Raw genomic sequence first — 104,774 nt, 5'->3', positions numbered from 1 at the left:
TAAATTAAATAAAATTCAAATCAAAAACTAAATGATTTTAATAGCCATGAGATTTATTTTAGCAGGCAAAATCAACACTCCAAATATATATATATTTTTACCCGACTTTAAAAAAAGAGGAGGTTACTCAATTCGACCGAATATATATATATATATATATATATTTTTTTTTTATGTATGTTCGGGGATAACTCCGTCATTTATGAACCGATTTTGATAATTCGTTTTTTTTTGTTGGAAAGGAGATATCCTTAGTTTGGTGTACCATGATAAGGAAACCAGGATCTGATGATGGGATCCCAGATAAATCGAGGGAACTTCTTGAAAATCCGCAATAACTTTTTACTGGGTGTACCGATTTTAATAATTTTTAAATTAATCGAAAGCTGATGTTTGGCATGTGGTCACATATAAATTTTATCGAGATCTGATAACTACTTTTTGAGTAATCTTTGATAACGCGTCGTTACTTGACTATTTTTTCGTCGATCTACGTTGTATTACTCGTCGATGTGAATGAAGTCGGTTTTTTTTCGTTTGCGAGCAAACACAATTATGTTTTAAAGATGTCAAAGAAACCTGCACTACAATTATCATTGACTTTCAGGTAAATTTTATGAGGTGTAAACGTAACCCCAACACTAGAGATTACTTTGACACCCTTTAAAAAATTTATATATAATTAATGGAGGGTATTAGACTGCTGTGCTATACATATCTGAAAGCTAAGACTTCAAGTGTTCTGATGAGGTAAAAAAAAGCTTAAATTGCAAGCACATTTTATCGTATAATGTAGAAAAACTTACAAAAACATGTCAAAGTACCGCCCAGGTTTACGGTAATGAAGTGTGACTAATGTCATAAATATTTTAAACCAATCTTTTTACTACAAATTGCTTAAAAATGTAATCACTCAAATTATTGACACTAACAATATTTGAAACTGCTTTATATAAAGATTAAATGAAATATAGAGAATTAAGTACTTATTATGGATCACATATTTAAAATAAGTGGTAATATTTGCTTTGGTAAAAACGAGCCTTCTGTTCTGATTGTTGATATTGTTATTTTATAAAATTCATACTTTTTCTTTCAGAAATGTTATTATTGCCGTACTTGTTTATAACAATGAGTTCGTCCATGGTAATAAATTCAGATCTCAATAACGATAAAAATTCGCAAATAGAAGTTCGTGCGGTTATGATCAAATGTAAAAATGTGTGTATTCTTACAATGATAGAATAAGTATTTACTAGTCTCATTAGTTTACTATAATCTTTATTTTGGTTAATATTGTCTCGATGATTTAATTTTAGTAAGCAGTTATAACTTCTACTAAACATGTGTCCAGTTCATGACAGTAGGTACCTGTTCAAATATAAAATGATTTGCTCTAGTTCAGGTTATCTATTATAATAATAAGTTAAATATTATAAATAAAGTATTAGGTATAATAGTTTAATTTAAAACTATACTATGAAATATCAGGAAAATCTAGATGACCTAGAAGAAGAAACGACACGATTTCAGCGTGAAGAACTTTTTAAACATAACGCTTTGCGAAACTGCAAACAGAAACTTACTATCACACTCAAATCTCAGAGTTTCCCAAACGTTAGTAAAATACTAATCTATGATTTATAAAAATTAACACTTTTAATTTTTTTAACATTATCATTATAATACGTAAGCTATCATCATCATCATCATTTCAGCCTATTACAGTCCACTGCTGGACATAGACCTCTACAAGTTCGCGCCAAAAATGGAGTGAACTCATGTGTTTTGCCCATAGTCACCACGTTGGGCAGGCGGGTTGGTGACCGCAGGGCTGGCTTTGTCGCGCCGAAGACGTTGCTGCCCGTCTTCGACCTATGTATTTCAAAGCCAGCAGTTGGATGGTTATTCCATCGGTCGGCTTTTTTAAGTTCCAAGGTGGTAGTGGAACTGTGTTATTCCTTAGTCACCTCTTACGACACCCACGCGAAGAGAGAGGTGGCTATATTCTTACTGCCGTAACCACACAACGTAACAATATTTTTTATGTAACGTAACACACGTAAACAATATTATTTTTTTTTTTTGTATTTTGTATATTATGGTAATCAGTCGCAAAATTCTGTTCTATCCAAAACTAGTGGTCCTAGGTCAAACCCGTTTATTAGGATTTAGGTTGTACAAGCTTAATATTTATCATTATTATTATTATTTTTTTGGTATCGCAGTGGAACCCATTTACGGGTGATATCCAGGATGCCCGGGTAGGCATTCCTAGACCGTATGTCGGCTTCAGCAATTGGAGGTGCAATACCGACCAAAATCCCTGCGGGAGCCTTCAGTCGCATTAATTGGAGGGTCCCGGATCTGAAGGCAACAGGATCCCTCCAGCGACAGGCTGGCTTCGGAGAAAAGACCAGACTTCTCCTCCATGGGGACTGTCCGGCTCACCTCTGAACAATCCCGACGACGCCATGTCTAGTAGGACCGGGTTCCCATCCCGGCCCGACACGGGCACAGGGGCGTTACTGGAAGCGCATTAAGTAGCGCCTCCTACGCACCCCCGTTCGTCGCCTGCGGACGGAGGCGTCGTCGGTGGCCTCTCTCTCATCCACTCGTCATTTTCCTTCTGGGACATTATTGTCTCGCAGAAGGAGACCATCGCCTTCCAGGACTCGTCGTCGCCGAACATCGCGGTGATAACGCTTGGCAGTGACATGCCCCCTCCGAGGACTGTCGACAGATCGCGACGCAGCGCCGCCCATCTCGGGCACACCTCGAAGGTATGCTGGGCAGAGTCCACCGCCGCGGACCGGGCGCAAGGCAGCCATTACGCGTGTGCCATACGGCTGCTCCGCCGAGTCCTCCGCCCACCTCCGCATTAGTGCTTTTTGCCCCATCCGGCGTACCCGTAGGATCCCGTCCAACGTGGGATTCTCACCGAGAGCCCTCCTACCCGAGACGTATGAGTAGGTCTCGGCAAGGACCTCAGCCACGAGCTCCCACGGGGGGTCGCCGGCTAGAGCAGTAGCTGCAGCCCACGATACCGTACGGTACCCCCGGATCACCATCACCGCGATGATCCCCTGCGCCGACCGCAGTGCGGCCTTATTCCTCGCAGTGAGGCGATCCGCCCAAACCAGGGCACCGTACGTCGCCATACTCCAGCAGACTCCGGAATATAGCTGCCTGCAGGCGGCGCGGGGTCCTCCGAGACGAGTCCGACGACAGCTTCGCAGAACCCAGTCGTACCCGATGTCCCACAGCATCGGATCCAGAACCGATCCCTGCGGGACACCACAGCCGACTCGCCACCACTCCATGGACCCCGACCGATTCTCGAGGCCTACTTTCCGATCGCAGAGGTACGCCTCCAACAGCCTCCCTAGATACGGAGGCACTTCGAAGAATTTCAGTGCCTCCCGAATCCCTGCATGCGGGACGCTGTTGAAGGCGTTCATGATGTCCAACGACACCGCGACCACAACCTCTCTCCCGTATTCCGCCTCATCCGTCACCGCCCGCAGGCATTTGAGGGCGTCGATTGTCGACCGGCGTGCTCGAAACCCGAATCGAGATTCTGAGAGTCTGGGTCTCGAGCCTACCTCCAGGTGCTGAAAGAGCCAGGAGGCCACTATCCTCTCCAAGGCCTTTCCAGTTTCGTTCAGCAACATCACCGGTCGCATCGACGAAGCCGAGTCCGGTGTCCGACCTGCCTTAGGAAGTAGGCAGAGCCAACCCTCCTTCCAGGCTCTCGGGAACTGGCCAGACCGCAGGCAGCGGTCAAAAAGTTCCCGGAGGCTGTCGCTGAGGTGCCCGAGAGCGATCGCAAGAAGCTTAATATATTGTTCTAAGCTAATTTGGACTAAATGTCTTAAGTAGCTTACCATAGACCGAACCGACTTTGAATTCTTATTTAATTAAAATAAGATTTAATATTCAATGGCTATTAATTAGATAAACAATATCTATTAAAGTTAATTATGTCAAACCGTATTGTACTGTAATATTTGATTGAATTTTATAAGTATAAGTACACTTGAATAGGTACATACCTACCTAATGTATTAAACGTAGAAAGTATTTTTTTTTCAAGATCTTACAATTAGTTGCTGTAAGCTCAAAATTGGTATGATCAGGTTCCATTGTTTTACCGCAGCAAATTTCTGGTGACGAATATATTCCGATCGATCATGTAATAGACGGTAATAAAAAACGGATCCGACTTCTAAATCCTTACGTTCTACGTTTACGAAGAAAGTTACCTTTTCAAGCTTACAAGCTACGTAAAATGAATGTAAGTTTTTAAATTTTACAATGGTAACAATAAATCTACATACCTAGATACCTAATTACATACGAACCTAAATCAATCTTCACCGAGCAGATAATAGAATGAAACATAAATATTAATAATAAATTTAGCATATTAGATAATATATTAAAAATGGGTTGCCTAAAAAAAACCTGGACTGACCATTTTTAATTATTTTTAATTTTATTTTTTTAAATTGAAAATTGCAACATCTAGATAATAACCCTGCTGAAAATTCAAATAAAAAACGATGATTTGTATGGGAAGTTATTGTAAACTATTGTGTGTTTGAAACAGGGATTCCAAAATGTTCATAAATTTTTTATCTGTTATTATCTGGTCTATCTGGATCCAATTAGATCTATCTGGATAGATCTGTATATGAAGAGATAGATCTAGATAGGAATAGTTTACAAAATAGTCTGTCCAGGATTTTTTTTGGAAACCCATTTCTAATTTAACTAATATATTGAACTTATTATAAAACATGATTTATTCTATTCAGCTCGGTGAAGATCGATTTAGGTTCCGATCTTCTACTACAAAGGAAAATAAAATTATTGGTAATTTATTTTCTAGTCGGTGACTGGAATAATATTACGATCTAACGACGAAGAACGCATGGCCGTAAATAAAAGTGTATGTATATTCTAAGTTCATTACTCTTTTATTAGCAAATCTTTATGATATACCTGCTTAATGTACAATAAGCTTGTCTAATTATTATTATTTTTTTTTTTTGTAGAAGTATGCACAAAATCTTTAAATAAGAAGTATGATCCGAAAAGGTTTTATACTTAATTTTAACTACACCAACGGAGATCAACAACAACACATCAATGGTCATGACATCAGAGAACTTGCATTCAAACAATCGTCACAACTTAATAGTAATTTACCATTGAATTGACACGGACACATTCAAATTAAGAATGTGGAAAATAAAATAGTTTTTTTATTATTATAAATAAATAAATAAATTATTCATCTCAGTGTTGGACAACAGCTAACTTTTAAAATTAAAAGTTTTTAAATTTCTGTTTAACAGCTTTTCACTATAAAGCTATGCTTTCTAAAATTTAGTACCTAAATTTAGTAAATAAAGGGACGTCCCTTAAATTTAAACATGTGCCTATAAGTATTTACTGTCCAGACTGTTCTAGAGTAGTATAAAAATAAATTAAAATAACTTCAAGGCACTGGTACCTAAAATTTTTTTATTATGAATAGTCATTGTCATAACTGTCTTCAGTGAAAATTTCAGTTTTTATTTCTTTTTCCATCGGCACGTTTTCGTGATGATCTCTATCGCTTTCCACGTGATTTTGTACGGATAACTTTTCCTCTGCATCGATGATTATCGCAAATATTTTCTTCTTAACTTGGGTCTGCATCCACTGCGGCATTGTTTTTGTACTCTGAAGTATACAGTTGAAGAATGATTCCAGAGCATCCGAGTCTTGCCGGTAGTCCACTTTACAGTCTAAGCAGCGTCGTTTAGACACGGGGGCGAGATTACTTTCACCATTTTCAGTAGTCGATACATCATGGTCGGAATTTTTCGAACTACACGTAGGCACAGAGGGTGGTTCAAATTCTATATTTTCTGTGATACGGTACTTCATATGTGGTTCTAGGAATTGCATAGCTTTAGCATACTTCCATGTAGTTATTTGTGCAGGTAGTAATTTATTTTTTCCTAACTTGGCCCTTTTAAGTGCATCCCGATGGTTGTCTCTTAGTTTCTTCCATTCTATTTTAGCCACTTGTACTGAAAATAAGAAAAGAATAGTTGTTGTATTATATTTTAAATCATTGTAAAGAAAAGCGGTTGTTTTGAATTTTTACACGAAAGAAAAGCAAGTAGGTATAAGAAATCTAAAAACAATTGTAGGTATTCAATATATATTTAGTTTGTCTGTGTGTGAATATACCTACACTGAAAAAGAGATTTTACCTGCAGATAGCTAAAGTTATAAGGGTATCATAGGTTAATTTTGTTTAGAGAAAATAATTAGCGTTCCGCGAAAAATTGAAAAGCCTTCAGGGATTTTTGTACTGTGAATTAAAATGATTTTTTAACCCAGTTTAAAGTTTTACGATTTACAATATCGTGGGTAGTAGCTGCTTTTATTGTATCTACTTCTGTATGTAAAATAATTTAGTACCTACGTCCTACATTATGAATTACGCGGACTGAGTACCTAAGTAAAACTATAAGCTAAAAACATCTGACCTTAAAATTATTTATGGAATAGCAATAGACGTTTTCGGTGAAAACGTCCCTTCTAGTTTACGAGAGTAACGTCGACGTTCACCGTTTTAATTCCCGTTCGTGGGATATTTGTATATACACAAATTACTTCTAGTTTGGTCCTTGGAAGTCTACCAAACGTACCTTGGCAACTATATTATCGTAATTATCTTGTGGAGTAGGTTTTTTTTTGATTGATTAACCACATAGTCAAAAAGAGAACTTACTAAAAGAAAATTATTTTTTTAAACAGATGATTTTTATATCGTATTTTCGAAAAACAGGCTTATTTACTATAAAAAGTATACTTAAGGTACGACCCCTAACACGATAATATTAAGTTCAAAAGAACAAATGAAATACCGCATTATCACATGAAGAGTAGATATTACGTGAGAAAAAACACTTTTCTTTATAAAATAAAAAAAAGATCACGAAATTAAGTTTTTTGACGAAAAAAGACAAATTTTTATCAACATACTTATGTTTTACCGGTAGTCAATTGAGCTGTAAAGCTATTAATTCATTTTTCACAAAAAAAAAACTTATTTAATTGAAATAGCTAACAACCATAACGTAAACAAAAAATTTCGTGTCTCAGTAAAAAAGATATTAAATATACCTACTAGAAGAAACGTAAACGTATAACTATATCAAGTGCAACTCACTATTTGGTATAGTGCTGTTGTTATAATGATCAACGACACATTGCCAGGCATCGTCCTTGACGTGCATCTCACGGTAGTCGGGATGTAAAGGGTTCCATAAGCAAGGTTGTAACCGAACCCCTTCAATAAACGCTTCCATAACTTAACTTTTAACAAAAAAAAAGAAGACGTGCTATCTTAGTTAGGGACTCCCGTTCACTGAACTGCGTGACCGGCCTCGCGCCGCCTCGCGCTGGCTCGCGCGGGTACGTTCTCTCCCCGCGCAACAAAGTCGTTCCGAAAACCTGTTCTTTGTGGAACGTGATTGGAAAGTATGTATGAGCAGAAAATATATTCTTATTCTACTTCAATGTTATCAACTTGGATATGATTCTTGGTCTTATAAAATAAAATATTAAACTTTAAGTGTAATATTTATATTAATTTACAAGTTTAGTAGAACGCAAATATACGTCTAATTCAAATTATAAGGTTTATAATTATCATTAATTTGATTAATTTCTAGCGCACGTTATAATTAATTACTAACTTATCCGTATATATGTGAATCAGATTTTATATACTAACAATTATTAAATACATATATATACACCTATATGTAACATTTATAATTCAGAACTTTAAAAAACTACATTTCTTCCTAGTGATTTAAAAACAATTATACTTGAATTTCATTGAAATCTATTAAAGTTAGTAAAATCTTGTAGTTTCTTTTAACTTTTGGAACGAAGTTCCTTTTGATTAGTTTAAATTTGATTAATAATGGTATTTCAACCGACTATAAAAAAGTAGTCGTGTTTTTTTGTAATGGTTGCTACCTCGTAGCGTTTTACTGGTGGAGTTGATGCTTGTCGTATGGTGCCATTTAAAATTTTAATTAATGCGTGATCTGACGAGTAGTTCTGAGTTATCCCGAATAATGAGTATTGCACTATATTTAATTTTCAATGTAAATTGAAGTTGATTTTTTTGTTTGACAATTAACACAATTATTCTTAGCTGATAGATACAAAGCCCTGCTTAAAGAATAAATTCCTAGCCTTCGTCTAAACGAGTGTGTACAAAAGAAATTGGTTGTCTGTAAAGTTGGTTTTCGGACGATAGTTTAACGTGACAACCTCAAAACAAAAAGTCTCCTCGGACACATAGGCCAATTGAGTGGAAGAGAGATAGATGCGGCGCAAGCGTACAATGAGCGTAACGGGACAGCGAGCGTAACGCCAATGAGTGTCACGGTACAATGAGTAATTCTTTTTCGTGCATGCATCCGGCGTTCATCGAATTATTAGACGTTGTTACGTCAAAAAATGTATAATATACCTACATAATTAGATTCAGCTTGTAATATCCCACTGCTGGGCATACGCCTCTTTCCCCGTGTAGAAGAAGGATCAGAGCTTAATCTACCATGCTGCTCCAATGCGGTTTGGCGGATATATTCTCTACTATGAGTAACGATTGCTATCAGGTGTACATGATAACAACCGGGACCGACGGCTTAACGTGCTCTCCGAGGCACGGTGGGGAGACCCACAAAGACTGCACAAATAACCAGACCACGGCAAAAATCTGTATAGCTAATACAAATGTTTGTCATGTGTGGCAATCGAACCCGCAGTCGCCAGCGCAATAGCCACAAACCAATACTGTGACCGTTACGCCCACGCGTCGTCATATACATAATTATAAAATAGCTATATTTAATACGTATGTAATGTATTGTAATCCTAGTGAAATATTTAATAATTAAAATTAAAATATAAATATATAGGTGTATAAAATATAAATGTATAATTTCAATTTGTACACATTATGTGTGTGGTATTTGCATTAATTACAGACAAAACTCAAAGGTGCTTTACGAGCTCAAATCGTATAACGCGTCAGTCTAGATATTATAATAATGCTCATTTTTCACAAAGTTTTGCCAAAGATTTAATTGATGGTGAATGGAAAGACGTCACACAAACTGAAGAAGACATTTATAAAAATTCAGTAGATAGTGAAAATTACTCTGAATACAAACGCCATAGATATCCATCAAAAGCTTTTGAATTTAATAACGACTCGAATGCCCAAGCTTTTGATATCGACTTATATAAGCATTTTGATAAAAATGAAATTTACAAACAAAAAGAAAATGAAAATACATTAAATGATATTGACGAAAATGAAAAGGATGTATTTTTATTTAGTACTGACCACTCTGCGTCAGATTTACGAAGAGGATACGGGTCCAAAGAAACGAACAACAAACAAAATTACAATAGAGGTGTTTCACACGAAAGTATGTTGTCATTCGATAACGAAACTAATAAAGAACTCGAGCTTGTTGTGTATGAAATTTGTGATCCGGATTTATGGTACACCGCTCACGTGCAGCTGTTTGAAAAATTAACAACTCCTGAAGGAAATACATTATGGAATGATCTAATGAAACATGCTACACCCAGGTAATATGTGTCACTATTATTGTAAAAATTGTAGTTGTATTTATTTATTTATTCTTAAATAATTAAAAGTTGTAAAATTGTGAAGTAGTTTTATGTTTTTTAAATTTTAGTCAATTATTTTTATTATACACACTGAAATACGTAACTAACGTTCACTCGTAAGATTGTAGTTTAAGATTAATTCGCTGAAAAAGTAAATTATAAAGTAACGAATATTCAATGTCAAAAAATCCAGCGCGAAAGCAATGAAGGGTGGTACAATTTTGTAATTGGTTACTAGGGAGAGAATACGCATATCTGTTTTGGTTTAAGGATGGGACCTTATTTAAAACCGGCCCTTTTTAGGCACAACCGCTTACATTACATTAATTTTCTCGGTTTCATAACTTTAGAATATTCAGTCATGCGCTACTTGAAAACTCGCCTTACAGATTTTTTAGTCTGTTAAGCTTTTTATATATAATACAATGAATGTATTAAGTGGTAATTAAAGTTGCCTATATTTATGAGGTATCAAAGGTAGGTACATAAATTAATGCTGCAAAATTTTAAAATTATCGATGGTGACAGACTATTTATAGTTACGATATATCAGTGAAATATCAACACATATCTATAATATAAAAATGAGTCGCTGAATGTGTTGCTAAGCGCAAAACTCGAGAACGGTTGGACCGATTTCGCTAATTCTTTTTTTTAAATATTCCTTGAAGTACAAGGATGGTTCTTACGGAGAGAAAAATTCTAAAAAAAAAAATAATAAAATTAAAGAATCGACTGTTAGGCGATACGAAGTTCGCCGGGTCAGCTAGTTTGTAATATTTATCGATTATGACATCAGCGAAGTATACACAAATATTTACTCGTCCAACTCAATTGTGCACTCCTTGAGCAACAATAGGTGCGCTGGCGCGCAAATACCAATGATTCTAAACGAGGAACCTTTTACTTGGTTTATACGCAAGAGGAAAAGGAAGCCAGGACCAACGATACGGATTCGGTGAAGGGTCGCACGACATGACTACCCACGAAGCACAGGGGCAGACCCGCAACGAGGTCATCATTATCCAGAGTAGATCCGAGGAACTCCAGATAGACGACAACGTGACACATGCGGTAGTGGCAGTAACCAGGCACACGAACATCTTATGTCTACTACACCAACAATGGTGACGATACAATTGGCAGGTTCGTCGCCCGAGCGATATAGGTGCCACAACGATAACCATTCTGTAACAAAGTTTAAAGTTGTCCATAGACAAACGAGACACGGTCGCAAAAGTTGTTTTTGGAATGTTGACAGAGGTCAATGGATCTCTCCATTCCTTCTCCATCAGCTTTCGATTAAATTAAAAATTATTATTAAAATCGGTACACCCAGTAAAAAGTTATTGCGGATTTTCAAGAGTTTCCCTCGATTTCTCTGGGATTCCATCATCAGATCCTGGTTTCCTTATCATGGTACTAAACTAGGAATATCTTCTTTCCAACAAAAAAGGAATTATCAAAATCGGTACACCCAGTAAAAAGTTATTGTGGATTTTCAAGAGATTCCCTCGATTTCTCTGGGATCCCATCATCAGATCCTGGTTTCCTTATCATGGTACTAAGCTAGGGATGTCTCCTTTCCAACAAAAAAAGAATTTGTCGAAATTGGTCCACACGGTCAAAAGTTCTGATGTAACATACATAAAAAAAAATACAGTCGAATTGAGAAGATACCAAATACATAATCAATTCCAAGTACAGAATCAAAAGTCAAGAGCTTTCGCCAAAACCTACAAGAATGCACTACTTTCCTTACCACCTAAAAAATGGACGAAGTTATGAAAGCACTTGAGGCAATAAAAAATGATTTGGATAATCAAATACAAGAAATCCGAGAAATTGGAAATAATGTTACTGAGCAAGTATTACACAGAATATTAGTAGGATGTTTGAAGAAAAGTTTTTAGCATTAGAAAATAAAACACGGAAACCTGAAAGAAATAGTAGAAAACCAAAAGCTAAGCCATCTCAGATTCGCGGATGACATAGTCATACTGTCTGAAATTGCAAATGAATTACAAGATATGCTCCGCTCTCTTGCTCAAGCAAGCTCAAAGGTAGGATTAGAGATGAATGCTACAAAAACCAAAATCATGACAAACAGTATAGAGCGGCCAATCAACGTAAAAGAAAAATATATAGAATATGTTCACAGTTACATCTACTTAGGCAAACAAATATCATTTTTGAAAACGCGCAATGAAGATGAAATTGAAAGAAGAGCAAACATAGCCTGGAAGAAATTTTGGTCACTCAAAGAAATTCTAAAAGGAGACTACTCGATAAATCATATGAAAGTGGTATTAGACACCTGTTCATACCAACATTTGAAATGAAAATTAACGATAAGAAAATAAAGGCTTTTTTATTTTATTTATTCTTAAAACGCATACAAATAAATGATAAAAACTTCAAACTTTTAAATCTTTATTAACCCTTATAAAAAAAAAAAAAAACTAAAAAAAGGCTATAAAATCAGACTATCAAACGAGAGAAAGGGCGTGAGATTTTCAATTTTTTTTCCGATAGCTCGCCCAAACATTACGATTAAATTAAGTATTAATATTATAATTAGTAATTACTTAATACTCATATGAATATTCTTATTATTAATAAATATTTATTAACTTATGAGAGCTCGTATAGTAGTAATAGTAGTACCTACCTATGTTTTTTATTTTATTTATATTAAGTAAGTTACATTATATAATATAAGGACTGGCTACTAAATATTTTAATAGAAATGAAAATTTTATTGTTTATTTTCAGTGTAAGTTCGCTGCGTCCCGAATGGTCAGATGATAATTTAAACATACAGTATAAACCAATGGAATGGTTAGCTAGAGAGGATTGTGCTCTTCCTTTACAAAGCCTTTGTTTGATTACACCATCCAAATTTGATAGCAGTAACTTTCGTGAAGGTAACAGAGATAATGTGGTTCGTTAAGGAGGTTTTTATCTTGAAATAATAGTTGTTATGCTTACGATTTTATTACACCAATTAATTTAAGAAAATGTTGGTATATATACCTATTACATACAATTTTTATCATTGACCTCTACATAATAATATGTAACAGAAAAGCCTAAAGATTCAAAAATAATTTTAATATTGAATACAACATTCTCTCCTTATGCTTACTATCTTAGTTTTAGGTTCTAATTTGATAAACTAATTATTTAGGAATACTTTATTTTACCTTCATTTAGCTGCCTTTGGTAATTTTATCATACTGCCTAGACAAGATATCATAACATTAAACGGTCAAAAAAAAATGAAAAAACGGAATGAAAATAGTCTGGATACTGATACTGCGTCATATGAAGACAATGGACAGGTAATAAGCCGTACCTACTTCTCATATTTAAAATACACTAGTGATTGCCCAGAGTCGAAATTCGACCATAATTAAAAATTTAAATTAAAGATAACCAAAAAATATATAAAATAAGGAACCTTTTTTTAATTTTTCAATTTGAATACAGACTGACAATAAACAAAATAGTATTATTATATGTGTGTAATGTTTTTTTATGGTGATATAATTCATTTCTATGCATAATTAAAAAAAAAAAATTAGCATTCTGCACTCGTTCTCTATATAAACTATAAGTGTACGAAATTTCATACTCCTCCTTCCGCGCAATATTCGTAAAAAGCGGTAGGTACAAAGTTTTTGCTTTACGTATTATTATATAGATATCTGTAGTACAACATCTTGTTAAACGTCCCAAAACTGGCGTCTTAGAAGGGTTGTTTTAACCACCATGCTGCTCCACTGTACGTTTGTATTTAATGACTGAAGAGTAGATACTTGCAATCTCAGCTAAACAAATTTGAAATATTGTACTTGCGATTGTCTCAGGTGCAGTTTGGTACATCTGGTACGTAATTATTTTATTGCAGTTGCATCGTAAAGTAGCAGTTAGGATGACAAGAGCGCTCGTAGGCAATACAGTTAACAATTTTAAAATTATCAGTCGAGGACCTAATCGTTTTCTTAAATTACCTCACACGAAGCCTCTTCAGACGCAAATCGACATTGAAGTGAAGGCTGATGATAATTCACTCGTATTAGTTGGGTAAGACATAAATGACAATAATTTTAGTTAAAAAAAATAAACAAATATATTTTAATAAAAGGTTACTGGTTTTGGGGCTGAATCTCTCAATGATGAGTTGGGAAATTAGGTTTTTTTTTTACAGAAAATTGTTAATTGTCTCTGAATCTTTTTATGTATGCTACCTCAAAACTTTTGACTGGATGGACCGATTTCGATGCTTTTTTAAAATTGAAAGGTGGTACATGCCATTTGGTTCCATTTTAATTGAGATCTGACAATTACTTTTTAAGTTATAGCTAATTAGGCGTATTTACTTCACTATTTTTTCGTCGACCTACGTTGTATTACTGGTCGATGTGATATGGAAGTCGGTTTTTTTTTTGTTAGCAAGCAAACAATTATTTATCAAAATAAACGAACATTATTATCACTGTAATAGCAACCGGTTTAACCTGCTTTAAAATATTGCAGGTAATAAGTGCAATTACTAATTTATTTTTATGCACAAATATACAAAATCGAATCCGTCCAAGCATAAGTTAAACTAACGATCATTGTCACTTATATAATATAATATTTACATATAAACCTGCTCTGTCCACCTGTTTTATAGGAAGAATGGACGCTTAACGACAGTTGTAACGGACTCAAGTCGACAAACACGGTCTGTGTTCTCGATACAAGCTACTAACATGGGACTCGCTTCAGCACGCTTTCGGTATCGCTAATATATATATCTATATCTATATCTATATATATTATATAAAAGCGAAAGGTCACTCATCACGAAATCTCCGAAACTATAACAGCTATAAACTTGAAATTTGGCACGTAGGTTCCTTATAGGGCGTAGACATCCGCTAAGAATGGATTTTACGAAACTCGACCCTTAAAAATAAGACGGGGTTGGAAGTTTGTATGAAAGTCCTATGTTTTTGAAGTAAGAGACTTGAAATTTTAAATGTATGCTCTGTAGATGGTGAGGAGGTGTCCAAATAATGCATCGTAATCTATATATCTACAATATATATAAAAGCGAAAGGTCACTCACTCATCACGAAATCTCCGAAACTATAACAGCTACAAACTTGAAATTTGGCAGGTAGGCTCCTTATAAGGCGTAGGTATCCGCTAAGAACGGATTTTACGAAACTCGACCCCTAAGAGGGTAAAACGGGGGTTGAAAGTTTGTATGAAAGTCCTATGTTTTAGAAGTAAGAGACTTGAACTTTAAAATGTATGCTCTATAGATGATGAAAAGGTGTCCAAATAATATATCTTTAGAAATCAACTCCCTTTTGGGGTTAAAACGGGGGATGGTAGGTTGACTCACTCATCACGAAATCTCCGAAACTATAACACCTACAAACTTGAAATTTGGCAGGTAGGTTCCTTATATGGCGTAAAGATCCGCTAAGAACGGATTTCACAAAAGTCGACCCATAAAGGGGTAAATCGGGGGTTGGAAGTTTTCATGAAAGTCCTATGTTTTTGAAGGAAGATGCTTAATATTTAAAATGTATGCTCTGTAAATGATGAAAAGGTGTTCAAATAATGTATATTTAGAAATCAACTCCCTTTTGGGTTAAAACGAGGGATGGTGGGTTGACTCACTCATCACGAAATCTCCGAAACTATAACAGCTACAAACTTGAAATTTGGCAGAAAGACTCCTTATAGGCCGCAGACATCCGCTAAGAACGGATTTTACGAAATTCGACCCCTAAGGGGGTAAAACGAGGGTTGAAAGTTTGTATGAAAGTCCTATATTTTTGAAGTAAGAGACTTGAAATTTAAAATTTATGACCTATTATAGATGGTGAGAAAGTGTTCAAATAATGTATCATTAGAAAGCAACTTGCTTTTGGGGTTAAAACGGAGGATGGTAGATTGACTGACTTATCACGAAATCTCCGGAACTATAACAGCTACAAACTTGAAATTAGGCAGGTGGGTTCATTATAGGGCGTAGATATCCGGTAAGGACTGATTTTACGAAAATCGACCCCTAAGGGAATAAAACGGGAGTCGGAAGTTTGTATGAAAGTCTTATGTTTTTGAAGTAAGAGACTTGAAAATTAAAATATATGCTCTATAGATGGTGAGGAGGTGTCCAAATAATGCATCGTGATCTATATATATAAAAGAGAAAGGTCACTAACTCACTCATCACGAGAACTCAAAAACCGCTGGATGGTCTATCCATCCAGGTTGAACAAAGATAAAATTTGGCAGGGAGGTAGATTATAGTTAGCAGACGTCCGCTTAGAACGGATTTTACGATATTCCACCGCTAAGAGGGTTTAATTGGGGTTGATAGTTTGTATGAAACATATACAGCCTGAAAATAAAACTAAAAATGTGGTGTATAGAGAGGTTTTACAAAAATAACTAATAAATTATACTAAATTGTGCCTTTGAAAAAGTTACTCAGAGTGATATAAGCATTTAAAGTGACTGAAATAAAAAAATAATTTGCGTTAAGCATCTTAATAGTTAATGCATATCTTCATAACCACTCGGACGTAGTCGCGGGCAACAGTTAGTGTATTATAAAACAAAGTCCCCAAAAGTGTATGTGATCGATTCTCTCAAAATCTACTGAACGGATTTTCATGCGGTTTCACTATTGGAGATAGGGCTCCACCATTGGCAAGTTTGCCGAAAAAACTTTGTGATACACTAATTTCAACGCGGGCGAAGCCGCGGGCACAGCTAGTATATATATAAGAGAAAGATCAATGACTCACTCATCACGACAACTCAAAAACCGCTGGATGGTCTATCCATCCAGGATGGAAAAAGATGAAATTTGGCAGGGAGGTAGATTATAGTTAGTAGACGTCCGTTAAGAACGGATTTTGCGATATTCCATCGCTAAGAGGGTTTAATTGGGGTTGATAGTTTGTGTGAAACATATACAGCAGGGTCGGTTTAAAGGAAAATAGCCGCGTTTGCAATCCTATGTGTTCAAGAAACATTTATAGTGATCACTTATAAGTAGTACAAAAAATATATTTTATACAATATCTATTATTATTATTATTATTTTGTTTGATTTATTTTATTTTACGGTATTTGTTATTTTCTAAAATACTAAATTTCCTAAATACTTTTTCGTACTTAATAAAAAACAATCAACAAAATTAAAAAAAAAAAAAATCAAGAACTAGAAAATATATATAAAATTCAACATTTTTTTTTCAAATTGTGTTGCTTCTATACACGCCGAAGGAACTTCGTTCTTTCCTGGTGTCCCATGACACCACATAATTTTTATGGGTAATATTTGTCAGTATACTTCTCAGTCTACCTATATACCTTATAATGTGCATCGAAAAACGATTCAGAACTATAATTAAATATAATATACTTATATATTTCTTCATAAAAATATTTTTGGCTTCAATAAAAGGTGTAAATGATTAAATAGAATGATTTTTGATTATATCCTGCTAATATAAAAAAAAAAACAACCACTCCGGTGTAGTGGTGTGATTTGTTACTACATAGTGGGCTATGTATCCGCCAACCGTAGTCTAGCAGCGTAAGGGATTAAGCTCCAATCCATCTCCTAGATGGAGAAAGAAGCCTATGCCTGGCAGTGAGATGTTACAAACTGAATCATCTATATAAAAATTAAGTCAGACCTCACGATCGATTTCGGGTGCTGTATTTCACCCTGGTTGTATGATTAATAAACCATGTTGCAGAGTTTTAATTCGTGAATGCACACCAAAGCTATCAAATGTGATTCTTAAAAAGAGAGAAAGTGAATATATTACGGCGGGATATGTACTCTTTCCTCCGAGACTTACACAAAGTTTTCGCCTCGACCTTCCTGTAACTATTCCAGTTGAAAACGCTCACTGTGTCGGTACGATGTAAAATACTTACATAGGTACTAGAAATTAATCTGGATGTGATGTTTTGAATGCATACGTTGACTGTCAGCCATTTTAAGTTATTAAGAAACATAGTTCTAATAAAGAAATATTTAAGTTAAACTTTTTTTTTACATATTTTCTTCCAAAAATCACACCTAGCTGTTCTCAAAATATCAAAAAAAAAAAAAAATTTGAGCATTTTTTTTTGTATAGGCAAATGAATAGATTACAAGGACAACAATAAGTACTAACTAAATCACTAATATGAAAAAGTAAGCACCATTAGGAGAATACGTTGTTTAATTTTTTTATATCTATACTTCAGTGGCATTGCTCAATGAGAATGAGGAAGCAGTGGCAGTTCGAGATGTAAGAATTAAAAGAGATGATCGCTGTTTTTGTGTCTGGTATTGTGACTGCGTTTGTTTAAGTAAGTGGAAGATAAAAAGATAGTGTTATACAATTTTTATATTAATTTTATAATATCTAGTTACAATGTTATTATTAGTACAATATTCTTTGCTATCCGAAAAAGTTATTTTGTCATTTAACCTGCTCTTAATACATTTTTAGTAGAACTATGTACTTAGTACGTAAAAATATGTTTGAACAAGTAGATTCGAGTTAAAGTAGTAATTAACTAAAATGTGAAACAATACATTAATTGTAGGTGAAGATCCTAAACTATTATGCCGGCGGTTGTCTGAGCCTCAGCTTATTGCAGCAGGGCTTCCAATACAGGAGAAATCGCGGCATATTCGTTCAGTGTGTTATCCAGACGTGGTTACACTTAATCTGTTTGTAACGATCATAGGTGTCATACTAGCACTGTTGCTTTTAGGTAATACCTTTACACTATAGTTAAGGACTCATGCAAACAAATAAATATATAAACAAATGTCTACAACATACGCAAACGGTTGTCTGTTCCTATACTAAGCAACTTAATGCTTGTGTTATAGTTATAACAGCCGACTGGTATAGTACATATATATTTTTTTCGATAAACATACATACAAATAATACATATATACATATGTAAATAAATCTATGTATTACACCCAGATTCGGTGTTGGAATCGAACCCACCACCCCGGAGCAGAAAGCAGTCACTACAAACTACTCCAACGGGCTAGTCAAAAATCAATAACTCCTAAACAATTTATTTGCAAACTCTTTTGTTACTTATTTTTATTTCACTCTTGCATTCAGCCTATAACATCCCACTGTTGGGCATAGGCCTCTTTCTCCATCTAGGAGAGGGGTTTTCATTCCAATATTATTTATTAAGTTTTACAGTATAGTTAACTAATGGTGGTACTGTGTGGTTACGGCAGTAAGAATATAACCATCCCCTCTCTTCCCGTGGGTGTCGTAGGAGGTGACTAAGGGATAACATAGTTCCACTACCACCTTGGAACTTATAAAGCCGTCTGATGGCGGGATAACCCTCCTACTGCTCGCTTTCAAATAGACAGGCAGACGACGGGCAGTAGCGTCTTCGGCGCGACAAAGCTAGAGCCCTGCGTTCACCAACCCGCCTGCCTAGCGTGGTACCTATGGGCTGAACACATCAGTTCGCTCCATTTTTGGCGTGAATTTGTGGAGGCCTATGTAAAGCAGTGGACTGTGATAGGCTGTAGTGAAGTGTTTACTGTCCTTGAGTGTTTTGTAAGTAACCGTTTCTCCTGTTCTTATAATGTGTAACGTTTCCTACAATGTTATATACGTTATTATCCTTTTTCTAAACTGAACCTGTCAGTAATGTATTATTTGTGAAGTAAAACTTCTTTATGCATGCTTGACTTGGGAAATAAGCTGGTGAATGCGTGGAAGAGAGTGGAGTGTTACGAAAGGTGTGATCGGGTGAGACGAACGGAAGTTGATATATATAAGTTAGATGGAGCTAAAGAAATTTTACTTTAGTCGTGTGCTCTAAAGCATACTCGTTTTTTATTCTATCAATTTATTTAATACAGGTCTACTAAAAGCGATTCTTGGTCTCGTATTGAGCTGTGTGGGGTCCTGGGGCCTTCAGCTAATGATGCAAACTCCACGAAAGCTTGACCATTATTATGAGAGTTCTCTGAGATCTCGACAAGTGGTGTACGATAGGGAGGGTTGGCCTATCCACCCTGACACGAAACAGCGAAATGTTCGCCTCATAAGCAAGTAAATATACACAAGTATTTCTTATACTTTCTGTTTGTATGCATTACATTGGATTGCGTTAATTTTTAAGGTTCCGTACCTCAAAAGGAAAAAACGGAACCCTTATAGGATCACTTTGTTGTCCGTCTCTCTGTCAAGATCCCTTTTGTCTGGAACGCGTGGAGGTATCTTCAAGTTTACTGTCCCTAGTATCTGTGAAAAAAAGCCAACGTAATCAAAGCATACAGCCGTTTATGTTGCAAATTTTCGGCACTCGTAAAGGAATCAAAACCTACAGGGTACTTTCCGTAAACTCAGAATCTCAAAATTTGGTACGAAGGAACGTTTTATAGCACAGATAAAGGAGAAATTGTGAAAAGTATAAATTTTTAGTTACATCATATAATAAAAATAATTTTAATGATGGTACGGAACCCTTGGTGCGCGAGTCCTACTCGCACTTGGCCGGTTTTTTGTAATTGATAGAAACCCTATCTTTGATACAAAACTACTTAAGCTATAAATTTTATAAAAGGATTGAAATAGGTATCAACAAATATAAAAAGAACTAAAAATAACCCATCAACTCCCTAGTCTCTTAAAATTATTAACATTTTATATGATTTATAACTACAGACAAATGGAGTTCATGCTTAACTTAATATTCTTTGTCACTCTACCATGTATATTAATTTGTGATGCCCTCAAAAAAATGGTATTGTATTGTAATGCTACTGAGAAAAAACAGGATGGACGATATAGAAAAAATGAAGAAAAAAAATGTTTTAGTTCACGTGACGCGCAGGTGAGAGCTTATAGCTTATACCAAGAATATTAAAGTTGATATACAGAGTATCCGGTAATTAGTGGATAACCCCGCAAGTGTTTGTGGGGGGGCACGAACCAACTGAAAAATTTAAAAAAAAAATCTATCTGCAACGGTCTAGGATTTTTTTATTTTATTTTTTTTTATTTAAGTACGAAAGGAGATGGATACGATTCCATACATTCTTGGGCAAAAATGTAATGAAATGAAAATTGTATTAATTAATGCATTTAGACTTATTGATCCCTCGCTGAAAATTATCTATATTTTGGCTATCTGAGAGTGGAGTTATTAGACTTTTTGTAAAAGTGAGGTTATGTTACAATGTCTATAAAAAAACCCGATCACTAAGTTCTTGTAGCATTAACGTTTGTTATATTTAGTGAAGACTGTCTGAAAACTCATTACAAATATTGATATACACTTAAAACCTTAAAACAAATATCAGGAATGGACTCAGAGTCTCAGAATAATTATGATTATTTGGAACTGTGTTATCCCCTAGTCGCCTCTTACGACACCCACGGGAAGAGAGGGGGTGGCTATATTCTTACTTCCGTAACCACACAGCAACAGATATTGGTACAATTAATTTACGTAGCTTTGAAAAGAAAATGTCTAAATGGTTGTTGTAAATCTCAGTATAATTCCTCGCTATTTTTAGAGTATCACGCCTCGTAATCGTCAACGCCATGGGGGTCTGCACAAATGGATGTCACCGCAAGCCGAGGAACTTTCTACTGGCATTTGGAATAAAGGTCTTATTCCTCAGGACAAGAGTTTTTCTGACTTTGTAAGGCTTTTACCTTCATTAAATTAAAACTTTAAATAATAATCTGAAATAATCGAAGAAATTTGTATATTCATTTATTTTTTTAACCAATCTTATGTCTGTAAGCAATTAATTGCATTAAAACATCATCCACTTGACATACGAAAATGGAATATCAATGCACTAAGGTTCTTATAACAGTGTTTGGTTCTATAAGTGTTTCATATTTGTCAACTTTTCATATATAACGATTTTAACATAGTTCCAACCACTTCTTTACAAGGAAAAATGCTGTAATGAGGTTACTAATCAATCTTTGTGTATGGATTCTGAACAAGACGACACTGAATATATCATAATGCAAATTCAAAAAAGTAAGGAATCTATTGCGGTAAGAAAACCATGAACTTGTAGTGTTAAATTTTTTAAAGCAAGTTATAAAAGCTGTTTAATATATTATCTGCTAGACCTGTTTTAGTAGTGCATTATGATTGTTAAAAGTATCAACATAAAGTCTAAATTATTTAGGGGGCGTTCATAAAATACATGAGATGTTTAAGGGGGGGAGGGGGTCGAGTCAAATCTCATCTATATAATCTTACGTTAGAGAGAGGGGGGGCCTCTGCAAATATCACGCAATTTTATTTCTGATTAAAACAAAAAAAAATTATACTATTTTGGTCCATTTAATCCAGATTGTACATGCTTAAGATTTAATATTAAGCGTAATCGTAATACGATTAAGATCATTCACTAATTCGTTCGAAAGAAAATAATTTCATTCATACTTCGACGTTATACATCTACTGACTGTCTGATTTGTTGATTGTGTCTGATTACTAGTCTTAACTAGTCGTAAATAAAAGCACGAAGCAAATTTTTTTTCTTTTTAACCGACTTCCAAAAAAGGAGGAGGTTCTCAATTCGACTGTATTTTTTTTTTTTTTTTGTTATGTATGTTACATCAGAACTTTTGACCGGGTAGACCAATTTCGACAAATTTTTAACCGACTTCCAAAAAAGGAGGAGGTTCTCAATTCGACTGTATTTTTTTTTTTTTTTTTTTTTTTATGTATGTTACATCAGAACTTTTGACCGGGTCGACCGATTTCGACAAATTTTGTTTTAATCGAAAGGTGGTGTGTGCCAATTGGTCCCATTTAAATTTATTTGAGATCTAACAACTACTTTTCTAGTTATATCTAATAATGCGTTTTTACTTGACGCTTTTTTCGTCGACCTACGTTTTATTATACCGCATAACTTTTTACTGGATGTACCGATTTTGATCATTCTTTTTTTGTTGGAAAGGGGATATCCCTAGTTTTATACCATGATAAGGAAACCAGGATCTGATGATGGAATCTCAGAGAAATCGAGGGAAACTCTCGAAAATCCGCAATAACTTTTTACTGGGTGTACCTGTGTGTTTTGATAATTTTTAATTTAATCAAAAGCTGATGTTTATCATGTGGTTACATATAAATTTTATCGAGATCTGATAACTACTTTTTGAGTAATCTTTGATAACGCGTAGTTACTTGATTATTTTTTCGTCGATCTACGTTGTATTACTCTTCGATGTAATTGAAGTCGGTTTTTTTTTCGTTTGCGAGCAAACACAATTATCTTTTGTTTTAATCAAAAGGTGGTGTGTGCCAATTGGTTCCATTTAAATTTATTTAAGATCTAACAACTACTTTTCGAGTTATATCTAATAATGCGTTTTTACTTGACGCTTTTTTCGTCGACCTACGTTGTATTATACCGCATAACTTTCTACTGGATGTACCGATTTTGATAATTCTTTTTTTGTTGGAAAGAAGATATCCCTAGTTTGGTACTATGATAAGGAAACCAGGATCTGATGATGGGATCTCAGAGAAATCGAGGGAAACTCTTGAATATCCGCAATAACTTTTTACTGGGTGTACCGATTTTGATAATTCTTCTTTTGTTGGAAAGAAGATATTCCTAGTTTAGTACCATGATAAGGAAACCAGGATCTGATGATGGGATCCCAGAGAAATCGAGGGAAACTCTTTAAAATCCGCAATAACTTTTTACTGGGTGTACCGATTTTAATAATTTTTAATTTAATCGAAAGCTGATGTTTGTCATGTGGTCACATATAAATTTTATTGAGATCTGATAACTACTTTTTGAGTTATCTTTGATAACGCGTAGTTACTTGACTATTTTTTCGTCGATCTACGTAGTATTACTCGTCGATGTAATAGAAGTCGGTTTTTTTTTCGTTTGCGAGCAAACACAATTATTACAATAACAATCCAACGCGCTTACGTAAGAAACCCACATTTTGAAAAATCTCACGTGAGATTGGGGGTGGGGGAAGGGGTTATATAAAATCTCATGACATCTCACCAGGTGGGGAGGGAGGGACAGAAAATTTAAAAAAACGCCTCACGTAATTTATGGACGCCCCCTTAAGTGTTATCGGCATTTGGGAGCAGATGGAAAAAAATTACCCGATTAAATAATTTTATCTTTCACCTTGCACCTGTATTATAATATATCTATATATAATTATCTAAACGTATTTCTTAGTAACGTAGTTCTAGGCTGTTTTTTATACTAGCTGACCCGGCGAACTTCGTACTGCCGTATTATTTTAATTTTATATTAAAAATATCGCGAACATAATCAAAAAAAAAAAAAAAAAACCAAAAAATTTCGCAGAATCTGCAATAATTCCGTTTACTTTCCAAACAGTATTCGCATGTTTATCAAATTGTTCTTAATCGTTGTTGAAAAATTTTACGTGATTTAATAATAAATTTTTGCAATGGGTATTTCATACACAGTGGCGTAGCTACCGGAGGGCTAGGCGGGGCAGTGTCCCGGGATGCCCAAGCTCAGGGAGCTTCTAGGACTCTAACTTAAAAACTATGAATTGAACTAATGAAAATTTCTCCCACATTCGGAATATAAAATAAACCAGATTCCATGAACGCGAACTTACGCGCGAGTTTAGTGAATTTACAAGTGCTTGCGTGTTTTTTTTTTTATTTTCCGCTCGCTCGACGGCTTGACGGAAAATAAAAAAACATTTTTAAGAATTATCTACAGATTATCAATTTAAAAAAAGGAAAGAAATATATATTTAAAATTACTTTTTTCAATAATTTAACAGAAATAAACTCCTCTCTGGTTCTCAATTCGACTGTATTTTTTTATTTATTATTTTTTATGTATGTTACTTCAGAACTTTTGACTGGGTGGACCGATTTCGACAATTTTTTTTAATCAAAAGGTGGTGTGTGTCATTTGTCCCACTTAAATTTATTTGAGATCTAACAATTACTTTTCGAGCTATATCTAATAATGCGTTTTTACTTGACTATTTTTTCGTCGACCTACGTTGTATTATACCGCATAACTTTTTACTGGGTATACTGATTTTGATGATTCTTAATTTAATCGAAAGCTGATGTTTATCATGTGGTTACATTTAAATTTCATTGCGATCTGATAACAACTTTTTGAGTAATCGTTGATAATGCGTATTTACTTGACTATCTTTTCGTCTATCTACGTTTTATTACTTGTCGATGTAATTGAAGTCGGTTTTTTCGTTTGCGAGCAAATACAATTATTATGTACGTTACCTCAGAACTTTTGACTGGGTGGAACGATTTCGTTGATTTTTGTTTAAATCGAAAGTTGATGAGTGTCAAATAAATTTAATCGCGATGTAACAAGTATTTTTTGAGTTATATCTAATAGTGCATATTTACTTGACTTTTTTTTTTTCGTCGACGTACGTTGTATTACACCGCGTAACTTTTCACTGAGTATATCGATTTTAATCTAATACTTCTTTTGTATTTCAATTTAAATTTTATTGAGATCTGATCGCTACTTTTTGAGTAATCTTTGATACAAGTATTTACTTGACAATTTTGTGTTATATTGAGTGACGATCTTCGTTGTAATTGGTTATATTGATTGACATTTCATTGTATGTTTATATTGACTGACTTTTCATTGTAATTGGTTATATTTTAAAACATAAATGCATGACTTGTGATAGAAAAAGAGACAGAATGTTATTCTGTCGTCAATGCACAGCACCACGGTCTTATGCATTAAGCGATCGTCATGCCACTCATGTCTCTGGCGGCGTTTAACCATAAAGCCACCGTACCCTCACCACTGTAGTTTCCCGACCTGTGTCAAAAATTGTTTCAATAAAAAGTTATTTGTTTTTCATTTTCTTATATTTATAAAAGTAACTAGATGACCCGGCAAACGTTGTCTTGCCGCTAAACGCTATTAAGAAATAGGGGTTGGTGGTAGAAGGGTGAAAATTTAGGGTTGTATGTATTTTTTAATGTTGTATCATAAAAAAATAGAAATTAAAAATTTTGTCTAAAAAATAAAAAATAAAAATTTAGGGGTGGACTACCCCTAACATTTAGGGGGATGAAAAATAGATGTTGGCCGATTCTCATAGATACCGGATAAGCACAAAAAATTTCATCAAAATCGGTCAAGCCGTTTCGGAGGAGTATGGCAACGAAAACTGTGACACGAGAATTTTATATATTAGATGTCATAACTTTCAATGTGAAATAGTGATTATCACAATATAGTTGATTTAGTATATTTGAGTTATATACTATTATAACTTATTATGTTTGCAATTAAAGGTGTCAAATAATTTTAATTATACTACTTAACGACGTAATCTAAGTTTTTATTCAGCATTTTATTATATTAATTAAATTTGAAAATTAATAAAAGATCCGTAAGGATCCGCGAGAAAAGTGATATTATATCGGATATCCGGAATATCACTAATCTGGAGTATGTCGAATTCGACCACGACGAATACGAAACAAACTATTTTAAATAGTATGGTTGGGGCCTTCGTTTATCTTTTGCCCCAAGGCCTTTGTTGTTCATTGTTACTTAGCTATGCTACTGTTCGTACAATTTCTTTTAAAAATGAGGGGCTCCAATTCTTCGTTGTCATGGTTCCGTACCTTTAAATTTTAACTTGATCTTTTTAACTGAAAATTATGTATTATAGATGATTACTGAATGGCCCTCTTAAAAGAATTGTCAGTTATTTAAGAAATTTAATTATATATAGGGTAGGTATAATCTGATATTTTAATGAGGTGTAATTTGGTTCTTTGTAGAAAATTCTAAATCTACAAAACCAATTTTAATAGTTTTCTGCAATAAGAGATACACAAATGAGTTATATATAAAAAACAGTCGGATGATAATTTTAAATAAATTATTCATATTTTTTTCCATAATTTTACTAAAAGTGCTATTTAATCTTTTATATACAGAGAAGCCAAAGAATAATGGAGATAAACCCAAACGCGAAAAATGCAGCTTCAAAAGAATAATGAATAATAAAATATGTTGGTTGTTTTCAAGATAAAAAATGTTCGTAGTAAATAATGTGATTTATCCATTAAAATGTTTTATTAAAGTAATGAGTGCTTTGTGATTAAGTATCTTTATTTCCCCCTTACCTATCTTACATCAGGTACACTTTTTTAATTTATTTGAAATTTTGAATATATATATATATATATATATATATATGTCGCAGGGTATGAATACGGAACGTCAAGTGTTTGACTTGGGTGTATTCAGATAATGTCAGTTGTCAATTATTAGCTGTTAGAGTAGTGGGGTGATCGACGCGCCACCTAGCACATCGTTCGATAGTCACCTACCCTCAGTTATTATATTACTCGAATTGTTCTGACTATATATATATTAATTTTTTTGATAATTTAGTATGTCAGTACTTTGCTAACTAAATTTTCTTCATTTTATTTATAATTAAATTAAAGTATACAGTTTGACATAGTTTTCCAATTACAGCACTAAAGCGCATATGCGGCATAATGCTCAATGTAGAATGTTTCAACTACAGCAACGCTTCGTACAATCGAGCACATTCAAAAGTACTGCTTTTGCGTGATGCATATAACGATACAATCGATACTAACTCAGTAGCACAAAATTAACAAGTGTTTTTTCTTTAAGTTGGCATTGATCGGAGTTTTTTACTTATACTATATCGTTAGTAATGTTTAATTGTTGAAAACTATTTTGTGAGATTTTTTCTATAAAGGTGATCTTCGTAAAACTCGAGGATCATTTGAAGATGCTTGAAGATTTATAGAGAAATATTTTTTCCGATAACAATAATCTTTCGTATCCTCAGAAGGCTTTGCAATCCTTAAATGTCTACGATCGATTAATTCTAAGATATTTGATATATTTTTTTTTTGTGTTAAAACCTTCACATGTATTGGTTATTAGATTATTAGTCTGAGGCCACTTGATAACATCATCCAATTTCGTTAGAATCCCAGTTATAACACGGCGAATGACTCGGAATATTAATGAAATTGAAATATCAAATATATTATTTGATGTAGTTCGCAATGGTTCAGTATTTGCAATAAGCCACAAAAATATTAAGAAACTTATTTAAACGCTTATGAGTTTCATCCCAAAGGTATTCTTGGGATTAAAAGTCGATGTTTAAAGTTCATTTACAAAAAAAAGGATCTAGTGATATATTGTATAGTATAATAACGTATTTTAAGAATTTTTATTTTTGAGTTTTAACTTTTAACTCAAAAAAATTTCTTCCCTAAAACTTTTCCGCTATTTACAAAATATCCCTAGATTTCGGGGAAAATCCCCCAAGTTGGTATCACTACACAGCTGACACCTGACAGCGCCCAAATATGCGTTTTCCAACTTCCAAGGCAAAACCACAGAGCGGCAAAACTAATCTGCGGTCCGGTTTTCTACAGGTTCCACCATGGTTCCACCAAAGAGTAAAATAACTTGCCTGTTGAGATCCACTTAGGCACTTATAAAATTCGCCTACAAGTACAACGCTCGCGTCGTTTTTTTCCTTAGTGGAACCGTGGAACGGCAATTTCAATTTTCAGCGGTCGTATTCGATGGCGTTGTGGGTCTTTAGTAGAACGCGGCCAGTGTGTGACATATTTGTCAAATTTATGTGTAATGCATATTTCTAGGTATACTCTTTGGATTTGATTGGCGCCTTAGTGGTTTTGGCTAACACACGTATTAGAGAGATTTTGGTGTTTTATTTTCATTTCTTTCGTTAATGTACTGTAAAAATAGTCTGTTTTTTATAATCATTGTATTTTACTCTCATTACTGGTTGTTGTAAGTATTTGTAGTTAGTTATTTATTATTTTTAGTATACTTAAATTTATTTTAGTTTAGATATAAGTTTTTTTTAATTCAATATGGAGGTCGATCGACCTCCTGATCCCCCCGATCCTGGGATTTTTAACAATATCCCTGATCCCTCTTTATTTAATTCATCTTCCGAATGTCGTAAACGACCGAATGAACATATTTTAACTGATATAGCATCTAAGAAAATAATTGTCAACCCGGCCACTGCAAATCCGTCCATCCAATCCATTTACGTACACCCATCTTTCTCTGAAGGTCCTAAAAAATACTCAGGTGATGATAAAGGCCCCTTCATCGTTCAGGTGTCGCGGGAAGTAACTGAGCCCTCCTCAGGTACTACTCTCCGTGCGATACAGTTTGGGCAATTTTTACATAAACATAAAATCAGCTCCGTCGTAAAAGACGGAGTGAAAAATCTAGGCAGAAATAAAATCTCTGTTCAATTTGATTCCGCTGATGCAGCTAATTCATTTTTAAATAACCCCATTCTAAGCCTCTGCAAATATAATGCCTTTATCCCGACATATAATATATCTCGAATGGGTTTAGTTAAAGGAGTTCCCGTGGACTGGTCGATGGAGGAATTCGTCGACTCATTAGAACTTCCGGCTGGATGCGGTGAAGTTGTGAAAGCGAGACGTATGAATCGCAAAGTTCTCAATGAGGGAGTCATCACCTGGGTTCCTACCCAATCCATAGTTTTGACCTTTAGGGGACAAATATTGCCCACTAAAATTTTCTCCTATCACACTGCCCTTCCTGTAGAAACCTATAACCTTCCTACTATCATGTGTCTCAGTTGTTGCCGCTACGGGCATGTTAAAAATCAATGCAGATCGAAATCGAGGTGCTACAAATGTTCACAGCAACATGGTGGAGATTCATGTGATGTCACTAAGGACAATGCTTCTTGTGTTCATTGCTCAGGAACGCATTTCGCTACAGACAAAGGTTGCCCTGAGTATTCGCGACAACACTCGATTAAATTAGAAATGGCCGCTAGTAATAGTTCATATTTCGAAGCATCCACTAAATTTCCTCCTGTTCGTAGATCCTACGCGGAGATTACTAAAGAAGTATCCTCCCCGTCCTTACATATTTCTCTAAGCCCCCACAATGCCAGCCCTTCCTCAAACAATTCCATCTCCTCCTACCGCAAAACCGTAGTCCGTTCTGCTCGCACCTCTTCCGCTCTTGGGAAAGGGTACGATAGACAAGCCCACCAAGCCATTATTGGCAGCTGTCCTTCCACCACTCCTAACGGTTGCGCTATTAATGAAAACAATAACACTCCTTCCTTTAGAAACTCCTCAAACCTTTTAGAAATGCTTACTGAACTCATCCTTAGTATGGTTGTTTCATGCAGTGATGTTCCCCTACCGTCCAACGTTGCCCTTAACCTTTCCAAACTAGCTAATCTTGCTAATAATGTTTCCGACCAGCTTCCTTCAGTGGAACTGCCAGAGCATTCGTCCTAAAAAACATGAACTCATTTCCCTCATCAATCAGCATAGTCCGTCCATTATTGCCATCTCTGAAACATGGTTAGTTCCTGGTTCTCGGTTTCGGGTCCCAGGTTTCTCCTGTTTGAGGGATGACAGAAGTGATGGATATGCAGGTTGTGCCCTTTTTATCCGCCATTTTATCCCATTTTCTCAAATCCCCCTCCCTCCCAGCCAGCACTTTAGTGCTGTTGCCGTGAGATCCTTAAACATTTCTATCCTTTCTATATATATACCTCATCCTTCTTCTTCCCTTTTTCCAGATCTTCACTCTGTCTTTTCTATACTACCTCCTCCTGTCCTTATAATGGGTGACTTTAACGCTCATCACACTGCATGGGGCTGTTATTCCTGTGATAGATATGCTCACTTATTGGTGGACATTGTTGATGATGTCAATCTTTGCATCCTTAATGATGGTTCGCCTACTCGTAGGGTTTTCCCTTCGCAAAACCCCGGGTCTGCAGTAGATTTGTCCTTATCGTCTCCCTCTCTTGCTTCACAACTTTCATGGAATATCCTTTCTTCCACTTTTGGCAGTGACCACTTTCCTATCGTCTTATCTCTTAATCAAAGTTCCACTTCTTCTATTATCTCAAATCCTAATCCCCTATTAAAATATTCCCTCAAAAATGTAAATTGGTCTGACTTTGCCAGTTCTGTTGATGACATATTGGACGCTATCCCAGGTTTTATAGGTGGTGAAAATATCATTCTCTGTTACGAATCATTTGTCAATGCTCTTACAACTGCCGCCGATTTTCATTTTCCTAAAAAATATTTTCCCAAAAAACAGGTGCTTTCCACTCCCTGGTGGGATGAGGAATGCACTCGTGTATCTAAACAAAGAACAGAGGCAGAGTCTATGTATTCTGTGTCTATGTCCCCTTCTAATTTTTTACATTATAAACGGTTAGACGCTAAATTGAAAAGATTAGTATCGAAAAAGAAAAAATGCTGCTGGGTTGATTTTTGTGAATCACTTTCTCCGCGATCTCCTTCTTCAGTAGTTTGGACAAAACTTAAAAAATTTCGTCGTTCCCTCATTTCAAGTAATAATTCTTCTAATGATCCATCAGAATGGCTTAACAATTTTGCTGACAAACTTGCTCCTCCCTTTGTTCCTCACCAGAACAACTTTCTTCCTTCTCTTCCAAAACCTATCTCAGACGAAATGGATGCTCCATTTTCCTTCTCTGAGCTCCAGTGTGCTTTGTCTGGGCTTACAGACTCCTCTCCTGGAGAAGATGGCATTCCCTACTCTTTTATAAAAAACTTAAATCATAAATCTCAAGTTATATTTTTAAACATAATTAATGGATTTTATACAACAGGCGTTCTTCCAGACTCTTGGAAAACACAAATAGTTTTACCAATTTTAAAACCAGGCAAAAATCCGTCAGATTCAAATTCCTACAGACCCATCGCCTTTTCATCTACTTTAGCGAAAATTACAGAGCATCTGTTGAAGAACCGTTTGGAATGGGTAATGGAAAGTAGAAATATTCTCTCTCCCTCTCAATTTGGCTTTCGAAAGGGAATGAGCACAATGGATAGTCTCAGCATTCTCACCACAGATATTCGAATAGCCTTTGCAAAAGGAGAGTACCTTGTGGGTGTATTCCTAGACATAAATTCTGCATATGACAATGTTCTTCTCGCGGTACTCAGGCAAAAACTACATCAGCTGGGTATTCCACCGAGGATGATACATTTCATATGTAATTTACTTTTCTGCAGATCAATATCTGTAAGATTCCAAAACGTCTCTCTTCCCCCCAGACTTGTCTGGAAAGGTCTCCCTCAAGGCTCCGTCCTTAGTCCTTTACTTTATAGCATCTACACCTCTGATCTCGAATTATCTGTCAATAATTTTTGCAACATTTTACAATACGCTGATGACATTGCCATATATTATCGATCAAATTCAGTCGATGATATCACATTTAGGGTTAACTCTGCTTTGCATTATCTAGGCCAGTGGCTGTCTGACCATGGCTTATCTTTATCGATAACCAAAAGCCAGGCAGTTGCTTTCTCTAGAAAAAGAATCGTCCCTGTCTTCGATTTTCATTATGGAGGTCAGCGCATTGACCTCGTAGATAAGGCTAAATTTCTGGGAGTTATTCTCGATAACCGACTTAATGGACTTTCTCATACAGAGCACATTCTTAAAAAATGTGAAAAAGGTATCAATGCCCTTCGGGCAGTTTCAGGCGTTTGGTGGGGAGCTCACCCATATTCTCAAAAACTCCTCTACAATGCCATAGTTCGTAGCCATATGGACTATGGTTTATTCGTTTTAGACCCTATTATTAAATCAGCTTCAGAAAAACTAAATAAAATACAATACAAATGCCTTAGAATCATTCTGGGTGCTATGAAATCTACACCCACGAATGCTCTGCAGGTTGAATGCGTTGACCCTCCGTTGCAAATAAGGAGACAATTCCTTTGTGATCGGTTTGTCAGCAAAATGTTACAGCTATCTTCACATCCTCTTTGGAGTCGTTTAAGCGAACTATCACAAATTCACAATCCCAACAAACCCGAATCATGTCTTTTGAATAGCTTCCTGTACTTTACTAAACTTCCAAATCCATATATTCAACTGCCTATAAATCCTCTTTTTTCTATTCCCTATAAAGCTCTTGTATATCGTCCTGTCATTGTTACAAACCTTGGTCTTATCAAAGGTTCCCCGAACACTAAGTCTCTCTTTAATTATGTAGTTCATCAAAATTGGTCCGATCATCTACTTATTTATACCGATGCGTCTAAACTGTCAGCAAATAGCTGCGTTGGCGCAGCCTGCTGGATCCCAAAATTCAAAATTATTTTACAGTTTAAGTGCCCGCCTGAATCATCGGTCTTCACCGGTGAAGCCGTCGCTATTTTGGAAGCTATTTTATATGCCCACTCCCACGATTTAAGACAAACCGTAATTTTGACTGACTCCTTAAGTTGCCTATTAGCAATTAAGGAAAACCCGTTTCGTAGCAGAAAAAGATTTGTCATTATTTTAAAGATCAGGGAAGTTTTGTTTTTATGTCATCAGAAAGGTTTGCAGATCACTCTTGTTTGGATTCCCAGTCACTCTGATATTCCCGGCAACGAGACTGCGGATTCATGTGCCAAATCTGCCATCCAAATCGGCTCCCATGCTCACTATAAAAATTTCTGTTATGATCTTGGTGTTGCAGCGAATACTCGGTTGGCCAATTCGTGGACATCATCTTGGATATCATCCAAAATGGTAAAAGGTAAATACTATGCGAGCCTGCAACCAGAAATCCCTAGACGACCATGGTTTTTCCGTTTTAGACACGCCGATCGCTGGGTCACTTCGACCATTTGCAGGTTGCGTTTAGGTCACGCGTGCACACCTAGACATCTCGCAAAAATTAGAGTACGGGACCATTCACTCTGTGAATGCGGTTTAGATGAAGGATCCCCATCCCATATCCTGTTTAATTGCCCCAAACTCCTTCATCCGTTGTATGACGTACTCCCTCCTGAAGTTCCCCGCCCTATAAATGTTGAATCTTTATTAATGTTTGTGTTTAGTCCTCTGTGTTCCTTTTTATGTAAATATATTAAATATAATAAAATTAAATTGTAAATATTACAATGTATATATATATATATATATATATATATATATATATATATATATATATATATATATATATATTTAGTACAATGTTATATACTTATTAATATTTTTATATTTTTGTACATTTTGAGAGTATTGTGAATAAATACATACTATTTTCGTGTATTTTCAAAATTTAACTAAATTATATTCTCAAATCCACCGAAATAATAACAATCTCCGTCGTGTGTTCTCCATCCCACGTGACATTGGCGAAATGATATGTGTCAAACTGACACAACTAAAAGCCATTAAGCAAAGAACTGAACTGAACTGCATATTTCTAGATATTATTATAGAATTTTATTACTATAACAGTTAAGAAACTATATTTGTTATCTTATCTTTGACTTGTTATTATTGGAGGATTAATTATATAACAACACGCTATAAGTTTTGGTATGTGAGTTATGCGTGTACTACTTAGGCCGTTGGCTATATTTAGGCAGGCGGCGCAGACGAACAGAACTGTTCAGTTGAAGAATACGTTTACAACTGGTAAATATTATTCTTCTTGAATGTTTTGTATTATTAGTGCATATGGAAAATATGAGTAACTTTGTGTGAAATAGTCTTACTTGAAAATTTCTACTTTGATTACACTTATTTACACAATTAATTTCTTTCAGCATTAGTCTGGAGAGCTATGGAAGATAAAGAGACTTTAAAAAAACGTTTAACACCTTTACAGTACCATGTAACTCAGGAAGCTGGAACAGAGAGGCCTTTTACTGGTGAATATTAAATTAACAATTATAGTATTTAGATAATAAGTTCCCTTTTTATGTCTGGGTTGTCTGGAAGAAATGGATAATTAGCTATGGCTAACCGCCCATTGTACTTCACTGTCTGTGGTGTAAAATTAAGTATAAAATAAATAAATAAACTAGTTCAAAATTTATTTTCAAGGCGAATTTATTTCATTTATTTACCATTTCGAATACTTTAATTACGTTTTTTTTTTAGGTTGTTATAATAAATTCTATGAGGAAGGTTTATATGTTTGTGTAGTTTGTAAACAAGAACTATTTACCTCTAAGACCAAATATGACTCTGGATGTGGATGGCCGGCATTCAATGATGTCTTAGCAAAGGATAAAGTTACATTACATCAGGATACTAGTGCAGGTACCGTATCTTTTATTTTATTTTAATTTTAATGTGATATCAATGACATAGAATTTTATTTCATGACTAATATTAATATTAACAATTATATTATAAATTTCATATTAAAAACTGTTTACTAAAACAAACATAATAAAAGCTATTAACTATCACCAAAAAGCCATTGTACATTGTAGTAACTTAATTAAAATATTATTAGTTTTAATTAAAGTTACATTAAATACAAATTATTACAAAACAGTTTTAATCTTTCTTTTTTTAAATCTGTGTCACTAGTAGCTTCTTTTATGCTAAATCATGCAGAACTGTTTCCAATGTCAATGTACAATAGGTGATTTGCAAATTATGTAATCCAATGATGTATGCAAGGTCTAATCTTTTATATCTAGTCATGATCTTTTACTAAACTATTCTGTTTTGATTACATACCACATAAACTTTAAGATATAAAATTATATGACCCATTTGACAGTCCTTTTTAATATTTTTAAATATTTTCAGTAAATTAAATTTACACATATTTTAGAATTCGTTTTCTGTACTAAAGACAGTAACGATTATTGACAGCAAAGTTATATGATAAGATAATGTAGTAACAAAGATAGAACTGTTGAATATGTTACAATATAGCATCCTTAACCTGCCCTTGCTGTGAGACATATATGGTTGCACAATGCTCCTACCATGTTTAGAACTATATACACCTGTTGCCTAACTAACCTTCAACTTGAGTGCAATATGGTTTTACCTTATTTCCTATTTTTATTTTTTATATGACTTGCTATTTTTTTAATCTAGTATTCCACCCTAGCAGTGCAACTAAATTATTTTAACCTTGCTCTGTCTTGTTATATGTATTTTTATAAATAAATAAAAAAAATCATGTTGTGTTGCTTTGGTGAGTTGTTATTATTGCTGAATGTCCTTTGCTATTTAAACACATTGTATAATTATGAACGCACTATATTTAACAAGTCACACTGTTTTATCTTATTTATGTATGGTCCTTATTATACAAGTTTACTTTAAATTATGTGTATATATTGAAGTAATTTAAATGTAAAAAAAAACTAAGTTTACAAATTGTTCTCTATTTATATTTAGTAATAAATAATTGTTTATCATAATGTTTATTACTAAGCATTTTTATATTATGATATTGACTTAACTTTGGTATTTTGGGTTTAAATTTTGGTCACTGTAATCTTTATATAGATATTTAAATGAGTTAAAATGACTAGATATTACATACATAATGGACTTAGGGCCTGTTTTACCAGTACTGTAGTATATCTTTTCGTCTTTTTAAGATGATAATGATTCTCGCGCGCCATTTAGTCCTTGTTACAGATACTCAGTTTTCTATTATAACAACAAGGTCGGCAAACAAGCATACGGCTCACCTGGTGGTAAGTGATTACCGTAGCTTACAGGCGCCTGCAACACCAGAAGTAACCCAAGCGTGTTGCCGACTCTACCCAAAACCCCCAGGAACTCTGGTTACCTTACTCACCACAGAAACAACACTGTTTGAAAGCAGTATTATTTAACTTTGATCTTCTGTAAGGTCGAGGTATTACCTCAGTCGGGCTGCTTCAGATTTTGAGCAGAATATTTTCTGCTGTGCCCTGTCTCAGTTAATAATCTAACTCAGAATAATAATAAAAACATATTATTACCAAAAATAAGTACTTTTATCATTGGTAATGCGAATTACGGCCATATATTTAAGGTGAATACTATTCTTCATTCAGTAAACAAAAGCATTTCAACTTTGAGCTTATCTTTCCTTTACATTAGGCAAGACTGTTGTCAAGTGCAAGCCCATTTTGTAATAAAAAAGGTCCATTTTTTAACTTAACACGATGGGTTCTTAAAATTGACTTTAGTGCTAATGTATTTCAATATTTTTTCTGTCTTTCCGTTCCTTTCACCACCCTACGAAACAATCCCGTCCTCCACGATAAACGTAAGTTGGTTACTGATCGGTTATGTGTAATAATACTTATACAATTATTTTTATTAATACAAATTATTTTGAGTTCAATTAACTGATCATAATTTGCACTTACGCACTCCATGTTTTACTTTTCACGATTGTATTCATACTTTTCCTTTTAACCTAAATTATATACCTACATCAATTATTAATTTGTGTTGTCTATTCATTTCATGTTTTGGGTTGGTATTGGATATTCATAATTCGAATATTAATTATTTTGCTACACCATAACATCCCTGGAATGTGCATGATATTAATTCACAATTCTTCACCTTCATTCCCTGACATGCTCCGTTTGTCCCGTCCCGCCTTTCCATTACGGATGGCTGCCGACCGGACGACAATGGCTGCCGCTGCTGTGACTACATTGCCATCCCTCGACACGAACACGGTGGATTTAACATTGGATTATTCATGGCGTCATCTTTGTTCAATGTGATGTGTAAATAATGGCTTTTTGGTGAATGGAAACTGGTGTGGAAATAAAGTTGGGGCAAATATATTACTGGTTTTAACACGACCAGGTATGGTGCGAACTGAGGTGCGATGCTCCAAGTGCTCGGCTCATCTGGGCCACGTATTCAATGACGGGCCGGGGCCCACCAAGAAACGATTTTGTATTAATTCAGCTTCATTGGACTTCATACCAGCTGAAGAGAGAAAGGACTAAAGCTTATATCATAATGTAATTTTATACTTACAACTTATTTATAAATTATTCATTGGGATATAATTTACAGTAGGTAAATGTTTACTATGTTTTTTTTTTTTTTGCATTTTATTAATTGTATGACAAATCCCATAAAATAATAACCATTGGATAAATTATTGTAAATTGATTTAAATATCTAATTTGTTTATGAGATTTGAACTAACAGAAGCAGCTTGTATTGCAGTGTATGCCTCCAGCACTGAATTGTGCTTCATTTTTAATCATTTAGATACATGGTTATAAATGATACTTAGATGCAGTATAACTAATTATGTTTAGGACGGTCTTAGGAACACAATCATAAAAACGTCTGCCAATTGATCAAATCTCACAATTGGTTTAAACACGTCAAAACCTTAGATGATCGAGTAATTAGTATAGAAGATATGGATCTGAACTAATGGTCGTGGGCAACGTAAGGAAAAAAAAAGCATTTTTTTTTATCGTGTAAGAGGTGAGACAGTTTTTTTCATAATAAGTATACTTTACTTATTCCTGTTAAGTTAAAAAAAATATTTCTTACGAAAGATAATGATCTAATACTACACGAATTAACTTGTTTGTAAACATATCATTTGAACACATAATATATTGTATAATAGAGGTTATGTATCAGGTCAGCAAGGTCAAGGCCAAGGCAGCGTTGCAAGGCATAATTGTAAAAAGAGGAACGAACGTTATGATTGTGTACCGAGACTAGTTTAAAGGCAATATATGCCAAGATTTGCTATAATCGTGCACATGATTGTCCGTCGAAATGCGTTTGAAAAACGAGTATCGCGCTCCACAATCTTTATTTTTGTGTATTAGTTACAACTAAGTTACCAGAAGCAGTCATTTATTGTTGATTTTATATTTATTTGCATTGTATATATTTTCTTTAAATATAGTACAAATAAAGTGTATTTTTGTGTCGCGGCTACTATTGAAATAAACATATTTTTGACATTTATTGCGTTTATTATTCATTTGTGTAAGCTTGCAAGTTTTTACTAGTTCTTAAAACAACTACAATAATATTGGTAAACAACCTAAAGAATACAATATTATAACAAAGTAAAATATAAAGGCAAAATAAAGTCGAAGTATGCAATGAAACTATTTTATATGAAGTTGAGTCTTTTATTTATAGTATGGTTGTAATGTATATGCACAAGTTGCTCATACATGGCACTGGTGTTTACAACTGTCAAAAATCATGAAAAAACCATGTAATAGTTTCATATAATATTACATTTATTAATACATTTTCAACTTAAATTACGTAGATAATTACAATCACTATCTCAACTTATATAGTGCATAATCAAATTCATTTTCATGATCACATAGTTAATACAATAATAATGTTTCAGTTATACAGTCACTGTCGTTCAAGCTCAAATGAAGTTTTAGCTATAAAGTTGTATATGTAACTTATTGCACAATATTTATGATGCAGATAAACAGATGTGCCACTCATGTGTAGGCCGTCTTGTATGTCAAATATTATTTTGATAGGCCATTGTTACTGAAGGTGATTATTACATGGAAATTAAATCTGTATTCATAATTATGATTTGTCTAAGACTGTTTAATAAATAAAAAAATGGGATAATTTTAAATAGAATATTTGTTCAAAACCAACCTGAAATAAAAACAAGGCTACATAATGTAATTGGTCATTGATATTGTCAAGAGTATACTACTCATGTCTAACTTTATCTTAAATAATTTACAGTTGACGAGAATAGACAAGCTCTTTCTCAGCGGATCACTATTAAAAGTTTTACCATACATTCACATACTTCATTCACTTCCATTTTAAAAGTAATTTTATAGCAATAATTTTATTAAAAAAAAAAAAAAATTAACAGCATCTTGCGGCACAACCTAAACATAAAAAGCAGAGAGTCATTTGATGATAATTTAAAATATTATATCGTCTTTTCATATAGTTTAGAATGATTAAATTATTTCTTTGATTACTAACTAACCTCTACTATTGTCTTATTCATTAATTAAGGTGAATATCTTGTTATAATCTATATCGTTATGAATTTTCGTTTTTATTCATCTTTATATTACAAACTTTTGTGCCACAATAGATAAACCGATTTTTTGGATTAGTTATGTATAATCAGTATAATAAACTATATAAACTTAATACTAGGTAAATGCTTCACTTTCATGACTAACAATGATAAATCCACAAAATAAAAATTATTTTTTCATCAATGTAATAATAATTAACTCAAGAACTTTGATAACATCAAATTTTCAACGCCGTAAATCATCCGTGGATAATGTTTACGTAAAAACTGATAAAATATTGTAATTATTGAAAAAAATAGTCATAATTATAATATTTAAAAATAAAGCGAAATAAATTAATATTCAGTTCGATATATAATAGATGAAACTAGTTAGCTAGTATCAACTGCTAAAAGCATTACACTGCCGAAGCAACAGACACACCGCTATCAAATAAAAATTCAGTCAAAATAATACGAAAAAGTATTAAATAGAAATATCACTCATTAGAAAATCTTAATGAAATGCTTGCTCTAATAGCAAACGATACAATATGAAATCAGAATCTCGTTCTAAAAACCATTAGTATAAGAAAATACATTATCTTAGTACTAATACAATTTATTTTTCTTAAGCACTCTGTCGCTATCGCAGTAGTCGCCGGGGCTCGCCCGGCCGTGTCCCGCTCGCGCGCCGCCTCTACCATCACAGTAAAACGGTTGCTCGCAACGGTGTTACTCTACGAAAATTAGTTTACGCCTAAGAGTTAACTGCCAGTCTTCGTTTGCAGATTTTATCGTAACTTCATAATTTTTCTCTATACGCTATATCTACATAATAATACTATCCGAAATTTACACGACGCGGGCGAGAGGAACACGGCGACGCGCGATAACGTATCTAATTACAATAAATAACGTCCTACACGATACCTACGAGTCACTACGGCTACTGGACTGCCGTCTCGAACGATCTTCGGTTTGTAAAAATATGGATCACTCTTCGTAGTCGATCGCAGCCTATAGAGTCGACGGTAAAATCGTTGGAGAACGTCGATATAGTCACTAGTAACCATAGATTACACCGATTCGATGATGCCGACGGAGGACGAGCGCGGGCGGCGCTAGACGGGCGCGGGCGCGGCGGGCGCCGCGGGCCTGCGCTAATGGCCCTTGGCCGCCTCCTTCGCCGCCATGATGAGCGGCGTCAGCGACGCCAGCGGCCGCGCCATCTTGAGGAATGGGTGCTGTGGAATTCGGTCAATGAGTGCCTTGAGCGACTAATTCTTGAAGGATATAAATGGATAAAACAATAAGTAACGACTCGGGTGCAGATATCGAATATCAGGTAGAAAAAAGTAGTAGCGTTCGATCGATAGATATCTTTTCCTGGCCGAGTGATCTAGTCAAGAAGAAATGTAACATAATTTATAAAATTTACAAAAGGTTCCGATCCACTAGAATAAAACAAAGTTACAAACCTTCAGTAAGTCGAGAGCAGTGGCTCGCCTCTCGACGTCGACCTCGAGACACTGGTCGAGGAAGTCCTGGAAGACGGTGCTGAGCTTCTCTTTGTCCTTAATGTCGGGCTTGCCATTGGTCGCGATTAAGTACAACGCGCGCAACGGGTTCTCGTTCAAGTACGGAGGCTCGCCTTCGATCATTTCGATTGCCATTATACCCAGCGACCATACATCTACCTATAAAATGTAATACAAAATATTAGGTTATAATTTTTTTTATTATTTTCGAGAATGTACAATTAAATAATAATTCTTTTGAATGTAATTGCAGTTAATCTATGCAAATAAATAAAATGAAGTGTCTGTTTTTAATATTAAAATAACCACTTTTTACTAAATGTAATATGGATTTATACATGTACGTATACCCAACACACATGTTTATTGTGATTTTTTAATTGACATAATTTTTTTATTTATGAACCGATTGACATGAAACAAACACTAAACCACATCTAAATCGGATAGGCCGTTTCTGAGATTAGCGTGCACAGACGCACAGACAAAAATTCTAACAATCATTGTTTTGGGTGCTATTTGCGTTGATAAAGGTTCCAATAATATTTTTTCTCTTATATATCTTCCATGTACAGACGGCGATCCGTTACAATTTTATTATATGTATTGATGATAGATAATAATGATATATTGTCAAGATATAGTACAAGTATTTGCAATACCTTTGGTCCATACTGCTTTCTCGTAACAACTTCAGGCGCCATCCAATAAGGTGTGCCGACCATAGTTGTTCTCTTATTTTGCTCCGGGGATATTTGTGCACAAAACCCAAAGTCAGCTAAAATGAGGAAACTAATCATTAGTACAACATTTGATATATAATGAATAAGTATTTGACTTTAAAATCTAACACTGGGTCTTAAACAATGTAATATAACTTGCTTCAGCCCGCAACTTTGTCTGCGTGGAATAGTTACTTTTAGCTAGTGCTAACTTTAAGCCGCGATTTCGTTTACGTATAAGTTGCGAAACTTTAACTGTTTAAGCAGCGCACGCAGCGGAGACTCTCAAAAGGAAAAAAAATCCTGGATATATCGGCTACTTAAAACTGAAAGAATTTTTCAAATCGAACCAGTAGTTTGTGAGATTAACACGGTCAAGCAAGCAAACAAACAAATTCTTCAGCTTTATAATATTAGTATAGATAAATGTAACAGTAAATCTTTCTTTTTTTACGCTTTAACAGCTAGATCATTGTCATATTGTGATGACATTAGGTTTTTTGATTTCTTGTAGATTATATAAAAGGTAATATGGATTCGATTGGAATATAACTGTAGTTTTGTATTTTTATCCAACAAAATACCAAAGACACGATTAAGTGTGTGTCTATCAAGAAGTTTAAGATTTCGTAATAGGTGGTCATGGATAAAGGTTTCAAATTATTTACTGCTTCCCTTACACAAGTAACATTTTCGTCTCATTGTATTTTCAATAGAAATTGTACAAAATGATTTTCTTTTTGAGTTTTCCAAATGCAAAATATCATTGGTCAAATTAATATTACAAAACTAATAAATCTATTTGTTAAAATCTTAGGATTAAGGTCTTTTGAACTATTAGAATATGAAGTTTCTTCACGACATTTTCTTTCATCGCTGAGTATACTATAAAGAGACATTGATGAATGATGGTATACTACAGGTCACACGCTACTCACTTAATTTAACCTGTCCGTCGAGGCCCAGTAGAATGTTATCGGACTTAATGTCGCGATGTATAACGTGGTTCGTGTGAAGAAAGTGCAAAGCCTGCAACACCTCGCGACACACGGCCGCGATCTGGCCCTCGTCCATACATGTCTCAGTCACTACATCGGTTAGAGACCCGCCTGCTAGATACTCCATCACGACCCACAGCTCCTGAGAAGTAATAAATGCGATAACTTTTAATTTAATAAAAATTCTATTCAAAATTAGTTTTTATAGCATAACAATTAAACTAAGCTTTCTGTTTCTAAAGCAACTATAGATTAAGAACGCTGATATTCTGAATTTCATTATTTACTACAACTCACTCAAATGTATAACTCTTTAAGATTGTTTAGGTTCATATGTTTCGGTAACTAGATAAATATTTTAACCGTGTGAGATATGAATTCAAATTTATTAACTACTCAATTTTTTAATTACCTCATTAACTAAGTAGCTGTCGAGGTAGTTGACGACATTATTGTGTTTGTTCTCCCGCATAACAAGTATTTCGTTTATTATCAGCTCCTTTTTAGGTTGTTGGCTAAGGTTCATTTGTTTAATCGCTACTTCCATACCCGTTGACGTTTCGATCGCCGTGTACACTGTGCCCGACGCACTGTAACAAAAGATAAAAAAAAAAAAATGAAAAGAATTTCAATCAACATATGCTGAAACTGTGATAAGCACTGATGCAACGTTTTCATAATAACTAATTGGAATCCCATTACATCCATCTCAACACATCCACACATGACAAATATTTGTATGGGCCATACCATGTATTACACACAATAATAAAAATAATAATTAACTAACATCACAATAATAAAAATAATAATTAACTAAGATCACAATAATAAATCAAATTACCCTTGACCAATTTTTTCCATTTTCGTATATTTTCTATTAGGATCGCCAACACTGACAATTGTTCTTAATTTCTCTAAAATCTCCTCATCTGTCATTTTCTTTTTCCTTTGCTGTTGTGCAGCTGCTCTCCTGAAATTAATATTTATTCTTGTGACTTACTTTATTATATAAAAATTCAACGATCCAATTTACTAATGTAACGGAAAGTGACTTAGACGTGAAAGTTATTACTTTAAAAACTTAAATTTGCGCCTACCTTACATGGCGAAAGAAGCCTATACTCAGCAAGGTTTTTTTTTTTAAATTAAATTTTAACATCCACGGGGTCTAAATGCTATTCCTTTTATTGAACATCATGCATTATAACACCACAGGCGATGTACAATTCGAAATACAAGTGGGCAGGACAGTCGGGAGAGGACAGGCTCAACCGTGAGAGATATGAGTGGCAGGTACCCGGTGTCGGCGGGCGGCGCGCCGTTGGCGGGCGGCGGCGCGGGCGCGGGCGGCGCGTGCGCGCCCGCCGGGTTCTTGTTGCGGTCCAGCGCGCCCGGCTCGCCCCGGCTGCATATCTGGTGGCACGCGGGTACTCAATGACATATACTACACTAGCTGATCTGGCCACTTTGTTCCGCCTTAAGCATTTTTTTAATTTTGAAAGAAAAATATCACGGATATTCATCGAAATAAAATATAGCCTATATTTTAAGTTGGACAAAGTTACATTCTGTGCGAAATTTCATTAAAATCGGTCCAGTTCCTTTTTGAGATTAGCTCGGACAAACATGGGGACACGAAATCTTTATATACATAAAAATATAAACAAATAAATAGAGATGACGCCTTGGCGCAGCGATCCGAGAATCAACTTATGTGCTGATGGTCGCGGGTCCGATAGCCGCTCACGACAGACATTAGTATTGGCCATATAGATATTTGTCGTGGTCTGGTCGTCTACGGTTATGTATTGTGTTTTCGGACCCCTGACACATAGAAAATCCTACTGGAGACGGTTGAGTGTGAAGAGTTTGTTTAAATAAAAATGATTCGCTAAATTTGTTGTAATGCGAAAAATCGAGAATAACTGTTCTTTTAAGTATATAATTTGTAAGAGGTACTTCTAGAGAAAAATTAAAAAAAAAAAAATCGATAACTTACGGAAACAATGATCATTTGAACTTTTCGCGTTTGAGAGTTTAGAAGACATGAAAACGTCCGTTGGGTCTGTCAACTAAGTTTTAAATAACAAAAATCTAAATTGTGTGTGTTTGATCTGTAATTGTCAATGAGCCCCATGTCCTATTGAGGGAAAATTGAAGATTGGAGTATAACCCGAAACACAAATCACATTTATATAAGATTAGGTATGATTTACCCAAACTATAACTCATAACCATCACTTTATAATTCATGTGCTCTTTCGCTGGATCTGACCTTCTTTTTATGCTTTAAATTTTCCGAGCTTCTATATACTCACAGATTGTGTCGTGAGAGCTGGATGCGGCACATGGGGTGGTGAGACCGGCGCGGGAATTGGTCTGGGAGGAGGCGCCTCTTCTTCCTCTACTGGCTTCGTGTACTGTAACAAATTATAAGTTGTAATTGTGATAGCAAGTCATAACAATTTTTTTTTACCACCGTGAGTTTTTATTGCAAATCACTTGGTTTATTTAAATTTGTTTTGATTCAGAAAATGTGCTGTAAATATTATTTATTAAGTATAAAATAATGCATATAAAAAACCTTCAACAAACAAATATCAAGCAGCAATCGTAGCACTCGTCGAGTTAGTTTTTTCGTTCTACCCAACATTCAAACAAATTACTTTAAAGCAATTATCGCTTTTGAAGGTGCAAAAATTTAAAAGAAACTACCTTCACAGATTGACAATGTAAACTCGTTTAACACATTTAAAAAATAACTAAGTACTAGTAGTACTTATAGTTAAGTACATTTTGGATAATAAGTAGCTAAAATTGCAAGAATACATTAAATTGGTTTTTATTTTAACAAAACAAAAAAAATTATATGTAATAGGTTTAAAATAAATGTTTTACATCATAGTCATTTATTTCTCACAAGAGCGATGTAGAATTGTGTTTTTAACATTTGTTACAAATGTGTTCAAACCTAAGTAGTTACTATCTATTTGATATTTTTAACCGACTTCCAAAAAAGGAGGAGGTTCTCAATTCGACTGTTTTTTTTTTATGTATGTTACATCAGAACTTTTGACTCGGTGGAGCGATTTCGACAAATTTTCTTTTAATCGAAAGGTGGCGTGTGCCAATTGGTCCCATTTAAATTTATTTGAGGTCTAACAACTACTTTTCGAGCTATATCTAATAATGCGTTTTTACTTGACGCTTTTTTCGTCGACCTACGTTGTATTATACCGCATAACTTTCTACTGGATGTACGGATTTTGATAATTCTTTTTTTGTTGGAAAGGAGATATCCCAAGTTTAGTACCATGATAAGGAAACCAGGATCTGATGATGGGATCCTAGAGAAATCGAGGGAAACTCTTGAAAATCCGCAATAACTTATTACTAGGTGTACCGATTTTGATAATTCTTTTTTTGTTGGAAAGAAGATATTCCTAGTTTAGTACCATGATAGGGGAACCAGGATCTGATGATGGGATCCCAGAGAAATCGAGGGAACTTCTTGAAAATCCGCAATAACTTTTTATTAGGTCTACCGATTTTAATGATTTTTAATTTAATCGAAAGCCGAAGTTTATCATGTGGTCACATTTAAATTTCATCGAGATCTGATAACTACTTTTTGAGTAATCTTTGATAACGCGTAGTTACTTGACTATTTTTTCGTCGATCTACGTTGTACTACTCGTCGATGTAATTGAAGTCGGTTTTTTTTTCGTTTGCGAGCAAACACAATTATCATTACATACCATCGCATTTGTTTTAATTTATATCAAATAAATAAAATTGGAGAGTCTGTTTATAATATTAAAATAACCGCTTTTTACTAAATGCATATGGATGTATACACGGTACATATACCAAATAACATTTTTCTAAATTGTTGTCTGTCTGTTTGGCTAATTTCTGAAACTATTTTGACGGGACTTTCACTGGCAGATAGCTGATGTAATAAGGCGTAACTTGGGCTACTTCTATTTTAGAAATTTATTTATTCCACGCGGACGAAGTCGCGGGCACAGCTAATCTATAATAAAAAAAAGCAGTACTTACAATACTCTTAGTGCGGTCAGGTCGAGAAGGTGGTGGAGGCGGTGGTTCAGGGTGTTCAGTGTCCGTCGGTGTTGAGGATGACGGACTACTAGAAGATACTCTCGATACTGAAGAACCTGTCAAAAAAAATCGTATTCGTAATTATAATACACGAGTACACATGCTATTTTAATCTATTGAAATTTACTTCAACAATGATAAAATTTAAAGTTTTTTAATTTAAAATACTTATGTTTAAAACTTTGTTTAATTGTCTGAGTGAAAATAAGTAGCATTTAAAAAATTTTGCTTATAAGTCATTAAATTAACCATATCAAAACTCAGTAGGGGTTAGTGAGAATGGTACAAAATGATCATAAATATTATAAGAAAAATAGCTACAAGGCTGTAAATTGTAGAATGTTTACCTGAATGTGTGGTATGCATTTGTGCCGAAGTCATATACTTTGATGGTGGCGGTTGTGTTGCTGAAGCGTCGTACCATTTAAGTACATCTAAAACTGCTTGTGGGTTACTCTTCTGCTCCTGCTTGCTGATGTTTGAAGCCATCAGCAACCTCGCCCAAGCCTCAGGCATACCCTGCATTGACAATTTACAACATTAAAGAAATTCCTGATGTTCTAAGTGACTTTTTATACAATAGAAATAGATAATTGTTTATATGTAATAAATAATCATGCCTTTGTGTAGTGCTTTTTGTACATTTGTGATAGAGGACAAACAATAAATTTAAATTTATGTAGACACTACTCCTGTCAATTCACGATTTTATTGCATAGTAAATATAAGGAATTGTTTTTTTTTTTTTTTTTGTTTTGTTGTGGAATACAAAATTATTAAAACTTTACAATTGCATGCACTACTACAAAATTAAAGTGTACTACTCTTTAGAGTCCAAGATTCTGCACTTGATCAAATAAAATTTATAGTCAAAACTTTTAAATCATAAAAGCTTGTTATTTATACTGTCGACTATAATATTAAATATAAGTATTTTAATGAAACTAAAATATAATATTTTTTTTATACATGAATAGGTTAGCAAATAAGCGTACGGCTCACCTGATGCTAAGCGAGTACCGTAGGTTATAAAGGTCTGTAACATCAGAACTATCTATCACAAGCATATTGCCGACCCTATCCCTAATTTCCCGAGGAGCTCTGGTCACCTTACAGACCAAAAGGAACATAACACTGCTTGAAAACAGTATTATTTAGCTGTGGTCTTCTGTAAGGCCGAGGTATTACCCCAGTCGGGCTGCTCCATATATTGAGTAAGAAACACTTACATTAAATTTGATAATATGAATTAAATTATACATATAACATATTTTGGCATTTAAAAGCGTAGCAAAAATTGTTCAAACTTATATAAATAAATAAAAGTTACAGCAGCAAATAAACAACATTATAGTTACTATGAGCAACAATATAATTATCATTAATCTGTTTAATACTGATTCACTCACATTATGACTAAATTAGGAAGAAATAATAACTCGGAAATAATTAATTAAAGTAAAAGTAGGAATAGCTTAAAATGCACATAGATATAACCTAAGCTATTACTTACTGTTATAGGCAGCTTGAAACAAAAGCGGCAATACAGGGAAATCGATTACTTGATTGTTGGATCCATAGTTAATTCAAAAAACAAAATATCCATACATTAAAAACAAGTGACTAGTTTATGTTACTCATTAAAGTTATTCATCGAGTCTTTACTCTGTCTAACTAAAGACAGCTATATTTATATATTACAGTATGTTCTAATGTTCATTCACTATGCAGAAACATGCATCTATTACTGTACGCCATTATAATGTATTTATGATGTGTATTCAGTTATTTTAATGTATATTTAATTTTTATTTGATACTTTAACTAAATACTATTTAAAAATAATGGCTAATATACAATTTTACTAAGTAAATACTTTAATATACCAAATATGTTTGCTACTGTGTCGATAATTAATCTATGTAGGAAGTTACTCTTTTAGTCTATTTCTGACCTGTTTGATGAAAAGGAGGAACAAAAATATAAAATTTGTGCTGATTTAACAAAAAAATTAAGCAAGCTCATATGCTGTGTGGGAAGCTAAAAAGCTTATTTGTATAAGCAACTTTTTTTTATAAATCATAAGATATTTTTTTTCTTCGTGTAATGCGGGCAACACGAGCGACACCGGCAGCTCACCAGAGACCACGTAGGTTACTGGCTCGCTACCGCGACTAAGCAAGCTGAGAGATTATCTATGGAACTGTCAATTTTGATTATTAAAATCGGATCTAAAAAACGAGCTTGTCGATTGTCAAGTGAACAGATACATATATTAATCTTTGTTATCATAATTTTAATTACATTTATACGATTGTGAAAGTAAAGCAAAGTGTGTCCTTTTGTGTTACGCTAATTATTAATGAGAAACTGTTGTTCAGGTGATTAAAACTATAAACTTTATTTGTGGTTTGATTTCTATCGACTACATGTGGTCATAAATTTTTTCTGTGGTAATTATATATTCAATAGTGCCTTATTGTACATAAATTTAAAATAAGTGCTTTAATAGAAAACAACATTGATTGATACGAAATACAAATGCAATATTTTTACGCCATTTCTTATAGAAGTTGTACTTCTAAAGTATGAAGCCATATATATTTTCAAATTTAGAAATAAACATTTCGAAATATATAATTTTACTTTGAAAGTGTAGGACGAAATGTAAAATTACAAAAAAATAACAATTATTACTTACTGTGAATTCCCCAGTAACAGCATCAAACCCAACGTGTACTGTGTGTTCAAAGTTAGTTGGATAGCTAATATTTGGTTTGTTATCATTATGCGCAGTACTTTTAGACCCTTTAATTTTTGCTTTTAATGTTTTCTTTTTTCTATCACCACCGTCATCCGGTTCTGAAATAAAGTATACACATTAGATATTCAATGTTGTATTAAAATTGGTTTGGAATATTCTACTATTAACTTTTAAGACTCAATTTTGAATGTATGAAAAAGTAATAACATTTTAATAATAAAAAAGGTACTTAATTATTTTAAGGCAAACTAACATTAATAAAAGTTACAGATATTTAAATGCATAACATGTACCCATTGTTTCATTTCAATAATCAATTTGAATAAAAGGGATACTGATTGTGAGTCACACTTTTTACTAGTCTGTCATTACCTTTTGGTAAAGGCCTCATATCAACAGAAGCTACAGAATCACCCCTGTCTGTGGCTCGATTGCTGGTTAAGCGCACTGGAGGCGCAGGTGGTTTATCTTCGTCGCTGGACATTGTGTATTTCTTTTCTCGTCCTATAATATAACATAAACCACATAATTTCTTAGCAAGTCGTGCGGGTTTACTGGTACAACATTGCACTTTGTTTCTATCCGATTTTTTTTAATTTAACAGTATGTCGATGAACTCGGAAGCACAAAAAGTAAATAACATAACAATTCCTCCAGTATTACTCATGGACGCGCCCCGCAAGGTTTGCAACTACGACAAAATTATACTCCTTGACGACATGTCCTTACCTATTAAAATATAGAATTACAATAAGAAACGTAGAACGTTATATTATTAGCTTTCATTTACATTTCAACTTCTTTTACCACTCAAAGTTGTACACTTTTACTAATATTTGAAATAACTTTCACAGTGAACACAGAGAAACGACAACAGTGATGACTAGAGTCGCCATTTATAATGTAGATTATGTACTTATGTAGATTGTAGAACGTAGGTACGTAGGTACGTAACTCTGTGGTCTGTAGGTACAGTATACTTATTTCAGCTTCAAATTTTCAATTTCAATCGTGTAAAGATTTTTATAGTGAATAGATGATCACACATCGTAATAAATTTTAGTCTTAGGTAATTACTTAAACTTTGATACTTTCAGACATATTTGTTTTATTCTATTTTCTAAAGTTTTATAATTAATTATTATTATAGATTATTTTATTTGTACCTTCTGTGAGTTCTCCTATAAATTATAAAGAGTGTAATTTTAGTGATGTTTTATATTGATAGAGTTTAAATTAATTAAAACAGTTTTTGAAATTATACTTCTTTTGGCGCGTTAAGGAAAATAATAACAATAACAATAATAATAATAATAACTCTATTGTACACCAAGAGTGAGCAAAAGACGGCCTTATCGCGATCGCGAATGAGCGATCTCTTCCAGGCAACCTTTGGGCAGAGGAAATGGTAAGAGGAAAAATTATAAGAGTAAATTTTTACGATGCGCGCCCACGAAGTTAGCTAGTCAACGAAAAAAAAGTTAGCAACGTGAAGTTATCTGACTAATGAAGTATAACTTCTTACGTGGGACGAGCGTACATAGATACACACGCTTTTTTTTTAATACTTAAACACTGGATACTTAAGATAAAACCATGGTCTTTATTTTTTTTAAACATTAAAATTATTCACTCGTTTTGATTCTTCATGCAGGCCATGAATCATGGAGCCTAAGGTAATTTTTGTTTTATAGCTATCTTATGTTTAATTATCTGTGTAATGTATCTATTATTGCTATCATTTGATTTTGAAGTGCATATGTAGGTACCTACGAATTTTTTCTATTGACAAAACCAAAGAGTAAAGTAGGTAATTTGCCTATAATTCTAAAATCCGATGATGACGGAATTTGACAATTTGTATTTTGTAATCTTCTAAATGACTATTTAATATTAAAAAATATAGGTTTTTATCCATATACGTTAGGCAAAATCGCTTCAGTTTTCATATACACAGTGTTTAAAGATGCAGTAAAATAGACTTCTGAATTTAATTATGGATAATTCTGATGCGAAGGTAATATCATATATTTTTAAAAACATTTAAAATATAATTATTTCTTCAAACTTATAAAATTGACATCCTTGTAATCATTCATAGAGCCAAGACGTTGGTGCCAAGAAAAGTCCATTTGATGATTTAAGTAGAGAAGATTTAATAGCAAAATGTAAGGGTCTACTCGTCATAGCGCAAAAGGCAAAACAAGCGAAATCGGGTAAATATAAATGTTAATTATTGTACTATAAAATTCATTTATTAAGGCATTCTAAAATTTTAATGTTTTATAGAATTCCAAAATGAAGTAAATCAATATAAAACTCAGCTTGAACAGTGTGAAAGGGAAAAGAAAGCTAAAGATGATAGTGTGCATACATTACAAGAACTTGTTGATTCCTTAACTGAGCAAAAATTGACATATATAACTGAAATTGATAATGCACAGAGTAAATTGAAAATTCTTACTAATAAATGTAATCAATATGAAGAGAATATAAACAAACAAAAGGTTGAATTCAGCTTAAAAGAAAAAGACTTTGCAGTAGCTTCACAAAAACTTTCAGATCTTGACAGTGAGATAATTTCACTTAAAAGACAAAATAAAAGACTTTTAGATGAAAATGAACAACTTATTACACAACTCACAGAACTTGAAGCTAGAACAGAAGAATTTAATAAAATTGGACTGCAACAAAGAGATCAACTAAAAAGTTTAGAAGAAAAAGTTCAACAAGGTAGGTAAATTTTTGTCTCAGATACAAAGATAAATTTAATTTTAGATAATTAAATTTACCTATATTAAATGCCATTACCACAAGTTGATATAAATCATGATTTTAACTTTTGTGTGTAGAACCAGGAAAACAGTTCGATAAGATAACAGTTTAAAATATTTGCTAAATGTTTTTGTTATTGAAAAAATTAATATGTATTTATTAAATAAAATACTTATATCTCCTTTTAAATTATTTCAGATGAAACATATCAAATAAAAATCGAAGAACTTAATAATAAAATTAAATATTTAGAAGATAAATTAACAGAAACAATGTGTCCAAAAAATGAAAAACAATTGCAAGATTTGGAAATCAAAATAAATGAATTAACAAATTTGTATGAATCTGAAAAGTCTAAAAAAGAAAAGGCAAATATCAAACTAAGAAGCTATAAAGATAAAATTCTTAAATGTGCTACTTGTATAAACCAATTAAAGAACTCTAGATTTATTTTAGCAAAAACTGTAAAAGAATATTCCGAAAACATTCCAAAATGGCAAAATGAAATTATCAAAGCATCAAAGGTACTTGAGGGTCAAATGACAGAGCTAAGTAATGAAAACATTAACTTAAAAGATAAACTTCAACAAAAACAAAAGGAATTCGAAGAAATATCTGAATCATACAGCACTGTAAGTAACCAAGTGATTGAATTAAAAGATGAAATAAAAATATTAAACATTGAGCTATCTAATTTAAAACAACAACTATCAGAATCAAATAATTGTAATAATGAACTAAAGAAGGAAATTGCACACTTAAAGCTTGATGAAGGAAGTTTGGTAAATATTAATGAATATATTGTCGAAAATAATGTACTTAAAGAAAAACTACACAATGTGCAAATGCAGCTTCATTCTGTTACTGATGAATCAAAACAACTGGAACTTGATATTGAAAAGTTAAAGAATGAAAATTTGAAATTAAATGAATTATCTGAAATAAATAAGAGGATTGAAGAAGCGCAACAAAAAATTGTCTTACAATTAAAAGCTTTAGAATCTGAAAAATATATTTTAGTTAAAGAAAAACAACATGCAAAAGATAGTGTGATAGATTTGGAAAATCAAAATCAAATATTAAATGATCAAATCACTCAAATGAAAAATGAAATTAAAGAATTAAAACAACTCACAGAAAATCAAACATTGGAATTAAAAAACATGAATGATAAATACATTATTGAAAGAGAGCAGTTTGTAAATCAATTGAAAAGTGAAGCAATCATTTCCAAAGAAAAATATGATAGTTTGAAAAAAGAGTATGACAATCAGTTAGATTTGAATGGATTACTACAAGAAGAAGTCGAAACATTAAAACTTTCACTGGAACAACCAAAAGACGATACAGATAATTTATCAGATGTAAATGTTTCCTTACAAGCTGACATTTTTAAGCTAGAAACTAAGCTGTCTGCATATAAACAAGAAAATGCCTCATTGTTGATAGAAGTTAAAGAATCGCGCAGTAAAATTAAAGAGTACGATAATCTAGTAGCTGAATATGAAGAAGCAAGTGCTAAACTCGTAGGATATAAATCTGAAAATGCGGAGCTACTGAATGAAATGAAAGAAATTAATCAAGTTCTTAAAGAGAGAGGAGAAGCTATATCTAAATTGCAAAAAGCTATATCGGAAATGGAGAAACTTATAGAAACTTTAGAGAAAGATAAAGATATGATTAAAGAAGAAAGAGATAATTTACTTAAGAAAAATTATAGCATAGAAGATGATTTAAAAAATGCAAAAGAAGAAGCTTCAAACTCGATAGAGAAGATTAAATGTGAAAGAGACGCTGCAATAAAAAATCTTGAAGAGAAAGATGCTGTAACTTTAGGATTGAAAGAAGAATTGGAGAAGTTAAGACAACAAGCTTCTAATGGTAAGTTACTCATTTTTTTTATTCATCAAAAATGTAAGATTTATCTTGCTTAACTTTAACGTTAACTTTAATGTTTTTTAAAGTTATATTCCTACAATACTCTTATATTTAAATATTCCTAAATTTTTCACAACGCATGTAAAAAGTTTTGTTTTATATTTGGATATGCTTTTTGTTTTTAAAAAAAGGCAAATACATTTTTAACTATTTTATAATTACACTAGCTATGGATCTACCTAATGAAGATATGTCTACATCAACTATATCAAGAGCTGAAGATCATATACGTATGAGAGAGTTGGACGATTCATTTGAGGATAAGTATGTTGTAGTTAATTTTTATTTTAGATAATAATAACTGTTACTAATATTAATATTATTAAATATTACAGATACACAAAGCTAAGGATGTTTGCTTTAAAGCTTAAAAAGAAACTAAATGAAACCATAGCCCAATTACAATCTTCTGAACAGGAAAAAGCTAAGTTAAAGAAGTTGATAACTGATAATGATTTAGAACATAAATCCAAGGAAACCAGAGAAGATTATGTTTTGGATAATCCTGGAATTAATGAAAAAGATGTACAAAAATCTAATTCTGTTGAATTGGAAGTGAAAGTAAAGAACTTAACATCAGATCTCGAGGCTGCTACTAAGGTTAATGAAAAAGTAAAGCATTTAGAAGGTATTTTATTTTCACATTGTTGTGTTAATGCATTTTTATGGCTTTACTTAAAACTTAAAGGCTACTGTTGTAATGAAAAAAAAAACATTGATTTTTAGATTTTCAATTTTAATCAGACATTATAATACCTCTTTCTAATATTATCGCATAAACTTTTTTTTTCGGTTTTAGCTGAACTCATGCTAAAGAGTCAACAACTAACTGCTGAGTTGGAAGCACATAAAATTACAAAAGGTCAGCTAGAAAAGGCTCTAAAAGATGTTAAGAAAAAGAATGTCTTGAGTCTTGAGATGGAGGACTACGAGAGGTCTATGAAAGAACTTACTACTAAAATGGAAGAAAATAAAAAAAAAATGATCCAGGTATCAAAACTCATATAATTATTAATTCTTAATAAGACAGCATTATTGAACCAAAACTAATTTACGTAATATTCCACATTTTTAGATGGAGTCAACAATTGATACGCAAGAAGGAACAATAACAGCAATGAAAACACAAATCAAATTGTTAGAGGAACAAATAAAAACGGAAGAAACGCAAAATAGACTTCTCAAAGAAGAATTACAACAGGCTATTGATGACAGTAAAGAAAAAGATGATGTAATTAACCAAAAGAAAGATATTATAACAAAAGTTATGCAGGACCTAGAAGATCAAAAGAGAAAACACGAGGATGCTGAGTTAGAAATGACCGCAGTTTTAACTGAAAAGGAAAAAATTATCATAAATTTCGGAGAAGAAAAATTGGAATTAAACAATAAGATGAAAAAATTAGAATTAAAATGTGCTGAGTATGAAGAGAAGTTGCGTATAACGAACATAGAACTAGCAGATTTGAAGACAGAATATACCAGTTACAAAGTATGTAATAATAATAATAATATACTTTATTGCACATTTAAATAAAGAACAAAATTTACATTACAAGCAATTAAAGTAACAAATTGTACAACCAGGCGATCTTATTGCTAAAAAGCAATCTCTTCCAGACAACCTGATAATGAAAGACATATTGCTTTTCAGATGGGATTTCAGGTGGTATATACGAGGGGAGGTCCAAAAGTTCGTGGAATGGAAGGGTTTGAAATAAAATTGACCAATAAATATATTTTTCCTTTTTAATATAGTCACCCTTAAGCTGAATACATTTATTAGATCTGTGAATTAATCTTTCTAAGCCATCGTAAAAATATTTTTTATCTTTTGCGTCAAAATGAGCCAAAATTGCCTCCTTTACCCCATTGTCGTCGGAAAGTTTCCTTCCCCTTAAGTCTTTTTTTAAATTAGGAAACAAATAAAAATCACTTGGGGCCAGATCTGGACTGTAAGTTGGGTGGACTAGTGATTCGAAGCCATGCGTGTGCAGAGCAGCCATTGCATCTCTGCTCTTGTGAACCGGCGCGTTGTCTTGCAAGAGCAACACACCCTTAGTCAATTTTCCTCGACGTTTTTCCTTGATGCCCTCCTACAATTTTTCTAATATCGTTGCGTAGTATTCTCCGGTTATGGTCCTTCCCTTTTCTTTGTAATCAATCAGTAATATCCTCACAATCCCAAAAAACAAGACCCATCAACTTTCTAGCCGACTCCGACACTTTGAATTTCTTTAGCGGTGGTGTCCCCTTTTTATGTCATTGCATGGACTCTTGTTTGCACTCAGCTCAAAGTGATGAACCCATGTTTCATCTCCGGTAACAATCCGCTCCAAAATCTGAGCAGGTTTGTCTCCACACAACTCCAAAAATTGTTTTGACGCATCGACGCGTTGCTGTTTCTGAAGCGGCGTAAGCATTCTCAGTACCCATCTTGCACTGACTTTTGTCATACCCAGGTTGTCATGTAGGATGCGCAAAATGGTAGTATCTGATACTCCAACTAATGCAGATAACTGTTTTTTCTTCAAACGGGTGTCCTCCAGTACAATTTTTTCCACCTTTTCGATGATGTCTGATGTGGTGGCCTCAACTGGCCGTACCGAGCGAGGGTCGTCTTAAATCGACTCCCGACCATGTTTAAAAAGACCATGCCACTTGTAAATCATTGATTTATTAGGGCACTGTTCCCCATAAACGGTTTCCATTTCATTCAAAATAGTGTTAGCGCTCTTTTCTTGCTTGGTAAGGAATTTTAACACAGCACGGTGTTCAATTTTCTCCATAGTTTCAGTTTTCTTCCGGATTTACTTGTTTAGCAGGCGAGTGTTCGTAAGCGAATGACGCAATAGGGCTGAAACTCAGTTTATATACTAATGATGAGTCCCCAATTAGTATGACACTAAGCGAGCTACCCTATCCCCACTTCATCCCCTCCATTCCACGAACTTTTGGACCTCCCCTCGTAAATATAAATAAGTAAAAGAAAATAAAATAAAATTATTATATATTTGTAATTTTTCTCTAAATTAGTTTAGTGCTTATTTCTTGCTGTTTAAATTAATCTCTAAATCATTTTAGGTAAGAGCTCAAGCAGTTTTAAGACAAAATCAAACCGTTGATAAAAGCCAAGAAGAACAATTGAAAGAGGAGATTGCCGCACTGAAGACTCAAGTCGACACTTTAACTCAGAGACTTACGGCGATGGAGTAAGTTTTTTTACTGAAAATATCCATTTGTTTGTTATTAAGTCTATATACTAGTCTTAAATAATCTATTTATCTAATCTAACCTAATCTTTAGAACAGCTGGAGAAGTTGTAGCCGATTTTTTTAAGGTTTTTAATGTTTTGTAAAAAATATTAAGAAAACTGCACAGACCATTTTCCAAATTCAGAAAATGATTATTTCGACCTCATGTATTTGGCATTTCGCGGGACACAAAACGCCTGTTGGATTAGCTAGTATACATTAAAATCATCACTCGTGTCGGCTCGATGGTTCCTTTCGATTACATTGGTGGCAGTGGTGGCCTACCCCTTCTATCTCTATTTCTCCGTATCATCTTCAAGTTTGTAGGGGAATAACCGATACCGGTATGCTTTAGACAGCAGTGCGCGGAGGCGCGGGCGGAGGCGGAGGGCGGCCGCAAGCGGCTGGCGGAGGCGGGCGCGGAGGCGGCGCGCGCGCAGCAGCGCACGGCGCGCCTGCAGGCCGACCTCGCGCGCCTCTCGCACCTGCTGGACTCGGAGCGCTCGCAGCACAACATACAGGTAATCAATATCAGGAACATCTAAATAATACTGCTTCCGCACTGTTGTGTTCCTGTGGTTAGTAAGGTGACTAGAAGGCTAGTGGCGAGGATTAGAGGCTGGGTCAGCGACGCGCTTGCAATGCTTCTTGTGTTGCCGTCGTCTATAAGCTACGGTAATCGCTTACTATCAGGTGAGCCGTGGTGAGCTTGTTACGCATTATCAAAGATTACTCTAAAAGTTGTAATCAGATCTCGATAAAATTTAAATGTGACCACATGATAAACATCGGCTTTCGATTAAATTATAAATCATCAAAATCGGTACACCGGGTAAAAAGTTATGCGGATTTTCAAAAGTTTCCCTCGATTTCTCTGGGATCTCATCATCAGATCCTGGTTTCCTTATCGTGGTACTAAACTAGGGATATCTCCTTTCTAACAAAAAAAGAATTATCAAAATCGGCACATCCAGTAGAAAGTTATGCGGTATAATACAACGTAAGTCGATGAAAAAAGCGTCAAGTAAAAACGCATTATTAGATATAACTCGAAAAGTAGTTGTTAGATCTCAAATAAATTTAAATGGGACCAATAGACACACACCACCTTTCGATTAAAAAAAAAATTGTCGAAATCGGTCCACACGGTCAAAAGTTCTGATGTAACATACATAAAAAAAAATAATACAGTCGAATTGAGAACCTCCTCCTTTTTTGGAAGTCGGTTAAAAAGCCGGCCATATGCTGTGAAGGGCCATATAGATCGATATTAAATCAACAATGTATTTAAGGTATTTAATTAGATAAGGGTTAATGCTGTATTGGTTAAAATCGCTTTGAAAATTAGCCATTATTTGTCGTAAAAAGTAAATGACAAAAAAATGTTATTGTGGGATATCCATAAGAGATAGACATATACTATAGCGGAGTTTTCTGTAGACCTTTTCAATGTGTACAATACTTAGTACATTATTTTGATAAATCTCGTAGGGTTCAGGCTGCGTTTGCAATGTTAGCGGAAAAACTTGTAATTATTTACGACATCACATTAGAAACCTCAAAAATAACAGTATTTCTTCATTATTTAATGAATGTTATTATACATATAAACTTTCCTCTTTAATCACTCATCTATTAAAAAAAAAAACCGCATCAAAATCCGTTGCGTAGTTTTAAAGATTTAAGCATACATAGGGACATAAGGACATAGGGACAGAGAAAGCGACTTTGTTATACTATGTAGTGATATATATAATATATTTAGATATACTTATATTTTTGTTTTATGTATGTTCGGGGATCTGATTTTAATAAATTTTTTTTTGTTGGAAAGGATATATCCCAAGGGTGGTACCATAATCTGACGATGGAATCTCAGAGAAATCGAGGAGAGCCCTCGACAATCGTAGTGACGACTAGTGCGTTTGTTAATTTATTTCGTCTATTTACGTTGTATTACTTGTCGATGTAATTGAAGTCGGCCTTTTTTCGTTTTCAAACAAACACAATTATTGCTTACTTCATAACTGCTCTGATCAAATTTTTTACAGTATTTGTATTCGGAACCAAAGTTTCTGAATTTCGACCAAATCTTTAATAATTACGATTACTATATAAAAGATAGAATATTTAAATGCAAGTCATAACAAAAATATCGTTTCTTCTTTAAGATTTCAACATTAACTCAATGTTATAAGTCACAAATAAGTGACCTCGAAGCGAAACTACAAAAAGAAGCGGAAAATTACAAGAAACAGATTGCAATTTTGCAAGAAAGTACGAAAGCAGGAAATTCTGACGAAGAAAACAATCGTGCCAAATACATGCTCCCCGTGATTCCCAAAGAGGAAGGAAGTGATAGCGAACTGGACATAAACGTGTCGCTCATACCGCGAGAGGAGGGAGAGGTAAATTTAAAGCACTAATAAAATTATAATAATTTTATAATCATAGATAAATATTTTTGAATTATTTAATTAATTATTTTATTACCATTTAATCTAAAGTTGCTGTTATTTGTTACCATTTAGTTATAAACGTAATAACTTACAAAATATATTATAATATACTATGAAAACAAAGAAATTGACGATTTTATGTTTCTTTTGTACTTATAACATTAAGGTGTACTTAACGTATAATATTTATTGTGAAGGTTCTCACATCATTACACACTGAATGTAATTTTCGAGTTGCCCTTTGGTGAAGTTTGTAGTGGCTTAACTTTCTGCTCGGGGCTTGTGTGTTTGTTTCCTGCCCCAAGTCTCGGCGTCATGTATATATTTTATTTATACGTACATACGTACTATATAAAAAAATGTAGCTACACCTGTCGGCTGTTAACTATGACAGGCAGGCTATCTTATATGGATGACCGTGTATGTAAGTTAAAGGTATACGTTTATTATTTATTTACTTTTCGAATATTTACGTTCTAGGGATCCGAAGCTGCCCCGTCCCCCCCACTGTCGAAGTCGTTCCTCTCGGGTAGAGACAGACGGTCGCCGGTGCCACTTGAACGGTTATTGGAAGACGGCGTGCCCGATAACGATTCCCTCGACACTGCCTCACTAGCCCTCACCTCCGAACAGGAGATAGCGGAGCTTAGGAGGAAGTTCACAGCACAGCAGCAGAGGTAAACTAGGAAATACTAGTATTTAGCCGTATTACTACAGAGTGAACCGCCTTGACGCTTAAATATTACTCTCTAGTGATGTTTTGTTGCTTATAACCTTTCTAATGAACAGACTTTATACCGCAAAAACCTTTTTAGAACCACCACCACCCAACACCATTTGATTCCGAAATTAGACAGTTAATCTATATACATATTGTTCTATATACATTTCAATTTATGTTGTAAAGGTATATTTAGACGTTAGATATTAACTGTAAAAACCTGTAAATTTTCAATCGAAAAACGTATTAGAAAATGTAGCATTTGAAATAACAATGTTCCCATACTGGACTTGAGTGGGTTTTATACATTGTGGTATTTTGGTAGGATATTTAAAAATGCGATTGTAAAATATTCCATTAATTATCTAAATTTTATGATAAAAAAACATGTTAGTAAATGTTATTGTATAAATAACATAGGACAACATTTATTTTTCTAATCTAATCAAAACTAGATATCACTACAGATTTTAATTTATCAAAAATATTTAACATTGGTTTTAAAAACAGTTTTATGTTATATTACAAAATAACAATAATTAAAGTGGACATTGTTTTAACATTAATTCCTGTATTTTTTGTAAACAGTGCTACTTTAGAATGGAAAATATTGAACATATAGATAGAACTTTGAAGAAGAAGGTTTTGAGCGGTGTTTGTTTGTTATCCTCGGTTCTTTTAGTGCATGAAAGATAGTAACAAGAATAAATTAATATTTTGGGTTTTAAATAGATTGTAATTGTATATTTACATCTACGAGTCGTCTGTTTTTTTTACTTTTGTTTGAGAAATGAAGTCTTGCAGACCTTAAGGGGACTACTTTAGGATGGTAGATTGTACAATTTTGGCCTTTCCGTTTTCTTTCATTAAATATAGGCTAAGTCACTCAGTGATTACATAGCATTTGCATGGCGAAAGAGATTTTAAAATCGGTTCCACAGGTTTTGAATTTATAATTTAAAAAATCAAAATTTTTCCACTTCATGATATTAGTATTGAAATCATTCATCTGAAGCTGATTTATTTTGTATAAATTGGTTTGTATTAAGTGACTAGCCTAGTCTCAATTTTATTTATAATTTAATAATTAACTGAAATAAAAACTATTCAATATGTCATTTAAGTTATTAATCAAGAAATTTTTTTACTAGAAATATTACTCTGTCAAGAAAGTACCGGGAAAAGATCAATAATCGGTTGGAGCCAAATCTGGTGAATATGGTGGTTGCTCAATGGATATTTGGTCAAAAATTCGTTCACAATGATGGCCTTGTGCGAAGGAATATTATCGTGGTGCAAATTCCAAGAATTTTCTTTGCACAAATCTGGCCTTTTTCGTTGAATTTGCTCTCTTAAACGCCGCATAACGCTCAAATAATATTCCTTATTTACCGATTGACCTTACGCCAAGAATTCCGAGTGCACAACACCGCAATAGTCAAAGAAAACACTCAAAATGATTTTGACTTTTGAACAAGTTTGGCGTGGTTTTTTCGGTTTCGGTTCAGTTAGAAGGCGTCACTCCGAAGCTTGTTGACTAGTTTGCATGTTACCAGTAACAATGCTATCTCTCTCAAAGTTGAATGAGGATTTTCAGTCACTCTTTCCTACACTTTTGCGATGTTAACTTCAGTTGCAGACGTTGATGGCCTACCAGAGCGAGGTAAATCTTCCATCACATCTCGACCGCTTTTGAACGCTTTATGCCAATCATAAGCACGAGTTTTTGATAAAGTTGATTCACCGTAAGCCTTCTGTAATATTTTCATTGACTCCGAACACGAAATTTCATTGGCGATGCAAAATTTAAGACAAACTCTTTGTTCGATGTTTTGTCCATTATGAAATTCGCAAGGTATGATATAACTAGACTAGCACTGCATTTAATATAAATAACAGATGTAACTCAAACTCCGCGCCAAAATGGAAAACAGTTGTGCCAATCTAATAATACAACAAACATAAAATTTTAATTTGGAACCATAAACAAATAATCCATTCCCGTTTCTTTTTTAAATAAATGTATGTACGAGGTGTATCATAATTGTGTTAATTATTATTAAACAAAAAAAAATCGATATAAATGCTGCGATGTCAGAGTGAAGCACGTGACGGTGCTGCTGGCGGAGTCGGAGCGCGAGTGCGCGCGGCTGGGCCAGCTCAGCGAGCTGCTGAAGGGCGAGCTGCGGAGAGTGCGCGCCGCCGCGCCCCACGCGCACAACACCGAGTACATGAAGAACGTCACGCTCAAGGTGAGGACTATTTCATTCATCTAGGTCGACAAACAAGCGTACGGCTCTTCTGATGCTAAGCGATTGCCGTCGCTTATAGACGCTTGCAACGACATAAGCATCGCAAGCGGGTTGCAGACCCTTATCGCCAATTACACACATAAAATATACCTACGGTCTGATAATAATTTCAGGAGACGTTCGACTGAACTATACAATAGCTACGTACAAGATTGTTACTGCTGCTCTATTAGTTATTTTAAAAATAAGTATTTTGTTTATAAAAGCGCGTTGCTGACTCTTCCCCCCAATCCCCCCAGGAATTCTGGTCACCGTAATCACCACAGAAACACAATACGGTTTGAAAGTAGTATTATTTACCTTTGATCTTCTGTAAGGTCGAGGTACTTCCCCAGTCGGACTGCCTCAGATTTGAGCAGGATATTTTCTGCCGTACCACAGCTAAATTGTTAAAATTTTGTAACAAACAACCAGAGTACGATTGCAACACCAAAGTTTCAAAGCAACATAAACATAAATGTATTACTTGTCATCAACAGCACTAAGTACTGGCTAATTATTTTTTATTTTTATTTTATACTTTATTGTTCACCACAAATATATTACAAACAAAGCATAAAGATAGTTACAGACAGTGAAGTACAATGGGCGGACTTATGGCTAATTAGCCATTTCTTCCAGACAACCCAGACATAAAAAGGAAACTTATTATCTAAATTGGGTAGGTGGTGTAGATGTATAATAAACTTACATACAAATGTCTACATTCAAATACTTATAATGAAATAAAGAATTTATTATTATCATTAGCACTATCATAAAAATATATAAATAAATAAAAAGAAGAAAAAAAAAATAATTACAGGATCTTATACATATTTTCTATATATGCAGCCAGTAATGGACAGCTTGTTGCATTTATATTTAGTTATATTTTTTCAATACTAACTATATCGCCTCAGATAATGTGACAACGTTACATAACCAAAATAAAATGCGCATAAACATTGTTTTTCCTAGCAATTTCTTTATATTTTCTCACCATTTAAACCTGCCTTAAACTACAAATATTTCAAAACCAAAATTAGCCAAATCGGTTGAGTCGTCCTTTTAGTTTTAGTAAGACTAACAAACGTACGTAAAACGTAATCAATAGATATAATATAATTGTAACGGATCGCTGTCTGTACATGGAAGATATATGAGACTAAATATTATTGGGACCTTTATCAACGCAAATAGCACCCAAAACAATATTGTTAGAAATTTGGCTGTTTGTTCGTTTATCTGTGCACGCTAATCTCAGAAATGGCTAATCCGATTTAAAAGTAGTTTTCACTAATACAATAAAATGGTAAGCTTAGCTTAACATTAACGGTCTTACTTATAAAAATCTCGCTAAGCAATACTTAGCCACCGCTTAGTTAAACCGCTCTTAAGCTACAAATCCATGTTTAACTTTTGTTTACGTATAAACGTTGATTAGCTGTTACTTAGTTAAGAAACAAACAAAGAATGATATTTTTTTTTTCTAACAAACACACGCAAGTAAGTAGATCAAACGTCACAATATAACAGCTGATTTATGTGAAATCCGCCATCTTGCCGCTTAGCAGGAGTTAAACTATGCCTCGGCAGTGTTTAAATTTGACGGCTATTTAAACACTACTTAACGACTTCTTAACGCTAAATAGTGTTTATAAGTGAGGTTTTTGCTAATCCATTGCTAAGCAATTGATTAAAAATTAAGAAACGTTTATAAGTAAGACCGTTAGTGTTTGTTTCATGTCAATCGGTTCATAAATAAAAAGCTATGCCAAATTTAAAGAATATACATACCTAAAACGCGGACGAAGTCGCAGGCACAGCTAGTATATATGTATTATATAATAGATTATTATTTGGAATTAGTATTTATTCGGTTCATTAGAGGTTACAATTTTTATTACTAGCTGACTCAACTAAATATTTGTAATAATAAAAAAAAATTGAAATCTTGACTGACAGAACAGTACAAATGTAGTGTAACAGACGTTTACTGTAGTATTAGTTACGTTAGTGCGGATAAAAAAATAGGAAAAAGTAATAAAAATTAAATGATTTCCGTTGAACAGTTCTTGACACTGCCGCCGGGAGATGAGCGTAGCCGCTTAGTTCCAGTCCTGCAAAAGATTTTAACGCTTTCTTCGGAGGAGACCCAAAAAATACAAGCAATCGCTAAAGGTAAATTATTATACACTCTATAACTCCTTTCTTTCATTGTTATTCTATTATATTGACGTGTCTATTAGTTTTCGTTTTTAAATTACTACTTACAGTGGATGAAAGACTGAGAAAGAAAGTGCTAGACACTCGGGCATACCGCGGTGTAGGCCTCGACACAGGCCACTTCCTGGTCGTAGTCCGAATGCGTGGCCTTTTTAAACGGTGGCAACACCGAAGGGCCGGGCCTATGAATGTTTTGGACAGAGTGAAAGTGGAAAACCTACAAGAAAAGGAAAAGAAAGACGAGTGTGTAGAGAAACTGAAAGAAAGTTTTAAAGGCATAGAAGAGATAGGTGCGATTGAAGAATTGTGGGATACATTTAAGAAAGGGGTCGTGAATGTTGCTATTGAGGTATGCGGGGTAGCTAAAAGAAGGAAAGGAAGAAAGAACTATAATGTGTGGATGAATAAAGATGTACAAAAGGCTGTGCAAGAAAAGAAAAAAGCGTGGTTGGATTGGTTAGCGACAAAAGCTAACCAAAAAGTTCAAAAGGCAACGGATGACGAGATAAAGGAAGCAAGAACTAAGTATAAAAGATTGAAATTAGCGGCGAAAGAAGTTGTGTCTAGAAAGAAAGAAGAACGAATGGATGATTTTGATAGAAGGCTCACTGAAGATTTTCAGTCAAACATCAAGTTTTTTTTATTTTTATATATCACTAGGTCGGCAAACAAGCGTACGGCTCACCTGATGGTAAGAGATTATCGTAGCCTATAGACGCCAACAACACCAGAGGAATCGCAAGCGCGTTGCTGACTCAATCCCCAATCCCCCCCAGGAGCTCTGGTCACTTTAATCACCAACAGGAACACAATACTGCTTGAAAACAGTATTATTTAGCTGTGATCTTCTGTAAGGTCGAGGTACTACCCCAGTCGGGCTGCTCCAGATTTTCTGGAAATCCATCAAAACAGCCAGAGGAGAAACTTCTACCTCGGAATTGAGTACAATCAGGCGTCAAGATGGGAGCATTATAAAAGGAGAAGAATGTGTGTTAAAGAGATGAAAAGAGTATTTTGAAAGTTTGTTCGAAAGATAGAAAGTGCAGGTACAACATACGGCACCTTCCATGGAAGCGAGTATAAATGTTGATGAAAGTGAGATATGCATGGATGAAATAGTGAAAGCGTTGAAAAGTATGAAATTAGGTAAGGCTGCAGGGTATGACAGGATTACCGTCGAAATGATAAAGGCTGGACACGGCATAGTGGCTAGCCAGCTGTACCGCCTTTTCAATTTGTGCTGGCGAAACGGGAAAGTACCGGGAGACAGGTGCAAAGCCGTAATCGTCCCCTTGTACAAGGGAAAAGGGTCACGGCAAGACTGCAGGAATTATCGCGGTATAAGCCTCCTCAGCGTCGTCGGTAAATTGTATGCAAAAGTGTTGATTGAGGGGGTTGTGAATGAAACAGACGATAATGTATGGGATGCACAAGCGGTATTTAGAAAGGGAATAAGATGTATGGATCAGGTCTTGTCTTTGCGGTGCATAGCCGAAAAGTGATTGGCAAAAACCAAAAAATTCTATTGCGCGTTCGTGGATTTGGAAAAGGCCTATGATAGAGTGATGAGGAATGAATTGTGGTCAGCATTGTCATTGTAGTGTGAGCAGTGTCCTCATACGAGCATTGCAATCACTTTATAGGGTTTTGAACCTTGTCAATTTTATAAAGATGTGTTATTGCACTGTTATCGTAAAAATAGCAACCATAATCAAACCTGCTTCTAATCAAAGACAAGTACAAGGATCGAATATGGCCTGGATGGATACCCCAACCAGACCCAGCCAACACTTTTAATAAATTTAAAAATTTTGTAGATTTCTCAACAATCTCATTGATATGTTTACTCCAACGCAACGATCGATCTAGCCAGAGGCCTAAATATTTAATATTTTCATTCAATAGCAAAACATAATTATTAATTTTTAACTTAACTTTTTCTTTACACACCTTAGATTTATGTAATGTTAATGTTAAGATGTAATGGAGAGTGAATTGTGTATTCAACCATTGTTTATTAGGAGATTGTATTTAGCATATAAATATTGTATGAAATGTAGATCTTGGTCAAATAATGCAACAATTAAACTTTTGGATGATTTAAGTTCATCAAGATATGAGAGATACTGGCAAAATATTAAAAACCCGTTACTTTTATTAGTATATCGTGAATGTAAACAGGTCCAGATTCACTCCTCGAACCTATTAGAAATGTTTAAATTGAATTCATGGATCAGTAGTATTGATTTAAGTAATGTCATAGAAACTAATTTGAATTGTATTAAATTATCTAAAAGAAGCTATGAAAGCGCATCTCTGAAAATTTGTGTCGTGAAAGAATTGTACGAAAAGTATTCTGGTTGGACACAAATATTTACAGATGGGTCGAGGAGCGAAGCTGGACTTGGATGTGCTTATTGTAGCCAGAAAGGGGATATTTTTGGTCAATTTAAAATTTTATCAAATGTTTGTATAATGACGGCAGAACTCATTGCAGTTTCAGAGGCTTTAAAATATCTCAGTACACTGAATAACCAAAATATTGTCATTTTCACGGATAGTAAAAGTAGTTTACAACATTTGGCTCGATGCGCCTCTGGATATAGCAGAGGTGTATCGATAGCCTACACAATTGTCAACATTTTAAACGAACTCCGGATTAGGAATATAAATGTGAAGCTGCAGTGGGTTCCATCGCATATAGGTCTTAGTGGTAACGAGAAGGCTGACTATCTAGCAAAAATAGCTATAAATGAAGGATTGGAACTTCACGTTTTACCTACTTTTTCAGAAAGTTTGACTAAATTTAGAATTGATTGTTATCAAAAATTTAAAGAATATTTCGACCAAAGAAGTAAAGAAAAGGGTATATGGTACAAAATTATTCAAAATCAGCCCCCTCGTTTACCTTGGTTTATAAAAGCAAGGATTAGTAGGAAGTACATCACTACAGCATTCAAATTACGTTCAGGCCATTTTCCATCCAAAAAGTTTGCCTTTTTAATGAAAAAAGCTGAATCCCCTTATTGTGACACATGCGGCCTGCTAGACGATGTACACCACATATTAAGTGAATGTTGTAAATACGAAACGGAGAGAGAATTATTGATGAAACGATTTAGTATAAATAAATTTGATATGGGTACTTTTTTTTCTGTGTTAACAGAACCTTTGTCTAATGCAGCAAATTTGCTAGTTAATATGATCTTACATCATCAATGATTCTCTCTCCATTTCTTAGACATAGTGAGAATTAGGGTATGATGGGGCTGGCATGTCTGTGTAGACAAAAGTCCCTAAAAAAAATTTAAAGAATTAAAAAAAAAAAAAAAAAAACTTTATAGGGATTCTAGTGCTTGTGTGAGGATAAATGGAGCATACACTGAATGGTTTAATATCGAAAAAGGTGTTAGACAGGGATGTGTAGCGTCACCGTGGCTGTTTAATCTATTCATGGACAATTGTTTGACAGATTTAAAAGATAATGAAAATGGGTTGAGAATGAATGAGTTACTCGTCAAATGTCTTCTCCATGCTGAGGATCAAGTATTACTTGCGTCTTCGCCCGAGGAGTTGCAGGAGATGCTAACTGATATGAGTGGAGTTTTTGTAAGAAAGAGAATGAAGATGAATGTAAGCAGAATAAATGCAGTTGAGATGAGAGCGTTAAGAAGTATGATAGGAGTTAAACAGAGTGACAGGATAAGAAATAGTGAGATAAGGAAACGTAATGGTCTGAAAGAAGATATAGTGACAAAAATTGAGAAAGGTATGCTCCGATGGTTTGGAAGAACTATTGACGAAAAAAGTGTATAAGGCAAGTGTTGATGGAAGGGTTGGAAGGGGTAGACCTAGGCGGACGTTCAGAGACCAAATAAGGGACGTCTTGAAAAAAGGCGAGGTCCAGAGTACCCTAAACCGAAGAGCATGTATGTGTTGCAGTCAAAACTCTTAACCAGTCAAAAGCACTATTGACTAGCAAAATCAGTCAGAAGTACTTTTGACCGTTTGCTTTAGTCAATAATACTTTTGACTAAAATAACAGTTAAAAGTACTTTTGTCCAATGGAGCTGGTTAAAAGTGCTTTTGACTAAATGATTCCGTCAAAAGTGGTTTTGACTGGTTGTATCAGTCAAAACTCTTAAAAAGTAAGGTGGTCGATAAAAATAACGACGAACGCACATATAAACTTTTATATTACTCTTTATTAGTGGAGGACGTGCTGATATTAGAACAAAAATGAGTGACTACGAAAAGAAAGAAGGCTTTTTGTAAAGAATTTTAGCGATGGAAGATATGAAAGATAGTCATTTCAATGTGATGACAAAAGAAAAATTTGAAAAGTTTGCAATGGATGTGGAAGACGCGAAATTTAATGAAAAGGAAACACCATTACAGTAAAGTAGACTACAACGCTTTAACACATTGAAGTTTGTGGTATAAAAAAATTAGTTACAAACACAGAACCTGTCAACTATTTTTGCCGGCTGAGGAAATCTACGACATTATTGATGCTGCTCATATTTCTATAGGGCATGGTGGTCGCGATAGACTTAAGAATCAAACGGCAAAAATGTTACAAAAGAAATTATTAATATATATTTACCGATTATTAAACCGATCCTGCACACTGAAATGAACAGCCGCTGCCAAGTCGATCTAATTGACATGCAGTCGCAAGATCGCGAGCATAAATTTATTATGGTTTATCAGGATCATTTGACTAAATTTATTCACATCTAACGAGTTAATAGTGCTTTTGACTGACGCATTTTTGCAGTTAAAACTACTTTTGACGGAGAGCGTCAGTCAAAAGTATTTTTAACCACGAATTTGCAGTCAAAAGTACTAATAACCAATAATTTTCAGTCAAAACCACTTTTGACCAACTTGTCCAGTCAAAAGTACTTTTGACTGATTTCGCTAGTCAATAGTACTTTTGACTGGTTAAGAGTTCTGACTGCAACATATGCAAGGAATAATGAAAGTGGACGAATCGAAAGAAATATGTAAGGATCGTAGCAAGTGGAAAGAAGTGGTCTCTGCCTACCCCTACGGGAAAGAGGCGTGATTATATGTATGTTTTAAATTACTATCTTTAGACTACACGAAATTGACGTTCTGTTTTCTCGCGTCGATTACGATACATTTGACTATTAATGTAGCATTTTACTGGTAAAGAATTTTTTATATTTATTAAATAAAAAAATATTTATTTTATAGCTTTAAGTTTATTAATTACAAACATTAAAAAAATCAAGTATTTTTCTCATTTATATTATTACTATAGACAAAATATAAAATTACGATTGTCAAACGAGCACAGATGTGTTGTGACTTATAATCAATGAATTATTTCAATTTACATTTATTAAAATTTTTGCATTTGAGAGCACTTTTATTACTATTCTTATGCCATTGACTAGTGTTGTAACGGTTAAGATTTATAGTATATGTTACTAATATAGAATATTTTAACGTGTTTCGAGGCTAGGTAATAACAATATTCTTAATATTGTTCTTTTACATCAGGTGGTAAATAATATTTGATTTGTTATAGGGTACGATCCAAACCCGAGCAAAGGATGGGGCAGCTATTTACCATGGCCTGCAGGAAAATGAAAATATCGTTAACAATGTTAAAATTGGAAAAAAAATATCTGTGATTTAAATTACATATTTGATAAAAATATTGATTGACCTTATGGATTACTATGTAAAGATTAAATAATTTCTAAATAACAAAATAGCAAAACATGTATTCGAATATTAAATTCGTTGTTAGAAAAGTATCAGTTTTATTATTTTTCTGTATTATGTGTGTTCATAAAATTTGTTACCTAACGTCGGAATAAAATTTAATGAATATACACTGTATATTTAATTGTAAAAATACGACAATTTACTTAAAATACATAATCGACATGTAATATTATTAAATTTAATGTGTAATAATAATATTTTTATGTTATTTCTATGTATTTATTTGTTAACATGTAGATATCATTATCAATTCACAAATTTGATGGTTAAAGAAATTAATGTCTAACTTGTCTTACCTGTTTTATAATGCAATATCCCACTACTGGGCATAGGCCTCTTTCCCCATGTAGGAGAAGGATCAGAGCTTAATCCACCACGCTGCTCCAATGCGGGTTGGCGGATATATTCCCTACTATGAGTAACGATCGCTATCAGGTGTACATGATGCCTTGGAGAGCCGTCGGTCCCGGTTGTTATAATTCATCGAATTAATGAAAAAAAAAAGTTATTAAAATCACCTTCTCAATAGTTATAGTTGCAAACAGTCTGACATTCCATTGCATTTTATGTAAATTATCATCAAATTTAAAGATCAACCGATTTGCATTGAGTTTTTTAATATTCTCAAGGTTATACTAAATGTTAATAAAAACGTGTGAATTTAAGCAGAAAAATAATCATACGTACAGTGTCTAATGTGTTTGTGTAATAAATAGTACAGTTATAAATTTTATGAATTAAACGGCTCTAAGCACTTGATTCGATTATTTTTAGCGTAATGTGTATCTATAGTTTTAAATTATTCATTTACTTAATGTTACGATTATTAGAAAATGTATTTATTTATATAATTGGCGATTGTAAAAGGAACGCAAACTTAATTATATTGTTCTCTACTTTATTTCTAAAGAAATTATTATTTGCCTTATTAGTTATGTTGGAATTTTATTAGTAGCTAATAAGTATATATGTTTATATTATTTTGATAATAATACGAGGAATAAATATTTGAAAAAAAATTATGGTTTTTTATTTATTTTCCAAAAAAGTAAAAGTAGTAGAAGAAGAAGAAGAAATTTACTTTATTGTGCATGCATAGCTTACATAATTGTGTTTGCTCGCAAACGAAAAAAAACCGACTTCAATTACATCGACGAGTAATACAACGTAGATCGACGAAAAAATAGTCAAGTAACTACGCGTTATCAAAGATTACTCAAAAAGTAGTTCTCAGATCTCGATAAAATTTATATGTAACTACATGATAAACATCAGCTTTCGATTAAATTAAAAATTATCAAAATCGGTACACCCAGTAAAAAGTTATTGCAAATTTTCGAGAGTTTCCCTCGATTTCTCTAAGATTCCATCATCAGATCCTGGTTTTCTTATCATGATACAAAACTAGGGATATCCCCTTTCAAACATAAAAAGAATTATCAAAATCGGTATATCCAGTAGAAAGTTATGCGGTATAATACAACGTAGATCGACGAAAAAAACGTCAAGTAAAAACGCATTATTAGATATAACTCGAAAAGTTATTGTTAGATCTCAAATAAATTTAAATGGGACCAAATGACACACACCACCTTTCGATTAAAACAAAATTTGTCGAAATCGCTCCACCCAGTCAAAAGTTCTGAAGTAACATACATAAAAAACTACAGTCGAATTGAGAACCTCTTCTCCTCTCTTCGGTATTACTGCTAGGTAAGCAATTCCTTCTAGACAACCTTGGGATAGATACCAAAAAAAAAACATTAAAAAAATGAATCCTACAATCTAATAAAATAAAAATAATAATAATATAAATAAATAGTATATAAGATAAACATAAATAAATAAATACACAAACAAATATATACCTATTACATTAATTATTAACTAGGTAGTGGTTTATCATAAATATAAAATTAAATAATTATTGACAGCACATTAACAAATAACTTTCTAACACAGCCCACCCCTAACAAATCAGGTTCCACATCTTTAAGTAGCTTCTTAAAAGTTGTAAGAGGTTTAGCTTCTCTAGTACTGTTTGGCAAGGCATTGCACAGAATTATTGACTGTACTCATGTACTGTAAAAGAGCAATTGTAGATTGCAGTACGATGGAAGGATAGGAATTGTATGGTTACGGCATCAAAGAATATAGCCACCCCCTCTCTTCCCGTGGGTGTTTTAAGAGGCGACTAAGGGATGACACAGTTCCACTACTAGCTTGGATCTTAAAAATCCGACCGATGGTGGGATAACGATCCAACTGCTGGCTTTGAAATGCACAGGCCGAAGACGGGCAGCAACGTCTTCGGTGCGACAAAGCCAGCCCTGCGGTCACCAACTCGCCTGCCCAGCGTGGTGACTATGGGCAAAACACATGAGTTCACGCCATTTTTGGCGTGAACTTGTGGCGGCCTATGTCCAGTAGTGGACTGCGAAAGGGTGCTGTGATGAATAGGTATATGCAGCGTACTTACATCATTCGAGCGCAGTCAGATTGTCAGTTTTACGTACTATAAACTTTCCTCTTAGATACTCTGGGGCCCAAGGGGATTTTTAAGTACATAGACAGACATTCTAGTATTCCGGCGAAAACAGATTGGCAACCACTTGAGCTTTTTACGAAAATCGGATATGTGATCGTATTTTCACAAAGAAAATACGAATCTATTAGCTAAATTTTGGAGAGTTTTGTTAGTTTGTTAGTTGTACTGAACAAGTAAGGTCAGGACTGCACGCGTCTGCATAGTCGAGATAAGAAAGGAAAAGAGATTTCGCGAGCGCAATTTTGCTACAAGTAGGTAGCATGTATTGTAAGCGTCTTAACGAATGCCAAGTTGAAACCATTTTTTTACTCACTTCTTTAATCTGCTTTGTCCAGTTCATATTCTCGACCATGTAAACACCAAGATTTTTAACGCATTTAATGCCCAATACTATAACTATTGATTTCACTATATTTAATTTAAGACCAGGGGGCGTAGCTACCGCCGTATCAGTCGGGTCAATGATACGGGGCCCCCTATCTACAGGATCTACACGTGTAGCAAAAAGATTGGTTTAAAATATTTATGATATAAATCACACTTCATTACCGTAAACTGGTCTACTTTGACATGTTTTTTTAAGTTTTTCTACATTACACGATAAAATATGCTTGCAATTCAAGCTTTTTTTTTACCTCATCAGGACACTTAAAATCTTAGCTTTCAGATGTGTATAGCACAACAGTCTAAGACCCTCCATTAATTATATATATATATTTTTAAAGGGTGTCAAAGTAATCTCTAGCGTTGGGGCAATGATAATTGTAGTGCAGGTTGGTATCAATGACATGGGTTAAGGATAATTGTAGTGCAGGTTTCTTTGATATCTTTAATACAATAATTATATAAAATTTACATAGTTTTTTATATATTTCAGACTTATTTATAGAATTAAACGAATATAAAGTTAAAAAGAATCAGTCATTTAATTGAAATATTATTGTTACAATATTAATAAGAACTGTTGTACCATGTGAACTTAAAATCAGTCCGGACATTTACAATTTAATATTCTTACAAAACAAATTAACTTAGTTATAGTTAAATATTAAAAAATACTCAAAAATATCAGCCTGTATCAAATTCATGAAATACAGGTTCATCCTCAGGTACGATAATCAATCAGATGTCATCTTTTTTAATAGGCATAGTGTAGTCTTGACCAGGGGCGTAGCTACCGCGGTATCAGCCGTGTCAATGATACAGGGCCCTATATCTACAGGGGCGCGTGTAAGCAAGAACTAGTAAAATGTTATCCACGATGTCACTTAATCTCGTGCTTCCTGGGAAAAAACATTTAAAAAAACTGTCATACGTGCTTATAGAGTTTTCACTTAAGAACTGATAAAAGTTAAAAAGCAATCCTCTTTTTTACGAGTTAAGCGTGCGCCTAAAAGTTGATAACATCCTGCATCGTTAATTGCGGAGTTTAGTTAATCATTATAAACCCCTTAAACTTAAGGGGAAAATCTATAAAACGATCATAAGACCTGTCGTAATGTATGGATCGGAATGTTGGGCAACAAAAGTGACGGATGAAAGAAGAGTGCACGCAGCCGAGATGAGAATGCTAAGATGGATGTGTGGAGTAACGAGGAAAGATCGGATTAGAAATGAGTATATAAGGGGAAGTTTGAAAGTAGCACCCGTGACAGAGAAAATGAGGAGCAATAGGTTAGCGTGGTATGTGCATGTAATGAGGAGGGATGACCGCTATGTCGGTAAAAGAATGTTAGGGATGAATGTCGAAGGACGAAGAGCGATCGGCAGACCGAAAAAGCGATGGATGGATTGTGTGAGTGAGGATATGAGAAAGAAAGGAGTAAGCACTGAAGTGACGAATAATAGAGAGGAATGGAAGAGGAAAACATGTTGTGCCGACCCTACATAAGTGGGATAAGGGCAGGAAGAAGAAGAGTGCTCGCACTGTGGAATGCTCGATGGTGTTTTCCCCTCATCGTCTAGAGTTGAATTCGACGCAAAAAGAGTGCAAATAATTTTAATTTTTTCTTTCGCAGAATGTGCCATAAACCAAAAGGCACGGGTTCCATTTGGAAAGCCCCATAGTCTTTTGCCAATTCTGCTAAAGTGTTTGAATTTTGCCCTAGCGATTTGCTTCCTTTAAGACCTGGAGGCAGCGTTGAATCTCTTCTTCAGGTTATGCGCCTGTATTGTATTGTATTGTTGTGGGCTCGGTTTTCCGCATTTAGACACAAAGGTGGTCCGTTATGCGTGAAAAGAGGGCTGACTAGTTCACCTAGCCCAGCTCCTTCCAGAAACTCAGAAGCCTCCTGGGGCGTTTACATGCTTCAAGGAGCGTCCTTATTTCCTTAAGGATGGTTGCCCGGTGTACGGCAACTCCCTCGCATTCCAGGATTACGTGGGTGACTGTTTCTTCAGCAGCCAGACATCCCTTACAAAAAGGACTGTCCGTTGCATTCATAATGAATAGTTGGTGATTGAGTGCCATGTGGCCGGTAATCGTGCCAACAACTATTTTGATGTCCAGACGGTTTGGACTGAACAGTCGGCACGATAGATGTGGTGATACTTCCGTGAGTATAATTTTGGACTGTCTACAGCCGGTTTGGTTTGCCCAAAGGGAATTGTGATTTGCACGTGTACGTTGCCTTACCCACAAGTGCAGTTATAGTTAGGCCGGCAACCTTTGTATTGGAACCCTATCTTGCAAGCTCATCGGTGGCTTCGTTTTTGTGTGATTCGCTATGTCCTTTTATCCACTGGAGGATTACCTCATTATGTGAGGCCAATACTTCCAGGGTTTGATGACATTCGTATATAAGACTAAATTTGATCGAATTGCTCTCTAGTGCTTTAACTACAGCCATGCTGTCTGACAGAATACGGATGTTGCAATCCTTAATGCCTTTTGACACGACGGCGGTGGCTGCGTAGCGTGGTTATCGCAACACACTCGCATTGGAAGATGGAGCTGTGTTAGCCCAGCGTTAGTGATAACTTGATATTAAAGTCTTGTGAGTACACTCCGGCACCGGTGCCAGACCCCATTTTGGAGCCATCCGTATAAATGCGGACTTGAGGTATACCGGACTGGTCTCTTTCAACCTTAAATAGTTGTATGTGGTATTTCCTTTCGATAACATGTTGTTTGGGAATCCTATCACATGGAGCAGCAAGTAGTGGCTCCTAGCTCACAAGGCTGCTTCAAAGTTTATTGTGTGGACCCTCCTGGTTACACCACAAGCCCAAGTGTTTCAGCTTGATAGCTGACATAGACGCTTCCTGTTGTATGAATAGATCAAGCGGTGCCAGGTCAAGCATAACCTCAAGAGCTGCCGTGAGGTCGGTACGCATGCAGCCAGTGATTATTAGCCTAAAATCTGAAATTCAAAAATTTCTTTCCATAAAGAAACTCATGGAATTATTGCTGATAAAATTCAATAGCCTTGCATCCAGTTTTTCGTAGGTAATAAAGCTTGCTTTATATTCTTGACCCTTTCAGTTATAACCGCAACAGCTGAAAGAAGTTTTCAAAACTAAAACTGATATAAAATTACCTAAGGACTTCGATGGAACAGGAACTTGTCTCTATTAATATTTAGGAAGACTTGTCACTATTGTCTATTCTAGGAGGAAGTAATAACTTATAATCAATAAATATTTATTTTAATTTAATGCAAGCTTTTTTGTTTCTTTAATGAGAAAATAATTTTGATACAGAGTCTATCTTAAGGTATGCTTTACTATAATTAATAAAGATCTTACTGCTGTATCTGAATGGAAGTATTACATCTACGTGAGATTTCATTCCAAAGTCACCGTTGTACTGTAACTTTTAGACGTCTGCAACACCAGAAGCATTGCAAACGCATTGCCGACTCTGTCCCCGACCCTCCCAAGAGCTTTGGCTACCTTACTCACCACAGGAACACAACACTACTTGATTATTCTAATAAAATTGAATGAAAATATCAATACAAATGTAGCCTATACAAACACTAGGCAATTTTATCCAAAAATCAGTGGGGCGTTTTAGAATTTTGTTAAAAAAAGTTTACGGCTCACCAACGTTCAATTTCTAAATTTAAAGTTAGAACATTCGAAACAACAAGAAACCATCGCCGTTTTTGCTTATTTTAAAAGAACATAAATAAGTTTAACATTTAATACCTTGTTTAGTAGAAAAACCCGATTCGGGTCACAAATTGTCTAGAGGTCTTTTAAAAGAAGAAATTTATTTTATATTGTATTTTTTTTACATTTGTTGGCGCAACAGTCACACCACTGGTTTGTTTGTGGCCGTTGCGCTGGTGGTTGTGGGCTAGATCCCCGCACATGACCAACATTTGCATTGGCCATACAATGCTTGCCGTGGTCTGAGTGTTTGTGCAGTCTTTGTGGGTCTTCCTTCCGTACATCGGAGAGCACGTTAAGCCATCGGTCCCAATTCTTATCATCTAAACCTGATAACGATCGTTACTCATAGTAGGAAATATATACGCTAACCCGCATATGAGCAGCGTGGAGGATAAAGCTCTGATCCTTCTCCTAGACGGGGAAAGAGGCCTATCCCCAGCAGTGGGATATTACAGGCTAAAGCGAGGGAGAGTAAGGACCAGGTGACTGGTGTTGCAGGCGTTCGTAGGCTACGATATTACCATCTGACAGACCATAACCTGTTTTGCCACTTATATTAACCAACTTCAAAATGATGATGATGATGATGATGATTATGATACGAATACGCAATAAAAACTCAAATTATAACTCAAAAACTACTCGTAAGGTAGCGATCATATTTTACCGGAACCACATAATGTAAAAAGTTCTCGAATTAAAAAAATCACCAAAAGCGGTTTTATATTTAATTTTAAAATTCCAAAAGAATCAACATTTGTAATTCTTGATACTCATTTATGTAGCTCATTAAAAAATGAGATTTTCCTAAACTAAAAAGCGCTGGCCACAATTGCTTATAATCTGCGATAGCAGATGAAAATTTTAACATCCGCTTTTCTTTATGCTTTAATATTTTGCACGTACAAAAAATAAACTTCTTTAAGTACAAAAACGTTCGTTTTAAATCTTAAGTATAATTTTAAACACTATTTTGATAATTAAACTAAAACATATTTTAATTGGACAAAATAAGGAACACATTTGATTTTATTGATTGCAATTCCCGGGTGAACTGCCATAGCGCATGCTTGAAAATCGCTAAGAAAATTCGTCACACGTCGTGCTGCAAAAGGTGAGTCTCTTTAAGTTTTCCTTTATTATTATTTTTCCTTCTTGGAAAAATAACTTTTTGGTAAGCTAAACTTAATTGTATAAACTAAACGTATAAAAATTATATACAATTTTTATTATTAATCGTTTTCGAAAATTTTAAACCCACAACTTTGCCGGTATGCCGTTTTAATTACGCAATTTCATATTTTACTAGTAGGTATAGTTTTATTCGAGATAAAAAGCTGAGTGTATATATGTATTATATGTAACTTATTAATAAGTTTCGTAAAATCCTTTATGTGACTTGTTTCAAAAGACTTTGAGTAATCAAGTTATTACCTACTACTTTTGCGCATTTTCTTTTGAAAATATAATATATATGTCTACGCTTTGCGTTATTTTAATGTAATATTTGTATGATATATTTTCTAAATTTAGACTCACAATAATGCGACCTTCAACTGTGTTTTGTCATTTTCAGTTATTTCATTGTGTTTTTTAATTAATTATAAATTCATAAAAATCTTAAGTATGCTTCGTAGACGAAAATATTCGTTAACAATATTTGTCCAAACAAGATGGTGGCCGCAGATATACCGGTAAGACCATGTGAGAATATCTGATGTCTCCGGTACACATGCCACGTATTTCAATAGGCGACTTCTAATTTTGCAAGTCGAAGCATGTCATTTGCAAATACATCCGTTTAAATGCATATAGAATAGTCATCTAAATTTAGAGTGTATGCACTCTCGTAATAATAATCTATGTGATTTCTCGGTTCGATGCTCGGTATTACATTCGTCTTAACATCCTAATATCGGTGCTGGCGCTTATTAAGTTTACCTGTAGCAAATTATTAATGATTAATTTAAATATTAAATTGAGTTAAATCTCAACTATATTAAAATTAACGTCGAGTTAGTAATCTAGTAAGTATATGTTAAGTAGTTATCTATTTAATCGGTATCCATAGGTGATTAAAAATCAATAGTTAGTTACAAGAGATGTTTGTAGGTGTGTTGTGAGAGCCATTCCTCGAAGTGTTCTATATTTGGATGAAAGGCTGGCTGTATCGATGTCCCGGACGTCCTGCGCAGGCCCGGAGCAGCTCGTCCCGGAGATTTGCTGCCAGTTCAATCGAAGCCTCCCACTTAGTGCGTTCTAGACTTGGGCAGTGCATTCATTATTTCACTTTAAACACTGTGATTATTTTAAAAGTGTTACGATTTTAATTAACGGTCTCGTTAGCGCCTGACTTTTTTGAGGAAGGTAATATATTACGAAAGAGAAATATTTTTCAGTTACATTCGACTTTATTACATTTTTTTATTTTTTGAAACCTCGGCGTGGCTTACGTAAATTAGTTATAAAATTAAAATTTACAATTAAATAGAAAGTTGTTTATTTGCATTCTGTATAAACGGACGCCATTAAGAATAATTTAATATTTTTATAGCATTTTTCTTAACTGAAAGAAAATAGGCATAAAGGTCACATTGTATTGATTTCTTGTACCTATCCTGTTTCGGCTGGACGATTATTTGAATATTAAATTTTCAACGTATTGGTACATCGAATTACTTATTATTGGAAATTTTAAACGATTTAGTTATTAGTGTTATTAGTGTTATTTGTGTTAAATTTCATTAGACATTTATCTAAGGATAAATGTCTAATGAAATTTAAATTTTTATTTATTGTATTGTCAAAGAAACTTACCATAAGCTCGACTACTTTTACTAAAAAAAGTTATGGGGTGGTAATGGACACCAGGTTTTCAGTTCGGTCGCCCAGGCAAATGTCAAGTCTGCCGTAACGAACTTCGTTCCAAAACAAAAATTCAAAATATTATTAAATGTTAATTTAGACTTATATAAACATCTACGCACAATTCACAAGTAGACGTGAGCAAGGTCATTAAGCAGCACAAGTCTTGCATAACATTGACATTTAGAGCAGGAGTAGACAGCCTGCTTCGTGCTAGTAAACACTAGGTAAATACTGCAGAGGGTGGGCTAATGCGGAAAATAATTCAATGACAAACAAAATTTTTATACACAACAAATACACAGACTGTTTTTAACTGACTTCAATAAAAGGAGGTTCTCAATTTAACCGTAGGTATTTTTTATTCATGTTAGGTACCTCAGAACTTTTAACGTGCTCGACCGATTTTGATGATTCTTTTTTAATCGATGGGTGGTGCTTATCATGTGGTTCCATTTATATTTAATTGAGATCTGACAAGTAATTTTTGAGTTATATCTAATAATGCGTATTAACTTGAACGTTTTTCCGTCATGTAACGTTGTATTATACCGATTTTGATGTTTCTTTTTTAATCGAAAGCTTATACTTGTCATAATTATAGTCCCATTTAAATGTGATCGAGATATACCTAATGTGTACTTTTTGAGTATAATCTTTGACCTGCGTTGTATTACTCGTCGACGTAATTGAAGTCGAATTTTTTTTTTTTTTGTTTACGAGCAAACACAATTATTACAAAAATTTAGTGTGCTTTAGAATACACGACTGAAGAAAAACTTACGAAACGTTACTCTCTCTTTTTCTATCTTCACTAACCCCCCCAACTACTGTTCACCTCGCCCGATCACACTTTTCGTAACGCTCTCGTCACGCATTCACCAGCTTACTCCCAAGTCAAGCTGTGTAAAAAAGTTTTACTTCAAAAAAGTTGTTTTATCGATATTGTATTTTATTCTATGGAATTTTGTTGTTGTGTCAACATAAAAGAGGCGTTAAGGGGCTACACTACCTCAGCTCGAATTCAGATTTCACCCGTACTAACCACACGTGAGAATTGAGAGCGCTTGGTTGTTCATCGCGCGAATTATATGTATTTTCTCCCCACAAACATTATCAATAGTTATTTTTTAAAAAACGCAACATATAAAATGTTCTTCATACTTATTTCAATTACCATGCTTAACTCAAGTCCATAACTTCTATATTTACTGAGATATTAAGGTTTTAATACAAAAATAGAGGTAACTTTGCGATTTTTTTTTGTATCGAGAAAATTTTATGGCATCGTGTTTTCGAAACATATGAAAGATAGTTTATGTCCTGAACTTTACCATACATAAATTTCAAACTTAAATATTCAGTAGTTTGGAAGATATGGACATCCTGCCGAGTGGAAAATAAGCACTTTGAGGTAGCATACATTCTTAAATGTAAAAATATTTGATATAAGATGCTCGCATTCTCATTAGGTAAATTAAATATTATACATCTTTAAATATTAAATACCCTTAAATAATAAACATGCTTTACAATCGTTTTACTTTTAACAAATATTTTATATTTACTTTTATAAATAAACAAGCCACTAACAGATAAGATGTAATTTTAGATTTTGAAAGCGTATTTTTATTATTTATCAGATCTTACTCTAAAATCGTGCAATCTACGCCAAAATGGGTAAGGAAAAGACGCACATTAACATCGTCGTAATCGGCCATGTCGACTCTGGCAAGTCGACTACCACCGGTCACCTGATTTACAAGTGCGGTGGTATTGACAAGCGTACCATCGAAAAGTTCGAGAAGGAGGCCCAGGAAATGGGCAAGGGCTCGTTTAAATATGCCTGGGTAAGATTATTTGATAAGTAGCGTAGTTAGTCTCGAATTGGTTCCGTTTTAAATTTCGTTTTACTATTTCAGTTTCAACTACGATAAAATGTCTATTTATTTTAAAAGTTAATCAAAATCCCAAAGAAATAAATACAAGCAGTACGTATTTGGCTTACAAAATCATTTTACACGAATTTTTGCTTTTAAATGTAGCCGATAAATCATATAGCTTTGGGGCCTCACACAACTCAATCGGCCAATACCACTGAGCACTTGGAATCTATTTTCTTTAATGAAAAATTATCTTTTACGATTTTTTTTCAATATCAGAAATAAAATCAACGATTAATACACACAGGTTTTGGATAAGTTGAAGGCAGAGCGTGAGCGTGGTATCACCATAGATATCGCTCTGTGGAAGTTCGAAACTGCTAAGTATTATGTCACCATCATCGACGCACCTGGTCACAGGGATTTCATCAAGAACATGATCACTGGTACTTCTCAAGTACGTATTACAACAAGATATGATGGTTATAAATACAGTTTAGTCTTAATTGTTGTTATTATTATTTTTTTTCTCTCAAAACAGGCCGACTGCGCTGTTCTGATCGTGGCGGCTGGTACTGGTGAGTTTGAAGCTGGTATAAGCAAAAACGGTCAGACTCGCGAGCATGCTCTGCTTGCTTTCACTCTCGGAGTAAAGCAATTGATCGTGGGTGTCAACAAGATGGACTCCACTGAGCCTCCGTACCACGAGGCTCGTTACGAGGAAATCAAAAAGGAAGTCTCCTCTTACATCAAGAAGATTGGTAAGTTATGATTTATTAAAACTTTCATCTCAGAATATATGCTTATAATTGTACATTAGATTTCTTTTAATAAAATTTACATTTGTTTTTATTACCTAGTGAGTTCTTCCATTCTTAAAAAAGTGGTAAAGCAAAAAAAAAAAATTATAAAATTAGTTTATATTTAGTGTAAATGATTAAAACCAAATAATTGACAAAAAGGTCAATAAAGTGATAAGTGATTCTAAACCAGTTCTGAGATGACATAATAATACGAATAACGTGTAGGTTACAACCCGGCGACGGTCGCGTTCGTGCCGATCTCGGGCTGGCACGGCGACAACATGCTGGAGCCGTCCGACAAGATGCCCTGGTTCAAGGGGTGGACCATCGACCGCAAGGACGGCAAGGTCGAGGGCAAGACCCTCATTGAGGTCAGACATGGCTCGACATTATTATTTATAATCATAAATCTTTTTGTCCCAGTAGATGTAGTAAAGATAGGCATTAGGGAAAAAATTATAATATCATCATCTAATCATTGTTATAATATAAATTGTTATGCTGCCCCTCCGCTGACTTAGTTCCAATCTTTCATCTTAATAAGAGAAAAAAACCTTAAACTAGCAGTGGAATCATTAAAGTTGGTACAGTAGTAACACATGTCGATAACTCGTTTCTTAATTATGGACATTATGTGGATATATACATTATCGTTTATATTTCCACGACGTAAGCTTAGCTGATATAAATATGGTATGACCACGGGAACAGGCTCTAGACGCCATCCAGCCCCCGTCGCGGCCCACGGAGAAGCCGCTGCGCCTGCCGCTGCAGGACGTGTACAAGATCGGCGGCATCGGGACTGTGCCCGTCGGGCGCGTTGAGACCGGCGTGTTGAAGCCTGGTGAGAGGTTTAACTAAATATACGTACTCACGTGCGTACACAAACTCAATTACACACACACACACACACACACACACACACACACACACACACACACACACACACATAAGCTCAAATAAGCATATACACATACTCAAATATACACACACCTATACGAGTACCCCCACAATGACCTTTACATGCAAACAACAGCTAACAACATTGGATAAGCTTAATATAACCGTTTACAAAATATAAAACATTGAATTTACAACAATTAAGTAGTTGAGAAGTTCATAACAATTCACACCAGTGTAATCCTATTTGGGAAATATTCATGCTTTTTTTATAGCTGTGTGGCTACAGCACTATAGAATTTAGCCACCTCTTCTCATCCTGTGGGTGATAAGGCGACTAAGGGATAGCAAAGTTCCAATACCACCATGGAACTAGCGAAGCCGACTGATGGCGGGATAGCCATCCTACAGCTGGCTTCTTAAATACACAGACCAAGGACGGCCAGCAGCGTCTTCGGTGCGACAAAGCCACCCTGTAGTCACCAACCCGCCTGTCCAGCGTGGTGACTATGGGCAAATACCCCTATGAGTTCGCAGCAAAAGTTTCGGCCCTCAGTTCCCGGCATTAAGTGGAGCATACTGGGGTTGTCTGAAGTCCGAAGAGAGGATACGATGATCCTGGATTCCGGGTACTTGTTCTACTTCCGTGAAGGTTATGGGCTTTCCCAAGGTGGCGTCGGTTTTCTGGTCCACAAGATTCTCACTAACAACGTTGTGAAAGTCAGCAGTGTGTCGACCCGGGTAGCGTACCTTGTACTTAAACTCACTGAGAGGTACGCCCTGAAGTGATACAGGTATATGCGCCGACCTCGGCACACTGACGATGAAGTCGAAGCCTTATATGAAGACATTACAAGAGCCATACATGGCACTACTTCGACCTTCTGCAGCGTTGTTATGGGAGACTTCAACGCTAAAGTAGGAGTACAAGATTGCGACGGATCGAGAATCGGACCACACGGGATTTGGGCACAGGAATCGCAGCGGACAGATGCTTGTCAACTTCCTCAAATCGGAGGGGCTCTTCTTGATGAACTCATTTTTTGAGAATAAGCCCCAAAGGCGGTGGACATGGCAAAGTCCCGATACTGTGACGAGGAACGCAATAGATTTCATCATAGCGAATAAAAGGCATATATTCAGAGATGTCTCAGAGATGGTTAATAGGTTTAATACCGACAGCGACTACCGGCTATTACGAGGCACTCTGATGATATACCTCAGAAAAAAGCTTGATGAAATCTACTTCCTGACTTACGCCGCCCCAAATACTATGTGGTTCCGAGCAGTTCGAACTGGAACTCTAAAACCGATTCGATTCACTGGAAACTACTGGCGACGTGGAGGAGATGACCGACAACGTGGTGAAGACGGTGTGTCGCAGACACTTTCCACCGACGAAGTCAACGAAGCAATCCAAACTTGCTCCCGAAGTCTTGGATCTGATGCGGCGGTGGCGCGAGTTGCCCGCTGCTTCGCCAGATGACTCTATCCAAGAGGATACGGAAACTTGTACGTCGAGACCTCCGCTGCTCAAATACGAGAGAGATTGCTACTCTGATTGAGCAGAATAGGAAGTCCAAAGTTTTCCAAAGGCCATTGGGGATAAGCCTTCTTGCGAAGCTCAAAACAGCGAATGGCAGAACCGTTTGCTCTCGCCCTAAGATCGGAGAAGAGGTTGATAATTTTTATGGACAGCTGTACGCGTCGAGCGCACGCCAGCTTGCGACTTGGGACACCGAAGATCCACGGGCAACATTGTTGCGCCATTATTCGTAGTGTATCCTGGACTTCGAAGAAGATGAGAAAAAAAGCCGCAGGGTGACCTGCCCTAAAAGCCTTGGCAAAGACTCTTTAACGCCGTCATCCACCGAGGTATGTCCAGAAGTGTGGTGGTGTTGTTTTTTAAGAGAGGCGATAAGTCTCTGTTGAAGAATTACAGACCGATCTCACTTCTGAGCCACGTCTATAAGGTGTTTTCGAGGGTTATTACGAATCGTCTCGCCAGAAGACTTAACGAATTCCAACCACCAGAGCAGCCTGTGTTTCAAAATGGCTGCAGCACCGTAGACCACATCCATACTGTTCGGCAGATTATTCAAAAGACAGAAGAATATAATCAGCCGCTGTGTATGGCCTTTGTGGACTACGAGAAAGCTTTCGACTCAGTCGAGACCTGGGCTGTCCTGGATTCTCTGCAGAGATGACATATCGACTGGCGATATATCGAGGTACTGAAATGTATGTACGACGCAGCGACGATGACCGTTCAAATCCAAGACCAGAGAACAAGACCCTTATTCCTTCGGCGTGAGGTAAGACAGGGTGATGTAATATCACCGAAACTGTTCATCACTGCGCTGGACTGTCTTTAAGACCTTGGATTAGGGGAACGAGGGATCAACGTCAGTGGCGAATACATCTCTCACCTTCGTTTCGCGGACGATATCGTTATCTTTGCGGAGACGTTGGATGAGCTAGGCCAAATGCTGGTCGGCCTAAACGAGTCCTCCTGAAGTGTCGGTCTCGATATGAACTTGGACAAAACGAAAGTCATACCGAGACCGGTATCGGTCGATAGTACCCTTGTTGAAGTTGTTCAGGTTTATATTTACCTAGGCCATGCAACTAGGCTGCAACAAGTTCGAGAAATAGGCCGATAGGAGGATTCAGTTTGGCTGGATGGCGTTTGGCAGACTTCGTCGAGTCTTCAATTCGAAGATTCCCCAATGCTTGAAAAGACAAAAGTCTTCGAGCAATGCGTCCTGTCTGTGTTAACATACGGAGGCGAGTCGTGGACACTAACAAGGGGACTAGTCTACAAGTTTAAAGTCACTCAACGTGCAATGGAACGGGCTATGCTTGGGGTTTTTCTCAAAGATAGGATTAGAAATGAGACTATCCGCGAGAGAACGAAAGTAACCGACATAGCCCACAGAATTAGCAAGTTGAAGTAGTAGTGGGGTGGTCGTCTTTGTCGCAGGACCGATGGCCGTTGGAGCAGATGGGTCCTGGAGTGGAGACCACGTCTTGGCAAATGCAGTGTGGGACGTTCTCCGGCCCGTTGGACCGACGATCTACGTAAGATTGCCGATGTAGGCTGGATGAGGATTGCGGAAAACTGGGATGTTTGGCGCGAACTTGGGGAGGCCTATGTCCAGCAGTGGATTGCAGTAGGCTGAACTGAATAATGTTATATCATGAAGCCATTAGGATTGCCTAATAAAATAAAAATGAACGATTTATTGACAAAATCGTTATCTTAAACAGAAATCACAGGATATACATATTAACGAGGGTATTTACATGAATCAGGAATGGTGGTGGTGTTCGCTCCGGCCGCCATCACCACCGAGGTGAAGTCGGTGGAGATGCACCACGAGGCCCTGCAGGAGGCCATGCCCGGCGACAACGTGGGCTTTAACGTCAAGGTAAAGACCATTGAAGGAAAAGGGATTGCCATTTATTTAAGTTAATTTAGATGTAATATATATGTACTTTAGATTTAATATATATGTGACCCAAAAGTCGAAACACATCTAAATTATAATTTTTACTTCCAAAAACTAGGTAAACAATTTTCAAAAGTAATTGGTTTTGTTATGATTTAAAATGGTAAGATCTTAGGTTATGAAATATCGATATAAATAAAAATGTATGTGTGCATCAGAACGTGTCGGTGAAGGAGTTGCGCCGCGGCTATGTGGCAGGGGACTCTAAGAACTGTCCACCCAAGGGCGCATCGGACTTTACCGCTCAGGTTAGTCTACATTTTAAAACTGCTCACCTTTAATCTACGTCACATTATTTTCATAGAACTCGAACCACTAACTTACCTGCGGGGCTACACGCAATGACTATTTAATATCTATCCCAATGTTAACGTACTAGGGACAGAGTTTTGACATAAACCCGATACTAGTTGTAGCAGAAATCTATTGCTATATAGCAAAATAGTGACCTGTGTAACATCGCTTATTGTTAGTTACGCCCACCAATTCAGTCAGTCAGTATTAGTTCAGCCTATTGCAGTCTACTGCTAGACATAGGCCTCCCCGAGTTCGCGCCAGACTTCCCGGTTTGCTAATATGACGCCCACCAATTAAATTATTAAGTAAATTGGAATGCCGTAATGCACCTTTTAAAGAGTTCTATTAAAGCCAATAAATACCCTATATGAAGCAAATTTCTTGATAGATAAATTATTGAAACCAAAAGTTAGCTATTGTTGCATTTTGTTTGTTACCGAGTAAAAAAATTTTACAAATTACACAAACATTCGTTATCAAACCTCTGAAAAGTATAAAACCGTAGAGAAAAAAATGCCTCTCGCTAAATCACTTTGTGTAGCCCCCTGTACTAACTAACCTTCCAGCAAAAACATATCGCACGACTTAAAAATTCGATAAACCTATCATCGATGATAACAAACTTAGTTTTTATTTAGTAAAATTAATTTGATTACTCATTGCAGCACTAATAATAAATTAATTACAAGTGGTCAGGTGTCTGGTTTGTGCATAATAAATAATGCGAACTAGTTTCTATAAAAAACATAGTGTACCCACAGTAGCTACAAATTAGTCAATGATTGGTCTTACGCAAGCGAATGGGTCACTCGGTAACGATTTGTAGCAAGTGATGTGTAAGGAAATTTTTGAGTGGAACATAATACTTAAATATACGTAGTTTACAGTCATAGGCTACAGGATCCGCAGACTACTGTTAAAATTTTCTTCTACAATAAGAGAGAAAAATATAACCTACTAATGCGATTTTGCAAACTAACACGTAAATGTTAGGTACTGCAATTTGGTTTGTGTCTCAAGACATATTTTTTGTTATTATTTGTGAACCCACTCAATAATCATATTTATCGTCCTTTCAAAGATAAATTATTTATAAAAAGTGCGTTAAGTTATCGACCTAAATGTGTCATGTTGTTGTTGTTCACGGGCTCTTTTCCGCAACTCGATGTCTTGGTGCGCCTTTTTTGCGTGATTGGCTGGGGGGCACTATTCGTGCCAGCCTAGCTCCTTGAGGAAGCCTAGCAGACCCCAGTGAAATGTGTCATGTTTATTTACAAACTGTTTGATTGACGTAAGAGATAGGCCTTTCATATATAGACGGCCTTTATACACTTTTATTGTAATTTCGTAATAATTATAAAAATTGCTTTCAACAAGTTACTTTTATTCGATGATTTATTCATTAGATCTAATTTAGGGATTTAGGAAAGTGCCTTATATTCATAAAATTGTTTATCTCGGCTTCTATTACTCTTGAGATTAGCAAAAGTACCTATACGTACACGTACCTAATATACGAATAACAATTCATCACTTTATGTAATACTTAAAATATTTTTCAATACCCTCGCAATATGCTAATTCGGTCAAGTTATGCAATTTAGTAGAATGTGTTCATTAATTAGAATGTTTGGAAATGGTACACTTTCGTGACCCTGAAACAACTGGTTTCAAAATTTAGTGAAAACCAAATGTGACCGTTAACTCACAACGTTTGAAGGGTTTATTTTATTATAAGTGTCGATTTGTCAACATCGCAAGTTCGTATTCTTACTTCATATAAACTAGGGCTACAACTACCTACATCTTCTGATCACACTAGATTATTTTCGAAATCCTCTATAGGATATCCCTTGATTCCGCACTATCAAACTAGTCTGAAAGTTTTTATAGAATTTAAAGTCTATTTTAGTTCTTACAGTGTATTATATTGGGTAGGTCTGAGAATCGAACAACATCTAATTTTTATCCCCCTAAATGTTAAGGGTAGTCCATCACTAATTTTTTTTTTAATTTTTAGATAAATTATTTATTTTTTATTTTATTATGATTTGGCGTTGAAAAATACATACAACCCTAAATTTTCACCCTTCTACAACCAAACCCTATTTTTAAATAGCGTTTCGCGCGGCAAGACAACGTTTGCCGAGTCAGCTACGTGTCACAATGTTTGTCCTCAATGGACTCCTAAACCACTTAACCGATTATAATAAAATTCGCACACCATGTGCATTTCGATCCAACTTGAAAGATAGGCTATATTTTATTTTGATATATTAATTATTATATTTAAGAAAAAAATAAAGAAGGCGGTACAAAGTTCGCCAGGTCAGCTAGTATAATATAATATTTCAATATACATGACGGATGAAGTAGATCTCTCTCGCTCATCGTCTCTGTGTACTCGGCCTACTGTGGGCTTCAGTGGTCAATGTTGGCACAAGTAAACACAATTTATGATATCACCAATTTCTTATAACACAGGAATCACTTAGCAGAAAGGAAAGGAAACGAAAAAAACCGACTTCAATTATATCGACAAGTAATACAACGTAACTTGTATTAGAGTAGGTGGCAAACAATTTGAACATCTATAATATAAAAATGAAACGCTGAATGTGTTGCTAAGCGCAAAACTCGAGAACGGTTGGACCGATTTCGCTAATTCTTTTTTTAAAATATTCCTTGAAGTACGAGGATGGTTCTTACGGTGAGAAAAATTCTAAAAAAATAAATTAATTAAATTTCCTGAAATAGTCTAAAAACAACACTTTTCTATACTCCCATACAAAAGATTTGTAATAATACTTATTAAAAGTCAATTTGAACTTTAATACCATACGATAAAGTTTGTGTTAGGCGATACGAAGTTCGCCGGGTCAGGTAGTTTATTATAAAACTACCTATTCGAAATTGTTGTTTGAATGATTAATAACACCCCAGCCACCCCAAAATACACTTTCACTGATTTTGGAAATAAAGTTCTTATTTTATTATCTGTTTTGGTTAGAAACAAAATAGGGCTAGAGTAATAAACGGTAATTTGCCAATAAAAAATTGAGTGTAATACCATATATGAAACTTCATGAAGTAGGCATGTTTTTAAGCTATAGGTCACCTAGGTCTCCCTGCGTTTTTTTTATACCACAGGTGCTCAAACTTTATCACGAAAGATTCTAATCCACTATTTTTTTATTTTTAAGTACCTATTTGAAAAAAAGAAACTGTTAATTGTGTCTAGAAACATTTTGCAATGCGCGATAGCAAGGCCGATTATCCAAGATTATTTCCAGAGAAAATAAATCCGTTATTATTGAATTTGCAGCCGTAGTGCCCAAAAGTTTGAACAAAGGTATCAAATTTCGTACTTAAATAAAAAAAAAAAAAAAAAATCCTAGACCGTTGCAGATAGATTTTATTTTTACTTTTTTCTGAGTTTGCCCCCCCCCCCCCCCCCACAAGCACCTGCGGGGTTATCCATTAATTACCGGACACCTGTATATATATATATATATATATATATATATATATTCTAGCTGACCTCGCAAACGTTGTTTTGCCATATTATTAACCCCTTAATCCCACCCCCTATATAATTTTATAAAAAGTTCTGTTATTTACAGCCTTTTTTATTTTTACAAAATTAAAGTGCCAAATCTAAGCTTAGAGAGGATGACTATAATATTATAGAGCGATATTGGTACTTATTATTAGACAGGGGAAGTTCTGAGATTCCACTCGTAACTAAGGCCACAAATATTTTTGATAATGCTTAAAGCCGATAGATTAAATTTTATATGAACATATATAATGTTGGATAAGAAATAAAATTATTCCCAAGAGATACAAAATGACTTGCATAGGTTGTTGTAGTTTCCCGAAAAGGTACTTTTCTTTAAGCAATTACAGAGAACTGTTACAACCACTAGCGGCGTTAGGATAGGACGGGGTGGGCCGACTGCCCAAGGCACCAGATCGGAAAGGGCGTGGCAATCGCCTCTTTGTGACATCTCACTCTTTTGAGCGAGGCCTACTTACTCATAAATTTCCTAAATTTATCAAAAAAAAAATCGTAATGTTAGCGAGACTAGAATGGAATTATAGTTCTTAATCCGTTCGATCGAAACGGGGACTGAACGTGGTTAGCAAGCACTAACGTGAATTTTTTAATGCATACGCACCGTGACAGTAACTCAGTAACAGTGGGTATTAATTGCACGTGCTTTCCTATTCCTATGACTAGTCCATTGGCGCAGTTTGTGGTGGGCCTGCTTTCTGTTCGGCGGGTTGCGCGTTTGATTTTCGCTTGAGTCGGAGTCCATCGTAGACAAACAACGTGACACGTAATTTATATATATTAAGATTTAATCTATTTCGAATAATTAATTGGATGAGTACAAATTCATTTATAATAATGATATATGTAATAAAGAGACTCTGTGGTGATCTACAATTTCGTATTCTTAAATTTTAGATATAGATGGTGTTGTGTGATGAACTCATAAGTCTGAACTCCTTTTTAGTCTATCAGAATGTGCAACTCATATATTTATTTTGAATTTTATCAAAGATCGCAACTTACAAGAACCGTATCCAAATATATTGATAGCGTTGTGAATATTATTGACTATTCCTGTAACTGTTACTAGTGGATAGAGTAATTTCGCCAAGCTAAAGCTAGTTAATACCTATTTGCGATCAATAATATCGCAATCTAGATTTAATTACCTTGGCAACTTTGTCGATTGAAAATGAATATCCTTTGCCTCTTATGTATAGTTTGTTTGTTTAAATTGCAACTAAGGCACGCCAAGAAATCTCAAAACCGGCACTGGCCACAACATGAAATAATATCATTCCTTCAAACATGAAGCACCTGACAAATGCGTAACGTATCGTGAATGTGAAAACAAAAACAACTAAGTATAATAACTTATCTTCAGATAATCTGATTCTGAATAATTTAATAATAACAATCTTTCTCGTGTTTTGTACGATTAAATAGCTAGATATGGAATTCTGTGTAATCTGTATCTCGGTGATAATTATTTATTTTTTAAATATAGATAAACTGATATTATGTGCATATTCCAGAGTAGATATGTCAGTTTGTTTGTCTGTTATACTTTCGCGATCAAAGAAAGTAACTATTTATGGTGACATTTTTAAGCCGAAGAAAGGGCTCAGTCACCAATTCGGCATATTAAGCAATGAAATAGATGTACTAAAAAGAATAGTACTAAAAACACACAACGAAATCTCAAGTGACCACTAATTCATAACATTAGTAATGATAAATCATAATTATTATTTACGTAGATATCTGCCGAGCTTATAACCTTCTGACGTTAACGGAACGCAGGGAGGTATTAGATATGGGGCTAGTGTATGATATATTTCGTGGCCGCAACAACTGCCCGGAGCTTGTTGAACGCATTATACTAAACAACCTTTCACGGCGCACAAGACACACTGCCTTATTTTATGTCCCGAACTGCTCCACCAACTATGCACAGAATTCTATACTTACAAGATTACCTAACTCAAACAATTTAAAATTTCAAGACGTAGATATTTTGAATGGTTCACATCACGAAATCTCCGAAACTATAACACCTACAAACTTGAAATTTGGCAGGTAGGCTCCTTATAAGACGTAGGCATCCGTTAAGAACGAATTTTACGAAACTCGACCCCTAAGGGGGTAAAACGGGGTTGGAAGTTTGTATGAAAGTCCTATGTTTTCGAAGTAAGATACTTGAATTTTAAAATGTATGCTCTATAGATGGTTAGAAGGTGTCCAAATAATGTATTTTTAGAAATCAACTCCCTTTTGGAGTTAAAACGGGGGATGGTAGGTTGACTCACTCATCACAAAATCTCCGAAACTATAACAGCTTCAAACTTGAAATTTGGCAGGTAGATTCCTTATAAAGCGTAAACATCCACTAAGAACGGATTTTATGAAACTCGACCCCTAAGGGAATAAAACGGGGGTTGGAAGTTTGTATGAAAGTTTTATGTTTTTGAAGTAAGAGACTTAAAATTTAAAATGTATGCTCTATAGACGGTGAGATGTCCAAATAATGCATCGTAATTTATATTTATATATAAAAAGAGAAAGGTCACTGACTCACTAATTACGAGAACTCAAAAACCGCTGGATGGTCCATCCATCCAGGATGGACAAAGATGAAATTTAGCAGAGAGGTAGATTATAGTTAGTAGACGTCCGCTAAGAACGGATTTTGCGATATACCACCGCTAAGGGAGTTTAATTGGGGTTGATAGTTTGTATGAAACATACAGCAGCTATAAGTTCGCCTGATAGGTTATTTATACTGCAGCCTGAAAATTAAACTAAAAATGTGGTGTATAAAGAGGTTTTATAGAAATAACTATTAAATTATACTAAATTGTGCTTTTTAAAAAGTTACTCAGTGTGATAAGCATTTCAAGTGACTGAAATAAAAAAATAATTTGCGTTAAACATCTTGATAGTAATGCATTTCTTCATAACCATGCGGACGTAGTCGCGAGCAACAGTTAGTGTATTATAGAACAAAGTCCCTAAAAGTGTATGTGATCGATTCCCTCAAAATCTACTGAACGGATTTTCATGCGGTTTCACTAATGGAGAAAGGGCTTCAAGAGAAAGGTTTACGCAACGGCTAAGCCGATTTTGATGAGAGTTTCACTGGAAGTTTTTTGCCGGGAAAACTTTATGACACACTGATTTCAACGCGGGCGAAGCTGCGGGCACAGCATTTCCTTCCATATAGATTTAATTGTTTTTAAATTATACTTCCCAGGGGTATTTATAGGTTTAATATGAAAATAAGTTTTTTTTTTTTGTTTTTCCTTTTTTTTTATTTTTTCAGGTTTGTTATTTTAAACGGATGGATGGTCGAAATTGGCCTTTTTGATTATGTTTCATTCTTGTTTGTTTTATATTTTTTTCTGTGCTGTGTACCATCCCTTATAAGTAAATAAATAAATAAATAAACAAATTATGTAAGATGGTGTGGTTCGTGTCGGGGGTAGTTTTTAAGCCTAGTCTCTATTTATCCATAATTCTAGCTACGATAACATTTAAACAATTACACACACACACACACACACACACACACACACACACACACACACACACACACATATATATTTAACGTTTGTATTATGAACTATTTCGTTTGTACTGCCTATTTTTAAATAGGGACAAAAAGCTAAAATATGTGCAAAGAATTTAGAATTTAGCCTTGGTTTGAAAGGAATCAAGTTAATTCCAATACTAATCTTCATCTGAAATCATTTCATTAAGACTTCTGAAAATTTTTGTGAAAGAAAAGAATTAAATTTGTATAAGATCATTTTTGAAAGTGACATCCTGATGAATGTTTGGTGTGGCGCGTGCGCAGGTGATAGTGTTGAACCACCCGGGGCAGATCAGCAACGGCTACACGCCCGTGCTGGACTGCCACACGGCGCACATCGCCTGCAAATTCGCCGAAATCAAGGAGAAGTGCGACCGTCGTACTGGTACGAGTTGAATTGTTCACTTCTCAAACATTTTGATCAAAAAATCATTTTTTCTATATTTTAACATGTTAAGGATTCAGCAACTTAAATTTATACCATGTGATGTGGTGTGAAATGATGTGAAATGGTTCCAATTGGAATCAATTAACGTTGAGGCGGAATGGAATGAAAAAGAAATTTAAAACTAAATTGAACTTCAGTAGATTTTGGAACATTAATTATAAACTGTACCTATATGAGCGAAAAACGCCGCGAGTATTTCGAAAGCACCGCACCTAAGAATCCTAAGAAGAGAAGAATTATCTCCCATTCCATATTTTTACAGCAACACAGCTAAATAACAATATATAAATCATATATTTTAAATTGTCAAATATGTCAAGAAAATGACAATATGTAAAATAACTGCTCTCAAGTAGTGGTGTGCTCCTGTTGTGAGCTGGGTGGCTAGAGCTCCTGGGGAGGGTCAGGTTTAAGTCGGCAACGCGTTTTCGATGCTTTTGGTGCTGTAGGTGTCTATACGTTACGGGAACTGCTTACCATCATATATATATATATATATGCGTATAAAAAAAAAAAACGTAAATTGAGTAAAAGTAAATAGTCGTGAATCTCGTAGGCAAGACGACGGAGGTGGAGCCGAAGTCGATTAAGTCTGGTGACGCGGCCATCGTGACGCTGGTGCCGACCAAGGCGCTCTGCGTCGAGTCGTTCCAGGAGTTCCCGCCGCTCGGTCGCTTCGCCGTGCGCGATATGCGCCAGACCGTCGCCGTCGGCGTCATCAAGGTATGAACTCAAAATCAAAAATTACTTTATTTACAAATAGGCCTCAAAAACACATTTGAATCGTAATGTTATATTTTTTTGTTAACTTTAACTTATGTTAAACAAAATTACAATAAGATACTCCAAAAATCGCGGAGATTTGTCCGGTGTGTTAAGTTTGAGAGTTCATTTAAGCATTAACAATGTGGTGGGTAGTTTTACAAAACAAGGTAGGGAATTATAAAATATTTTACTTCGATGTAAACGCGAATGCAGGGAAGACGATTGAGCCGCAAACCGGTTTGTTGCATACAGCTCTACATGTTGTTTATATTTTATGTTTTTAATTCATTCCTTATCCTTATCATTCCTTATATTAAAACTACATTTGCCTTAACTAATTATAGGTAATAGTGAAGCTACCACCGATTCGGAATGTAGATACTGCAGAGAAGAATTGGCAAAAAAGTCGGCAGTTATTATTTTAAAAAAATACTGTGCTCGTCCGGCTCAGTTTACACACACTAGCTTCACTACCCTTATTAACTACTTTCCTCCTGTTCTATTTCTTACGTCATTGTCCTTGAATTCTCACTAACTAATATAGTCGAAATAGATGTAAATAATATTTAGGTTTAGGCATATTATCTCTTTTGAACTTCGATTAAACTTTGATCTAACGCAGACATGAAAGATATATATGCTATGTTTTCGTTTCAGAGCGTAACCTTCAAGGAGGTTACTACAGGTAAAATCACCAAGGCCGCTGAGAAGGCCCAGAAGAAAAAATAACTATGGGGCACTCCAACAAACGTATCGCAGCTGGTAACCATCCCCTGTAGTGCTGCGAGACCACTGCCCCCGCCCTCTGTCCTGTCCCCACGCCCCATCTCCCGGCCCCGGCCCCGCCCCTCCCCAACCCGTCCAGCTCCGCTCACCCCGTCCCGGGGCTCAAGCGCCTCGCCCCTGCGGCCGCGCCTGTACTCCTCTAGTAGTGTCTCCTCAATGTACTCCCCCCATCGGAGCTTCTTCAACGGTGACATCGACCCCTTCCCCGAATCGTGCATTTATCAGAACAAGATACTCAAGTTTATTCGTTTTAGTTACTATTACGTGTTAAGTTTATGTATTTGCGCTTATTTTAGACGTAAGTTACTCACCAACAAGCATGAGTTCCCGTACTCTCGTTACGTTTCATTTTTCCATCGCAAGGAGTTCAGGAGGAAAAGCGAAAAGGTTGAAATTGAATATTTAAGCCTTATTGATCGCGTAACGTTGATATTTGAGATTTTAGCCGTTTACTGTCTCGTCATGAAAGCGATTAAGCTTATACTCTCCTCTTTAATACTAATTTTCCTGAGTTGGTTCGCTCGTTACATGTACGACTACTTCACCAGACCGGCTCGCGACGACGACCGACTTAATGATTTACTCCTACGTAACGACGTAAATTTAAATACCTCGTTGTTTCTTAATACTTATGAACTGATTTAAGATTAATATTTTCCACACTTCAGTAGGTAAAGTAAAAAGTTAATTTCTTAAGATTGAACATGTGTATGTAAGTAGAAGAGAAACACCAGAGTGTAGAGATGAGGGCGGTCGGTTCTAAACCGGCCGCCACTAGTTGATTTTAGACGTACGATATAAACGTTAAGAACGTTTTGATAGAAATTGAGGAATTTTTAATACGTATTGTAATTTTTGTTCCTAGTTTAAGCTTTTACTTTTACATTTTAAAAATTGATTTTCATGTAAATGGTCAAACGCAAAGGTTTAAACATTCAATTTGAATTTCAATAACTTTTTAGATTTACATAGGTACGGAAAATACACAATCTTTTTAAGCTAAATGTATCTTTGTAATTTTTTCAATAATTTTTGTAAAGACCATAATCCTGATAAACCAATAAAGAAGCTACTGGTATCAAACGTTTTATTTCCGACAAAACTAATACTCCAATAGAGTACTCTAAGGAAAAAATCCTCATAAAACATGGACGAATGCAGACCAAATTCTCAAACAGAGTTATGAGTGTCTATGAGATCTGATATATATCTGTTATATAGGCATCTTTGTGAATTGCGATTTTATCCAGAAAAAAAAAAATAGTCTCTTCCATTAAAGATGTAGAGTAGTCAAAAATATTTAGTATTGAGTTAAAATTGCTAAATTATACTGAAATTATAATAATAATAGGTAAATACCAACATAAAAACAATGATAATAGTTAAAAAAAAATGTATAAACAAAATGAAAAACAAGAAAAGAAAAAAAGAAAAAATCGGCAATCTGCATAGCGATGCATTTATGGGAAGTACTTCAGCGATGCATTTATGGGAAGTACTGAAAAGGATGACGCTCGGCATTTGACGATTTTCAGCGTCACCCGTAAGATAGGCGGAAAGCTGTCATTATATCTATAATATAATATATAAAAGCAAAAGGTCACTCACTCATCACGAAATCTCCGAAGCTATAACACCTACTAACTTGAAATTTGACAGGTAGGCGTAGACATCTGCTAAGAACTGATTTTACGAAACTCGACCCCTAAGGGGATAAAACGGGGTTTGGAATTATGTATGAAAGTCCTATGTTTTTGAAGTAAGAAAAAAATTGAAATTTAAAATGTATGTTCCATAGATGGTGAGGAGGTGTCCAAATAATGCATCGTAATCTATATATATAAAAGAGAAAGGTCACTAACTCACTCATCACGAGAACTCAAAAACCGCTGGATGGTCCTAGGATGAACAAAGATGAAATTTGGCAGGGAGGTAGATTATAGTTAGTAGACGTCCGCTAATAACGGATTTTGTGATATTCCACTGCTAAGGGGGTTTAATTGGGGTTGATAGTTTGTATGAAACATATTCAGCAGCTATAAGTATGCCTGATAGGCTATTTATACTGCAGCCTGAAAATAAAACTAAAAATGTGGTGTATAGAGAGGTTTTATAAAAATAACTATTAAATTATACTAAATTGTGCCTTACAAAAAGTTGCTCAGTGTGATTAGCATTTCAAGTGACTGAAATGAAAAAATAATTTGCTTTAAACATCTTAATAGTAATGCATGTCTTCATAACCAAGCGGACGTAGTCGCGGGCAACAGTTAGTGTATTATAAAACCAAGTCCCCAAAAGTGTGTGTGATCGATTCCCTCAAAATCTACTGAACGGATTTTTATGCGGTTTCACCAATGGAGAGAGGGCTTCAAGGGGAAGGTTTACGGATCGGCTAAGCCGATTTTGATGAGAGTTTCACTGGAAGTTTGCCGGGAAAACTTTGTGACAAAAACAGATAACTTTAATATCTCAGATATTATAAATAATACAAAAGTCATGACTTCGGTAGTAAAAACATTAGTAGCATTAGGAAGTTCTGAATCAATTAAGACCACATCTCATATTAAGGAAATTTTTATTAAAAACTTATCTGAATATTGGATAGTTTAAAACTAGTACAACATAATATACAAAGTATTAACAATAAAAAACCTTTGTTACAAACACTTTTATTTGATAATGAAATAGATATATGTTTATTAATATATATCTCAAAATCTGTCTATTCTAGCTCTCTATGGCCTGTTTATGGATATAAATTTGAAACATTGGGAATTTTTTTTTACAATTATTCTCGATATCAATAGTAAAACAGAATTGCTTAGAATATTAGATCACAAAAAAGATTTTTATAAAATTTATACGGATGGATCCAAAAGCATCCAAGAAGTTAAAGCAGCTTATTTCGACAATAATTTAGGCTATACAAAATGTATTTTACTAAAGAATAGTTGTTCAAGTTTTACTGCGGAATGTTACGCAATTAATATGGCGTTATTATATGTAAATTCCAGTAGTAATATTAGAAATGTTATTATTATTAACGATAGCAAAAGCACTTTACTAGCTATAGACAGTTGTAAATTAACCTTTAAAACAAATTATTTAGTATTTAAGATTAAAAAATTTACTGTACAATTTAAATGCGAGAAATGTTAAAAAGCTGATCAAGCTGCAAAAAGCGGATATGATGAGGACCACAGAGATGTTGTTAAAACACCTTTCTCAGAGTACTTTCCAATCATCAAAGACGGAATTAATATACTTTGGAGAGATTATTGGACCATAATAAAGCAGAATAAAGGACAATGGTACGCTAAAATTCAAAAAGCCCTGGTATAACATCATCAGCTGTGAATCAAGAAAATTTATCTCCATAATTAATAGAATGAGATTTGGACATTGTCTAATTCCCTCTCATCTTTTCAAATTAAAAATTATTCAAGATCCTAAGTGTACTAAATGCAGTGAATCATACGCCAACATAAGCCACATTATTTTTAAATGCGAGTCATTTAAGTTGCATAGATTAATCCTGGCTTCGCATATAAATAAAATTTGCTCAGAAAATAAAATAAATACTCTCCGCCGCTCAGAAGAAATATTAGCGAACCCAAGATTTTTAAACCATTATTCAAGTTTATATGTTCGACAATAGAGAAGATATTATAATAAGGAAAAAAAATCTGAAGTGTAGAAGTTTTTGTTTATAATTATATACATAATAAAATAGTAAAAATTTGTACAGTTTCGAGTGAAAGACTCGAATCCAGCTCTCAATAAATTAAAAAAAAAAACTATGGTCAGTGATGTCTTTGAGCCAACTTTGAGCATTCTTTGAGTGATGTTGACAATGACGTTACTACGATGACATTGACAGAACTGACATGCTTCAATTGGAAATAAATGTTTATTTAAGTGGATAGTTGAAAGGTGGTTTGAAGTCATAAGAGAACTAGATTTTGCCGATGCTTGCCGATATTTACGATACCAAAAAGTAGTATCTACGATAACGAAACATGATGACGTGTGCTTTGCCGTAAGTGAAAGTAACTTATTAGTGGTAGGAGTTGTACACAAAGGCCTTCAATATCGGTTGTATATTGTGTTGCGCGCAGTCTGTCAGTAGTTGTGGTTTCGTGTACCCGAATCAGCGTTACGTTCTGCTCCGCTTAAGATGTGTGGAATTTTTGCATACATTAATCATCTTACACCTAAGACCCGGCGAGAAATATTGGAGTTACTCGTAAATGGATTAAAACGCTTGGAATACCGTGGTTATGATTCAGCGGGAATCGCAATCGACGCTGCGGATCAGAAGGACATAGCCGTAGTGAAAAAAAGCGGAAAAGTTGCAGCCCTCGAGGAATTACTTCAAGAAAGAAGTTGTGAATTAGCAGTTGAAGATTCTGTTGAATCTCACTGTGGCATTGCTCACACCCGTTGGGCGACTCACGGTGAACCTAGTGCTATTAACTCGCATCCGCAACGCTCAGGTGAAGATAACTCGTTTGTTGTCATTCATAATGGTATCATAACTAACTATAAAGAAGTGAAAACCTTCCTCGAAAATAAAGGATACACTTTCGAGTCTCAGACTGACACTGAGATTATTGCTAAGCTGATACATCACATCTACCATCAGCACAAAGACTACAACTTTCAGGAACTTGTTGAACAGGTAATACAACAACTTGAAGGTGCTTTTGCTCTGTGTTTTAAATCTCGTTTCTTCCCTAATGAATGTGTGGCAACAAGACGTGGTAGCCCTCTACTTGTGGGAATCAAAACAAGACGGCGTTTATCGAGTGACCATGTTCCAATTATGTACACCAACAACAAAGCTACAAGAGGTGTTGTGCCTTCAGTACCCAGGGTCAATAGTCATGCTCAATTCCAACCAGAAGAAGAAAGGGAAGTAGAATATTTCTTTGCATCCGATGCTTCAGCGGTCATAGAACATACAAATAGAGTCCTTTATTTTGAGGATGATGATGTTGCCCACATCAAAGATGGGGTTCTCAGCCTTCACCGTTTGTCAGGAAGCAGTACAGATCCTCATCAAAGAGAAATTTTAACTCTAAAACTGGAGATACAACAGATTATGAAAGGTAATTATGATTATTTCATGCAGAAAGAAATTTTTGAGCAATGTGAATCTATTGTAAACACAATGAGAGGACGTTTAAATTTTGCAAATGGCACTGTGACTCTGGGAGGTATTAAAGATTATATTCCAGAAATTAAACGCTGCAGAAGATTGATGTTAATTGGATGCGGTACAAGCTATCACAGTGCAGTAGCTACACGACAGTTGTTAGAAGAATTGACAGAACTTCCAGTAATGGTTGAATTGGCTTCTGACTTTTTGGATAGAAACACACCCGTGTTCCGTGATGATGTTTGCTTCTTTATTTCACAGTCAGGAGAAACTGCTGACACACTTATGGCACTTCGCTATTGCAAACGTCATGGTGCTCTTATTGTTGGTATTACTAATACAGTTGGTAGCTCTATTTGTCGTGAATCACACTGTGGTGTACATATTAATGCTGGCCCTGAAATTGGTGTTGCATCAACAAAGGCATATACATCTCAGTTTGTCTCCCTAGTTATGTTTGCTCTGGTCATAAGTGAAGATAGAATTTCACTTCAAAAGCGAAGGGCCGATATTATCGAAGGGTTACATCAGTTAGACTCGAAAATTCGACAAGTCCTAGCATTAGATGACAAGGTGAAAGCATTGGCTGAAGATCTCTATAGACAACGATCACTACTTATTATGGGCCGTGGATACAATTTTGCTACTTGCTTAGAGGGAGCTTTGAAAGTAAAGGAGCTTACATACATGCATAGTGAAGGCATTATGGCAGGAGAATTGAAGCACGGTCCATTAGCTCTCATAGACGATTCTATGCCAGTCATGATGATCGTAATGCGTGACCCCGTTTACTCAAAGTGCATGAATGCACTACAGCAGGTAACAGCGCGTCAAGGTCGGCCAATCGTGGTTTGCGAGGAAGGAGATACGGAAACTATTGCTCTCGCATCTCGTGTTCTTGAAGTTCCAAAAACAGTAGACTGTTTACAAGGAGTTCTTACGGTCATTCCTATGCAGTTATTAGCATATCATATAGCTGTATTGCGTGGATGCAACGTCGACTGTCCAAGAAATCTCGCGAAATCTGTTACCGTTGAATAATATATTTTTTTCTTTGTTAGAAAGTACACGTGTACGATTAAACGATCTCTAGCACAACTAATTGTTGTATAAGAATTTTATAGAACTACTTAACATGTGATATTAAAGAAAGGCAAAGGAAATTTTAAAAGGCCCAAACGGCGACAGATATTTGACAAAATAGCTAAATAGCTATGCTTTATAACTGTACATTTACATAATATTTGTTTGTTTAACTGTTTTTAAATTTATGATAGAACGAAATTTAATAATATAAATTGAATAGTTACAATATTTTTAATGAGGTATATTTGTCGAATTTCAGTTTGTTTTATATATAATTCAATATCCATTTAAACCTGTAGCTTTATTCAAACAATTGTTTTAAAAATAGTTAATATTGTCATTAAATTGTCAAATATACATTCCAATTTCAAACGGAATATAGTAAAATAAGACATTTTGCGTAACATTCCACTGCTACATTTAAACCAGATTAACATTACAACATTATTATCAGAAAATATATCAAGGCCGAGCCTTTCGTTTATTTGCACCACATTTACATTAGTGAATTATTAAAAACCTATAACAGTTGTTACAATACTACAGCTCCATTGAGTGCCTTGGATTTACTTATTTGAGTACCTACATTGCTAAATATTAATAAAATAAAAAACTCCTTTAAAGCCATAAAATGTTACGTTTTTAATAATACTCTCACTAATATTTTTAAGTTTTAGATGTGATAGGACACACCTAGGAATACGTTTTTTAAAAAGAAAATGTAAAAATAAGTAAGTACACATCATTTTATTCGTGAAAATTGTTTTTAGCTTCAAAGTTCGATAATGTTTACGACCAATTCAGATAATAATTAAATAAAACATTACAAAACTTAGATATATAGCATTTATACGTTATCATTTTATTTTTTACAGTTCGTATTTTAGTAGGTAGCGAGTAGTATATGTACATGTTGTGTAATTTTTAAGAAGGATTTCGAAAAGCATAATTAATGATCAGTTGAAAATATTTTTTATGACAGAAACAGTAGGTACTTGATTCGATCATAATTATAGTTAATAAACAAGGAAACGAATGATAAGAGCTACTTTAACCATTGTAAGATATTGATATGGAATGTTTTGTGTTTAAAACGTTTTATTTTTTTACATAAACTAGTAGAATTTAACATATTTTTGCTTATACCGTCTTTTTTGACAATATAATTTAACAGT

The 104,774-nt window shown here is 34.8% G+C and overlaps 7 protein-coding genes across 8 annotated transcripts; 5 read left to right on the top strand and 2 right to left on the bottom strand.

Moving 5' to 3' along the window:
- The first annotated feature begins 1,141 nt into the window (after positions 1-1,141).
- LOC123659291 lies at positions 1,142-26,930 on the top strand. The gene is made up of 17 exons (XM_045594540.1): positions 1,142-1,221; positions 1,492-1,617; positions 3,390-3,546; positions 4,140-4,297; positions 4,821-4,878; positions 9,453-9,690; positions 12,508-12,676; positions 13,646-13,821; positions 14,417-14,521; positions 17,517-17,680; positions 18,016-18,120; positions 18,361-18,531; positions 19,670-19,862; positions 20,478-20,646; positions 21,332-21,460; positions 21,702-21,830; positions 26,767-26,930. The coding sequence occupies exons 1-17, from the start codon at positions 1,144-1,146 to the stop codon at positions 26,824-26,826; spliced, it is 2,385 nt and encodes a 794-aa protein (XP_045450496.1). The 5' UTR covers positions 1,142-1,143; the 3' UTR covers positions 26,827-26,930.
- On the bottom strand, positions 4,960-7,444 carry LOC123664188. The gene is made up of 2 exons (XM_045598788.1): positions 7,238-7,444; positions 4,960-6,086 (listed from the first exon to the last, which is right to left on the bottom strand). The coding sequence occupies exons 1-2, from the start codon at positions 7,374-7,376 to the stop codon at positions 5,536-5,538; spliced, it is 690 nt and encodes a 229-aa protein (XP_045454744.1). The 5' UTR covers positions 7,377-7,444; the 3' UTR covers positions 4,960-5,535.
- LOC123664219 (methionine-R-sulfoxide reductase B1) lies at positions 18,046-38,596 on the top strand. Of its 2 annotated transcripts, XM_045598823.1 has the most exons (7): positions 18,046-18,050; positions 20,068-20,072; positions 31,040-31,044; positions 34,284-34,336; positions 34,468-34,572; positions 34,805-34,966; positions 37,493-37,722. In XM_045598823.1, exons 5-7 carry the CDS (start codon positions 34,485-34,487, stop codon positions 37,636-37,638), a joined length of 396 nt encoding a protein of 131 aa, XP_045454779.1. In that variant the 5' UTR covers positions 18,046-18,050; positions 20,068-20,072; positions 31,040-31,044; positions 34,284-34,336; positions 34,468-34,484; the 3' UTR covers positions 37,639-37,722. The 2 variants fall into 2 exon arrangements, with proteins under 2 accessions (XP_045454779.1, XP_045454772.1); XM_045598816.1 differs by lacking the exons at positions 18,046-18,050; positions 20,068-20,072; positions 31,040-31,044 and adding exons at positions 28,407-28,491; positions 37,865-38,596 and having other exon boundaries at positions 34,126-34,336; positions 37,493-37,653.
- Positions 38,597-40,855: 2,259 nt separating this feature from the next.
- On the bottom strand, positions 40,856-50,765 carry LOC123659286 (serine/threonine-protein kinase Pak). The gene is made up of 13 exons (XM_045594534.1): positions 50,572-50,765; positions 50,215-50,346; positions 49,780-49,940; positions 47,426-47,597; positions 47,019-47,134; positions 45,275-45,376; positions 44,254-44,369; positions 43,798-43,926; positions 43,366-43,543; positions 42,894-43,095; positions 41,896-42,011; positions 41,174-41,392; positions 40,856-40,972 (listed from the first exon to the last, which is right to left on the bottom strand). The coding sequence occupies exons 2-13, from the start codon at positions 50,324-50,326 to the stop codon at positions 40,856-40,858; spliced, it is 1,740 nt and encodes a 579-aa protein (XP_045450490.1). The 5' UTR covers positions 50,327-50,346; positions 50,572-50,765.
- An 818-nt stretch (positions 50,766-51,583) lies between these two features.
- LOC123664239 (putative leucine-rich repeat-containing protein DDB_G0290503) lies at positions 51,584-71,301 on the top strand. The gene is made up of 15 exons (XM_045598836.1): positions 51,584-51,859; positions 51,944-52,058; positions 52,132-52,575; positions 52,816-54,498; positions 54,723-54,819; positions 54,891-55,183; positions 55,355-55,545; positions 55,631-56,047; positions 57,640-57,767; positions 58,165-58,330; positions 59,981-60,217; positions 60,749-60,945; positions 63,088-63,241; positions 65,356-65,464; positions 71,070-71,301. Exons 1-15 carry the CDS (start codon positions 51,839-51,841, stop codon positions 71,129-71,131), a joined length of 4,314 nt encoding a protein of 1,437 aa, XP_045454792.1. The 5' UTR covers positions 51,584-51,838; the 3' UTR covers positions 71,132-71,301.
- Positions 71,302-78,998: 7,697 nt separating this feature from the next.
- Positions 78,999-97,307, top strand: LOC123664082 (elongation factor 1-alpha 2). Its single transcript, XM_045598701.1, has 11 exons — positions 78,999-79,053; positions 82,448-82,654; positions 82,995-83,144; positions 83,229-83,448; positions 83,716-83,861; positions 84,202-84,334; positions 87,706-87,821; positions 88,061-88,150; positions 95,615-95,735; positions 96,355-96,521; positions 97,221-97,307. The coding sequence occupies exons 2-11, from the start codon at positions 82,481-82,483 to the stop codon at positions 97,290-97,292; spliced, it is 1,389 nt and encodes a 462-aa protein (XP_045454657.1). The 5' UTR covers positions 78,999-79,053; positions 82,448-82,480; the 3' UTR covers positions 97,293-97,307.
- Positions 97,308-101,474: 4,167 nt separating this feature from the next.
- On the top strand, positions 101,475-103,615 carry LOC123664071 (glutamine--fructose-6-phosphate aminotransferase [isomerizing] 1-like). Its single transcript, XM_045598692.1, has one exon. The coding sequence runs from the start codon at positions 101,530-101,532 to the stop codon at positions 103,552-103,554; it is 2,025 nt and encodes a 674-aa protein (XP_045454648.1). The 5' UTR covers positions 101,475-101,529; the 3' UTR covers positions 103,555-103,615.
- The last annotated feature ends 1,159 nt before the right edge of the window (positions 103,616-104,774 follow it).

The sequence above is a fragment of the Melitaea cinxia genome, chromosome 2 (assembly GCF_905220565.1).
Source record: "Melitaea cinxia chromosome 2, ilMelCinx1.1, whole genome shotgun sequence".
Lineage (NCBI taxonomy): Eukaryota > Metazoa > Arthropoda > Insecta > Lepidoptera > Nymphalidae > Melitaea > Melitaea cinxia.
The sequence above is the reverse complement of the archived record's forward strand: the minus strand, read 5'-3'. Positions and strand labels throughout refer to the sequence as shown.

Bases quoted from the DNA above. Each gene is read 5' to 3' on its own strand.
- LOC123659286 (XM_045594534.1), bottom strand. From the start codon at position 50,326: ATGTCCAGCGACGAAGATAAACCACCTGCGCCTCCAGTGCGCTTAACC. The intron at 47,598-49,779 runs GTAAGTAATAAT...TTGTCAATGCAG, and splicing joins CTGTTACTGGGGAATTCACA to GGTATGCCTGAGGCTTGGGC. The intron at 43,096-43,365 runs GTAATTAAAAAA...ATTACTTCTCAG, and splicing joins ACAGCTACTTAGTTAATGAG to GAGCTGTGGGTCGTGATGGA.
- LOC123664188 (XM_045598788.1), bottom strand. From the start codon at position 7,376: ATGGAAGCGTTTATTGAAGGGGTTCGGTTACAACCTTGCTTATGGAAC. The intron at 6,087-7,237 runs GTGAGTTGCACT...TCTTATTTTCAG, and splicing joins CAACAGCACTATACCAAATA to TACAAGTGGCTAAAATAGAA.
- LOC123659291 (XM_045594540.1), top strand. From the start codon at position 1,144: ATGGTAATAAATTCAGATCTCAATAACGATAAAAATTCGCAAATAGAA. The intron at 3,547-4,139 runs GTCGACCGGCGT...TGGTATGATCAG, and splicing joins GGCATTTGAGGGCGTCGATT to GTTCCATTGTTTTACCGCAG. The intron at 4,298-4,820 runs GTAAGTTTTTAA...TATTCTATTCAG, and splicing joins ACAAGCTACGTAAAATGAAT to CTCGGTGAAGATCGATTTAG.
- LOC123664239 (XM_045598836.1), top strand. From the start codon at position 51,839: ATGGATAATTCTGATGCGAAG. The intron at 52,059-52,131 runs GTAAATATAAAT...AATGTTTTATAG, and splicing joins GGCAAAACAAGCGAAATCGG to AATTCCAAAATGAAGTAAAT. The intron at 60,946-63,087 runs GTAAACTAGGAA...CTGCGATGTCAG, and splicing joins TTCACAGCACAGCAGCAGAG to AGTGAAGCACGTGACGGTGC.
- LOC123664071 (XM_045598692.1), top strand. From the start codon at position 101,530: ATGTGTGGAATTTTTGCATACATTAATCATCTTACACCTAAGACCCGG.
- LOC123664082 (XM_045598701.1), top strand. From the start codon at position 82,481: ATGGGTAAGGAAAAGACGCACATTAACATCGTCGTAATCGGCCATGTC. The intron at 83,862-84,201 runs GTCAGACATGGC...CCACGGGAACAG, and splicing joins AGGGCAAGACCCTCATTGAG to GCTCTAGACGCCATCCAGCC. The intron at 88,151-95,614 runs GTTAGTCTACAT...GCGCGTGCGCAG, and splicing joins CATCGGACTTTACCGCTCAG to GTGATAGTGTTGAACCACCC.
- LOC123664219 (XM_045598816.1), top strand. From the start codon at position 34,249: ATGCGTGTACTACTTAGGCCGTTGGCTATATTTAGGCAGGCGGCGCAG. The intron at 34,337-34,467 runs GTAAATATTATT...AATTTCTTTCAG, and splicing joins GAAGAATACGTTTACAACTG to CATTAGTCTGGAGAGCTATG. The intron at 34,573-34,804 runs GTGAATATTAAA...TTTTTTTTTTAG, and splicing joins AACAGAGAGGCCTTTTACTG to GTTGTTATAATAAATTCTAT.